Here is a 144,179-nt window from a genome sequence, read left to right as displayed (position 1 = left end):
CAAAAAAAAATTGAGTAAAAAATTATACTGTAGGAAAACACATGACATACTTTCAACTAAAATGCCTGGCATCTTAAACAGCAAAACTATTCAACATTTTTATTTCATTAATGATGGATTATTTTTTGGGCTTCAGGTTGTCAATATTCAAGTCAATGAAAAAATTCAACTAGTCACATAAAAAAAAAAAAATTGAAAGAGGGTGTTGGCGCCCGCAGGCAAATGCATTTTAGAAAACAAATAAAATTTTAAATAAATTATATTGTGTGAAAACACATAACAAACTACAAACTAAAATGTCCAGAATCTTAAACAGAAAAAACTATTCAAAATATTAATTTAATTAATGATGTGTTACTCAGAGGGCATAAGGTTGTCAATGTTCAAAAAGTATATACAAAAAATTCAACTAGTTACATTATTACTAAAAAAAAAATTGAAGGAAAGTGTTGGCGCCCGCAGGCAAATGCATTTTAAAAAACAAAAAAAAAATTAGAAAAAAATTATAGTGTAGGAAAACACATGACATAGTTTCAACTAAAATGCCTGGCATCTTAAACAGAAAAACTATTCAAAATATTTATTTAATTAATGATGGATTATTTAGAGGGCATCAGGTTGTCAATGTTCACAAATTTTTTACCAAAAATTCAACTAGTTACATAAAAAAAAAAATTGAAGGAAGGTGTTGGCGCCCGCAGGCAAATGCATTTTAGAAAACAAAAAAAAAATTAGAAAAAAATTATAGTGTAGGAAAACACATGACATAGTTTCAACTAAAATGCCTGGCATCTTAAACAGAAAAACTATTCAAAATATTTATTTAATTAATGATGGATTATTTAGAGGGCATCAGGTTGTCAATGTTCACAAATTTTTTACCAAAAATTCAACTATAGTTACATAAAAAAAAAAAAATTGAAGGAAGGTGTTGGCGCCCGCAGGCAAATACATTTTAGAAAACAAAAAAAAATTGAGTAAAAAATTATACTGTAGGAAAACACATGACATACTTTCAACTAAAATGCCTGGCATCTTAAACAGCAAAACTATTCAACATTTTTATTTCATTAATGATGGATTATTTTTTGGGCTTCAGTTTGTCAATATTCAAGTCAATGAAATAATTCAACTAGTTACATTATAACTAAAAAAAAAATTGAAGGAAGGTGTTGGCGCCCGCAGGCAAATGCATTTTAGAAAACAAAAAAAAATTGAGTAAAAATTTATACTGTAGGAAAACACATGACATACTTTCAACTAAAATGCCTGGCATCTTAAACAGCAAAACTATTCAACATTTTTATTTCATTAATGATGGATTATTTTTTGGGCTTTAGGTTGTCAATATTCAAGTCAATGAAAAAATTCAACTAGTCACATAAAAAAAAAAAAAATTGAAGGAGGGTGTTGGCGCCCGCAGGCAAATGCATTTTAGAAAACAAATAAAATTTTAAATAAATTTTATTGTGTGAAAACACATAACAAACTACAAACTAAAATGTCCAGAATCTTAAACAGAAAAAACTATTCAAAATATTAATTTAATTAATGATGTGTTACTCAGAGGGCATAAGGTTGTCAATGTTCAAAAAGTATATACAAAAAATTCAACTAGTTACATTATTACTAAAAAAAAAATTGAAGGAAAGTGTTGGCGCCCGCAGGCAAATGCATTTTAGAAAACAAAAAAAAAATTAGAAAAAAATTATAGTGTAGGAAAACACATGACATAGTTTCAACTAAAATGTCTGGCATCTTAAACAGAAAAACTATTCAAAATATTTATTTAATTAATGATGGATTATTTAGAGGGCATCAGGTTGTCAATGTTCACAAATTTTTTACCAAAAATTCAACTAGTAACATAAAAAAAAAAAAATTGAATGAAGGTGTTGGCGCCCGCAGGCAAATGCATTTTAGAAAACAAAAAAAAATTGAGTAAAAAATTAAACTGTAGGAAAACACATGTCATAGTTTCAACTAAAATGCCTGGCATCTTAAACAGCAAAACTATTTAACATTTTTATTTCATTAATGATGGATTATTTTTTGGGCTTCAGGTTGTCAATATTCAAGTCAATGAAAAAATTCAACTAGTTACATAAAAAAAAAAAAAATTGAAGGAAGGTGTTGGCGCCCGCAGGCAAATGCATTTTAGAAAACAAATAAAATTTTAAATAAATTATATTGTGTGAAAACACATAACAAACTACAAACTAAAATGTCCAGAATCTTAAACAGAAAAAACTATTCAAAATATTAATTTAATTAATGATGTGTTACTCAGAGGTCATAAGGTTGTCAATGTTCAAAAAGTATATACAAAAAATTCAAATAGGTACATTATTACTAAAAAAAAAATTTAAGGAAAGTGTTGACGCCCGCAGGCAAATGCATTTTAGAAAACAAAAAAAAAATTAGAAAAAAATTATAGTGTAGGAAAACACATGACATAGTTTCAACTAAAATGCCTGGCATCTTAAACAGAAAAACTATTCAAAATATTTATTTAATTAATGATGGATTATTTAGAGGGCATCAGGTTGTCAATGTTCACAAATTTTTTACCAAAAATTCAACTATAGTTACATAAAAAAAAAAAAATTGAAGGAAGGTGTTGGCGCCCGCAGGCAAATACATTTTAGAAAACAAAAAAAAATTGAGTAAAAAATTATACTGTAGGAAAACACATGACATACTTTCAACTAAAATGCCTGGCATCTTAAACAGCAAAACTATTCAACATTTTTATTTCATTAATGATGGATTATTTTTTGGGCTTCAGTTTGTCAATATTCAAGTCAATGAAATAATTCAACTAGTTACATTATAACTAAAAAAAAAATTGAAGGAAGGTGTTGGCGCCCGCAGGCAAATGCATTTTAGAAAACAAAAAAAAATTGAGTAAAAATTTATACTGTAGGAAAACACATGACATACTTTCAACTAAAATGCCTGGCATCTTAAACAGCAAAACTATTCAACATTTTTATTTCATTAATGATGGATTATTTTTTGGGCTTTAGGTTGTCAATATTCAAGTCAATGAAAAAATTCAACTAGTCACATAAAAAAAAAAAAATTGAAGGAGGGTGTTGGCGCCCGCAGGCAAATGCATTTTAGAAAACAAATAAAATTTTAAATAAATTTTATTGTGTGAAAACACATAACAAACTACAAACTAAAATGTCCAGAATCTTAAACAGAAAAAACTATTCAAAATATTAATTTAATTAATGATGTGTTACTCAGAGGGCATAAGGTTGTCAATGTTCAAAAAGTATATACAAAAAATTCAACTAGTTACATTATTACTAAAAAAAAAATTGAAGGAAAGTGTTGGCGCCCGCAGGCAAATGCATTTTAGAAAACAAAAAAAAAATTAGAAAAAAATTATAGTGTAGGAAAACACATGACATAGTTTCAACTAAAATGCCTGGCATCTTAAACAGAAAAACTATTCAAAATATTTATTTAATTAATGATGGATTATTTAGAGGGCATCAGGTTGTCAATGTTCACAATATTTTTACCAAAAATTCAACTATAGTTACATAAAAAAAAAAAAATTGAAGGAAGGTGTTGGCGCCCGCAGGCAAATGCATTTTAGAAAACAAAAAAAAATTGAGTAAAAAATTATACTGTAGGAAAACACATGACATACTTTCAACTAAAATGCCTGGCATCTTAAACAGCAAAACTATTCAACATTTTTATTTCATTAATGATGGATTATTTTTTGGGCTTCAGGTTGTCAATATTCAAGTCAATGAAATAATTCGACTAGTTACATTATAACTAAAAAAAAAATTGAAGGAAGGTGTTGGCGCCCGCAGGCAAATGCATTTTTGAAAACAAAAAAAAAATTAGAAAAAAATTATACTGTAGGAAAACACATGACATAGTTTCAACTAAAATTCCTGGCATCTTAAACAGAAAAACTATTCAAAATATTTATTTAATTAATGATGGATTATTTAGATGGCATCAGGTTGTCAATGTTCACAAATTTTTTACCAAAAATTCAACTAGTTACATAAAAAAAAAAAAATTGAAGGAAGGTGTTGGCGCCCGCAGGCAAATGCATTTTAGAAAACAAAAAAAAAATTGAGTAATAAATTATACTGTAGGAAAACACATGACATACTTTCAACTAAAATGCCTGGCATCTTAAACAGCAAAACTATTCAACATTTTTATTTCATTAATGATGGATTATTTTTTGGGCTTCAGGTTGTCAATATTCAAGTCAATGAAAAAATTCAACTAGTCACATAAAAAAAAAAAAAATTGAAGGAGGGTGTTGGCGCCCGCAGGCAAATGCATTTTAGAAAACAAATAAAATTTTAAATAAATTATATTGTGTGAAAACACATAACAAACTACAAACTAAAATGTCCAGAATCTTAAACAGAAAAAACTATTCAAAATATTAATTTAATTAATGATGTGTTACTCAGAGGGCATAAGGTTGTCAATGTTCAAAAAGTATATACAAAAAATTCAACTAGTTACATTATTACTAAAAAAAAAATTGAAGGAAAGTGTTGGCGCCCGCAGGCAAATGCATTTTAGAAAACAAAAAAAAAATTAGAAAAAAATAATACTGTAGGAAAACACATGACATAGTTTCAACTAAAATGCCTGGCATCTTAAACAGAAAAACTATTCAAAATATTTATTTAATTAATGATGGATTATTTAGAGGGCATCAGGTTGTCAATGTTCACAAATTTTTTACCAAAAATTCAACTAGTTACATAAAAAAGAAAATTGAAGGAAGGTGTTGGCGCCCGCAGGCAAATGCATTTTAGAAAACAAAAAAAAATTTAGAAAAAAATTATACTGTAGGAAAACACATGACATAGTTTCAACTAAAATGCCTGGCATCTTAAACAGAAAAACTATTCAAAATATTTATTTAATTAATGATGGATTATTTAGAGGGCATCAGGTTGTCAATGTTCACAAATTTTTTACCAAAAATTCAACTAGTTACATAAAAAAAAAAATTGAAGGAAGGTGTTGGCGCCCGCAGGCAAATGCATTTTAGAAAACAAAAAAAAATTGAGTAAAAAATTATACTGTAGGAAAACACATGACATACTTTCAACTAAAATACCTGGCATCTTAAACAGCAAAACTATTCAACATTTTTATTTCATTAATGATGGATTATTTTTTGGGCTTCAGGTTGTCAATATTCAAGTCAATGAAATAATTCAACTAGTTACATTATAACTAAAAAAAAAATTGAAGGAAGGTGTTGGCGCCCGCAGGCAAATGCATTTTAGAAAACAAAAAAAAATTGAGTAAAAAATTATACTGTAGGAAAACACATGACATACTTTCAACTAAAATGCCTGGCATCTTAATACGGAAAACTATTCAACATTTTTATTTCATTAATGATGGATTATTTTTTGGGCTTCAGTTTGTCAATATTCAAGTCAATGAAATAATTCAACTAGTTACATTATAACTAAAAAAAAAATTGAAGGAAGGTGTTGGCTCCCGCAGGCAAATGCATTTTACAAAACAAAAAAAAATTGAGAAAATAATTATACTGTAGGAAAACACATGACATAGTTTCAACTAAAATGTCTGGCATCTTAAACAGAAAAACTATTCAAAATATTTATTTAATTAATGATGGATTATTTAGAGGGCATCAGGTTGTCAATGTTCACAAATTTTTTACCAAAAATTCAACTAGTAACATAAAAAAAAAAAATTGAATGAAGGTGTTGGCGCCCGCAGGCAAATGCATTTTAGAAAACAAAAAAAAATTGAGTAAAAAATTAAACTGTAGGAAAACACATGTCATAGTTTCAACTAAAATGCCTGGCATCTTAAACAGCAAAACTATTTAACATTTTTATTTCATTAATGATGGATTATTTTTTGGGCTTCAGGTTGTCAATATTCAAGTCAATGAAAAAATTCAACTAGTTACATAAAAAAAAAAAAAATTGAAGGAAGGTGTTGGCGCCCGCAGGCAAATGCATTTTAGAAAACAAATAAAATTTTAAATAAATTATATTGTGTGAAAACACATAACAAACTACAAACTAAAATGTCCAGAATCTTAAACAGAAAAAACTATTCAAAATATTAATTTAATTAATGATGTGTTACTCAGAGGTCATAAGGTTGTCAATGTTCAAAAAGTATATACAAAAAATTCAAATAGGTACATTATTACTAAAAAAAAAATTTAAGGAAAGTGTTGACGCCCGCAGGCAAATGCATTTTAGAAAACAAAAAAAAAATTAGAAAAAAATTATAGTGTAGGAAAACACATGACATAGTTTCAACTAAAATGCCTGGCATCTTAAACAGAAAAACTATTCAAAATATTTATTTAATTAATGATGGATTATTTAGAGGGCATCAGGTTGTCAATGTTCACAAATTTTTTACCAAAAATTCAACTATAGTTACATAAAAAAAAAAAAATTTAAGGAAGGTGTTGGCGCCCGCAGGCAAATACATTTTAGAAAACAAAAAAAAATTGAGTAAAAAATTATACTGTAGGAAAACACATGACATACTTTCAACTAAAATGCCTGGCATCTTAAACAGCAAAACTATTCAACATTTTTATTTCATTAATGATGGATTATTTTTTGGGCTTCAGTTTGTCAATATTCAAGTCAATGAAATAATTCAACTAGTTACATTATAACTAAAAAAAAAATTGAAGGAAGGTGTTGGCGCCCGCAGGCAAATGCATTTTAGAAAACAAAAAAAAATTGAGTAAAAATTTATACTGTAGGAAAACACATGACATACTTTCAACTAAAATGCCTGGCATCTTAAACAGCAAAACTATTCAACATTTTTATTTCATTAATGATGGATTATTTTTTGGGCTTCAGGTTGTCAATGTTCACAAATTTTTTACCAAAAATTCAACTAGTTACATAAAAAAAAAAAATTGAAGGAAGGTGTTGGCGCCTGCAGGCAAATGCATTTTAGAAAACAAAAAAAAATTTAGATAATAATTATACTGTAGGAAAACACATGACATAGTTTCAACTAAAATGTCCAGAATCTTAAACAGAAAAAACTATTCAAAATATTAATTTAATTAATGATGTGTTACTCAGAGGGCATAAGGTTGTCAATGTTCACAAATTTTTTACCAAAAATTCAACTAGTTACATAAAAAAGAAAATTGAAGGAAGGTGTTGGCGCCCGCAGGCAAATGCATTTTAGAAAACAAAAAAAAATTTAGAAAAAAATTATACTGTAGGAAAACACATGACATAGTTTCAACTAAAATGCCTGGCATCTTAAACAGAAAAACTATTCAAAATATTTATTTAATTAATGATGGATTATTTAGAGGGCATCAGGTTGTCAATGTTCACTAATTTTTTACCAAAAATTTAACTATAGTTACATAAAAAAAAAAAAATTGAAGGAAGGTGTTGGCGCCCGCAGGCAAATGCATTTTAGAAAACAAAAAAAAAATTGAGTAAAAAATTATACTGTAGGAAAACACATGACATACTTTCAACTAAAATGCCTGGCATCTTAAACAGCAAAACTATTCAACATTTTTATTTCATTAATGATGGATTATTTTTTGGGCTTCAGGTTGTCAATGTTCACAAATTTTTTACCAAAAATTCAACTAGTTACATAAAAAAAAAAAAATTGAAGGAAGGTGTTGGCGCCTGCAGGCAAATGCATTTTAGAAAACAAAAAAAAATTTAGATAATAATTATACTGTAGGAAAACACATGACATAGTTTCAACTAAAATGTCCAGAATCTTAAACAGAAAAAACTATTCAAAATATTAATTTAATTAATGATGTGTTACTCAGAGGGCATAAGGTTGTCAATGTTCAAAAAGTATATACAAAAAATTCAACTAGTTACATTATTACTAAAAAAAAAATTGAAGGAAAGTGTTGGCGCCCGCAGGCAAATGCATTTTAGAAAACAAAAAAAAAATTAGAAAAAAATTATACTGTAGGAAAACACATGACATAGTTTCAACTAAAATGCCTGGCATCTTAAACAGAAAAACTATTCAAAATATTTATTTAATTAATGATGGATTATTTAGAGGGCATCAGGTTGTCAATGTTCACAAATTTTTTACCAAAAATTCAACTAGTTACATAAAAAAAAAAATTGAAGGAAGGTGTTGGCGCCCGCAGGCAAATGCATTTTAGAAAACAAAAAAAAATTGAGTAAAAAATTATACTGTAGGAAAACACATGACATACTTTCAACTAAAATACCTGGCATCTTAAACAGCAAAACTATTCAACATTTTTATTTCATTAATGATGGATTATTTTTTGGGCTTCAGGTTGTCAATATTCAAGTCAATGAAATAATTCAACTAGTTACATTATAACTAAAAAAAAAATTGAAGGAAGGTGTTGGCGCCCGCAGGCAAATGCATTTTAGAAAACAAAAAAAAATTGAGTAAAAAATTATACTGTAGGAAAACACATGACATACTTTCAACTAAAATGCCTGGCATGTTAATACGGAAAACTATTCAACATTTTTATTTCATTAATGATGGATTATTTTTTGGGCTTCAGTTTGTCAATATTCAAGTCAATGAAATAATTCAACTAGTTACATTATAACTAAAAAAAAAATTGAAGGAAGGTGTTGGCTCCCGCAGGCAAATGCATTTTACAAAACAAAAAAAAATTGAGAAAATAATTATACTGTAGGAAAACACATGACATAGTTTCAACTAAAATGTCTGGCATCTTAAACAGAAAAACTATTCAAAATATTTATTTAATTAATGATGGATTATTTAGAGGGCATCAGGTTGTCAATGTTCACAAATTTTTTACCAAAAATTCAACTAGTTACATAAAAAAAAAAATTGAAGGAAGGTGTTGGCGCCCGCAGGCAAATGCATTTTAGAAAACAAAAAAAAATTGAGTAAAAAATTATACTGTAGGAAAACACATGACATACTTTCAACTAAAATACCTGGCATCTTAAACAGCAAAACTATTCAACATTTTTATTTCATTAATGATGGATTATTTTTTGGGCTTCAGGTTGTCAATATTCAAGTCAATGAAATAATTCAACTAGTTACATTATAACTAAAAAAAAAATTGAAGGAAGGTGTTGGCGCCCGCAGGCAAATGCATTTTAGAAAACAAAAAAAAATTGAGTAAAAAATTATACTGTAGGAAAACACATGACATACTTTCAACTAAAATGCCTGGCATGTTAATACGGAAAACTATTCAACATTTTTATTTCATTAATGATGGATTATTTTTTGGGCTTCAGTTTGTCAATATTCAAGTCAATGAAATAATTCAACTAGTTACATTATAACTAAAAAAAAAATTGAAGGAAGGTGTTGGCTCCCGCAGGCAAATGCATTTTACAAAACAAAAAAAAATTGAGAAAATAATTATACTGTAGGAAAACACATGACATAGTTTCAACTAAAATGTCTGGCATCTTAAACAGAAAAACTATTCAAAATATTTATTTAATTAATGATGGATTATTTAGAGGGAATCAGGTTGTCAATGTTCACAAATTTTTTACCAAAAATTCAACTAGTAACATAAAAAAAAAAAAATTGAATGAAGGTGTTGGCGCCCGCAGGCAAATGCATTTTAGAAAACAAAAAAAAATTGAGTAAAAAATTAAACTGTAGGAAAACACATGTCATAGTTTCAACTAAAATGCCTGGCATCTTAAACAGCAAAACTATTTAACATTTTTATTTCATTAATGATGGATTATTTTTTGGGCTGCAGGTTGTCAATATTCAAGTCAATGAAAAAATTCAACTAGTTACATAAAAAAAAAAAAAATTGAAGGAAGGTGTTGGCGCCCGCAGGCAAATGCATTTTAGAAAACAAATAAAATTTTAAATAAATTATATTGTGTGAAAACACATAACAAACTACAAACTAAAATGTCCAGAATCTTAAACAGAAAAAACTATTCAAAATATTAATTTAATTAATGATGTGTTACTCAGAGGTCATAAGGTTGTCAATGTTCAAAAAGTATATACAAAAAATTCAAATAGGTACATTATTACTAAAAAAAAAATTTAAGGAAAGTGTTGACGCCCGCAGGCAAATGCATTTTAGAAAACAAAAAAAAAATTAGAAAAAAATTATAGTGTAGGAAAACACATGACATAGTTTCAACTAAAATGCCTGGCATCTTAAACAGAAAAACTATTCAAAATATTTATTTAATTAATGATGGATTATTTAGAGGGCATCAGGTTGTCAATGTTCACAAATTTTTTACCAAAAATTCAACTATAGTTACATAAAAAAAAAAAAATTGAAGGAAGGTGTTGGCGCCCGCAGGCAAATACATTTTAGAAAACAAAAAAAAATTGAGTAAAAAATTATACTGTAGGAAAACACATGACATACTTTCAACTAAAATGCCTGGCATCTTAAACAGCAAAACTATTCAACATTTTTATTTCATTAATGATGGATTATTTTTTGGGCTTCAGTTTGTCAATATTCAAGTCAATGAAATAATTCAACTAGTTACATTATAACTAAAAAAAAAATTGAAGGAAGGTGTTGGCGCCCGCAGGCAAATGCATTTTAGAAAACAAAAAAAAATTGAGTAAAAATTTATACTGTAGGAAAACACATGACATACTTTCAACTAAAATGCCTGGCATCTTAAACAGCAAAACTATTCAACATTTTTATTTCATTAATGATGGATTATTTTTTGGGCTTTAGGTTGTCAATATTCAAGTCAATGAAAAAATTCAACTAGTCACATAAAAAAAAAAAAAAATTGAAGGAGGGTGTTGGCGCCCGCAGGCAAATGCATTTTAGAAAACAAATAAAATTTTAAATAAATTTTATTGTGTGAAAACACATAACAAACTACAAACTAAAATGTCCAGAATCTTAAACAGAAAAAACTATTCAAAATATTAATTTAATTAATGATGTGTTACTCAGAGGGCATAAGGTTGTCAATGTTCAAAAAGTATATACAAAAAATTCAACTAGTAACATTATTACTAAAAAAAAAATTGAAGGAAAGTGTTGGCGCCCGCAGGCAAATGCATTTTAGAAAACAAAAAAAAAATTAGAAAAAAATTATAGTGTAGGAAAACACATGACATAGTTTCAACTAAAATGCCTGGCATCTTAAACAGAAAAACTATTCAAAATATTTATTTAATTAATGATGGATTATTTAGAGGGCATCAGGTTGTCAATGTTCACAATTTTTTTACCAAAAATTCAACTATAGTTACATAAAAAAAAAAAAATTGAAGGAAGGTGTTGGCGCCCGCAGGCAAATGCATTTTAGAAAACAAAAAAAAATTGAGTAAAAAATTATACTGTAGGAAAACACATGACATACTTTCAACTAAAATGCCTGGCATCTTAAACAGCAAAACTATTCAACATTTTTATTTCATTAATGATGGATTATTTTTTGGGCTTCAGGTTGTCAATATTCAAGTCAATGAAATAATTCGACTAGTTACATTATAACTAAAAAAAAAATTGAAGGAAGGTGTTGGCGCCCGCAGGCAAATGCATTTTTGAAAACAAAAAAAAAATTAGAAAAAAATTATACTGTAGGAAAACACATGACATAGTTTCAACTAAAATTCCTGGCATCTTAAACAGAAAAACTATTCAAAATATTTATTTAATTAATGATGGATTATTTAGATGGCATCAGGTTGTCAATGTTCACAAATTTTTTACCAAAAATTCAACTAGTTACATAAAAAAAAAAAAATTGAAGGAAGGTGTTGGCGACCGCAGGCAAATGCATTTTAGAAAACAAAAAAAAAATTAGAAAAAAATTATACTGTAGGAAAACACATGACATAGTTTCAACTAAAATGCCTGGCATCTTAAACAGAAAAACTATTCAAAATATTTATTTAATTAATGATGGATTATTTAGAGGGCATCAGGTTGTCAATGTTCACAAATTTTTTACCAAAAATTCAACTAGTTACATAAAAAAGAAAATTGAAGGAAGGTGTTGGCGCCCGCAGGCAAATGCATTTTAGAAAACAAAAAAAAATTTAGAAAAAAATTATACTGTAGGAAAACACATGACATAGTTTCAACTAAAATGCCTGGCATCTTAAACAGAAAAACTATTCAAAATATTTATTTAATTAATGATGGATTATTTAGAGGGCATCAGGTTGTCAATGTTCACAAATTTTTTACCAAAAATTCAACTAGTTACATAAAAAAAAAAATTGAAGGAAGGTGTTGGCGCCCGCAGGCAAATGCATTTTAGAAAACAAAAAAAAATTGAGTAAAAAATTATACTGTAGGAAAACACATGACATACTTTCAACTAAAATACCTGGCATCTTAAACAGCAAAACTATTCAACATTTTTATTTCATTAATGATGGATTATTTTTTGGGCTTCAGGTTGTCAATATTCAAGTCAATGAAATAATTCAACTAGTTACATTATAACTAAAAAAAAAATTGAAGGAAGGTGTTGGCGCCCGCAGGCAAATGCATTTTAGAAAACAAAAAAAAATTGAGTAAAAAATTATACTGTAGGAAAACACATGACATACTTTCAACTAAAATGCCTGGCATCTTAATACGGAAAACTATTCAAAAAAAAATTTAGAAAAAAATTATACTGTAGGAAAACACATGACATAGTTTCAACTAAAATGCCTGGCATCTTAAACAGAAAAACTATTCAAAATATTTATTTAATTAATGATGGATTATTTAGAGGGCATCAGGTTGTCAATGTTCACTAATTTTTTACCAAAAATTTAACTATAGTTACATAAAAAAAAAAAAATTGAAGGAAGGTGTTGGCGCCTGCAGGCAAATGCATTTTAGAAAACAAAAAAAAAATTGAGTAAAAAATTATACTGTAGGAAAACACATGACATACTTTCAACTAAAATGCCTGGCATCTTAAACAGCAAAACTATTCAACATTTTTATTTCATTAATGATGGATTATTTTTTGGGCTTCAGGTTGTCAATGTTCACAAATTTTTTACCAAAAATTCAACTAGTTACATAAAAAAAAAAAATTGAAGGAAGGTGTTGGCGCCTGCAGGCAAATGCATTTTAGAAAACAAAAAAAAATTTAGATAATAATTATACTGTAGGAAAACACATGACATAGTTTCAACTAAAATGTCCAGAATCTTTAACAGAAAAAACTATTCAAAATATTAATTTAATTAATGATGTGTTACTCAGAGGGCATAAGGTTGTCAATGTTCAAAAAGTATATACAAAAAATTCAACTAGTTACATTATTACTAAAAAAAAAATTGAAGGAAAGTGTTGGCGCCCGCAGGCAAATGCATTTTAGAAAACAAAAAAAAAATTAGAAAAAAATTATACTGTAGGAAAACACATGACATAGTTTCAACTAAAATGCCTGGCATCTTAAACAGAAAAACTATTCAAAATATTTATTTAATTAATGATGGATTATTTAGAGGGCATCAGGTTGTCAATGTTCACAAATTTTTTACCAAAAATTCAACTAGTTACATAAAAAAGAAAATTGAAGGAAGGTGTTGGCGCCCGCAGGCAAATGCATTTTAGAAAACAAAAAAAAATTTAGAAAAAAATTATACTGTAGGAAAACACATGACATAGTTTCAACTAAAATGCCTGGCATCTTAAACAGAAAAACTATTCAAAATATTTATTTAATTAATGATGGATTATTTAGAGGGCATCAGGTTGTCAATGTTCACAAATTTTTTACCAAAAATTTAACTATAGTTACATAAAAAAAAAAAAATTGAAGGAAGGTGTTGGCGCCCACAGGCAAATGCATTTTAGAAAACAAAAAAAAATTGAGTAAAAAATTATACTGTAGGAAAACACATGACATACTTTCAACTAAAATGCCTGGCATCTTAAACAGCAAAACTATTCAACATTTTTATTTCATTAATGATGGATTATTTTTTGGGCTTCAGGTTGTCAATGTTCACAAATTTTTTACCAAAAATTCAACTAGTTACATAAAAAAAAAAAATTGAAGGAAGGTGTTGGCGCCTGCAGGCAAATGCATTTTAGAAAACAAAAAAAAATTTAGATAATAATTATACTGTAGGAAAACACATGACATAGTTTCAACTAAAATGCCTGGCATCTTAAACAGAAAAACTATTCAAAATATTTATTTAATTAATGATGGATTATTTAGAGGGCATCAGGTTGTCAATGTTCACAAATTTTTTACCAAAAATTCAACTAGTTACATAAAAAAAAAATTGAAGGAAGGTGTTGGCGCCCGCAGGCAAATGCATTTTAGAAAACAAAAAAAAATTTAGAAAAAAATTATACTGTAGGAAAACACATGACATAGTTTCAACTAAAATGCCTGGCATCTTAAACAGAAAGACTATTCAAAATATTTATTTAATTAATGATGGATTATTTAGAGGGCATCAGGTTGTCAATGTTCACAAATTTTTTACCAAAAATTCAACTAGTTACATAAAAAAAAAATTGAAGGAAGGTGTTGGCGCCCGCAGGCAAATGCATTTTAGAAAACAAAAAAAAATTTAGATAATAATTATACTGTAGGAAAACACATGACATAGTTTCAACTAAAATGCCTGGCATCTTAAACAGCAAAACTATTCAACATTTTTATTTCATTAATGATGGATTATTTTTTGGGCTTCAGGTTGTCAATGTTCACAAATTTTTTACCAAAAATTCAACTAGTTACATAAAAAAAAAAAATTGAAGGAAGGTGTTGGCGCCCGCAGGCAAATGCATTTTAGAAAACAAAAAAAAATTGAGTAAAAAATTATACTGTAGGAAAACACATGACATACTTTCAACTAAAATGCCTGGCATCTTAAACAGCAAAACTATTCAACATTTTTATTTCATTAATGATGGATTATTTTTTGGGCTTCAGGTTGTCAATATTCAAGTCAATGAAATAATTCAACTAGTTACATTATAACTAAAAAAAAAATTGAAGGAAGGTGTTGGCGCCCGCAGGCAAATGCATTTTAGAAAACAAAAAAAAATTGAGTAAAAATTTATACTGTAGGAAAACACATGACATACTTTCAACTAAAATGCCTGGCATCTTAAACAGCAAAACTATTCAAAATATTTATTTAATTAATGATGGATTATTTAGAGGGCATCAGGTTGTCAATGTTCACAAATTTTTTACCAAAAATTCAACTAGTTACATAAAAAAGAAAATTGAAGGAAGGTGTTGGCGCCCGCAGGCAAATGCATTTTAGAAAACAAAAAAAAATTTAGAAAAAAATTATACTGTAGGAAAACACATGACATAGTTTCAACTAAAATGCCTGGCATCTTAAACAGAAAAACTATTCAAAATATTTATTTAATTAATGATGGATTATTTAGAGGGCATCAGGTTGTCAATGTTCACAAATTTTTTACCAAAAATTCAACTAGTTACATAAAAAAAAAAATTGAAGGAAGGTGTTGGCGCCCGCAGGCAAATGCATTTTAGAAAACAAAAAAAAATTGAGTAAAAAATTATACTGTAGGAAAACACATGACATACTTTCAACTAAAATACCTGGCATCTTAAACAGCAAAACTATTCAACATTTTTATTTCATTAATGATGGATTATTTTTTGGGCTTCAGGTTGTCAATATTCAAGTCAATGAAATAATTCAACTAGTTACATTATAACTAAAAAAAAAATTGAAGGAAGGTGTTGGCGCCCGCAGGCAAATGCATTTTAGAAAACAAAAAAAAATTGAGTAAAAAATTATACTGTAGGAAAACACATGACATACTTTCAACTAAAATGCCTGGCATCTTAATACGGAAAACTATTCAAAAAAAAATTTAGAAAAAAATTATACTGTAGGAAAACACATGACATAGTTTCAACTAAAATGCCTGGCATCTTAAACAGAAAAACTATTCAAAATATTTATTTAATTAATGATGGATTATTTAGAGGGCATCAGGTTGTCAATGTTCACTAATTTTTTACCAAAAATTTAACTATAGTTACATAAAAAAAAAAAAATTGAAGGAAGGTGTTGGCGCCTGCAGGCAAATGCATTTTAGAAAACAAAAAAAAAATTGAGTAAAAAATTATACTGTAGGAAAACACATGACATACTTTCAACTAAAATGCCTGGCATCTTAAACAGCAAAACTATTCAACATTTTTATTTCATTAATGATGGATTATTTTTTGGGCTTCAGGTTGTCAATGTTCACAAATTTTTTACCAAAAATTCAACTAGTTACATAAAAAAAAAAAATTGAAGGAAGGTGTTGGCGCCTGCAGGCAAATGCATTTTAGAAAACAAAAAAAAATTTAGATAATAATTATACTGTAGGAAAACACATGACATAGTTTCAACTAAAATGTCCAGAATCTTAAACAGAAAAAACTATTCAAAATATTAATTTAATTAATGATGTGTTACTCAGAGGGCATAAGGTTGTCAATGTTCAAAAAGTATATACAAAAAATTCAACTAGTTACATTATTACTAAAAAAAAAATTGAAGGAAAGTGTTGGCGCCCGCAGGCAAATGCATTTTAGAAAACAAAAAAAAAATTAGAAAAAAATTATACTGTAGGAAAACACATGACATAGTTTCAACTAAAATGCCTGGCATCTTAAACAGAAAAACTATTCAAAATATTTATTTAATTAATGATGGATTATTTAGAGGGCATCAGGTTGTCAATGTTCACAAATTTTTTACCAAAAATTCAACTAGTTACATAAAAAAGAAAATTGAAGGAAGGTGTTGGCGCCCGCAGGCAAATGCATTTTAGAAAACAAAAAAAAATTTAGAAAAAAATTATACTGTAGGAAAACACATGACATAGTTTCAACTAAAATGCCTGGCATCTTAAACAGAAAAACTATTCAAAATATTTATTTAATTAATGATGGATTATTTAGAGGGCATCAGGTTGTCAATGTTCACAAATTTTTTACCAAAAATTTAACTATAGTTACATAAAAAAAAAAAAATTGAAGGAAGGTGTTGGCGCCCACAGGCAAATGCATTTTAGAAAACAAAAAAAAATTGAGTAAAAAATTATACTGTAGGAAAACACATGACATACTTTCAACTAAAATGCCTGGCATCTTAAACAGCAAAACTATTCAACATTTTTATTTCATTAATGATGGATTATTTTTTGGGCTTCAGGTTGTCAATGTTCACAAATTTTTTACCAAAAATTCAACTAGTTACATAAAAAAAAAAAATTGAAGGAAGGTGTTGGCGCCTGCAGGCAAATGCATTTTAGAAAACAAAAAAAAATTTAGATAATAATTATACTGTAGGAAAACACATGACATAGTTTCAACTAAAATGCCTGGCATCTTAAACAGAAAAACTATTCAAAATATTTATTTAATTAATGATGGATTATTTAGAGGGCATCAGGTTGTCAATGTTCACAAATTTTTTACCAAAAATTCAACTAGTTACATAAAAAAAAAATTGAAGGAAGGTGTTGGCGCCCGCAGGCAAATGCATTTTAGAAAACAAAAAAAAATTTAGAAAAAAATTATACTGTAGGAAAACACATGACATAGTTTCAACTAAAATGCCTGGCATCTTAAACAGAAAGACTATTCAAAATATTTATTTAATTAATGATGGATTATTTAGAGGGCATCAGGTTGTCAATGTTCACAAATTTTTTACCAAAAATTCAACTAGTTACATAAAAAAAAAATTGAAGGAAGGTGTTGGCGCCCGCAGGCAAATGCATTTTAGAAAACAAAAAAAAATTTAGATAATAATTATACTGTAGGAAAACACATGACATAGTTTCAACTAAAATGCCTGGCATCTTAAACAGCAAAACTATTCAACATTTTTATTTCATTAATGATGGATTATTTTTTGGGCTTCAGGTTGTCAATGTTCACAAATTTTTTACCAAAAATTCAACTAGTTACATAAAAAAAAAAAATTGAAGGAAGGTGTTGGCGCCCGCAGGCAAATGCATTTTAGAAAACAAAAAAAAATTGAGTAAAAAATTATACTGTAGGAAAACACATGACATACTTTCAACTAAAATGCCTGGCATCTTAAACAGCAAAACTATTCAACATTTTTATTTCATTAATGATGGATTATTTTTTGGGCTTCAGGTTGTCAATATTCAAGTCAATGAAATAATTCAACTAGTTACATTATAACTAAAAAAAAAATTGAAGGAAGGTGTTGGCGCCCGCAGGCAAATGCATTTTAGAAAACAAAAAAAAATTGAGTAAAAAATTATACTGTAGGAAAACACATGACATACTTTCAACTAAAATGCCTGGCATCTTAATACGGAAAACTATTCAACATTTTTATTTCATTAATGATGGATTATTTTTTGGGCTTCAGTTTGTCAATATTCAAGTCAATGAAATAATTCAACTAGTTACATTATAACTAAAAAAAAAATTGAAGGAAGGTGTTGGCTCCCGCAGGCAAATGCATTTTACAAAACAAAAAAAAATTGAGAAAATAATTATACTGTAGGAAAACACATGACATAGTTTCAACTAAAATGTCTGGCATCTTAAACAGAAAAACTATTCAAAATATTTATTTAATTAATGATGGATTATTTAGAGGGCATCAGGTTGTCAATGTTCACAAATTTTTTACCAAAAATTCAACTAGTAACATAAAAAAAAAAAAATTGAATGAAGGTGTTGGCGCCCGCAGGCAAATGCATTTTAGAAAACAAAAAAAAATTGAGTAAAAAATTAAACTGTAGGAAAACACATGTCATAGTTTCAACTAAAATGCCTGGCATCTTAAACAGCAAAACTATTTAACATTTTTATTTCATTAATGATGGATTATTTTTTGGGCTTCAGGTTGTCAATATTCAAGTCAATGAAAAAATTCAACTAGTTACATAAAAAAAAAAAAAATTGAAGGAAGGTGTTGGCGCCCGCAGGTAAATGCATTTTAGAAAACAAATAAAATTTTAAATAAATTATATTGTGTGAAAACACATAACAAACTACAAACTAAAATGTCCAGAATCTTAAACAGAAAAAACTATTCAAAATATTAATTTAATTAATGATGTGTTACTCAGAGGTCATAAGGTTGTCAATGTTCAAAAAGTATATACAAAAAATTCAAATAGGTACATTATTACTAAAAAAAAAATTTAAGGAAAGTGTTGGCGCCCGCAGGCAAATGCATTTTAGAAAACAAAAAAAAAATTAGAAAAAAATTATAGTGTAGGAAAACACATGACATAGTTTCAACTAAAATGCCTGGCATCTTAAACAGAAAAACTATTCAAAATATTTATTTAATTAATGATGGATTATTTAGAGGGCATCAGGTTGTCAATGTTCACAAATTTTTTACCAAAAATTCAACTATAGTTACATAAAAAAAAAAAAATTGAAGGAAGGTGTTGGCGCCCGCAGGCAAATACATTTTAAAAAACAAAAAAAAATTGAGTAAAAAATTATACTGTAGGAAAACACATGACATACTTTCAACTAAAATGCCTGGCATCTTAAACAGCAAAACTATTCAACATTTTTATTTCATTAATGATGGATTATTTTTTGGGCTTCAGTTTGTCAATATTCAAGTCAATGAAATAATTCAACTAGTTACATTATAACTAAAAAAAAAATTGAAGGAAGGTGTTGGCGCCCGCAGGCAAATGCATTTTAGAAAACAAAAAAAAATTGAGTAAAAATTATACTGTAGGAAAACACATGACATACTTTCAACTAAAATGCCTGGCATCTTAAACAGCAAAACTATTCAACATTTTTATTTCATTAATGATGGATTATTTTTTGGGCTTTAGGTTGTCAATATTCAAGTCAATGAAAAAATTCAACTAGTCACATAAAAAAAAAAAAATTGAAGGAGGGTGTTGGCGCCCGCAGGCAAATGCATTTTAGAAAACAAATAAAATTTTAAATAAATTTTATTGTGTGAAAACACATAACAAACTACAAACTAAAATGTCCAGAATCTTAAACAGAAAAAACTATTCAAAATATTAATTTAATTAATGATGTGTTACTCAGAGGGCATAAGGTTGTCAATGTTCAAAAAGTATATACAAAAAATTCAACTAGTTACATTATTACTAAAAAAAAAATTGAAGGAAAGTGTTGGCGCCCGCAGGCAAATGCATTTTAGAAAACAAAAAAAAAATTAGAAAAAAATTATAGTGTAGGAAAACACATGACATAGTTTCAACTAAAATGCCTGGCATCTTAAACAGAAAAACTATTCAAAATATTTATTTAATTAATGATGGATTATTTAGAGGGCATCAGGTTGTCAATGTTCACAATTTTTTAACCAAAAATTCAACTAGTTACATAAAAAAAAAAATTGAAGGAAGGTGTTGGCGCCCGCAGGCAAATGCATTTTAGAAAACAAAAAAAAATTTAGAAAAAAATTATACTGTAGGAAAACACATGACATAGTTTCAACTAAAATGCCTGGCATCTTAAACAGAAAAACTATTCAAAATATTTATTTAATTAATGATGGATTATTTAGAGGGCATCAGGTTGTCAATGTTCACAAATTTTTTACCAAAAATTTAACTATAGTTACATAAAAAAAAAAAAATTGAAGGAAGGTGTTGGCGCCCGCAGGCAAATGCATTTTAGAAAACAAAAAAAAATTGAGTAAAAATTTATACTGTAGGAAAACACATGACATACTTTCAACTAAAATGCCTGGCATCTTAAACAGCAAAACTATTCAACATTTTTATTTCATTAATGATGGATTATTTTTTGGGCTTTAGGTTGTCAATATTCAAGTCAATGAAAAAATTCAACTAGTCACATAAAAAAAAAAAAATTGAAGGAGGGTGTTGGCGCCCGCAGGCAAATGCATTTTAGAAAACAAATAAAATTTTAAATAAATTTTATTGTGTGAAAACACATAACAAACTACAAACTAAAATGTCCAGAATCTTAAACAGAAAAAACTATTCAAAATATTAATTTAATTAATGATGTGTTACTCAGAGGGCATAAGGTTGTCAATGTTCAAAAAGTATATACAAAAAATTCAACTAGTTACATTATTACTAAAAAAAAAATTGAAGGAAAGTGTTGGCGCCCGCAGGCAAATGCATTTTAGAAAACAAAAAAAAAATTAGAAAAAAATTATAGTGTAGGAAAACACATGACATAGTTTCAACTAAAATGCCTGGCATCTTAAACAGAAAAACTATTCAAAATATTTATTTAATTAATGATGGATTATTTAGAGGGCATCAGGTTGTCAATGTTCACAATTTTTTTACCAAAAATTCAACTATAGTTACATAAAAAAAAAAAAATTGAAGGAAGGTGTTGGCGCCCGCAGGCAAATGCATTTTAGAAAACAAAAAAAAATTGAGTAAAAAATTATACTGTAGGAAAACACATGACATACTTTCAACTAAAATGCCTGGCATCTTAAACAGCAAAACTATTCAACATTTTTATTTCATTAATGATGGATTATTTTTTGGGCTTCAGGTTGTCAATATTCAAGTCAATGAAATAATTCGACTAGTTACATTATAACTAAAAAAAAAATTGAAGGAAGGTGTTGGCGCCCGCAGGCAAATGCATTTTTGAAAACAAAAAAAAAATTAGAAAAAAATTATACTGTAGGAAAACACATGACATAGTTTCAACTAAAATTCCTGGCATCTTAAACAGAAAAACTATTCAAAATATTTATTTAATTAATGATGGATTATTTAGATGGCATCAGGTTGTCAATGTTCACAAATTTTTTACCAAAAATTCAACTAGTTACATAAAAAAAAAAAAATTGAAGGAAGGTGTTGGCGCCCGCAGGCAAATGCATTTTAGAAAACAAAAAAAAATTGAGTAATAAATTATACTGTAGGAAAACACATGACATACTTTCAACTAAAATGCCTGGCATCTTAAACAGCAAAACTATTCAACATTTTTATTTCATTAATGATGGATTATTTTTTGGGCTTCAGGTTGTCAATATTCAAGTCAATGAAAAAATTCAACTAGTCACATAAAAAAAAAAAAAATTGAAGGAGGGTGTTGGCGCCCGCAGGCAAATGCATTTTAGAAAACAAAAAAAAATTTAGAAAAAAATTATACTGTAGGAAAACACATGACATAGTTTCAACTAAAATGCCTGGCATCTTAAACAGAAAAACTATTCAAAATATTTATTTAATTAATGATGGATTATTTAGAGGGCATCAGGTTGTCAATGTTCACAAATTTTTTACCAAAAATTTAACTATAGTTACATAAAAAAAAAAAAATTGAAGGAAGGTGTTGGCGCCCGCAGGCAAATGCATTTTAGAAAACAAAAAAAAATTGAGTAAAAATTTATACTGTAGGAAAACACATGACATACTTTCAACTAAAATGCCTGGCATCTTAAACAGCAAAACTATTCAACATTTTTATTTCATTAATGATGGATTATTTTTTGGGCTTTAGGTTGTCAATATTCAAGTCAATGAAAAAATTCAACTAGTCACATAAAAAAAAAAAAATTGAAGGAGGGTGTTGGCGCCCGCAGGCAAATGCATTTTAGAAAACAAATAAAATTTTAAATAAATTTTATTGTGTGAAAACACATAACAAACTACAAACTAAAATGTCCAGAATCTTAAACAGAAAAAACTATTCAAAATATTAATTTAATTAATGATGTGTTACTCAGAGGGCATAAGGTTGTCAATGTTCAAAAAGTATATACAAAAAATTCAACTAGTTACATTATTACTAAAAAAAAAATTGAAGGAAAGTGTTGGCGCCCGCAGGCAAATGCATTTTAGAAAACAAAAAAAAAAATTAGAAAAAAATTATACTGTAGGAAAACACATGACATAGTTTCAACTAAAATGCCTGGCATCTTAAACAGAAAAACTATTCAAAATATTTATTTAATTAATGATGGATTATTTAGAGGGCATCAGGTTGTCAATGTTCACAAATTTTTTACCAAAAATTCAACTAGTTACATAAAAAAGAAAATTGAAGGAAGGTGTTGGCGCCCGCAGGCAAATGCATTTTAGAAAACAAAAAAAAATTTAGAAAAAAATTATACTGTAGGAAAACACATGACATAGTTTCAACTAAAATGCCTGGCATCTTAAACAGAAAAACTATTCAAAATATTTACTTAATTAATGATGGATTATTTAGAGGGCATCAGGTTGTCAATGTTCACTAATTTTTTACCAAAAATTTAACTATAGTTACATAAAAAAAAAAAAATTGAAGGAAGGTGTTGGCGCCCGCAGGCAAATGCATTTTAGAAAACAAAAAAAAAATTGAGTAAAAAATTATACTGTAGGAAAACACATGACATACTTTCAACTAAAATGCCTGGCATCTTAAACAGCAAAACTATTCAACATTTTTATTTCATTAATGATGGATTATTTTTTGGGCTTCAGGTTGTCAATGTTCACAAATTTTTTACCAAAAATTCAACTAGTTACATAAAAAAAAAAAATTGAAGGAAGGTGTTGGCGCCTGCAGGCAAATGCATTTTAGAAAACAAAAAAAAATTTAGATAATAATTATACTGTAGGAAAACACATGACATAGTTTCAACTAAAATGTCCAGAATCTTAAACAGAAAAAACTATTCAAAATATTAATTTAATTAATGATGTGTTACTCAGAGGGCATAAGGTTGTCAATGTTCAAAAAGTATATACAAAAAATTCAACTAGTTACATTATTACTAAAAAAAAAATTGAAGGAAAGTGTTGGCGCCCGCAGGCAAATGCATTTTAGAAAACAAAAAAAAAATTAGAAAAAAATTATACTGTAGGAAAACACATGACATAGTTTCAACTAAAATGCCTGGCATCTTAAACAGAAAAACTATTCAAAATATTTATTTAATTAATGATGGATTATTTAGAGGGCATCAGGTTGTCAATGTTCACAAATTTTTTACCAAAAATTCAACTAGTTACATAAAAAAGAAAATTGAAGGAAGGTGTTGGCGCCCGCAGGCAAATGCATTTTAGAAAACAAAAAAAAATTTAGAAAAAAATTATACTGTAGGAAAACACATGACATAGTTTCAACTAAAATGCCTGGCATCTTAAACAGAAAAACTATTCAAAATATTTATTTAATTAATGATGGATTATTTAGAGGGCATCAGGTTGTCAATGTTCACAAATTTTTTACCAAAAATTTAACTATAGTTACATAAAAAAAAAAAAATTGAAGGAAGGTGTTGGCGCCCACAGGCAAATGCATTTTAGAAAACAAAAAAAAATTGAGTAAAAAATTATACTGTAGGAAAACACATGACATACTTTCAACTAAAATGCCTGGCATCTTAAACAGCAAAACTATTCAACATTTTTATTTCATTAATGATGGATTATTTTTTGGGCTTCAGGTTGTCAATGTTCACAAATTTTTTACCAAAAATTCAACTAGTTACATAAAAAAAAAAAATTGAAGGAAGGTGTTGGCGCCTGCAGGCAAATGCATTTTAGAAAACAAAAAAAAATTTAGATAATAATTATACTGTAGGAAAACACATGACATAGTTTCAACTAAAATGCCTGGCATCTTAAACAGAAAAACTATTCAAAATATTTATTTAATTAATGATGGATTATTTAGAGGGCATCAGGTTGTCAATGTTCACAAATTTTTTACCAAAAATTCAACTAGTTACATAAAAAAAAAATTGAAGGAAGGTGTTGGCGCCCGCAGGCAAATGCATTTTAGAAAACAAAAAAAAATTTAGAAAAAAATTATACTGTAGGAAAACACATGACATAGTTTCAACTAAAATGCCTGGCATCTTAAACAGAAAAACTATTCAAAATATTTATTTAATTAATGATGGATTATTTAGAGGGCATCAGGTTGTCAATGTTCACAAATTTTTTACCAAAAATTCAACTAGTTACATAAAAAAAAAATTGAAGGAAGGTGTTGGCGCCCGCAGGCAAATGCATTTTAGAAAACAAAAAAAAATTTAGAAAAAAATTATACTGTAGGAAAACACATGACATAGTTTCAACTAAAATGCCTGGCATCTTAAACAGCAAAACTATTCAACATTTTTATTTCATTAATGATGGATTATTTTTTGGGCTTCAGGTTGTCAATGTTCACAAATTTTTTACCAAAAATTCAACTAGTTACATAAAAAAAAAAAATTGAAGGAAGGTGTTGGCGCCTGCAGGCAAATGCATTTTAGAAAACAAAAAAAAATTTAGATAATAATTATACTGTAGGAAAACACATGACATAGTTTCAACTAAAATGTCCAGAATCTTAAACAGAAAAAACTATTCAAAATATTAATTTAATTAATGATGTGTTACTCAGAGGGCATAAGGTTGTCAATGTTCAAAAAGTATATACAAAAAATTCAACTAGTTACATTATTACTAAAAAAAAAATTGAAGGAAAGTGTTGGCGCCCGCAGGCAAATGCATTTTAGAAAACAAAAAAAAAATTAGAAAAAAATTATACTGTAGGAAAACACATGACATAGTTTCAACTAAAATGCCTGGCATCTTAAACAGAAAAACTATTCAAAATATTTATTTAATTAATGATGGATTATTTTTTGGGCTTCAGGTTGTCAATGTTCACAAATTTTTTACCAAAAATTCAACTAGTTACATAAAAAAAAAAAATTGAAGGAAGGTGTTGGCGCCTGCAGGCAAATGCATTTTAGAAAACAAAAAAAAATTTAGATAATAATTATACTGTAGGAAAACACATGACATAGTTTCAACTAAAATGCCTGGCATCTTAAACAGAAAAACTATTCAAAATATTTATTTAATTAATGATGGATTATTTAGAGGGCATCAGGTTGTCAATGTTCACAAATTTTTTACCAAAAATTCAACTAGTTACATAAAAAAAAAATTGAAGGAAGGTGTTGGCGCCCGCAGGCAAATGCATTTTAGAAAACAAAAAAAAATTTAGAAAAAAATTATACTGTAGGAAAACACATGACATAGTTTCAACTAAAATGCCTGGCATCTTAAACAGAAAAACTATTCAAAATATTTATTTAATTAATGATGGATTATTTAGAGGGCATCAGGTTGTCAATGTTCACAAATTTTTTACCAAAAATTCAACTAGTTACATAAAAAAAAAATTGAAGGAAGGTGTTGGCGCCCGCAGGCAAATGCATTTTAGAAAACAAAAAAAAATTTAGAAAAAAATTATACTGTAGGAAAACACATGACATAGTTTCAACTAAAATGCCTGGCATCTTAAACAGCAAAACTATTCAACATTTTTATTTCATTAATGATGGATTATTTTTTGGGCTTCAGGTTGTCAATATTCAAGTCAATGAAAAAATTCAACTAGTTACATTATAACTAAAAAAAAAATTGAAGGAAGGTGTTGGCTCCCGCAGGCAAATGCATTTTACAAAACAAAAAAAAATTGAGAAAATAATTATACTGTAGGAAAACACATGACATAGTTTCAACTAAAATGTCTGGCATCTTAAACAGAAAAACTATTCAAAATATTTATTTAATTTATGATGGATTTTTCAGAGGGCATCAGGTTGTCAATGTTCAAAAAGTATATTTTAGTAATTTTTAGTTCATTACTGATGGATTATTCAGAGGGCGTCAGGTTATCAAGATTCAGTCAATAAAAAAATTCAATTAATTACATAAAAAAAAAAAAAATTTAAGGAAGGTGTTGGCGCCCGCAGGCAAATGCATTTTGGAAAACAAAAAAAAATTGAGTAAAAAATTAAACTGTAGGAAAACACATGTCATAGTTTCAACTAAAATGCCTGGCATCTTAAACAGCATAACTATTCAATATTTTTATTTCATTAATGATGGATTATTTTTTGGGCTTCAGGTTGTCAATATTCAAGTCAATAAAAAAATTCAACTAGTTACATAAAAAAAAAAAAAATTGAAGGAGGGTGTTGGCGCCCGCAGGCAAATGCATTTTAGAAAACAAATAAAATTTTAAATAAATTATATTGTGTGAAAACTCATAACAAACTACAAACTAAAATGTCCAGAATCTGAAACAGAAAAAACTATTCAAAACATTAATTTAATTAATGATGTGTTACTCAGAGGGCATAAGGTTGTCAATGTTCAAAAAGTATATACAAAAAATTCAACTAGTTACAGTATTACTAAAAAAAAAATTGAAGGAAGGTGTTGACGCCCGCAGGCCAATGCATTTTAGAAAATAAAAATAAATTTAGAAAAAAATTACGCTGTAGGAAAACACATTAGACAGTTTATATATAAGTATTAGAAAATGTATAAAAATGAATGTAATTTATAAAGGATGCAAAAAAATTAAATGAGAAAAAGTTCCTGCACGGACTCTACTATGTGATTGTAATTTATGAAGGACATAAAATAATGTTTAATTTAAAATAATATTGTGTTTGGCTGGGTCTACAGTCAATATTAAATTACAAACTATAAAGTCTAAATGCAAATAAAAACATAGTCAGATATCTGCTTTAGTCTTTGTAAATATGTGCGGAAAAAAATTAGACTTAGTACAATGTAAAGAAATGTGGGGAGGAAACCTTGAGAATTCTTTGACAATAGGATATTAAAACACAAAACAATATTTTAAATTAAAACTATTGATTTCATACATTTTCTATTTACAAAAACTCACAGGTATTGAAAACCTTATAAAATCCTAATAAAATAATATTTTGTTATATTTTATAATTTGTTGTGGTAAAAACATCATTAATTAATGTTGGCTGTTTTTAATAACTATACTGGTACAACTCTAGCTGACAGTCATTAAGACCGTGTTAAAAACTATGATAATTAGTTAACATCTAATTTCCTGTCCTATCCTAACCTAACCTAATCTGACCAAATTAATAATATTTAAATATTTTTTTTCATTGTTATGTTTACAATATCGAATACCTTGATAGTTAGTAGGAAAATATTATCGCAAAGCCCACGACCAGTGATGATATTCGTCTATCATCACCATAGCTTCAACTAACCATAGGTTTACCTAACTAACCTTCTTATGACTTATTAGGACACTTTGAATAAAGAGATCCTGAGTTGCAGGTTGCTGAACTTAAGTGTTTGATTATCAAGTTGATCCTTTGATTTTTGACACCTTAATCCATGCTATGGATGGAGCCCATAGATAATAAAAATATGGATAGGCCACGCCTATGTTAAATACATTTGAGGCCGCGTTCCCGGAGGGGAAGTCAATTGAGGCTCCTTTATATTGATAGTCGATACTCGATACTCGATATAGGTATACTTTATTTGGCCTCAATTGTTCCCCTCGAAGACCGCTGATAAGACCATTTTGTCCTATCCATATCTTTATTATCTATGATGGAGCCCAGCCCACCTTCATATTCTCTATACAAAAGGTAAATTTAAGACAAATTTGTAAATCAATGCACAGTCTCTCTATTGTATTAATATTTGTGATTTCATTAATTTTAAGTATTTTGTATAATTAGATTGGGAAAACATAAGACAATATCATTTACACAAGACCGTGACTAACACAATCATACTTTGATAAAAGTTTATGATAGTATATGAAGTACCTTCTATATATTTGAATTAATCGTTTTTTTTTTTTTTCTGGAACTTTATTGGTGGACGTCACTTTAACTACGGTCCCTCGACCTACTGAGGCAACATTGAGGCATTTCCTTTTAGGAAATTAATTAAATCCTCATATAACTCTTAATTCAAGAGTTTGTATAACTATTACAATCATAATATAATATGAGTATAGTACATTTCGTAATATTGTTTTATAATATTTACTGTTAGTGAAATATTAAGTTTGTATTTCTAATATAATATATGTTATGATATTTATGGACGGCACTTGTACCATGGCCCCTGTTCAAACACAGACGCGTATTCGCGCAACCGTAGTTTCGGCATACGCCCTCAAAGCTGCGCTTCGGATGCCGAAGCTCACGAGGTGGCTTACCCCCGGTCGTTCGCCACCGTAGGCTGTGCTGCCAGCCGTGTTTCTTTTTGTCTCTGTTATTAATGTTATTATCAATGTTTTTGCGAAATAAGGACCGTCATCGTTTTGCGTGCCCGCCGATGTCGGTATATTATGTGTCGGTATACCTGTGCGCCGCCGTCTTCGATACGCGCGGTCGCCGTCGTCATTACACCCGTGGATAAGCGTGAAAATGATCGTGTTTTGGGTAATTGGCCCTCACAAATCAATCAAAAAATATGTTTTTAGTCGCAGGATTTATATCTGCACCTTGTTAAAAACCGATTGTACGTAGCGTCGGTCTCGTGTGTCTCGCGGCACCTTGGTCGTCAATTGCAATGGTTGTTGTGTCCCGCCTCATTGTATGTTAGTTCTTCGTTTCGTTCCACGTCTGCGGGACCCGGGATAGGCCCGATACCAAGGTATGCAGTGCGGCAAATAATTGTCCGCCGGAAAGGAATGAGTGGCATAATTTATTATGTCCACGGTGGCTTTATCACCCACCAATAACTTAAATTGATAAATGTTGTTGCGTCCTTTTGTGTTACATGTAAGCACTGTGCTCCCTAAAACGACGCATCTAGCTCATAGACCCAACCCACCTGTTAATTATTTTGGCGTGTTGCACGTTTTTAAACTTTGTATACATCACGACTCGCTGGTTGTTGGGACCGGGGGAGCCCTCACTATATAATTTTTTGTATTATTGTTCTGTACCTGGTATTAATAGTTATTACTATGTATTTGTTTTGTATTCATACAATTATTTATTACATGAACCATATTATGTTCATTGGTTTGTTTTTTCAATTATAATCTATTAGTGTATTGCTATGCACTTGTTCATGTATTATTATTAGGTGTTAAAATGTTGGCGTATTTATACTGATTAGCACCACCCTGCAGCATTGCTGCTTTGTATTATCATGTTTCACATGTGTTTATTGTTAACATGTGTTCTTACACTGATTTATATTATGTATTACTATTTGGTCATCACTCATCAATCATTATTCGTACCATTACGTATTGATTTTTTCGAATATTTTGTTTTCTATCGTTAAAAAAAAATAATGTACACCACAGGTAAGGCGCATATGTGACCAGCAGTTATCGATTTCATACATCTATCTACTTCGGACCTTCATCCCCTGCTACGTCGTGCGTCCGGCTCTACGTCACTGCATGTAAGGCTGAGCCTCACGGGGGGGAGTATGTTCAAACACGGACGCGTTTTCGCGCAACCATAGTTTCGGCATACGCCCTCAAAGCTGCGCTTCGGATGCCGAAGCTCACGAGGTGGCTTACCCCCTCCTCGGCCGTTCGCCGCCGTAGGCTGTGCCGCCAGCCGTGTTTCTTTTTGTCTCTGTCCAACGGTCGAGCCCGACGCATAGTTGCGTCCGCCGCCGCCGCCGTGTGCTTGGTACCGGCAGTAACCGCGTGTGCGGACAACGCGTTGTCGTATTTTTATCGGCCCGGCCGAACACCGTTTTGTTCTTTATCGCTGGCCACTGCGTGCCGCCGCTGACCAGCCGTGCCGCCGATTGTGTGCCGCGGCTAACGGTTGCGTGACGCGAAAAACCTCGTGGTGTGGCTGTCGCCGAATTTGCCGTTTGTTGTACCGTTGACATTGCCGTGCCGCCGTCGACCAGCCGTGCCGCCGTAGGCGTTTAGGAACACACCGGCCATCGCCAACGACAGCGGACCAGGTCCAACATATATTTTGTATTGTCACACTTAATTGTATTATTATGTTATTTGTTGGGGTGCCCTTTTGTTTCGGTACTATTACCGCTGATTGTCTTAATATAATATATTGTTTATTTTTTGCTGTCCCGCGCACCGCAAATTACATACAGGCATTTATTATTTGCAATTATATATTTTTTGGGTAACCCTTCCCGCTCTTTTCCCCAGCACAATCGCGAGTCGTTGCCGACAACCGCCATCTTCGTAGGATCGGATCGGCGCAAACAGCCCCTCGATATAGTAATGTGGCGACCCGGCACATCTCTTTTAGATAAATGATTAAATACTTAATCAAGTCTTCCAATTTACTAAACATTTATATTTTGTAGATAATTTGGGATAATTTGAAGAAAAATTTGAAATTGAAGAGAGACTGTGTGAAATAAACAAAATAAGTGGTGTGAAATGTACATTTGAACACCTGTTATAATGTATTATATTGAACTTAGGTTAATTTTTTATAATGTACTATGATAAACATTTGAAGATTTATTACAATATACGTATATTATACATAGATGTTAAGTATGATTTTTTTAGTTTTTTTTTTTTTGATAGTTACCTTCCTACTACAATACAAGACACTTTATTTTTATATTTTCAAACAATATATGTTTTGGATTATTTAGTTCTATACAAACTAAATTTCAGACCCGTAGTTAAGTATTTAAAGTTTGTATTTTCAGAGTCCTGGAACCAAATATTTTCAGACTCTACTAGAATGTTGTAGTTAAATTAAACTATAATAGGTATGTGGAATAATAGTACCTAACCTTCTATGATAATTTGTTATGAATATAAATATATAATATTATAAGTAATAGCTCAAATTTAGCACTTTTACGGTACTTAATACATTTTCCTAATATTTTAACAGAAATTATGGAGCTAAAAATATAGAAATACCTATTTTATGTTACGGTCTATAATTCATAGTTTTGTTTCATTTATAATAATAATGCTTTTTAATATACTTTTTCATAAATTAATATTTATTACAGTTGGCTTTTATGATTTGTTTGAACTATTGGTACGTATTTTTTTTGGGAGATCCCTATTATTACAACACCGTTACCAATATGCGTCTCACTGTACCCCGGTTTATATTTTCGGTTCATCCGTTAAAAAAATAAATAGGTACCTACCTACCAAGTGTGTAAATAAAGATTTTTGTTTGTAAACCAATTTGAATTATTATTTATTAATTAAAAAAAATTTTAATAACAACGTTTTTATTCAGTATTTTTTTGAATTTTAAGTGCATATTTTTGAATATTCCAGTGCATATATTTGCCTGTTTTTAGTGCATACATACAGGTAAATATTTAACACTTTTACATTGCATTAAATTCACAGCCCTCCTTCTACTAGTAAAATACCTACCACAGTTAATGTTAAATGTCAAATTGTCAACAATCAACTGCTTCTTCAACTTGATAACACTTAAGAGGATGTCAGATTTTAAGCGCACCATTTATTTCTCTCTCTCACGCACAATCATTTTAGTGTTTTCTTAATCGTACATTTGGTATGCTACGCGTGGGTCAAAGATGGAAAGCAAATAGTGCGCTGACATCCCAACCAGCAACAGATCTTTTTATTCTATCCTATAAGTCAAGGTTGTAAACCTATATCAACTGATAACGGTAGTTTCAGCCAAAGAGTCAAGTGGCCTTTGCAGTTCAAGATCCTTTCCTACGTATTCGGCATTGTTAACATAACTATTCTACCTTTACACTTTTTCTTTCCCCGTCTCTCACAGCTATATACAGGTTCAGCCACTTTCATTCCACACCTCCATAATATGATCGGTATTCTGTCTATCCATCTCTTCTTCAGTCTTCTCGCCCCTTATTTTACCCCTAAATTAACTTATACAACCACTCTCACTATCTCTTATCATACAGTGACCGAACCACCTCAACATATTCTCTCTTGTCTTCACTATAATATGTACCACTCCTACACCACCTTTAATTAATAAATTTCCTATTATATCTTCCTTTGTCCCTTACACACCCAACTTAACATTCTCATATCTGCTACACACACTTCACTAACCTAACCTTACATTTCTTTTTCGTCTTTCCCTTTCATACGCCAAACATTCTGAAATCCTGTTGGCCTCTTTCCTTATCTTCGCCATATCACACACTTCCCATTCACTCAGTCTATAGTTACCTACAAGTCATCGTACTTGATTATAGGTGAAAATATTTAAATATTATTGAGCGAATCCCTTACTCAAAAGAATTACTTACAAAAAATATCATACCTGACCAATTTTCTAATTTTTATCACGGCATTATTGATATCTAGAATAGTGTTATACCAGTATAGTTACAATACAAATAATTGAAAAGTTTCAAGCAATACATCCCCTGACCAATTAACAATAATAAAAAGAAAACTTTTGTATTTTAGGTGTGCAACAGTATACGTAGGTGCCAATGATATGGATATTAAGTGGAAAAATAAAAGTTACGTATGTTAAGTGACATACCCTCAATGCTTAAATTAAACATCAGGTTTGGAAAAAAAATTTACCAGTAATAAATGGTTATGGCATTAAATATTTAAGCATACCTATACCGTCATATAATATTATAATCTAAAACAATAATTATGGTAAAATACTAAAATATATAATTGTAAAATATTGAATGCCTTTATCTAGGGTACAAACTACGCTAAAGTCTAAAATGGGTGTAAATATTAATAAATTGGGTGTATAATGTATATAAAATATAAAGAATATTAACATTATATTGTTATAAATACTTCGCGCAAACCTGAAGTGTTACCCGGCGAATAGTATAGGCAAATAAGGTACGCGTAATAAACCGGTCGTGGTAAAACGAAGACAGCGTTTGGATTGTTGGAACTGGCGTATAATTTATTACTATTATATACATTGCGCCTATGGTACGTAGTAAACGTATACTTCTACGTTACGGAGGTAACAGATTTTTCGTGCCAATAAATATTTAATTCAAGTCTAAAAAGGTAGGTAAGTGGATGTCGCTCTGCTGTACAGTATGTTACAAGTGGGTCACTGTAATGGATGGTGTTCAATTTGAATTCAATGATATAATATCATTGTATAAGAAAAACGATTCTGAGCGAAAACGGTCAGTCAGCCTATGATATTACCAAGTATATTTGATGATATTATTGTGAATAAAGCAATTTATATACAACCTATTTACGTGGAACCTTGTTTTAAATTTTTAATCCTTAGCTACAAAAGTTGAACATTTTATACATTTTTAACTACAAAATAATTATTACATTTTAAATTTGATAAATTTTGTCAGAATTTGAACTTTAAATGCTTATAAAAAAAAATTGTGCCTATATATTTTCAATATTTTTCAACTGCTATTGTAACAATATATCAGGAGCCTTGCATTAAATTTTCACGCTTTTCTACCCAACAAATAAAATGTTATGAATATTTATAGAAAAAAAAACTAAAAAAATTGAAAACTGACAATGTCCATAAACAGCTCAAAAAAAGTCAAAATATTTTCAAAATGTTATGGTGTATAGAAAACGCTAATATAAACATTCAGTGAAATTTTCAAGTATCTACAGCCATTCGTTTTTTAATTACAATAAAATAAGAAAATCGTTACATGAGATATCGAGTGAATATCAAATGTTGTAATAATATAAATTTCAGACGCTCATAAAAATGTAATTTAAGTTTCTTGTAGACATTTTTTTTTTGATAAAGGTAGACAAACTCATGAGTAATCTTATATTACATTTTTAAATCTTAGATTTAAAAAGAAAAATTTTTATGAATTCTCAACTCAAAATAATTTGCTAATTTTCGTGATTTTTCCGTATTTTTTCAAAATTTGAACTTTAAATGCTTATAAATAAAAACTGTGACTAAGGATTTTTAATTTTTTTCATCTGACTTTGAAACAATAACCTAGGAGCCTTATATTAAATTTTCCAGCTTTTTTACTCAACAGATAAAATTTTATTGATATTTATAGAAAAAAAAACTAAAAAAATTGAAGACTGACAATGTCCGTAAACAAAGAGTCAAAATATTTTCAAAATGTTATGGTGTATAGAAAATGCTAATATAAACATTCAGTCAAAATTTCATGTCCCTACGGTCATTTGTTTTAAAGTTACACCAAAAACCAAAATCGATTTTCTTGAAAACAGATTTTGCGTAAAAATTCCCGTTTTTCCTTAATTTTTCTTTTGTTTTTCACGTCGCTTTTGAAAACTACTGTGAAATTTTTACTTTTGACCCCCAAAGTACCAACTAGATTCACTTTCCTATCAGAAAAGTTACTGTTGAAGAAAATCCAAGCACTTTTACTGTCCTAAAAGGTGATGACAGACACAAAAAAAAACAATAAAAAAAAACACACATCATTGTAAAATCAATACATTCATCGTTTCGCTCAGAATCTAAAATTAAATTTAAGCCCCAAAATAATATGAGAACAAACTTACGCGTAAACATCGACTCTTCCAGTAAAACCTAGCTGTACTGCAGCACACGCTGCCGCCCAAGAAACAGCTATATTCATCCGCCTACATCATCCTCCGAATTGAAATTGGAAAGTATGGAAATATTTTATGAAAATAACCTAAACGTTACAAAATGTGGAAGTTCGTGTTATATTATAATATTATACTGCTTAACGAACTGTCCGTGAATTGTTGGCTTATTTTATTTTTTTGTTCACTGCAATTATAAGAATAGTGAATCGTCTCCGCCGAATGTCGGATAATTGGCGATTGCCATAGATGACATAAATATATTATAATATGATAAATCCATAGAACTTATCCTCAGTATATACAGGATGTCCCACCAAGATCTGACAAATGCCATAACTTTTGCTATATACAAAATTTTAAAGTTTTTTTTTATATATAATTTATTGTCACTTGCGCTACACGTATAATATGCAAAAATTTATTTTTATTTTTTATTAGTGAAAATAAAAAATTTAAAATTTGATTTAAATTTTTTTAGATAAATTCAAAATAGACAATTTGTGAATCTGATTATAATAACAATTTTGATGGTAAAAACATTTATATAAGTCAAGTAGTTTATTTTTTAGAATTTTTTTAAATATCTTTAATTTGTTTATTAAATTATTTTGGAACGTAATAACTTTTTTAAAAATATTATTTTTGGGAATTTGCTGACATGAGTATATTTCTTAAATTATTTACTTATCACATAATATTAACAATTTTTGTGATACGTTTAAGTAGCATAATTTTTTTTTTTTTTTTTTGACAGATCTTTCTGTTACATTCTGTATAATATGGTCTATTGATAAAATATCGTATGTTCTTTACAGAAAACTTTGTGATCTGTAATATATTCTGGTTTTCTATTTCAGGGGGGTTGTTCTGGAAAAGTGAATACGATGAAAAAGATTGAAATAAGATAAAAATGCATATGTTTATGGTTTTGAATATGAAAGCTCTGAGATGTTCGGTATGAATTTCGTGAGAAATCTAGAGGTACTAGAAAACTAAGATGAGCGTGTTGAATGAAATAAATTAAAAATTTATTTTCACAACAATCGCTTATAAATTAGTTTAATTCAAATAATTAGATGAACTTTATTAAATCATTTAAATTTTCCAGAACAAGCCCCCTTGGTCGCATGCCAATTTTAACCATATATACTAGACCTCAAGTTTATATACATTCTATATAATGCATTCTCCTGCCGGTGGCCCTAGACGGAATTACGAAGAACATATAAGACAAAAATATTCGTCACCGAGTGGTAGGTATAAACTGCTATGTACCTACTTACAAATCATATTAAATCACATTAATCATTATGTATTTTCTTATTTTAATAGGTAGGCCATAAATACCTACCTTCCTGCTTATAAAAGCATTGCCTAATCAGTAATCATTGATTTTAAATTTTAAAAATTATTCCACTATAACACTGAATTAGCTGTAGGTGGAGTATTATAATTTAAAGTATTCTCATAATATCCTAATTTTTGTACACCTATAACAACTGGATTTTTTAAAACTCTTCTACGTCTGGCGGGTATATAAGTTTGTCTGACAATAAATATTTACATTAGGTCTACCACGTCAAAAGAGTAGGACAAAACTTACGTAATTATTTATTCTTCCAGCGAAACGCGTTCCCTTCGAGTGTATAATATTGTCTAGTGTCAGAGCTGTGCATCTCCGACAAGGAAAATCCGCACGTCTTCATATCTCCGATCCAAAAGTTCAGTCTGGAAGTATTGAGATTAATGACATTTGTAAAAATAGGTACCAAGCTTAATAACCAGAATGGAACGAAATATGTTAGTACGTATTGAATTCGCTGTTCGTCTCAAACGATTGTCATTTGCCATAGATTATTTGTAATATTATAACCTATAATCGTCCTAACCGATGGATGATGGATATTTTCACATTATCTTTAAAAAACATTTATTTGTTTCTACTAAATGCAGTAAATTTAATTCAAATTTATGATAGATAACGGTTTGTTACTTGGTAACCATTTATTTGTTACTTCATTTATTAACAAATTCTAATTTATATAAAATAATAAATAAATAAAAACAGTTTTATTAATCCCAATATTTAAAAATATTGTTTCGAATAAAATGATAAAAAAAATTTAAGAAATACTTATTAATTAATATTAACTAACAAAATAACTTAATAAATTTTGTTTTTATTACTAAGCACTAAATCAATGGTATCTTAAGTTATAAAAAACACCGCTTTTTTAACTTATCAATACTACTTTCTGGATTTTTTTTTAATTAACTTGTATGTGTACAAAATTACAAATTCATTGAAAAACCACATCAAATCTTATATAATCGTAAATTTAGTAAAATTCATTTTTCGTGTTTTTTTTAAACATTTTCACGTTTTTTTCAATAGCACTATCCAATCACTTTTTATAAGCAAATGAAAAAAAACCAAATGTTTAGAAGCATATTTATCTTGAATAAATACGAATTAATTATACGAATTTTTCATAAGCGGTTTCATGCCCTGCTTTAAATTCAAAGTACAAACCAATATATGTGTTCTTCACTGCATTTCTTTTAACTTCCCTATGTTTCTACCTCGATACATAGGTTCTCTCATGGACTTTCTTTTTAATTCCTTTTCCCGTATTTTCATATATTTTCTAATATAAACATCTTCCTTATACCAACATTTTTGAACATGCATATTAAGATTCTAAAAAAAAAATTAGGTTTGTTACTTGGTAGCCATTTATTTATTACTTGGTTTATTAACAAATTTTAATTGATATAAAATAATAATTAAATAAAAATAGTTTTATTGATCCCAATATTTAAAAAGCTGGTAAGTGGATGTCACTCTGCTGTACAGTAGGTTACAAGTGGGTCACTCTATAATGAATTTTTATTTTAGCCTGTAAGTTGAATTAATATTATAAATTACAACAAAATAACTAAAATTGTTACTTTTATTTTTTATTTTTATTCGTTTCTATGGTGCTATACAAAGCATTTTGGCATTAAATAACTATTGAGAAAATCGATAAATTACCTCTCTAAAGTACCATCTTGATCCAATTTGCTAAAAGATAAGATAGTATCTTATCTTTTAACCTAACCTAACCTATGATGGAATCGAAGAACTCTCTCTGGTAGAAATTTTGTATAAGGGATAAATAAAAAATAATAAAAAAACACCATTGTAAAACCACTAGATCCCTCACTCCGCTCAGAATCTAATATACCTATTAATAAATATTAGACAACAAAAGAACTAGGTACATTTTGTATTTATTACTATGCACTAAATAAATGTTGTCTGAAGCTATACAAAAAACACCTCTTTTTTTTAACTTATCAATGCTACTTTATGGATGTTTTTTTTAATTAACTTGTATTTTATATTCTCATTTATAGTGTAAGAAATTACAAATTCATTGAAAAAACCATATATAAATGACATTAACCCACAGTCTTTTGTGACTATTATCAGTCATGTTTGGAATATAAATCGTTTACCTCGATATAGTACCAATTTGACGTTAGCGGTCAATCTGGTGGTAGGATATAGATCCCCCATAACTTTTTTTTCAATGTTTAAAATTTGATAAATAAACCTAACCTAACCATAAATTATGTTTTTAATAATAAAATAGTCTAGTGCATGTTAAAAAATCAGCCTTACTTCAATTTTTTTATAGATAATTAATGGTAATGGACTGCGGACACAACGGAGATATAAGATGTTTTAAACATAATATTAATAACCTAAAACTACATCACTATTTTACATGGCCGTATCTAGGATAGAGATGTTCAGGGTTCATCCCCCATAAAACTTCTTAAAAAAAATCGTTATAATTATTTTACATTATTATCATGTTTATTAATTATTATAGCACTAAAATATAAGTTTAAAAATGTACCTATGTACTAAATATTAATTATCACAACAGTTTTCATTAAAATATAATCTTTGTTATTGATTACTCGAATACTCGATTCGATCCCCTCCTTAAATAAAAATGACTCGTTAGATAAGGCCATGCCGTATACTGTGCGGACTTACGGACCGCATAATGGCGGATGCGATAAATTCGGATTTCAAACCATATTTTTTTCATTCCGGATAGATGTCCTTCCTTCCTCTAATGTTAATGTATATAAATATAATATAATATTATGATTAATGACTATTGAGACTAATAACCGTCAACTGATAACCAATATACGGTCTTGCTGTCACAAGTATATTGTGCCAAGTTCCATGATATATATAATTATAAATTAAAATTAATACAATGATAGCAAGACTTTTTTTAGTCCTCAAAATAAACGTGCTTAATATTTCAACATTAAAAACAACACTATATTTAATATGGCATAAATTAACTTTAGCTACGCCCTGCATTTTTTTTTTTAAAACATACATATTTCAACGAGTTAAGAACGATGATGCAAAAATAAATTATGGAAATTATTTTTGAAGTTATATTCTTCCAAAGTTTGGGATTTTACGTACTTTGCTGTCGCGCCCAGCGCCTATAACGAATTCTGAATTTTTCTTACGTATTTTAATAAGTTAAAAATGAAGATGAAATCAGTAGTGTATTTATGTTTTACCGGACATCCTTTTTCAATTTGTTTGATTTAACATATGTAGTTAAGCATGCTGAAAACGATAGTGAAGTCAGAATTTGCCGGTCGAACTTAGTTCTGAAGTTTTAGCTATTTGAAGTCATTCAAGATGGTTTTACATAATAAGTCTAGGGATATTATCGATTTTAATTGTCCGATCAAGTAACCACACCGGGTGTATATGAAAATACTATAAACTTAAATTAGGTATAACTAAGTCAGACCGGCAAATTCTAACTTCACCATCGTTTTCACATGCTTAACTACATAGGTAGGTACGTAAAAAAAAACAAAATTTGTTATAGGCGCTACGTGCGACAGTACCTAATGTAGTGTTGTGCACATGCATATAAACGTAAAATCGCAAACTGTGGAAGGATTCAAGAATATATTACTTCCAAAATTATGATTCCCGCAAATTACTTTTTTCACCTTCGTTCTTAACTTGTTGAAATACGTATGTTTTAAGAAAAAAATAATTTAAAAATAATTCTAGGTAGCTTAAGTGAATTTGTTTCTCAATATATTGTTTAGGGCAGGGTCTTTCAGCGTTAGGGAAAAACTACCTATGAATTTTTTTTTTGGTACCAATTTTGTTTAGATATGTTCCCAGCCTACTTAAAAATACAATATACTATACTTGTTGTATAAAGTATTTATTTTCCAGGAAGCAACATGCCTAGGGGGGTGCTATAGCACCCTAGCACCCACCCTCTGGATCCTTTGATTGTAAATTGTAATGTTTAAAAATGTATATTATAATTAATGAAATAATTTTTTTAATGACTAGTTAAAAAATTTGAAATAAAAATGTTTTTTTCCTCATATTTATAAATTGAAAAAAAATATTTAAGCTCATATTTAGGATTTTTAAGCGCATAAGTGGATACATATTTCGGTAGTTTTTAGTGCATAAACTTTCGGGCCCTAGTATAATAACTGATAAGTAATGACGATGATAAATAACATTATAAACGTTTCTGAACCATGTGCGCGACAATTATAATCATTTATAAGCAATAAGCATAATAACTTCGGTTGTCGTACAATGGAAAATCATAATAATATAATACATTATAATAGAATATAAAAATATAATAAATATAATTATATCAAATAATATAATATTATTATAAATTTGTCATTAAAAATTTATCGTGTTAATTTTATTTTCGTATCATGCAGTACCAAGTGCAATACTCATTTCTTGACTCTTTATCGATTTTAGTCATTTATTTTTTAATAATGTATAATAATAATTTGATGTTTGCACAGTGTTAAACATCTTGGTAAATTTTGTGTAAATCAAAATACTAGGGCACTTATTATTTTTTAAAAATACTGTAGCTTGAAAAAAAATTGAATGAGATAAGTTAATTTTATTTTCCATCTTAACTACAATTACTAACTTATCGAGTTAAATTTTTTCTTTATGAACTTTCAACGTATAACTAAAGGCAATTTAATTGAGTTAACTTGTCATAGTTAATTATTCTCTTTAACTTGCCCAACCTTGTATTATTATGTATAACATGTAATATAATAATCGATAATTCGACAACACGATTAGACAGACATAATATTATGAATTAAAAATTAAAAATAACAAAAACAATACGTAAATATGCGTGTGATTATAATTTTTTTTTTGTGTTGTTACAACTTTTTTGACCAACTTATCGATTGCCATTTGCCACGCAACAAAATAAATGTAATTATTAGTAATTTTTATTTATAGAATTAATTTATATTCTATTTTGTCAATTGTCATGGATTGATGGATTGTCAAAAGCCGATGCAGCAACAACAGCTGTGTACACTTTTACACTCTGTAGTCTGTACAGTAGTATATACAGTGTACAGTAATTACTAATTATAAATAATAAATAATATTATATTAATTTCCACCATATTAATTTCGTTCCATAAAAATATTATTATTCGTTTGATATACAGAGCGCGCGCGTATCACGTTATAAATTTATAATCATATTATTATATTTGTTCCATTATCGGCGGTCGGTGTCATAGTTGCCCGGAGTAGCCGTTGCGTGTACGCGGGCCGCGGTGACGACGACGCGCGACGACGTGCCTATACGTTCATCGCAGTGTTCGTTTTTGTTCGTTATCGCTCAAATACGTCCCCCTCCACGCCGGCCCCACCACGGCACACCCCACTTGTCCGCACGGCGTACTGAACATCCGCCGCCGCAGTCTTTCGCTCCGGTAACACACATACACAATAATAATATACAATATCACGAATTCACAATATTCACTGTGAATAGTGATAGAAAAAAACGAGAAAAAATATCGAAAACAAAAAAAATACGGCGACGACAAACGTAAGATCGAACGCGTTCCGTTTTTCCAACCTATCACCCGTTGTCGGGCACGCCGTTGTTTTGGACTCGTCACCGTGTTTTTGTTCCTCCCGTTCACGACTTTTTTGTTATTAGATATTTAGATTAATCATTCCTCCGCTCCTGTGGATCATAGTCCGCCACCGCCGACCACGGCAAATGCGCTATTATTGCCGGACCACGACGTTTGCGCCCCAAACCCGTTGATTCCGTTATCGCGCATTGCACGCACTATATATCGTATATCGTGCGGTACCCGATAAAATATCGCGTAGTCCAGTGATATCAAACACGGGTGTCCGTCTGAAAGTTATCGAAATCCCTCACGTACGCGACGGTAACGTAAAATCGAAAACCAAATATCGCCGCCGCCGTCGTCCCACTGCTGTGACACTGAGCGAGATGACCGAAAATCGTAACGCGACAGTAATTGAGCCCGCACATCAATATTTGTCCTGAACATTCGCTGCTCGCTGCCATCGGTCCGTTGTAAATGTTCACTGGTATGTAAAACACTGTGCCTCTAAAACGTGCACATCATAAAACCACTGTCCACTACTGGATATTATATATTTGTATGCCTTTTGGGTACATGTCGTAACTTTGGCCTTTTGACCACTAGTTGCTGAGCATTTATGGTGTGAAACTGTTTCTGTTAAGGGTAAATGTTTCCGTTTTTTCTTTTTTCAACATGCTTGTTGGTTTTGGTCCTTGGATGCATGTCATCGAAACTTTTATTATATTTTCTCTCCAAAATAATAGAATAATATATTTATAATGCTATGTATTTTAGAATGATTCGAATGTCCTATATACATTAATAATTGTTCAAGGCTGTCTGCATTTGTTTTTAAATGTTGAATTATTATTAAAATGCTGTTAGGTAGGTACCTACATATTGTCCAATTAGTTTTATTAGCAATAACAATTTATTAGTTACCTACCTATTATTAACTAAAAAAATAAGATTGTCATGGAAAACAAATGTTTATCTAGGTACATATTAAAACATATAAATCTATAACTAACCTATTTAATCTATTATTAAGGAAACCTATTTTATGTTTATCAACAAATGTGTATAGGTTTACTGTCTTACAACTAAATAACTTTACAACTAATAACTAATTTGCTTAGAACAAATATCTAATTCAACTCTAATATATACATTGATTTTAATAAATATCTTTTTTATATTATAAGTAAATACATGGAATGTAGGCGTAACTCCCTTGCTTTAGAATAATGAGCTCTGTTAAGATTTTTATTCTAAATGCGCCCATCTATATTAATAATTTGGTTTAAGGTATTAAACATATGGATTTCCTATCCTCACTAAACATAAGCTAATTTGCCAACGTACCAACGAAAGAAATGTTGGTTCTCAATCGCATAGAAGCTTCTGAGTGATAAAGAAACTAATACATTTAAACAAAAGTGAAAAGAGATGCAATGATGTTGTGATTAACAACAATGGTATTAGTTATGTTAGTTAACAGATTTTTGTATATACTCCATCCATAAATCCATAAGTGTTATATCAATAGTTAGTTTAAGCCATTTAAAGGTATCTTTTTTGTCTTTGTCCCTTTTTTCATGTAGGTATCGCTAATATGATGAGAAAACTGCGTGAAAATTACATTTTCCTGTTACGGGTGTTAACACTCCCTTATCTTGTTGTCTTGATAAATTTATTTCTTCACCATAATTATGACTAAACGAAACTAATAAAAACGTCTTTTGACATAGGCGATTTATGTAAAATGGTTATCTACAATGAACCTGCGAGTTGAGTAAAATACCGGTAAAGCATTTGCAACTAAAAAAAAGGTAAATTAATATAACAACTGTTACAACTTACAATTACATAAAAATATACAACATATTATTATTTAAACCTTCATTTCTTCAATGACCTTAGTGCCCCAACTTTGTAGCCACGCCTGATAATAATATCATTTACTTATTAAAATCTGTATTTTACATTTTTAGTGATTGGTTTAATTATAAATAATTAGGTACATTTATAATTGATAATATATTTTTTTGCTTTAATTTTCAGATAATCCATCACTATGGGAAAGCTGCTTTCCAAAATTTTTGGTAACAAAGAGATGAGAATACTTATGCTTGGTTTGGATGCAGCTGGAAAAACAAGTATCCTTTTTTAAAATTAATAAGATTCATAGCTTATAAATAAATTATTTATGTTAATTTAATAATTGAAAATCTAAATCATATATTAGCTTTTTACAAAATATATTCAACAATTTTAATACCTAATAAGTAGAGATGTGAGTGGAGTAAATTTACCAGGTAATTTTTTACCGGTAAAAAAATTTACCGTAAATTTTACCAATTTTTTTTTACCGGTAAATTATTTTTTACCAAAAAAAAAATATTGTGTGACCTCTCTAATCAAATGAAATCGAAAAAGCCTAGTCTAAATTGTAAAGAGATATATTTTTTATCAAATGATAACAATACAATAATGAATAAAGTACTAATCACGGTTTAAGATAAATCTTAATATAATAAACAGGTTGGACCAAAGTAGGTAAACCGAAAAAGGAACTTCTGTGATATTATTATTTGTAATATTTATAATTTATATACTTGTTATTGTTTATATAGTTTGTTATATACTATAAAATCAATATTCTGCCACCCCTAATATATATTAGAACATTAAATATCAGTAGGTAATTAGGAAAGATTTTATAGGGAGATACCAAGAATGCAGATAATGTGAAATTGATAATATACTATTATTAATACAAAAGTTAAGTCTAAATATAAATGTTTTGACTTAAAAAGAAATAAAGGTAATGTGAATTTTGATAGTTTAGTTTAGTTTAAATTATTTATTAATTGTAATATGAATAATTCAATATTCATATTTCATAAAATGTACTAATTACTAATGTCTAATACAGAACAATAGATATTTTAGATTCATTTTTTAAATTTTTTGTTAATTATTGTTATTATTAGAAAGAACTAGATTTAACAAGTAGGTATACAACATTAGTACCTAATACGAATCGTATTTAGTATTTACTAATGTCTAATAGTAAAAAATAACAATGGCTCTAAGATTTAGCTATTTTACCATTTTTACAACATTATTGGTAAATTTACCGTAAAATTTACCGGTAAATTTACCGATATTTTTTTTACGTAAATTCTCCATCTCTACTAATAAGTTCCTTTTCAATATTGGATAGTTGTCAAAATAAAATTATGTTAAAAACACTCTTATTTTTTTTTTTAAATTACATATCTTAAAAAAATATTTATAACTAATTTAGGTTATTCATTGTAATGTTATATTAGCACTTACTTTGTAGTTTTAACTGAACACATTATTTTGTTACATTTATCCATGTTTTAAATGTTGAAACACGTTCATAAGATGTGTAATACTTCATTAACAATTCATATTGAATAATGTACTATAATATAATAGCAATTAAAATTCATGAGCTAATTAGAGTACTCGTCAGAATTTTAATTTAATTTCAATTTAAATAACTCAATATTATTAACATACTTATCAATAGAATATTAGTGATACCTCAAATAAAAGTAAAACCTGGGTTTATGCCATAAGTCTTAAGTTCTTAACCAGTGGTCCATGGACCCCTTGGGGGTCCGTAGATGGTTACTCGGGGGGTCCATAGGGTGCCTGTGAGTTTTTTTATAATGTAAATTTTTATTGTGAAATTTTTGAATAAAATTTATTATTTTTGTAAGTATACACAAACGATTGTTAGTATATTTCTATACAGTTTCCGATAAGGTTTTTAAGATAACAATAATAATTTCTTGCCCACATTCCACCACTTGAAAGATAACAATGAGACAAACCCGACATTATTTTTGTATCCCAAACTTGTATTACAACTATTACGTATTAACACACAAATACACAAAAATAAATAATATGTCCATCCAGTTCCACAAACACAAATTTGTAAACATCTTGTATATGTGCTTGAAAATTAATTTGGTAATTATTTCGATTCTACATATTCGAAAGCAAAAATATGGTTACGCAATACTTTTCTCGTGGACTTAATCTCGTGAATTAATGGCTTAACATAGAATAAAGGCTCTATAATATATTTTGGTCTAAAGCTGTTTCAAAATTGTGAGTCAGAAATCATGTTTGTTTGGAGAACTAATTGTTAAATTTAGAGGTATTTTGTTATTGCTCTATTTTTATGTATAACTGATTTTCAATTATTCTGTAGTACCTTAGTTTAAAAAATTATTTTTCATCTTATTTATAGATGTTAAATAACTTTAAAATAGAAATTTTTCCTATTCAAATATATTAGCTATCTTGTACAAATTGAAATTGGGTCAATCTGTGACAACAATACCAACAGTTGGCTTCAATGTAGAAACAGTGATTTACAAAAACGTGAAAATTAATGTTTGGGTATGTTATTAGTTGTATATAAATACAAGTACGAAAATAATAATAAATGGTAAATTTAATTTTTCATAGGACGTCGGGGGTCAAGACAAAATACGTCCACTATGGCGACATTACTATACAGGCACACAAGGTTTGATCTTTGTAGTGGATTGTGCAGATCGTGATCGTATAGATGAAGCTAAGCAAGAATTACATCGGATAATAAATGACAGAGAGATGAGGGATGCAATAATTTTAATATTTGCCAACAAACAAGACTTGACCAATGGTATTACCTATTCTAATACTTTTTCAATATTAAATTCATCCTGATTTAATGAATTATTTTTTAGCAATGAAACCACACGAAATACAAGAAAAACTTGGACTAACAAGAATACGGGATAGAAATTGGTATGTTCAACCATCGTGTGCTACCACAGGAGATGGATTACATGAAGGCCTCGCTTGGCTCACATCAAATTTTAAACAATGATATCAAAGTATAACAGAATATTATACTCAACATATTATCATTATTCAATTTAAAAGAAGCTTAGGACTAAAAGAAATTCCAAACGTACAAATTGAGTACATTACTTATTGTTAAATGTAAAAATGAACATCAATATTTAAACTAAGATGTCCATTTTAATATATAACTACTCTTTGAGAGGACTGGCCTAATAAAATACTGAATTATTCACAATTGTTTATAATATTATAATTATAATTTGTAATGTGTACTGAACAAAATTGTCATAATATGCTAAAACTGCCTAACTACCCTTTTGATGTGTATATTTGTAAATTGATTCCCAATCAGTATCAGTATACATATTAGCTTAAACAATAAAAAGTAAGCAATATTATATTTATACATATAAATTAATTAATAATGATTTAATATTTGTTCTCAAGTTTAGAATATTTTATTTAGGCCTGTAAAATAGTATATTTAATATGTACTAAGTATCATAATATTTTATACATAAATACAGTTCATAATAATTAGGATTTTATTTAAAAAAATTGTAATAATATTGTTTCATGCGTGGAAGAATCCTATTTTTTATTTTTATTGTTATTTATTATTTTGTACAAAATATTGAATAAATATATAAAAAAAAATATATTATCTTATTAATTGTAATGTGTTTGGAAAGGTAAAATTTTACTGTCCTCGTACCTTTATATTCTGAACTGAACAAAAAATGTATTGGTTTTATCATGATATAGGTGTTTTAAATGGTAAGAATAGTTGAAAATGTAATACAACTACTAAGTGTCCTCATAAATTGTCCTTAAGCAATTTCAAATTTTTGAATTTACATTGAAACATTTTTTTTTTATAAGTGAAGTTCAACATTTCTAAAATAATGTTTTTTCCTCATATTATAATACATGTAATACTGATAAAATTAAAGTAAAAAGTGGAAATATTTAAAACTTGAAAGATTGAATCTCTGAGAGTAATTTTTAACACCTTGGCTGAGATATACTTAATATGGTTATGTCAAGTTGAACAAAATTACTGACTAAATCTCACAAAATGATATTAGATTTTGAGCAGAGTTAATTTAAAAAAAGGTGGGCTAGTGGGTGTCGCTCTGCTGTACAGTAGGTTACAATTGGGTCACTGCAATGGATAGTGTTAAAATTGAATTCAATGATACAATATCATTGTAAAAGAAAAACGAATCTGAGCGAAGACGAATAGACAGCCTATGATAATACTGAGTATATTTGATGATCTGATTGTGAACAAAGTAATTTATATATTTACGTTAAACCTTGTTTTAAATTTTCAATCCTTGGCTATAAAAGTTGAACATTTTATAAATGTAACAAACTACAAAATAATTATTAAATTTTGTCAAAATTCAAACTTTAAATGATTTACTTATATTATAATATTTTTCAACTGCTATTGTAACAATCTATTAGGTGCCTTGTATTAAGCTTTTTTACCCAACAAATAAAATTTTATTGATATTTATAGAATAAAAACTAAAAAATTGGAAACTGAAAATGTCTGTAAACAGCTCGAAACAAGTCAAAATTGTTAAGAATGTTTATTATTAGAATGCTAATATAAATGTTCAGTGAAAATTTTGTGTATCTACGGTCATTTGTTTTAGAGTTATGCCAAAAACCAAAATCAACTTTGCGTAAAAATTCCTGTTTTCCCTTAATTTTTATTTTGTTTTTCAAAGTGCTTTTGAAAATTACTGGAAAATTTTTACTTTTGACCCCCTAAAGTACCAACTAGATTCAATTTCCTACCAGAAAATATACTGTTGAAGAAAATCCTAGCACTTTTACTGTCCTAAAAGATGATGACAGACAAAAAAAAATATTTAAAATTTAAAATTAAAAAAAAAACTAATTGTAAAATCAATACATTCATTGCTCTGCTCAGAATCTAAAAATATTATTATATTAATTTAAGAAACTTGAAACATTCCAAAATCCAAATTCTAATATACCATTATTGTTATATTTAGTATACACGATCAGATTTTAATTGTATTTAGATTAATTTTAAAGTTAGTAGCTATTAGGAAAATAGGAACATGCAATTTTCAAATTTCTAAAAATTTTGATAAAAATAAGTTTTGAAAATGTACCTTATAGATTTATATTATACAAGGTTTCTCAATATTCTCAGAAATTAAAACTGTTTTAAGTTTTTCTGATTTAAATAAAAAAATATTTTAAACAGATTTTTTTACAGACATGTGATGAAATATATAGATATGTAAGTACTTAAACGAAAATAACTATTTTCCCTGTAATGGTTTTAGTTATTTTGATGAAATTTAAGAAATATTGATCGTTGAGACTTGGAACTTTTTATAGTTATACCCTAACCTATTACCTAGGTACATAATGCAATTTTTAACTATATACTATGATATGTCCAGGACACAAATAAAAAAAATAAAAAACAACGTAAAATTATGTTCAAAATTTAATTCAAAATCAAAAATTTTCATTTTGATTTCAAGCCATCAGGCACTCAACACCCATATTACTCAGACTCATAAGTTTGATAAGTTTGCGTTATTAATATGATAGAAATACATATTTACCTACAAATAACAAATATATACCTAATATTATAAAATATTGATTAACTTATATAATTTAATATATTATATGATATATTTTTAATTTCAACCTATCGTATTATATTATAGGTACTAATAGTAATCAGTAGGTAATCTTCTTCTTCTTGCAGTGCGGGTTTCGGTCTTTTTTCCGCCATCTTTCTATCAATTATTCCATTGACATCTCTCGTCAGCGTCTGTTCGGTACCTACTACTGTTTCTACGTCCTTTTTTATTCTGTCTTCCCATCTTAGCGTGGCCTACCTATAGGTATTTTTCCAACCGGCTTATTAATAGGTAATATAAATATAAATGAATTATGAAAATACAAATTCCTTAGAAAAAGGTACTGAAGTCGTGACGTTCAGAATTGTTTTAGTGTAGGTATCTAACTAGGAACCTACCAGGCCTACAGGCTACAACTACTGTATGCGACTGTGTCTCACGATCCGTTGGCATAATAAATTATTTAAATCATTGTTATATTGTATCTATATAGATCTATAATCAACGAAATTTTTTTTTTATTATTGTTCCAGCATCAACATCATGGTTATTAGCTTACAATATGATTATTTGACAAAAAATGATAGGTTAAATTAAGTTGTACATTTAAATTTTTTTTAAAAAAGTGATAATTTTTTGTATGTCAGCATACCTATGGCTTCATACAAATTGTCTGGTATTTTGCATTCTTTTCTAGCTTCCGTGAATATTTGGCAGTGGATGAGGATGTGTTTGATTGTAAAGGAAGTGTTGCAAGAGCGGCATATAGGTGGTTCGGTCTTTTCCATTAGGTAGTAGGTACCCATGAGTAGCTCTCGTGTGACCAATTCTGAGTCGGTTCATAATGACATCTTCCTTTCGATTTGAATAGTTGAGTTTTGGCCAAGGTTCGACTGAGTGCTTGATTTCCCTTAATTTGTTTTCGGTAACTTGGCGCCACTCTGAGTCCCATAATTGCATACAGTATTTGTCAACGTTCCTGATAATATCTATTGGCGACATAAGAGAAAGTGTTACGGAGTTGGGGTTACTTATAGCGTTTCGAGCTGCTTTGTCTGCTTCTTCGTTTCCTTTGATATTGCAAATCAACGAAATTGTTTAGTTACCTATTGCATATTCCCACGTATATTTTGATTTATTTATAAGTTTTTTGTTCTCGGACCTCGGTGTACACTATACAATAATAAAAAGTAACAACCAATTTACCAAAATATAGGTAGGTATGTGGAAAGGTAGTAAGGCGATACCCATTTCAAAACTCTGTAGTCCGTTCAAATATCAACTAACCAAATAGGCTTAATATAAATGGTCATATAATGTACTAGGCATGTATAACAAAAAGAAAAATTCTGAATTTTTATGTGATTACGTTTTTTTATTTAGTAAATTAATATTCTATAACAGTTGTAACAAATTTCTGAGTGCATTTTTCATTTAAAATATACTAATAAGAAGTCTAGAACAGATATGAAATAAAATTGAAATCGTATATAAAAAATGAACAAATGGAACAATCACACCCCCTTACAACAATCAGTGAGTGATAATTCACTTAATGCTTCCTCAGACGTTTCGTTGTCCATTGTATGATATATATTGTCATAATAAGTGGGATGAGAAAAGCAGCGAATATATCAATTAAATGCGATTGATAAAAATTTAAGTGAACCTTTTGACTTTTTAACAATTCTTTCGATTCGTTTTTATTTCTCATTACATACTCGGTCCAGTAAACAGCTGTTTCGAGAGGTGAATGTGGTCGATCATTATATAACTGTTGCAGTTTTTTCATGTTAATCCTGAAATTATAAACATCAAATTTAGTAATCTAGTTTAAAAATTAATTCGAGTAAGGACTAAGGAATTCGATATCCATACGTATATTTCTCGGTCAATGCTTCATTGATAGCACTGAAAAGCTGGTCACTCTCTAAATGTTTGTATTCTATAGCGACAGCAACTTGTTTTTCAACCAACAAATTGGTATTAAATATTTGATCGCCGAATATCGGTATAGCTACCATTGGTTTACCACAGTGTATTGTTTCGATTGTGCTCATCATACCAGCATGTGATATAAATAGTAATACCTTTGGGTGTGCTACAAAACATTTTTTAAATTATTTTGTTTATTTAATTAATATGTCTAGGTTAATATAGTCTTTGTCTATCAACCTAAAAGATCTCGCTGTGGAAACCATTTGACCACTTTTACATTCACTGGTAACTGTATTTTGTATTTGTCAGCATCAAACTTCATTATGACTCTTTGTTTAAGTTTCGAAAATGCATCGAGTATGTTATTCAGTTTATCAGCGCCCAACGATGCTTCCGACACGACAGAGCCCAAACTGAATAAGATCACACCATGTTCGGCATCATTTATGAAATCGTTCAAGTCCTGTGTATGCATCAACAGACAAACATTGAAGCATGTAATTACATTTTTAAGTTATCAATAATAATATATTTTGGAATGTTTTGTAATTACTTGCGGAACAGGTTTTTCGTCGACTACATGAATACCACCAACCTCAACGATTCCGGGCGGTTTGGGAAAGGGTAAAAACATGCTATGATAATTGTTCGTCATAATCATGCTTAAGTTAGCCATCGTTTTTATTACTGATTCCGTTTGTATCCCGTAATGGTTTTTATTAATTTGCCGAACTACTGGGGTGTTCATCCAATTAAACGCGATTTCAATGATTACCGATCTCACAGTATTACAGATTCGCTGGAAAAATGACATACGGTCCGTGGAGTTACTGATGATACTAGGCATATAAGACGTGGTCGTCTCCATTCCCATCACCTCGTTTATCCACGGAAATGTAATCATTGGACAAAATCCAACAATCGGTGCGTCCACAACTGTGGCGATCGGTGCAAATATTGGTGTAGGTGTAAAAAATTCGGCAATCACCAAGTCGAATTTTTGTCGGGACCGTAGGAGTTTCGCAACTGTCGGATGATTGAGAATAGTCTCGTATGTGTTGGCGTTTCTGATTACGCGCGTTAGTGATTTAATTATTCCATTGTTGCTGGTCTTGAATTTCGAGTGTGGTTTTAACCCGGAAATGTCGATGTGTGATAAATTGGCTCTTTCCACAGCATCCGGAAAATTCGTGATCGCTAATATTTTGTGCCCGCGGTCCAATAGGCTGTGGATTAGTGGTCGGACGACACGGTAATGACTCTGGGCGGTCGTCGGGAATATGACCAGGATTTCCGAAGACCTAGTCTGTGCAATTGTTAAGGCACAAAAAACAACGGTGGCAAACGAAATAGACTTCATTTTGCCCTTCTTCGCTTCTTAATCCGCCCACGAATATCGGGCGTACAGCTTTTATTAATCCTTAAAATGATTTATAAAATATTAGGTAAACGAATTTATCTGGATTTATAGATTTTATTTCTGTAATAATAAATAATACGTATCATGTTTGGATGAGATTAATATTGATAGTAAAGAAAAATCCGACAGATAAAATAAATATAGATTGTATTATGACATTATGTAAGTTTGCATATAAGTGTAACCATAATAAATAATTATATATAATATAATGTACACTAAATAGTAAATTGGTTTGTGCTCCTCAAACGATTTTTGATTCACATAATATCACGTAGGTGTGTTCTTATTGAATGACATCAAAATACTGCTAACTGAAACTGCTAGGTACAGTATTTTAGCGTGATGCTTGCTGTCTATGCGATGTAGGTACCTACCTTATATAATGTAAATGTATATATTAATAGGAAAATAATAGCTATATACCCTGCAGGCTGCAGTTAGTATATTATGATGAAGTGATAATCATAAGTTATACCTACATAAGAGCCGAACTTATAACCTTGAAGTTTCAACACGTATTATTAATTATTATCATGAAAAATACGTATACGTATTGCGAAAAACGATCACCTTCAAATATAAATCATAATTCCCAATACTAATAATATACCTATTATTGAAGACAAGTTCACAAAGAACTGTTTGCCTATACAACAACTTATCTGCCACTTCTAAGTGCATACTAACCTTATTTATTTGCATTTGTTTGATATCAGATTCAGATAGGTTCCTAGGTAGCTGAATAGTAAGTTGTAGTAGTTGTACCAAGAATCAAGATTTGTAGAATATCAACTATATTCAAACTATTGAAATGGGTAATGGGTTGGTACGAACAGTTAAAAAATTTTGAAAATTACCATATTTACATATTTCAAGTTTGAATACATTTTATTTATAGTATTATTGGCTAGTGCCCCAGAAAAGGAAATAAATAGTGCGCTAATATCATCTTATAACAAAATGCTAATTAGGTAATAGCCAGTTCAAAATATTAATTATTATTCAAAGCTATTTTATATTTTAAAGTACCGAAGCAGCCGCAAGTACTAATTAGTGTACCTACTAGTTTTAACTTGATTTTCACCAAATTGAACATTGCCATGACTTGTATTTATACATTTTATCTTTACAAGGGTATACGGTAACGGTATACGCAGGGTTAGGCAGTATCAAAGATACAATAGTTGTAATAATTATGTAATAATTGCAGTGCCGTAGCCAGAAAATCTTTTTTTTTTTTATTGGGGCAGGGGCGGGTTTTATCAGTCACCAAGGGCGGGGGGCAAGAGGTTCAAGAATTTAGTTAGTTGTTTTTTAAATCTATATAAAATTTAAAATTACAGATTATGTTTTTGAGTCCTTCATAAGTAAATCATCTTTTTCTTCACAATAGTGACAAATTTTAAATAGTTACATTGGTATCAATATTTATCTGAAACCATTTATAAAATATAGATATACACATATAATTAACAACAAAAATTAGCTATTTATTTATAAAAAAAAATATACATAAAATAGATATATTACATTATTAATTCTGCACTTCTGCAGACTGTCGTTTGAAATTCGGGCTATTTTTGCGTTGACTCCAAAAACCGCACACTTTTAATAAAATACAGGACAGAACCGCACACTTTTGGTAGGTTAAAACCGCACACATTTGATAGGTTAAAACCGCACAATTTTAAAAATTGTCGTATCCAAAACTTCACAGTTATGATTTTTACCCCAAAAAGGTCGATAAACAAAAAACGCATATGTATATGTATAATTAATTATTTGTTCTCATTATTCTCACAGTTCATCAAAAAAAATTTATACATTTAAACATTTTAAATATCAATTTTAAAAAAATGTCAACTTAAAAATGTATATATTCAATAATTTAAAATTAAATAATTTAAAAAAAAGGTGGATAAGTGGATGTCGCTCTGCTGTACGGTAGGTTACAAGTGGGTCACTGTAATGGATGGTGTTAAATTTGAATTCAATGATATAATATCATTGTATAAGAAAAACGATTCTGAGCGAAAACGGTCAGTCAGCCTATGATTTTACCAAGTATATTTGATGATATTATTGTGAATAAAGTAATTTATATATAACCTATTTACGTGGAGCCTTGTTTTAAATTTTCAATCCTTAGCCATAAAAGTTAAAAATTTATAAATTTTTAACTGCAAAATAATTAATAAATTATAAATTTGATAAATGTTGTCAAAATTTGAACTTTAAATGCTTATAAAAAAAAATTGTGCCTATGTATTTTTAATATTTTTTAACTGCTATTAGAACGATATATCAGGAGCCTTATATTAAATTTTCACGCTTTTTTACCCAATAAATAAAAATGTATTGATATTTATAGAAAAAAAACTAAAAATATTGAAAACTGACAATGTCCGTAAACAGCTCAAAAAGAGTCAAAATATTTTCAACATTTTATGGTGTATAGAAAATGCTAATATAAACATTCAGTGAAATTTTCAAGTATCTACAGTCATTCGTTTTTTAATTACAATAAAATAAGAAAATTGTTACATGAGAAATCGAGTAAATATCAAATGTTGTAAAAATATAAATTTCAGACGCTCATAAAAATTTAATTTAAGTTTCTTCTAGACATTTTTTTTTTGATAAAGGTAGACAAACTTATGAGTAATCTTATATTACATTTTCAAATCTTACATTTAAAAAGAAAAATTTTTATGAATTCTCATCAAAATAATTTGCTATTTTTCGTGATTTTTCCGTATTTTGTCAAAATTTGAACTTTAAATGCTTATAATTAAAAACTGTGACTAAGGATTTTTAATTTTTTCATCTGCCTTTGAAACAATAACCTAGGAGCCTTCTATTAAATTTTCAAGCTTTTTTACTCAACAGATAAAATTTTATTGATATTTATAGAAAAAAAAACTAAAAAAATTGAAAACTGACAATGGCCGTAAACAGCTCAAAAAGAGTCAAAATATTTTGTAAATTTTATGGTGTATAGGAAATGCTAATATAAACATTCAGTCAAAATTTCATGTCCCTACAGTCATTTGTTTTAGAGTTACACCAAAAACCAAAATCGATTTTCTCGAAAACAGATTTTGCGTAAAAATTCTCGTTTTTCCTTAATTTTTCTTTTGTTTTTCACGTCGCTTGTGAAAACTACTGGGAAATTTTTACTTTTGACCCCCCAAAGTACCAACTAGATTCACTTTCCTATCAGAAAAGTTACTATTGAAGAAAATCCAAGCACTTTTACTGTCCTAAAAGGTGATGACAGACACAAAAATAAAAAAAAAATAAAAAAAATAAAAAAAAATAAAAAAAAAACACACATCATTGTAGAATCAATACATTCATCGCTTCGCTCAGAATCTAAAATGTATATAGGACATAGGTATATTCAAAAATTTTAAATATTAATTTAAAAAATAATTAAAACTTTCAAAGTTTGATTGGCTGAAACCGACTGCCGACGTTTTTTAAAAACTTTATACGATGTCCGTCACGTAAAAATTCTTCCCAAAATTGAAACAATAGTACATATCATATAATCTTATATTTTCACTATTTTCACTAAAAATAGTGTGCGGTTTTAATCCACTTTAAATGTACGATAATTTATTATACAATAACCAATAAGCTGTGCGGTTTTTGGCTATCGACCTTTTTAGGGCTAAAATCAAAAGTGTGCGGTTTTTGGATGCAATCTATTTCTGTTCCATTTTCTCGATTCTCGTAATAAAGGAAGATAACCAATTCTTTATAAGTAATACATATACATAGATATATATTATATATATAATTATTACTAACATTATTAAACTGGGCTCCACGTGGAGCCATATATATTTTCATAATAATATTACACGTCATGTCAGACGTCAGTCGTCGAACGTAAAACAATCCAAAAATAGCTTGAAGCCTAAATATTCAAATATCCATCATATTCATCAATGACGATTGACGATATTTTATAATGATTATTAATATATCAATATATCATAATACTTGGCTTTGTAAAATAGTTAGCTTAGTCCCAAGGGGGGAGGGGCTATCCCCCTTAAACCCGCCCCTATTTTTTTTTTTTTTGGGGGGGGGGGGCACTTAATTTTTTTCTCTATCCTTTGAAATGCTAGAATATCTAATTATGACCCTTTTGTTCATAAAGTGTATCTACTCTTGGGATAATATCAAAAATGTGGGGAGATCGATTTCAAGTAGACTTGACGACAAATTCAAAACTGTTTTTAGAATTCTTATCGTTTCATTAGATTAATTGGTATGTTTGACAAAGAACCAGTCTAAAATCTTATGTCGCGTGCGTGTATTAGACAAAAACAGAAAATCACGGTTTCGAATCCCATTTTAAAATATGTATAATGTACCTATACACTATGCATACGTCATTTGGACGTATGATCGATCATATACCTACGAGCACTTTCTTTATGTTCTTTTTATAGAAGACAGTTGTTTTTAATTTTTATCATACGCACTGCAGGGTGAAAACTACAAAAATACATATTATGCAGTTAACATAATATTTAGTATATACATATATTAATATTAATATATATATTAGTATATTAATATTATTTTAATATGCATTTTGAATAATTGTGCATTGTGTATACAATTTTGTGTCCAAGGGGGGGGGGGACTATGATCCCTATATCCCCCCACATAGATACGCTACTGGTATTCAAGTATGTGGCGCGTACCTATACTACACGGGATTGAGGGTGCAACAAGCACAAAACATTTTTTAAAAAAGTGTTTATATAATTTAAATAAAATATTTATAATTTATTAGATACCTATATAATATATATATATGGAAAGTGGGTGTCGCTCTGCTGAAGTATGTAAATGAATGGTGTTAAATTTGAATTCAATGGTATAATATAGGTATACGAAAAACGATTCTGAGGGAAGACGGTTAGTCAGCCTGACTCAGTCCACGATATTACTAATTGTATTTGATGGTATTATTGTGAATAAAGTATAAACTAATTTATTTACCTATTTATGTGGAACCTTGTTTTAAATTTTCAATCCTTATAGCTATAAAAGTTGAACATTTTATAAATTTTTAACTACAAAATAATTTTTAAATTTTCAATTATATAATTTTTGTCAAAATTCTAACTTTAAATGCTTATAAAAAAATTGTGCATAATTCATTGGCGCAACTAGGGGGGTTAAGATTTAGCCGCCCCCCCAAAAAACAAAATATCCCTTATTGATTTAGATATAAGCATACTATAGGTTATTTTTAATAAATAGTTTTGTTAGTCCCCCCAGAATTTTAACCCTAGTTGCGCCTATGGTGCATATACATTTTTAATATTTTTCATTTTTTCTACTGCTATTTTAACAATATATCAGGACCCTTGTATTGAATGTTCACGATTTTTGACGCAACAAATAAAAATGTAGGTATTGATATCTTAAGAAAAAAATTGAAAATGTCCGTAAACAGTTCAAAACGAATCAAAATATTTTGAAAATTGTATCAATCATGGGAGTTAATAAAATAAACATATGGTGTAAATTTCAAGTATCTACGGTTACTCGTTTTTGAATTACAACAAAATAAGAAATTTACTACATGAGAAATCCAGAGAATATCCAATATTGTAAAAATTTAAACTTCGAACGCTCATAAAAATGTAATTTGACTTTCCGGTAGACATTTTTTTTAATTAAAGGTTAACTTATGAGAAATGTTGTATTAAATTTTCAAGTATAAGATTTAAAATGAAAAACTTTTATGAATTTCTAACTTAAAATAATTTGAAAATAAATAAATCAATTTGAAAATTTTCGTGATTTTTACGTATTTTGTAAAAATTCGAATCTTATATGTTTATAAAAATAATGGTGACTATGTATTTGTAACATTTTTCAACTGTCGTAACAATATATTAGGATCGTTGAATTAAATTTTCAAGCTTTTTGACCTATCGAATAAAATTTTATTGGTATTTATAAAACAAAAAAACTAATAAAAATTCGTAACAAAATATGTTCGTAAACAGCCCAAAAAAAAGTCAAAATATTTTGAAAATTGTAAAATAGTTAAATAATTATAATAAAGACATAGGTAGTGCGATTTTTGATGTGATTTCTGCTAATGATTAAATAATATAAATGTATAAATGTATAATACTATAATGCATAATTAGGTTGGTCAAACGTTACGTTTGGTAAATTGGTAGATATGCATTAATGCATTATATAAATATATATATATGTATGAATACAATAATACAATAATATCATAGAACATAATATAGTCTATAGTCCAAGTTCATAACATTTAGAGTTCAGACATTGCAATTAAGATTTATGCTATTAGGTACTTATAAATAGGTAGAGGTACCCATCATTATAATATTATACATTTAAATTATTTATATTATAGGTTTCATATTGTCATTGATTATAAATACCTACTGGCTACTAGTATTTATAATCAATTCCACTACCTAAGATAATGTACAAACTATATTCAGTAATCGGCCCACCGGTACATTTGTGTGGGCTGTGTTTGTTCATTCTAATTTGTAATGAATTAATATTAAACACATTTGTGATACACAGGATGATTTTAATTTTTTTATTTTGAAACCTTATTATTGTTTTGAAATGTCCACACGAGTCTCATATAGGTAATTGTACTATAATATATTAATACATTGTCGCAAGTTACCTATACTTACATAATTAATAATTATACATTTATTTAATAGACATAATATACAATGAACTAATTTTTTACTACCCAATAACATGTAAATTAATGTATTTTGACGTTTTATAAAAAATATATCTATACTGCGATGAAGTTGTACATGATCAATCATCAATATAAAAGAAAAAAAAAACATCTTACCTAGCTGATTATAAGTCCAAATATTGATGACCCTGCAGGCACTGGTGTTTTAGATGGGCCACTGAAGCTAGGTTCAGAATGATATTATTCCCCCTTCCGCCATAATTTATTATTCGAATAGTTTAATAGCATAGAACAATACGTTAGATACCATTAGTACCAATAAATAATAATAGGTACCATGATATAATAAAACTATTATATAATCATGATAGGTACCAGTGATCAGTATAAGTATAAGTGATTAAGCTGTCTAGATTAGATTTGCTTCCTGGAAAACCATTCAACCACTATTGTAAGGCAAGTGGATGAACTTAATTATGTATTTTCATGTCAAAAAGCCATTTTATAACAACTGGATGAGGATCCAAATTGAAAACATTATATACATTAAATTTAATATAAATTTACTTATTTAATTTGGTAATAAGTTAATAATATTACATTATTTTGTAAATTATATATTATGTACCTTGGTAATGTACATTATATAACAATATAATTTTGAAAAAATATCTTTAAAAAGTCTCCTTCACGATAGTAGGTAACTATCTATCGGACATGTTCATTATTCACAATTGAAAGTTGAAAGTAGAAAAGTAAAGATAAATTTGGTAAAATTGATTATGTACCTAACATTTTACTTTTGGTATCATAAGATTTTCATTTTTAAAAATTAAAAATTTTTAATGTTGTGTTTAGGGTATACAGTATATTACCTATAATCTATATAGTCAGTAGTCTTTTTTATTAGTACACACTTCTCAAATCCATAGTGAAGATTTCCAATTTTAGACAGCAAACTTTGTGTCGGGGTTCACTAAAAAATAAGTGCTGACTTACACGCTTTTTTTAATTTAGATGTGCCATACAAAATTATATTTTGAAATTTTAGTGATTGTACAGTAATTACTTCGTCAGTGACGTGTATCATAAAAAAATTTGTGTTGCTCAAATAATTTTAGGTTATCTACCCCTCATGTTATACCTCTGTTATACCGACCTATAAAATGTCCTATTTTTCATTTATCAAATACATTTTATAAAATATACCCACTCACTTACATTTAAGGTGTTGTCTGAGCAACACTTGGACCCTATGTTACATGCCACTGCCCCGCATGTCACCAAACGTTAATAATTATCCAACTAGTATAATAAATTATAAATTAGTAATAACTATATAAATAAAATTAAAATTCTAAATCCAAAAATGTAATAGGATACATTATTTAGACAAGGTTAGCTTATAGTACTTTATACACTACTGAAAAATAATGCATTTTAACTATTTTTTTGACTTGTAACAATAAGGTTTTATTATAAAAAAAGTGTTTATTATTTCTGAATGAATGTCAAATTGAACTTATACATTAATTTGTACATACACAATTATTTACACGTTTAATAATAATAATAATATAGTCATACAATTAATCTTCTTCCATAGTTTCGTCTTTTTCTAAAACAGTTTTATTAATTTCTGGTGATGCGCTCAAGTCATCTACGTCCATTTTATGTAATTGTTTGTCATCAGTTTCATCAATTTGTATGGGTCCAATCTTTTCTTTTCCCTCTATTATAGTACTTTCATTTTCATTATCATTATCATCAGATTCAGAATCAGACTCTGGTCCAGGAAGGTCAGACCTAATGATTTTTTTCTCTACAGATGTTACTGCTTCTCCAGGTTTAATCCAATTATCTACTGGTTTAATTTCCTATAGTACAAAGTAACAATACATTATCAATAACTATTAACTAAATTGGTATTATGTATGGATGATTTAAACAATAATACAACAAGTACATACTTGGTGAACTTGTTTTAGTTCCTGAACTCGTTGTAAATAATAATCAAATACATATTTTGCTATTTCAGGCATGTCTTGTACTATAAAAGCTTGACTTTGAGCCTCTACAGGACTATCAAGTAATCTATTAGTAGGGTAATAGTCATCTGGTAAAAGATGTAATTTTAGTGGCCGTTTTGTTAACTAAAAGAAAAAAATTAAGGTTATAATCGTTTCTCGGAGTTCATAAATTTATAATCTTACAATTTTGAATGATGGTGATAATTCAAAGCAATTGCTAAATAGTGATACATTAGCAAAAACATATAGACCAAGCCTTGCTCTTGACATAGCAACAACAAGACGTCTAACATCTCTTAAATGACCAACAGTTTTTGTCCTTACTAACGACAATAGTACATAATCATTTTGCTGACCTTGATACTTATCTACTGTAGTCACCTGTAAATTAAACGTTAAACCTTTAAAAAAAATACCATGCTCAAGAAAAGCAGTATTTTAATTATTACCTTGTGGGGCCAACCAATGAGCGGGTTAGAACCACAGCGCATGTTTATGATTTCCCTGATCAAATGTTTTTGACCATTATATGTACTCAAAATAGTAATTTTACTAGCGGGATAACCAATTAGTCGCATATACATGTAAACAGACACACAATATTCTGCTTCTGCTAAATTCTAAAAATTTTATACATTATTGATTGATGAAATATTTATATAATTTAAACTATAGAATAACCTGGATGAAATGGGGGTTTGGTTCAGTTTCTCCAACACCATTAAATAACCCGACATCAATTAGCTGGTATTCATAAGAGAAACCAGCATTGGCTTTATGGTATTCTGGAGCAGTTAATACATGGTTAAGATTTCCTAAGTTATTATAACGCCAATTATATAGTTGACTCAAACTAGAAATAATAAGGTTCACAAATAATTCTGTAATTAATATCCATTTAAAAATACTATGTATTGAATAATTTTAAATACCTAGGTCGTGAACGTCCTTGAGCATCTAAATCAATAGTAGGAACTCCTAAATTGACCATGCGTGTAAATAATGATTGCTCCATATTAGAATATTTTTGAAAAGCCATATTTTTAATAACTGGAGGTAATTGATGGTGATCACCAATCATTATCCATCGTTTCAAGCGGCTAAATCCATCATCAGAATTTTGAAGTAATAAAGGAATAAAAGTTTCTATCTCAAGAATTTGAGCTGATTCTTCCATTAGTATATTATCGTATTTAAAGCCAAGCTCTATAAGTTCTTTACGCTTTAATGCCGCATGAGTACATGTCATTGCTATTATTTTAACTTCTTTTACCAATAAGTATCGAGAACGATCTAAACCAGTTCTAAGTAATTCAAAAGCCCGGAACTCGTCTAGTTGCTTGAATATTTTTTTGATATGTCTATTAAAGAAAATATACATAGTAATATAATAATAAATGATTAATTAAGTTCTATAGATTTAAGCAAGGCCATATATCACTCTAATATGCACTATACTATAATGCATATTTATAAAAAAAATTGTATACCTAAAACAACCTCTTGCGATTTCCTTATCCTCTTCTAAGTTTTGGCATTTGAATAAAGGCTGAGGAGCATCACTGAAGAAAAGATCAAATGGGAAGTTGTCCTTGACAATATTAATTGAAATTACCTACGAGTTTAAACATTAATATTTGATAATATGTTGATGAAAATTAATTTAATGAACTTACACCATCAGAATTTTCTTCCAGATTTTTCAATGTTGTTAAGTATTTATTCCACCGCGGAAGTACATGGGACCAAAAAAAGTGCATAGCTGTTTCACAAGTGTATGACATATCTCCCTTTACATCCATTAAGTCTTGTAAACGCTGTACTTCATTTAATAACTGGAGTCTTTTTGCTAGAACATAATTTACTCTTCCATACCTAAATAAGAGTTGATAAAGATTAAATATTGTATTGACATTATTAATTAACATTAAAATAACTTACCGACTAAAATCCTTATCTGTTTCTAAAGCTTCTTCTCCGTGTCCCAAACGTAATAAATGTCGTTCATCAATGTCTAATGCCATAATTTTTTCAAATAATTGATTCAATGCTTGATTAGAATGTGTCACAATCAATGTACGTTCATTTCTCCAGTTATGGTATAAATTTGAAATTATCTGTACAGCCACATCTGTTTTTCCAGTTCCTGGAGGTCCAACAACTACAGTAAGACCTGGTTGCATACCAGAATATATAGCTTCAATTTGTGTTGGTGTAAAATAAATCATGTTCCTAACAAAAATGAAACATGTTTGTAAATTTATTTTATAGAATTTAACCTAAAATATTGTAACATTACTTTTTAGGTTGATTATACTTGTAAGGACCTCTGTTAACAGTTTTCTCAGATTGTACAATAGCCTTTTTTAGGGTTTTACCGTTTGAATCAGTAGTTTCATGAAAATGAATGCTAACAAATAAAACAATTGTTAAATTTTGTTTACTATGTATATTTAGAAAAAATTAAAAAATCTATACTAACCGATATGGCGGTAGCATTTTAATAGGATTGTTTTCGTGTGGAACTATTTGATGATTTGGAAAACTTGATAACAAGTGATCCATGTTCAAAAATGTATCATTAAAGTGCATTACTTTTATCCTATTTGGCATTCTAATAAATACAAATTAAATTAGTTTGAAACATCATATAAATTGATGATGATTAATGTTTTCAGAAATAAAAATTTTCCTGAAAGAAACAATAAAACTGAAATTATTGTATTAACTTACTTATCATATCGAGCTGCTGATGGATCACCGTATCCTAAAATAATATCATGAATCCATTCAGGTACAACACATTCAGTGTTCATCAAATGGCGAATAGTTTCCAATACAGCTTTAAAATTATTTTCTTTAGGTTTTCTTCGCATTATTATGTTAAAAGTTTCATAAACATCCTAAATACAAAACAATAATTTATGAACATTTATTGACTGTAATATATATAAAAAATATATATATATATATATACAATTTCTCCAGCAGCAACATTATCAAGATCTGCACGGTATTGATTACAGTCCAACCAAACACGATATGTTCGTTTTTGGCCAGGTAAAACCGGTCTTGGATCAGGTCCTTCTTCAATTACACGACCCATATTGTCTAACATTCCTTCTACTTCACAGCCTCTAACACAGACTATTGCAGTTTGTTGAAGGAATGGCTTATGATAGTCAATTCTAGATCCTAAAATAAATATTAATAAAAAATATATATAAATAACATTTAAATACGGATGTCTACCTTACCTATAGGTAAAATTGGTTTAACTGTTAATAAGAAACAAACATCGTGTTTACGAAGGTTTTCCCATTCTTCTTGAACATCTTTTTTCACATTTAAAGTAACTATAACATCAGCTCGAACTCTGGAAGGTTGTAAATCACCTAAAAAAAAACAATACATTTTTTAAATACAAAAAATGAAATATATTATATCATAGAAATTTGAAAATAAATGAATTTATTTTATTTACCAAGATTCGGTTTTGCTACTTCTACAACAAGAAAATTATCAATAGGTAATGCCATTTTGGAATAACCACTAAAGTAAATGCTTCCATCTTCAGATTTGCTAAAATTAATTTAAAATAATGATTATTGTTAATAATATTGTTTTAAGTTTTTTAAAACTTGCTTTTTAGTTAATTTAAATAAATAAAATCACTCCTCCAGATAATCATTAGTAGTATAAAAGTTAATAATTACATTTAATATACACTCAAAAAAGCATTACTTACCATGGGTTCATCCGAGTAATAGAATCTTCAATATCTTGTCTAATTTCATCTAAAAATGACATATATAATGAAAATAATGTTGTTAGATTTATTAAATAGATGTATAAATAAAATATCAACAAATTAAAAAGCAAGCAAAAACTAATAAAATCTAAAAATATTTAAGATTATGAGGAAAACATAAAATGTCATGTTTTTAACATTTTTCTGTGAAACCTTTTTTAGGAATTATTATTTTAGTTAAGAGGACGCTACACCCCTATGCGCTGTTTCTGTCTTAACAAAAGGACAAATTGGGATCTACTCAAGAGTATTCTCTAAGAAACCGCAACTCTTTCAACTTGATTAAAAACAATAGCAGACACTGAAAATACAGTAAAAAAAATAACATTATTAAAGTGACAAAAGTAACTCCGGCACCTACCAGTGGTATTAGCCATATGCCCATATTACTTATTTACCTACCCACTAAAGAAAACTTTGTACATTATAGTAAATGGCACCCATCGGATAAAACCAAATGGAACCAAAATATAAGCAAAATACTTCATTGTAAAATCAAAGAAAAAAAAATGAAACGTTTGAATTATACCTGAGTGGTGTCTCTGAAACAAATAATACTAATCATTAGTTGTGGAAATTCACAAGACAGTCAAAGATATCTTGTGTTGAAACCACCCTGTACCTATCTGCAAGGAAGACATCGCCTGAGCATCCAGCGAACAAGAAAAAGATATACTCGATATCTTGAACATGTATTTCTACTGAACTTTAGACTCTGAGCTTGACATTGTGCAATATAATAATTGAAAAAAAATCAAAATTTCACTTCATTAGTACTTGCAAAAGAAAAAGATTAAAATTTGAATCTAAAATAAAGCATCAGGGTATGATGAAAGTGATGAAATTAGTTCAACACTTATTAAAGACATTCCAATGAAGGCCATATTCAATCTTAAACACATAACAATGCTATTTTGCAATATTTTGGAATAAAACAAACACCGTGGCGAAGTGTTCTTGATGGAGCCCAGATTTTTCACAAATGATTCCTCATTAAACTGCAAGAACAACTGCCATATACCAGGTATGCACTTTTAGAATCATACCAAACTGACAGTAAATTTCAAGTCACACAAATACAGGAAGAAGCAGTAACCAAATGAAAATATGTATCTGCTGGAATACTAAAAGGTAGTGTCTTTGGACCTATAATTGGTTGATATGTTTGCCAAATTTTCTGACAATATGGCATTTATGATTAAAAGTACCAGAAAACTACAACATCTTTGCTTAGACGAGAATTTAGAAAATTGTGATCAATGGGGTTAATCTCAATAAAAAGCTTTTAACTATCACCAAAAAGCTGAAGCTACTGTATTAATAGACCTTTCATATGATCCTGTTTGAAAACAGATAGTTGAACAAGCTAACAAAAGAAATAACACCTAGTAACAGGACAAAGTAAATGATGAAGATCCAAGACAAAAAACCCCTACTTTATAACACAGAACTGCCCACCTACTACATAAAATTTGTTAGGGCACTTGAAACAGAATGGCATCAAAATGTGTTTCTTAACGTCAAATTAATCAGTTCACTTTCACAGCTTAGAATGAACTTTCAATGTAATTGTATCCATAGTTTTAACCATAGAACTTTGTCTAAACTATACGTTCTATTATATTAACTTGTAGACCATATGAATATACATTTAAAATTTATATTCTATTCTATTTCCAATCACAATCGTTGTTTGATAGGAATTAGGAATAGGTAGAAGTATATATTAATTTATTAGAGAAATTGAATAATGAAACTTACATGTAGATTCTAATCTGAACAGTTGAAAATTACGCAACAAGTAATCATGGAGAGTCAAAAATTGTAAGTTCAATTTTGGTAAAGCCAAACATTTATTGCCATTATAATATTCAGTAGGAACCACAGCTTCATTCCATATAATATCTTCAGTTGGGTAAAGAGGCATTCCATTTAAAATTTGTAACTGTGATTCTCTAGCTTCATGGCGAGATACCTTAAATAAAGTTTAATAATATAAATAAAAATAAATATCAATATTAACTATTAAGTCATAATTAGTCTTCTATAATAATATATTTGTTTTAACAATAACTGTTTCAGAATTATATTAGTAACAAGCAATAACTAATATATAATCAATATATATGAGAATATATTTCATGAATATTTCAAAATTAAATTAAAAGGTAGGAAGCAGAGTTTAAATTTTAAAAGTTGCATTATTATAATTATAATTTATTAATTGTTAGTAACTACAATTATTGGACAAACTTTAAAACTATAAATATAACAACAGTAATTTGATAATTAGTTAATAAACTAACAATAATCTGTGTTATTCAGATGTAAATATTCACATTTGGAATCATTATTAAGAAATCTTTATAGTGTTTATAGCAATAGTATATAGTTTACAAATTGTACTTGGTAATTTTGGATTCTGATAGAAGAATGTATATACTGTATCGGGCGGCCAAATTGTGCGGAGGGGTGTGGATTCGTTCCAAATGCTAAACTAGATGGTTAACTTGGTGGGAGGAGCATCTGATCGTCACCGAATGAAAACCGGTTCCCACCCGGTACCTTTCTTATCCAGAATAAAGTATAGACTATTTTTTTGTTTGTTTTGTTTATTCATTATTGTTTAGTAGGGACTAAGCTCCAAAAGCATCTCTCTGCAACCTTGAATCAATTTATAAACTGGTCTAATTTACATAACTGCTTAAAAGTAGAGTAAAACTACATTAAAAAATGTTTTTTTTTTTACTGTAATGAGTCGAAGACCCATCATTACAATGAATATTTTAATAATGATAATCCCTTATCTCACACCAAGGTGAGCCAAGCAAGACAATTACTCTATGCTCAGTTTATGTGATTTTAGGTTTATTTATGTATCACATCTTCTTTTTTTCTTCCAAATATATGGGATCGTACACCCTTGTCACAAACCCCCAAGGGGTCCATATATCCCTCACTTTTTTTTGCTTACACAAAATATTTTTGTGTCGTTCTCTATTCTGTATATCCACATCTTCTTCAATTGTCCTCTCCCTCTTTCCTTTTAAATTAATTTCTATAGCCACTCTCCACTTGCACTCCCTTTGAATCACCTATCCTTATAACATAAACAAACCTATAGTATTCTCTATCATTTTAGTATATTTATTTATCACCAAAATATTTAAATTTTAAATTCTAACCAATAGAGATATTATATAAAGGTTGAGGGACTGTAATCCAGTGTTAGGTAAATTACTTTTAAAAAGTAATGAATTTACGTTACTCGTTACTTCAAATATTTTTATTTAATTTACATTTGCGTCACCTAAAATTATTTTTATCACGTTACATTACTTTTTCATTAATAAAATAGTCCGTAACAAATAATGTTACATTTTTTTTTATTATTATTTTTTTAACCATATTCAATTCATATGATTCAATTATTATGTATATATTTTACAATCATAGACCTATGTTAGTATTATGTACAAACGTACAACAATCATAATTAATTTTTATTAAATTTTATTTTTAAACCAAACTCTTTTCTTTCTGCTAATAAAGTGATAACATTTATTCCTGGAATGTTTATTTATATTGTTAACTATAATCGGAATCAAAATATAATTGATTTTTAATTTTTCTGGGATATCCTATACCTGTAATACATTCAAAACTATTATTTTAATAACGTGGAAAATAACACGTTAGTGCGTTACTTAATAGAAATTACTTTTCAAAAGTAATTTTGTTACAACTGCGTTACTTTAAGTAAAATATAATGAAATTACTGCTGCATTACTGAAAAAGTAATTGCCTTACAGTAATTTGTAATTTGTGTTACGTTACTACCCAACACTGCTGTAATCCAAGTATCTGTCTACAATTAAAACTTTTAAGTTAAGGCTATTTAGTCTACTACATAGAATAAAAAATTAATAAAACATACATACCAGTAAAGAGAGTAAAAACTCAGAGTCGTAACGATACCAATTTTCATTCAGACGTTTTTCTTGGTCAGGAATCAAATTAAGTTCCATAGCAATATTTTGAAGTTCTTGATTACTGAAATTAGGTACATCAGCATGGTTATAAAAATCAGAAAATTAATATTTGTTTTTCTTCAATCCTAGCCTCTTTTACTTTATGATGTGCAAGAGCTTTCCTCCTTACGCCAAAAATTAAAAAAAACTGGCTTAAAATATTCAAACATTGGTTTTTTACATTTCAATCAAATTATGATTAACTTACCTTTACTTTTCATCTAAAGAGTATTAATTTATTGCACCTATGTGCTTTAATACTAAATTATTCACCTTAACTTTTCTTTAAATAAATCTATATAATCAGACAAAGGCTACACTTATACTACATTTTTAGTTATAATTTTCTTTTATAATATGTTGTACATAACACACCCATTTGTAATTTACTAGTTTTAATAAAAACTATTTAAGCTACAAATTCAAACCAATTTATATTTAATTTAACAAGCCATAACATTTGAATTAGGCTAATTAAACTTTTATTTTGTACCAGAAAAAAATCAAACATTTAAATTTAATATTGATCCCAACTCAAAATTAGTATCAAATTAATTTTACAAAAAAAAACTAGTTATTAATTACTTATTAAAAATAATTTTTTATAATTTTTAATAAACCAAATTTAGATTTTATTAGTTACTAGACAAATAGGAAAATTGTCTAGTTCAATTGAACTAAATATTTGGAATTTGGTTCATCAAAAAAAATTTCAAATTGACATCATTACTATGAATGCAAATTTAATCAATTAACTACCATATTTAAACAAGAATAATCTCAATTTGTTAAGTTAATAATGTTTTAATTTAAAACTTACCTTAGATTTTTAAAGTGTTTAATGAGAGAATCATATTTATCAATAGCATTAATATTAGATAAAGAAAAGTCTTGTAATTTAGTAAACTTTCCAAATAATGTTGCCTGAAAAATAGAAATAAAAAAAATAATATTAATAGTACCTTATTTAACAAAATATAAATAGGGTTTTTAAATAATATACAAAATGATTAGTTTAATTTAATTTCCAGGAACTTTAAAAATAAATTTGGTAGATTTTATAAGTATTGTTTTAACATTTTATTCGGTCTTTTTATTTAAAATAAACAATCTAAAAATGTGTACACACAATAAGCTTAGGTGGTAAGAGTATTGGTGGTATGACTTGAAATTTTGAGTAAGAAGCCACCCATTGACGACACTTAGCTTGATAATAATCAAATATAGCCTTAAATATTAAATACAGTCAAGGTTAAATAAAAATCAGAACGTCAATATTTTTTTAAGTGCTGTGATCTTTTGGTTTAATTTTCTTTTAACCTAATTAATTCCAAGCTAAGTAACACTAATTGGTGGCTAAGTTAATCATGTAACTACCATATATATATTATTTTTTCCTCATTATCAAATATATTTATTTTGTTTAAATCATACTTGTAACGATATAATTTTATCATAATGTGCTTGCATCACTTCATTTTCTTTTAATGGATCACCAGTAGATTGACAAATTTCAAAATGGAAATAAAATTTTAATATATCTAAAAGCTGTTAAAAAATACATTAAATTAATACTTTTTTTGGTACAATAAAACTTCAATAAACAAACCTGTTTGAATAAGTGTCCTTCATCACGTTTGCTTAACAAAGCTAAATAACAGCGGTTAATTAAATGAACATCATCTAAGACTACATGAAAAAATCTTCTAGTAGGTAATGATGTTTCTAAATCAATAAGCATTTCCAAAAACCTTTCACAATAGTTTAAATGGTCCACACACAAATCACCTAAACATTATCATTAATACATTGACTTTATAAAATTACTATTTACTATTTAGAATTTACTTAAAATTAATTTCCTCTCATAAACAGTATTAACTATTAAGCTTTTATGACTACAGTAGAGATTGTTTATAATAACATTTAAGGGACCAAGGAAAAATAGGTCGTAATAACTGATAGTCATAACTACCAATATGATAAATTTAACATAAAAAACTTACCTTTGTATTTCTGGTCCTTTACTTTAAGGTCATAAAACCTAATATGTCATTACAACCGGTGTCATTATAACCAATTTCTACTGTATTAACTAGTTTTATCAATAACATTTACAAATTTACCTTCTAATGGTATGTTTTCCAAAACATTGATAAATTTAATGCATAATTTATGTAAAAAAGTTCTTTCAAGATCTGCTTTTAATTTATTTTCTGATGATAACTCTTTATCCTTCTTTTGTAATCGGTTCCATAGTTTTTGCCATTTAGGTACTTGACGCAATTCCAATATTCTTCGTCTCTGAAAAATAAAAATATATTAAATGTTAATGAATGTTAAAATAAACATCATAATTTATTAGTAAAATAATTATAGTTTTGATGAATTTCCTACAAGGTTTTTTATTATGTTAAGTTTTCATCTATCATTCATTATTTATCTAAAAATAAGAAAATTCTTATGATTTAATTAATATTTAAGAGGAAGCCACACCAGCATGTGTTTGTACATTAAGCAAATGTGTGTTTAGTAGAAGTAGAATAGATTCTGTCTTATGAGCTTTAATTTTACAATGAATTGGCCTATAATCAATCTTAAAGGTAAGAACACTCAGACCATTAAAATATGTTATCTCTCGTCGGTTTTCATGATATTTTAATTTTTACGTAAGTTGTGAATATGTAAAATATAAAAATGCCCATAAGTCATAACTCTCTAAAAAATTAAAATATGGTAAAAACCAACGAGATAACAGATAATGTTCTTACATTCAATTTTGATCAAAGGTATATTTATTATTTAAAGCTAACAACAAAATAATCAATTCTAGCATTCTCTTAATATTTTGATTATATTAAAAGTTATCAATTAATTGTGATATTTTTAAAAAGTTCAATAATAAAAGGTGACATGTGATAAAAAAAGTTAAAAGGGGATATATAATAAAAGATTAGATTACTAATAAGTTATAACTATTTTATCAAATTCATTATTACATTTAAACTTATAATAGTTATAAAATACATACTTCTTGTAAACTACACCAAATTGATATTGATACAAGTTTTTTCATTTTGTTTCTAACTAAATCAGTCTCCATGCATTGAAAACAATGATTTAAAAAAACTACTAGAGCTATTTGTTCTTTAATGCTGTGATCATCAGAGAGACTAGCACGTAAAACTTGATCAATAAAACCATCAAATTCATCTGGTTGCTTTTTTAAGGCCTAAAAAAAAAATATATTTATAAACATATATGTCTAAATAAAAATAAATTATTATTTACCTGCCAAGGTGCTACTCGTTCACGAAACTTTTCGTTTAACATTATAACGATAGACATCATATGTGCAAACGTAGCATTTGCAGAGATATAATTAGGCCACAAATAATTTTCTAAAAATTGACTGAATTCCAAAATCATAATTCGTCGTACTGAAAAACTAATATATAAAAATTATTTTAGTACTAATGGGATATACCTTAGTATAACAATAGGCACTCTGAAAATAATAATCCAAAATAATTATCTTCTCAAAATTAATTATGAGTTATAGCTAAACATTTATATAAATAACTATAAACTAGGTATATTTATAGTTTATTATTTATTTAGATGAAAAACAAAATATTAAAATTAGGACTGTATTTTAAGCATTATGCTTATTTTAATATTTTCCAAGCAAAATCTTTAATGACAAGGGAAGGTATATGGCAGAAATAAAAAATATACTATTATGAGAACCATACTATACTCTATCCAGCGAAAGAACCTGCCGATTCCGCGCATTCCCCCCCGTGTCTCTTTGCTATCGAAATCGGTTCCCTTATGGCAGGGTGTTGCGTGGGGAACCAGTTTTGGTCTGTTCTCTCGCTGGACAGACCATATATATTTTATTTTGTTTGAAAAATGTTTATTTGTTATGTTACTTATCATGAAATATGTTAGAATCCAATTATTTGATAATTTATCAACCCCAAATTTATTTTACAAGGATAGGCATTAAAAACTAAAAACAACTTTAGTTAGACCTCTTATTAAAAGTGACACTGTGGTCCTAGTTTGCCTAGTTCCGCCACTGTACCTGGACATGAGTTATTAAATAGGGTTATTGTCTAGGTATGAGGTTTTTTATTTATTAAATGCTGAGTCTAAAACTAAAATTACCAGCTATATATTTAAACATATGTTTAACCACCTATTTGTTTTAAAACTATTTTTTGATAGAAATTTTATTTTTTAATTCAAATACAGCAACTTACTTAGACTTATAGATCTCTTCATTGTAAATATTTTCAACAACCTTGGCATCATAAGGTAAGTATTGATTGGAATCCAAATTTGGTGCCCAATACTTAGATGCTATCTGCAAATGTAAGATGTGAAATTTAATAGTAATTTTCTAACCACATTAAGTCCTTCAAAATTGTCAGCGATGAGAAAGTTATTTTTATAAATGGATTAGTTAAATTCAGATTGAAATAAGAATTAAAATAGATGAAGTATATTGTTGAAATCGACAGATTACTATAGTAAAGAACATACAATAACAAATAAAATACATTTCATAAAATTATGTTAATTAAATATTTACTTTAAGGTAGTATCAATAACAAATCTATAAATATTAATTACTAAATTGAAGCATTTTTATAATAAAAGTATCTCTTCAGAAAAATGCTCAGCTCTGAACGAATTAAGCATATCGTATATCCAATTTGTAGGTACTAGGTACTTTGACTACAAACAAATGAAAGCACGTCTATCTAAGGACCCCCATAATTTCTTTGATAAAAATAAGTGAACTTGTTGAACATTTTCTAGTTTTCTACTCCAATATTTAATAAAAATTATTAGATATTACTTATAAATTATAACTATGAATGTTAACTTGTCAATGAATGGATCAAAAACGTCTATGTTAAAGAACTTAATTCATGTTTAAGTTCATTTCTTGAAAATTAAAAATAAAACGTGTTCATATGCATTATCACTGAACATTTTTAAATTATATTATACCTGTGTAATACGATCGGCATTGATCTGATCTATGGTTGGGGCAAGATTTAAGACTACAGCTTGCTTAGACTCGGACATTATGATTTTTTGTTTTTATCCAAAAACATTAATTGAAAACAAATATTTAAACAGAATTAAAAACTATACATTCATTATTATTTACGGCAATAGTCAATAATAACACTAATGAGTTGTAAGTTGTAGTGACCGGTTCGTTGATTTTTAAACGCACGAAAACGTTGAACATACAACAAATTTATAGTAATATAGTGGTTCAGTAGTTGTAAACACAAATCACGATACCTATAGGCTATAATCACAGATTTAGATAGTTTAAAAAAAAAAAGATACTAGTTATCTATGGTAACGGTACAGGATGACTTTGGTCAATGGTTAATGGTTACCAATTATAGGTTATGTAAAATTTGTAAGAAAAATTGAAAATAATATAATGTGATTTGTAAAATATATTCAGTTTTTATTGTTTTCAAAATTTAAAAAAATTCTTTTCTCGTTTTTTTTTTGTTTTTAGAATAAAAGTTAATTTTTACTATTGTAAAATATTTGGTTGTTATATTTGTTGGACTCCTTTTTAAGAATGTCACGATCTATTGTATTTGGTATACACGTTGGAAACTCTACCGCATCAATAGCCATATCCAAAGTAAATATTATCCAAGTTTTTAAATGTTTTAAAATGTTCACTCACACAAGTTATTTTATTGTTCAACGTAATAAATATAAAACAGGTCATTTATGACTTTATTTAAATTGTTGTACACTTAAACCCTCAAATCTCACATTCATTATTCACATTTCTTGTAAAGATGTGTCGTTCATAAATGACCTAGTTCAATTTATTAAACTATTCACCGAAGTGAACAATTCGAGCTAGTTCACATTTGGAGAACGACAACATTCATCGTTCATTTTACACTGTGTACGGTATACTGGGTATATCTTATACGTTCAATAGGTACGCTCACTACTACAATCTACTAAAACGTTAAACAAACAATTCGTCATTGAAAGATTCAATATTCAAACGATTTTCTGTTTCGTTTACTAATCACTAATAAAACAATTATTTTCTGGTACCAGTGAACTATACTTCTTTTACATATAGTTCGTTAACTAGTTTAAATTGGTAAACGATGAACGAACGAACTAGTTCACCTTAGTGAACGACTAGTCCCATCACTAATTTCTTGATTAAAATTATATACCTTGGTGTTATTTTTAAATAGTTGATAAACTGAAAATAATCCTATAGATGATATATACCAAGGGTAACCCATACTTTTATTTCATTAAGGAACAATTAAAAATAATTTTTTTATAATTTATAATTTTTATATTAACTGTTGTAACTTAAGTTTATTTTTATGTTTTTTAGAGAATTTTCATATTTAAAAATTGAATTTTGGACGAGTAGTTAATTAGTTAATAGTTTATAAGTACTAATTTTTAAGATTTAAAGTTATGATGAATGGAGTAGTGAACCAACATTTTGTGGATGGAGTACCGGACCTGGCCTGTGAAACTCAATTCTCCTTATCTAAACATTAATACTTTTTTTTTTTTTTAATTTCCTCTATAATCTATACATTAAATATCTAATAACTAATAACTATTAACTAACATTCATAAACATGTGACATAGGTCAAGTATGTTTTAGGCTCCACTTAGATTGTCTATAGAGTTTTGATATGAAGCTAGGCTAACTTTTGAGATGGTATTATATTTTGTTATGATGGAGTCTAGAGTATAATAAAAAAGCAGTTTTTTATTTTTTAACTTGAAATATTTAATTTATAAATTATTTGTTTTTAAATACTGAAGTACCTATTCCAAAATATATTTTACTTTCAAATATAAAATTAAAAATGTGTTGTCATTTCAAAAAGTAAAAATTTTTAATGTTTTTTTGAAATGATGAGTTCTTCAATGAACTAATTATTCAGTTACTCTTCTTTGGATTTCAAAATATTTCTTTAATTATTTTACAGGAAGAAGGTAAGGTAGACGTTCTTGCAAATGAAGCAGGAGACAGAATAACACCTGCAGTTGTATCTATAACCGATGAAGAAACTGTAAGTTTAATTAATTTGTTTGTAAAATACAAGTTAATTTATAAATTTGTTATAATTTATTTTTAGGTTGTTGGCAATGCTGCTAAAACTGGTTTTATATCAAAACAGGCGAATACAATAACTTTTAATAATCGCTTAATGAACCTTTCATTGGATGAAAATGAAAAATGTTCGTTTATAGAAAGTAATAAAGTCAAAACAATTGAGGACGGAGGTCATCTTGCATATGAACTACCCTTGGAAACTAAGAAAAAAATTTATTCTCCTCAGTTTATTGAATCAAATATTTATAAAACATTATATGGTATTTATAGATTAATTGTTTGATAATTATGGTTTTTTTTTTTCATTATAATTATCTTAAATTAATTAGGTATTGCTAAAAGAGCCACTCACAGTGAAGATTCAAAATGTTCTTGTGTTGTTACTGTACCAGAATTTTTTGATGATCCCAGCAGAGAATCAGTTAGAAACGCAGCTATTCAAGCTGGATGGAATGTGCTTCAAGTTGTTAATGCTCCTAGTGTAACCCCTTTCACCTATGGAATAAATGTTACTGAGCCTTTAAATGACACGTATGTAAAAAATATATCACTGATAAATGTATTTTTAAATGACATTTTTATTATGTTATGTAATATAGGTATATTTTAGTATATAGACTTGGTGGTATTAGTTGTGATGCAACAGTTTTATATGTGAATTCTGGTTTAGTGTCAATAGTAGCATCTGAACATACTAAGGCTATTGGAGGATATAAATTAATAGAGACACTGAAAGCTCATTTAATTGAGGAAGTCAAAAGGTAAGGTACCTTTTTTAAATTAACAAATTACTTACACTGTTCTAAATGAGATGATGACTCGGCGGCCAAGTTGTGCGCATGGGCGTGGCTTTGTTCCGTGGCTGCCCCTGACGCGTCACTGTAATGAGAACGGTGTCTGACCGCTGCCCGAAAAAAACTGGTCGCTGCCGAGTCATCATTGAACGGAGTATAACAATATTTTTAACTTTTTAAAGGAAACATCGATCAAATCCTTCAGAAAATGCAAGAGCTTCTGCAAAATTACAAAGAGCTACTGAAGATGCAGTTCATTTACTGTCTACATTAAAAACAGCAAATATATTTATTGAATCATTGACTGATGGAGTAGATTTTGCTGCCATGGTTTCTCAAGCCAGATTTGAATCATTAATTGCTCATTTGTTGACTGATTTTGCTCTGCCAATTGAAGTTGTTTTAAAGAAAGCTAATCTTAAAAGTTCAGATATTAAAAAAGTATTTATTGAATTTATTCACAATTTAAACCTTATGAAATTAAGTTATATGTTTTAATTAATGTAGGTTTTACTTTGTGGTGGTCCACTTAAAATACCAAAGTTGAAACATTATATTGGAAACTTATTTCCACATGCGGATATACCCAATAGTATTAGTCCTGATGAAGTATTGGCTTACGGGGCGGCTGTGCAAGCTAGTTTCTTAGCAAAATATTGGAATGCACATGATGATTTACCAGAACCTACAACAGAAGTTCACACATTAAATGAATCAATTACAATTGATGTTGGTATTAAAGAAATTATTTTATTTTTACCAATAACTTATTTGATGATTTTTTTAGTGTTGTGGTGAGACTGTAAGTTTTGATCAGAATGAAATATTACCTACTACAAAAAGTATAACAACTAGTGCTAATGTTGACAATATTACTTTAATAGCCACATCAGGAAATAACAAGATTGATAAATCTGAAGTAAGTTTATTTGAAACTTAAGAGGACGCTACACCCGCATGTGTTGTCTCCGTATTACAAATGTACAACATAGCAAAAACTATATTGCGTAAGAAAGAACCGAGTAGGTTACAGTCATAACTAAAAAACGAGATTTGTACCACATAAAAAGGAAAACATTAGCTGTGTAACATGGTTTTTATTTTTTTGATATCACTTATATGAAAAAAGTTCTTACTGTTTCAAAAACCATTATTTTGAAAAACTTTTTTCATATAAATAATAACAAAAAAATTAAAACAACGTTGCACAGCCAAAGCTCTCCTTTTTATGTGGTGAAAATCTCGTTTCTTAGTTATGACTGTAACCTTCTCAGATCTTTCCCGCGCAAAACAGTTTTTTGTTATGTTGTACATTTGTAAGACAGAGACAACGCATGCAGGTATAGCGTCCTCTTAACTAAACACCTAATATATGTTATCTATTTTTATTTAGGCACACATAAATTTAAAAACTGAAGGAGAAATTACTTTTACATTAACTGCCAGTGTGTAAGTAATACATTTATAACAAATTGTACAATGAATTGCCATTAATTAATTTTTTCTGTTATCTGTAGAGATCAATTACATGTTGAAGCAAAAGATATAGATACCGAACTGAAATCAACTGCTATATTTGTAGCCGTATAACTTGATTTATAATATACAAAAAGTGCATTCTATTTACTTTTCTCTCTAATTTCAAAACCTACATTCTGATTTTTTTTTAATCATTCCTTGAAGATCTTTATTCATAATAAGTAAACCCTGAAATCTCTTCATTGGCTCCAATAGCAGAAGGTGTCTTCAAAGAAGCCATATCCTCTACTATCCTGGTCAATCAACATTCAGCAGATCAACCGACAATCCCTCACACTCCATTGCAGATTTTGCCAACGACCAAAAAATCTTAATACAAAAATTCAATAACCTACAAAATAATATAGACCTCATGTTAACCTAGTACACTAAACGGAAAACAGAAATAAATCATGAGAAATCCTCACTTTTGATTTTTTCCTTAAAACTACAAATTGTACCACCTGTCACCAAAAATATACACAAATCCTCAAGCTCTCGCTATTTAGGCATAATTTTAGACCAACGCCTATCTTTGGAAGACCTATTAAAAAGCAAACAAATCCTTCCCAGCTCTGAGGAAATCTAAATTATTCCTGTAGAAAACTATTGATGCCTATTTGGACATATAGGGTGTATATAAGTATAAAGCGTAAAACACATCTCAAAAAATATTAACGTTTTTGAAGATATTTTTTTACATGGTTTCAAGTTGTTAAAAAAACAATGTATGATATGAAACAATAAAACAAAATATTTCTAAAAGTGTGTTTCCCAACTTATAAAAACTACTACAAGTAGCCTTAATAACACCAATCAACTCGGCTACATATGAACGACGCTTTTCTGCAACGCGCAAAGTTAATAAGACATGACTACCTACGAGTATGCTGCAAGAAAAATTTAATAACTTCAATATTATATATTTAAAAAGATATCAATATCAGTATTGAGAACATTATTGATATATTTTCTAATCAAAATAGGTTTATTGTACTAAAATAATAAAATATTCATTGTATTATAAACTAATGATTTTTAAAGTGCATATATTATGTAGTTAGTAATACGTATTTAGTATTGCGTTTTTAGTAGTGTTGTAATTTAATAATTTAGTAGTTAATGCGTAATGAAGGTAATAATGTAATATTGATATTAGAAAGGGGGTGTGGGGTTTTGCCCCCACGGCTTATTTTGCAAAGAAAAATTTAAGCCCTTCTAAAATTCAATCAAATCTCCGCCTATGGCCCTTCCCTAATGAGAAGTTTGATTTCTTTTCTAATTACTTTTCGTTTTCCGCTCTGTCAAAAAATAAAATTTTAATACAAGGTTGTACTATCAATTGTTATAATAGAAGTTACAGAAAAGTATTAAAGATAGTCACGATTATAAAGAACTATAATAACTAATAAGTCTATAATATATTTTTATAAGCTTTTGACAAATTTAATCAAAATAATAAAAATTAATTTGAAAATGTGTTACCATAAACCATATTGTATAATATGATTCTAGACAAAGGAAGGTATATGGTTATCACAGATATGGTTGCACTGTGCCTGATATTCTAATCAAAATATGTCAACAAACATTATTGTGATTTGTAGTTTGCTTGAAGAACTACTTACTAGTTACTATCTACTTACTAGTAACTACAACTAGTGACAAGGAAATCTGGACAGTGAAAATTGAATGTCTTGTGGCATAATGTTAAAAATTTTTTTTGTACTTTGACACTCATTATATTTTTAGTTTGGTAAATAAAATAACTTAATAGTTTATAAATAATGGCAAATCAATATAAAGGATGTTGTGTGTCTATTAATTGTGTGGATGGTTCAGTCGTTCAAGGTGAAGTGAGCGGTATGTCGGATGACAATGAAACTCTAATCCTAAAACGACCGTTTAAAAATGGTATACCACATACTGAAAAAGAAATTCGTTTAAAGTAATGCTATAATAGTACAAAGTGAATTAAATTCAGATAAATATTTTGTTTTATTATGTTTTAAACTAGAGCCTCGATGATAGAGAACCTAAAGATTATAAAAGCACAACTGGAAAATGAACCAGTTATCAATAATAGCCAAGTAGCCAAAAATATTAAAAAAAGTGTCCCTGTACCTAAACCAAACAATGTCAAGCAAAAGAATAAAACAAAGATTGCTTCAAATTCTGAACCTGGTGGGTATATTTAATGGAATGTTTAATACCTACATATTAAGGAACATTAAAGATGTTGAAATAATATCTCAAGAAAATTAAATTAATGAGATTTTATGTAATATTATGCTATATTCTTCAAATTATTACACCAACTCATACATAAAATCATTTGATTTATAATTGAATAATATAATTGTATATTTATTATTGTCTACTTATGTAGAACAACCACCGCAGAATTTTACGAATCACAAAGAAAGAAATGATGCTTGTTTTGGTGTATCACTTGATACAATTGTCAAGGAAGATTTTGATTTCGAAAAAAATTTAGCTTTATTCAACAAAAAAGCTTTTTATAATAAAATTCATAAGAAACCAGATCTTGTTCCACATGAAAAAGTTTCAAATAAATATAAACATACTGAGAATGTATTACATTCTACTCCAGTCAAATTCAGACAAGTTACAGTTCCTTCGCCTGCTATCAATGAGTATATAACAGGTAAATTGTATACTAATGCATAATCTGTTTAACTAATCACTTCACGTGTTATTTTAATTATACAATATTTCTTATTCTAATAATTTTTAGATGATGGACTAGTTGTTCCAAGTATAACATCAGAATTACGATGGAAACTGTTTAATCTAGTGGAAGAGAATGGTTTAACAACAGGACGCCAAAATGAGATAATTGGGCGAGCTGCTACTGAAATGGTGTTGCAACTTTTAGGTGGAGGTTATAGGTAAAATATTATATCAACAAATATTTTATCTTTGAACAAATAATTATTTGTTATTCTACACTTATAGATTTAATCCCAGAAATGAACACCAATGGCCTAGAGTAGTGGTTTTGTGTGGACCTAATCGATCAGGTGCAATGGGTGTGAATTGTGCAAGACAATTAAGCAGTTATGGTGTCCATACTGTTGTTGTACTTTCTGAACCAGGATTGTATACTCCACAGTTGGCTAATGAAATGGCTTTATATCAATTTACAACTGGTACACTTATTACTAGTGCAGCAGGTAATTAAACTAAACTAGTTTTTTTCTTGTTATCAATACTATGTAAAACTACTGACAATTAGTACAAATTACAACAAGTACTAAATGTATTCACTTTCCTACAAATAATATGCAATTTTTATAGAATTTAAAAAATAAGCTACTGCTTAGAATTTAAAATATTAATTTGGTTAGGTACTGAGTTGGTAGATTTTAGAGCTCAGATGAAGTGTTCAAAATATAATATATTAAATTAGGTATGATAAAAAAATATATTTATGTCTAATATATTATATAAATACATATTTTTTTTTTAGAGTTGCATGGTTTATTAGATCCAGATTTTGTTGTAGTATCTTTGGCTGATGAACAAACAGATACTGTATCTCGAAATATTACTAACTGGGCTAAATCAGTTAGATCACCATTAATGGCCATTGATCCTCCATCACAAGGTACACCTTCAGTAGTAGTGAAATATTCTCTAGTACCTGCTTTACCTTTATCTTACAGTGAATCAAATGGTAAAATTTATCTTTGTAATATGGGTATACCTACTCAAGTATTTCATTTAACTGGAATTCAGTATAAATCACCATTTGGTTCTAAATCTGTAATACCCTTACACAATAATGAGTGATTTATTACAATTTTAATAATTATTTGTTTTTGACGAATCCTAAAAGATGATTTTAATATAAGTACTTATATGTTTTGTGTCCAATTTTTTTTTTTTTTAATGGTCTTTTAAATGTATTCAAATAATATTTAATACAATTTGAATAATTTATTATTATATATTTTATTTTTCCATGGTTCGCTTGCATGTTATTGATATGTCAATAATTAGTTTACCTATCAATTTTTACTGATATTTTTTTACATTAAATCTATTTTGTGTATTATATTGTCCGTTAATATTTCCCCGAACTGATATTAAAACTTAAAAGTATATTTAAATGTTCTAATCATTCATGTATTGTGTATATTGAGTTGATTTATAAAACAAAAATATTTTAGTTATTATAATAATGGTAAATATATTTATAATGTATATTATTTTTTTATAAACATTTTTATTTACGTAAATATTGCTGTCTAATTTTTATTTTTACTTGTAATTATTCAATTTTTAACATTATATTTACATTTTGTAGATGTTATATTCATATTCACATAAATGATTATTATTATATTGTAATAAAAAAACAACAAATAGCCCACCATCATAATCTACATAAATTAATTTAAAATCTAGTATAATTGGCAAATTGATGATGAAATATATTAGACTATTTTTAATAAAACAAAAAATTGTACTTGAATATGTGTATTATATTTTTTTTAATTTCTAATTCGGAAATGATTATTTATTGAGTTTAAAAATAAATTTGATGAGAAACAGGTAATATACAGTAAGACCTCTATCGTCCAAACTAATTTGGACTGCACCTAGTTCGGATACAACAATTAATTGTTTTAATACTGTATAGTATATACGATAACAGTGGAGAGGTGGACAGGGATCATTTTATGATTCCCCGGATACATGGTAGACATTTTTTTAGGGGGGTGTTGGGGTGGTAAGATACAATATGATAAGCAATAATATAAAACAAAATTTAAAATATTTACAGTCTCATAATAATTATATCTATTGTATAGTGGGTAGGTTCCAAAATATATGTTGTGCATCATGGTTTATACATTTTTGTTAAGCCACTACATATATGAATATACATACAAGAGCTACAACGCATATTGATATTTTGAAACGTCAACGGCAGTTCAGATAATCAAGGTTCTACTGTACAATATCCTTTCGGCTATAATATAAGTCAGCAATATAACTTTACTTGTTAGCAAATTTTGAAAATCAATGGAAATAAATAAGTGGTAAATTCTATCAATTTATACAATGGTTCCTGGCGGTAATTTAATGGGTGCCTCATATGATAGTAGTTATGAAAAAAAAATACTTTAAAGTAAGTATCTTTTTATTACTTTCAAAAATTGAAAATAAAAAATTTTTCCTTTATTATTTAATAAAAATAATTCATACATTTTTGGTTTAACTTTGTTACATAAACAAAAAAAATACAATAAGAAACCTTGAACTATACAGTCTATACACATCTATTTAGTTTGTTAAATTTATATAAAAAGCATGTAAAAAATCATAAACTAAAATTTCAAATACAAATTTTGGATTCAAAAACTTCAAAAATACAAAAATTAACTATAAAAAATGTTGGCAAGTGGTCATTTTGTGTTAAGTTTGAATTAAATGATAATATGAATTATGATATAATATCATTGTATAAGAAAAACGATTCTGAGCGAAGACGGTCAGTCAGCCTATGATATTAGTATATTACTAAGTATATTTTATTATATTATTGTAAATAAAGTAATTTATATATTATAATTTATAACCTATTTACTTGGAACCTTGTTTTAAATTTTCAATCCTTAGATATAAAATTTGAACATTTTATACATTTTTAACTACAAAATAATTAAATTAAATTTTGTCGAAATTCTAACTTTAAATGATAATAAAAAAAATTGTGCTATGTATTGGCGCAAATAGAGGGGGGCTTGGGGGGACTTAGTCCCCCCCAAATATCGGACAAGTCCCCCCAGTTCAAAATCTAGTAATTAGTACTAATTTTTATATTCTGTGGTACTAAGCAATATGGCCTATGGGGAGGGGGGCTTGTGTCCCCCCAAAAAATTAGTCAATTTGCGCCTATGGTGCAACGTATGTTTAATATTTTTCAACTGCTATTGTAAGTTGTAACAATACCTATATCAGGACCCTTGTATTAAATTTTCACACATTATTACCCAACAAATAAAATTTTATTGACAATTATAGAAAAAAAAACTAAACAAATTGAAAACTGATAATGTCCGCCAACAGCTCAAAAAGATTTAATATATTTTCAAAATTGTTAAGTGTATAGAAAATGAAAATATAAACATTCAGTGGAATTTTCATGTTTCTGCAGTTATTCTTTTTGAATTACAACAAAATAACAAAATCACTATATGAGAAATCGAGTGAATATCCAATATTGTAAAAATATGAACTTCAAACGCTCATAAAAATTTAATTTGATTTGCTTATTTTTTTTTTAATAAATGTAGACAAACTTATGAGGAATCTTGTATCACATTTTCAAATCTTAGATTTAAAAAAAAAAATTTTTATGAATTTCTAACTTTAAATAATTTACACATTTTCGTGAATTTTACGTATTTTGTCATTATTTGAACTTTAAATGCTTATAAAAAAATTGTAACGACAAATTTTTAGTATTTGTCATCTGTCTTTGAAACAATATATTAGGATCCTTCTATTAAATTTTCAAGATATTTTATCCAACAAATAAAATTTTATTGATACATACAGAATAAAAAACTAAAAAAATTGAAAACTGAAAATGTACGTAAACAGCTCAAAATAAGTCAAAATATTTTAGAATGTTATGGTGTATAGAAAATGCAAATATTAACATTCAGTCAAAATGTCATGTATCTACGGTCATTTATTTTAGAATAAAACTTAAAACCAAAATTGATTTTGCGTAAAAATTCCAGTTTTTCCTTAATTTTTCTTGTTTTTCACGGCACTTTTAAAAAAACTACTGGGACATTTTTATTTTTGACCCCCAAAGTGGGTATTAACTAGAAAATCAGAAACGTTACTGTTGAAGAAAATCCAAGCACTTTTACTGTCCTAAAAGGTGATGATAGACACAAAAAAAAAAAGAAAAAAAAACACATATCATTGTAAAATCAATACATTCATCAGCTCAGAATCTAAAATTACTTTAAGATTTAAAATTGTCAAAAAATGGAAAGTAAGACATTTTTATTTTAATTCGATTATACATGAAACGTGTATGTTATACATTAAGCACTGCGTAAGTAGATTCGAAAAACAATGCAAAGTGTAACGAAATTCCAGCTTTAATCATTTTAATATAAAATATCACAAAATAAATATTTTGTTAAATAAACAATAAAAAATATTTTTTTTACACTATATTATGAATGTCTTGCTTAAAATTAAGACTGTTACTTTTATATATATATGTAATAGCAGTAACAGTGCAGTGTCAGCCAAGTTTTTAATTTTTAGATACAAAAAATTAATTGTTCATAGATTGCAAATAATAGGGTAAAAACTAATAGCCCTTGTATATCTATGAAACCTTTGTACTGTTTTTGCACAGGAATCCAAAAAAAAGAAAATGATTTTATTTCAAATTCGTGGTTTTTAGTTTGGTACCTAATTAGTTATTATTCAAGCACAGGAATAGATTTTATCTATTTAATTTATTTTGTGATCAAGGTTTCAATGTTTGATTGGTTTGGTTTTAAGCACAATTTATTATTAAAGATTATATTATACTTTATAAAGTATATCTATCAATCACAACCCATGAGGAACTTATTTTCAGTTTTAAAGTTTTTTGACTAAAAGTAAAAATTATTTATTGACAAAAATTAAAAAGAAATTTAAAAAAATCAAAAATGTCTTATGCCTAAAAACAACTTAAGTCTAAATATTTTGAAAATGTTGATGGAAAATGCACTGATGATAACCACTTAAAATAAAAAAGTATGTGTAGTTAATTGCGGAGTATTGATAATGCCCAATAACATATAGTTGGTGAAATGGATGGCTGGGGAATTGTGTGACGGGTACCTGCTGGGAGTAGGACAGAGTGTGGAAGTGCTACGTGCAAGAGCCTTGAACCAGTTACGTGCAATGTGTATAGAGCATGTACGGTTAGCACTTAGCCCAAAGCTCCACGACCCCAGGTTTGACATCACACCAGCCTGTGGGTGTAAAAGTACTTACACTTTGAGTTTTTATTCTAAATCAAGAGAAAGTAAGTGGAATGTAGAAACATTAAAAGGTGAAAGTAAAGAGTTAGTTGGAGTTTTAAAGAGAAGAAAGGTGAATATTTATTGAGTGTAGGAAACTAAGTGGAAAGGCAAGGAAGCCAAGGAAATTGGGGAGGAGTGTACCCTGTTGCCCGGGGCGGCAAATTTATATTGCCATATTATTATTGTGTATTAATTGTATCAAAAAATTAATTAATTTATGTTTTATGTTTAATTTTTATTATAACCTTCTGTTAAAAGCAAATATTACAGCTCAAAAATGTATATTGTTTTCATCAATTAGTCGGAAAATAATATTAATAACTACAAACAATATTTAAGATTAACTATGAACTAAGAAAGGTGTTCTGCGTTGGCATTATTGATAATTGAATCAGAAATAACAAGTAAGTAAAGCAGATTTTGAAGAAATTTCCACTTTATTTTCAAATATTCAATCTAGGAGATAGTTATAATAAAAATATATATAGTTTATAATTATTAATAAAATTCACAGAAAAAAAGAAATTAAAATAAATAATACATTTTTAGAATGGAGTAGGCATGAAAATAAATGAGATAATGAAACTATGAAAAGAAGAGTAATAGGGGTTGAAGAAAAGTGATAAAATAATTATAGATGGGTGGCTGACATCATATTATTGGGAGGGAAGCGCGAAGAAAGGAACATACAATATTACTTTGAACAATGAATAATATGTAAAAATCATGTAGATATATACATTAAAACTGTTTTAAATTGTAATTATTAATTGTATACAACTTAAAAATATATGTGTACTAATCTACAAAAAATAATATTAAAATCAACCAAAATCCTTGAATTTGAAAAAAGTAGTTGATTTTATTTCATAATACTGACGTGTTCAATAAATATAATATAATATTATGGTTAACTTTTACAATATTTTTTATTTTAATTCTTGTTATATTAAAGTAAATAATTTGCATAATTTGAGTTAATTAGTTAATTAATTTATCAAACAATAAGATACTTAAAAATATTTTATACCATGGTATAGAAACATGACAATCATAATAACAATAATTAAGTAAATATTTTTGTTATTAAAAAGTAAATTTTAAACAAATATTTTGTCAATAATATGATTTTAAAAAAATTACATAAATTAAAAAATTATTATTAATAAAAATATACAAATTAATTATAAAAAAAAAGTAGTAGATATTTGTAAGATAGAAACCAAAACATAAAATTACATAAAATAAATCACAGACAACTGTTATAAAAAATATTACTTGTAGGAATTCTTTTCAAAAATTTGTTACTGAATGGACTCTGGAATAAAACATAATATAAAAAGTAAGTTAAATACAGCATAATTAATTCAGAATTAAAAATTACCCTAGTATATACACACTGTCAGGCAAGAGAACACGCCAATTTATGACGGGCCGCAGTGTGTTCACTCCCTGAACAGAATATAGATTATTTGCTATGCCATTCATGAACATAGTTCATACGTAATAACATTGATTACCTATATAAATATATACTTAATGGTAATAAGTACCAACATTATTTATATAACTGTATTAACTGAAATAATAAAACCTTTGACTAAAATATTAACTATAAATCCATTTTAAAATTTTGAATGACAAAGTTTGGAAAAATGTAATATCATACATTGAACTTAAAAATCCCAATTTTGAAGAAGTTAATTACAGGATTACACAGCTCAAAGGATTTTTGAGGCTTGGGGCAAAATATTATCATAAAGCCCTTAAACTTCAACCAAACATTAAAAAAAAAATTTATTCAATTTTAATTTAGATTTGAATCAAATAAACTTATAAATTTAATTTAAAACAAGCAACATTTCTTACCTATTTTTATAAAACCCGATAGGTATTTCATTATCCTTAAACAATTCGAGAAATGCTTATAGACCTCAAACTTTAATACTCATTTCTATATTTTAACTCTGTAGGATTTTACTGACTATCATACTTTTTCAAATTCGCAAATAAACTGTAAAACCAATAGTGACCGATAATCATCATTGACTACTACTGATAAATAATGTTGAAATAAAAAAAATTAAAAAATGCATAATAAAGCAAAAAATGATGTTTATTGATTATTTTTGCATATTTTAGCATATTTTTAAAAATTTTAAGAGAATATAATGAGAATATTTGAAGGTTTTTTAGAGAATGTTAGCATCATATTTTAGGTATTGTAAGAGAATATAAATCAGCTCTTTACTTATGACAATATAATCATTAATACTTAAAACTTTCAAAGCAGCGCATACTTATAATTAATTTATATATAGTTTATAACTTACTCTTGGTTATTGAAATTAATTCCAGATTGATCATACATTTTTTTTATTATGATGAAAGAAAATAAAAATATTAAAATTCCAAGTACAAATATTATAATTTGTAGTTTAAACGATTGCCTAAGAAACATACGAATTTGCACTTCATGCCATACAGATTCAGTCCATGTTGAATATTTTGGAGATGATAAATTATAATCTGAAAATAATTTATATGATATCATATATTAAGAAATATAACAATAAATTACAGTTTATATGTGTAAAAAAGGATAATAAAAACATACCAGGTATAATAAACGCTGGGCTAACTGCATCAGTAACATTAGATGTTGTTGAATAACACGCATTATATTTTCCTCTTAACCATATAGGCATAAAGCCCTTTAAAACACATTTAAAATAAAATCATTGTATACATCAAATATGTTCATAAAAATTCAAAATTATTTTAGTACATTTGTTTATTATTAGGTAGTTATTATGATAAATGAGTTATTTAAGTACCATTTGTTGTTCATAAATGTTCTACTATAATCAATAATAATTTTCACAGCAATTGTCAAGCAAGTGCATTTTATTATTATGTGAGTATAATCTATTATATTATATTTAACTGCTGACATTTCTAAAAATAGGTATTTATTTGGCATGTTTATAAAACACAATATATACATATTAGGGTGGCCCTTATTTATGAACTTTCAAATTTTTAATTTCTCACCCTCCCAATTTTTTCATAACCATACAAAAGTTATATGGGTAAAATTTGGGAATGATTAATAATCCCCTTCAGGTGCCGCAAGAGGGTTGAATATTCATCAAATAGGGTAGTTTTAGCCTTTAGGGTTATTCTGATTTAATTCATTATATATTGCATTTAGCATAAAATTGTATAGGACCTAAATTGTAGATTCAGGTACTCTCTATAAAAAACGTCCAGACAAAGTTTCTCTTAAATCTATTATTTTCTGTAAAAATTAGAATAAAATAAAAATTATTACCTTTTTCTGAAAAAAAAAAAAAATTGAAATTTTCCATTTATATGACTGCTTTTACTTATTTAATATATCTCTGTTACGAGAATGTAACGAAACGTCTATAATAACTGCGTTATCTTATGACTAGATAAGAAATTAAAGAATATATAATGGATAGGTTAGCTGCATGACACTTTTAATGGGTGTCATTATTTTCAAATGTGCGGTGTAAAAACGGTTCGCATTATTTACGGTTTTACATATGGAAAATCAAAAGTAGATAGGTTACCTGTAATTGTTTTGTTTGAGGGAATAACTCAATTACTTGGTGTGCCAAAGCTCAAAAGTGGTACTGGAGAACAACAAGCAAATGCAATATTTGATATTATAAATGATTGGGGTGTAACAAATAAAGTACAAGCTTTATGTTGTGATACGACGGCATCAAACACGGGTCGGTTAAATGGTGCCTGTATTATATTGGAACAACTGATAGGACGAAATCTTTTATATTTACCTTGTAGGCGACATATATACGAATTAGTGCTAAGAAGTGTTTTTGAAATTAAATTAAAAATAAATATTAATAATTCCTATTTTTAAAAAATTCCAACAAGCCTGGCCTGAAATTGACTTAAAAAAGTATGAAATTGGAATAAATGATGCAGTTGTAAAATTTACAGTTGAAACAAATAAATCTCAAATTATAGACTTCTGTTTACAAAATTTAAAAAAAAAACAATGTAGAGATGATTACAAAGAACTTCTAGAGTTAATTATATGTTTCGAAAACAATTTAAACTTAATGTTCGAGAAGAAAATGCATTTCGAGATATATGTATTTTTCTAATTACGATATACGTAGAAGCACGGTTTAGATGCCCTGCTGCAATTGAAGCACCTTATAACGACTTCATATTTTTAAAAAAAATAATCGAATACCCAGATAAAGCTATTTCTGAAACAGCTACACATAAATTTTGTGGACACTTATGGTACCTTGCGCCGTAAAGTATAGCCTTATCATTTTTTTGATTTTCGGGTGCCAACCGAAATTAAAATTAAAATGGTGGAAGCACTTAAATCAACCCAGAACAATGATGATACAATTAAAAAAATTGTTTTGAGTAAAGAGGGTATAAAAACGTTTATAAAAAAAGAATTACATGAATTTGTATCACCAGAAACAGTCAACTTTTTTTCAAGATTTCAAATTTCAGCTGACTTTATAGATTTCCACCCGGATAATTGGAAAGAAAGAGAAGACTAAAAAAAAGGAATTAATATTTTAACAGAGTTATCAGTCATAAATGATGTTGCAGAAAGAGGCGTTAAGTTAATTCAAGAATACAATAGTATACTGACGAAAGATGAAAATCAAAAACAATTTCTATTACAAGTTGTAAATGATTATAGAACAAATTACCCTGACTGTAAAAAAAATACATTAATTCGTTCGTAATTAATAAATATTTTATTTGAATGTAACGTATCTAATTTTCACATTGTATTACTCCATTGAACCACTTTCTATTTATTTTTAATGACACCAATATTTATGTACTTGTGTAAATAAACGTTTTTTTTTTTTAAGATTAATTTTTCCACAGAAATTAATAGATTTACGAGAAATTTTGTTGGAACATTTTTTATAGAGAGTACTTGAATCTACAATTTAGGTCCTATACAATTTTATGCTAAATGCAATATATAATGAATTAAATCAGAATAACCCTAAAACTACCCTATTTGATGAATATTCAACCCTCTTGCGGCACCTGAAGGGGATTATTAATCATCCCCAAATCTTACCCACATAACTTTTGTATGTTATGAAAAAATTGGGAGAGTGAGAAATCAAAAATATTTAACTTTCCTTACCCTCTACTATATAAGGGCCACCCTAATACATATATATATAATATATTTAACTTTATACAGGATTGTCGCATTATCTGAAAAAATTATGATAAGACTACTCAAAACTTTTTATTAGGACTGGGTCAATACCAATAATCGATATTAATATCATCCAAGCTTGGTATTATTGGTATATCAGGCATGGGTTTATTAATTTTTTTTTGAACCTATAGTAAAACCGATATAATGTAAGTCGCATGTTAATTTGTATGTAGGTTATAACAACATTTTTAAATGTATTATTATAATTATTATTTAATTTATTATTAAATATTCATTATAATTAATTAATTAATAACTATATCCTTGCAGAAATTGAAGTTATAATGATGTATTATATTATTTATATCAATCATCAGATTTTGAAAAAATTTAACGGTTTATGGATCCAAGATGGATTGTATATAGACAATATAGGTATAATATAACTTCTACTTTTTATATATTAAGTCGATGTTTAATGTATATAAAAAAAGTTACAGACCTGTTTCGTTCTATAGTTCAGACAATTTTCTTCATTTTGAACTTCATTAATTATTTTACTCCCAAAAGAAGCAAATAATAGGCGTGAAAGACTAGTGATAGTATTTGTGATCAAATCTATACTGATATAATAATTAGGCGGATTGTCAGGTAAATGCAGTGGTGAAGTCAATGATTGAAATACTTCACAATTCATAGACTTAACATAACAATCTAATAATTTGGTAACCTAAAATAAAAATAATTTTTGTCTATTATTTGCTTACACTAAAATAATAAATAGTTTATTACTTACATAACTAGAATTTGCTTGCTTCAAACCAGTGTAGGTAGAGTTAGTAATAAATGTATAAAGGGAGTTACTAAGAGAAGTTGATATATTAGCTATGGTTTGTGGAATTGTAGAATTATTACCATATTGTATATTCTCTGCATCATCCAAAATGCTATGATAAAACCTTTATGAAAAAAACAAACAAAAAACATCAATTATTTTTTTATAAATAATAATTAATAACATAATTACAAAAATACTACAGTAGAACGTCCATATAACGATCACTGAAGGGACTGTAAATAATGACCGCTATTTAGAGGTGCCCGTTCTACAGAGGTAGGATAACACTCGACGGGAACAAAAAAATTGACCGTTACATAGAGGTGACCATTAACGGAAGTTTTACTGTATATATTATTAACTTATAACATAAAAGTATACTTAGATTAATATAGTTTCGAGTGAGAAGCTAATTGTATATTTTAAGTTTTAGATTTTGAGCAGCATAATGAATGTATTGAATTTAAGCCGGTTAGGTTAGGTTATCAAATTATAAATAAAATTTTAAATATAGGAAGTCTTCATAACAAAAAAGAATACTAAATAAGTTTCAATCCAATCTTTAGCCATTTTAAATGTTAAGATGTAACACAAAATGTACACATCACAATAAAAAATAATACATACTTATTTTTAAATTGGTCTCTAAATCCTGTTAATATTATACCCGGAAATTTGGGATCAATTTTCAAAAAAGAATGTAGTGATGATGGTGGTATAGATGTGCTTTTTGATTCAGTAACAGAAAAACTATCATCAGAAAGACTCTTATTAAATAAATTCATGAAATTTATTACATTTTCACTAGCCTGAAATATAACAATAATAAATTAAAAATAATTTTTTAATTTTGATTTATAATAAATATTAAATACATACATTATTTTTGATTGGACGATAAAAAACCACTTCTTTATCATAGTGTATTTGTGATAACTCTACAAACAAGCCAATATGACTATGATTGAGTTTAATCAAATCATTTGGGAAATTTCCGTCTAACATATCATAGACCACTCGACTTGATCCAATATAATCATAAGCTTCTCCATTAAATAAAATAAACATAATATTCCGAGCTGAAAATTTCAATATTTGTTCAAAACATAGAGTAATTACGCTATGGTTCAAAATCATTTCTGGTTAAATTATAAGAATTAGGCAATAAGCAAAAATATGGTCCATATTTCCATTATATTTTGTTAAGACAGATAACATAGTAAATTTATGTTCAACAATTGACGCAAATCAAACTTCAACTGCTCAACATAAATTTGCTATGTTTCACGCTTGTAATACAGAAACACCAAATCTTAGTGTGGCATCCCCTTTATATAAAAAAAAAATTAGCTTATGGTTACACATCCAATTTAAATTTAAAACACCACATGAAAATTAATATTATATACCTATTATTTATCCAGTGTTTATTATGTTGTACTTTCTTTTTATCATTACAATACTGGATCGCAACCCTATGAGGACCACTGAATTAGAACATAAATGCTACTATGATAGAAATACAAAACAATATTTTTTATACATTGCTCATTAGAGATATCGAAGTAATAATAGTCATTGTAGTGTTATTTAAAATATATATGTTTGATATCAATCTGCTACTAAGTAACTTTCTCCCATACTCATATTTATTATTAACGGTAACAAAACTTTTAATTACAACTATAAAAGTATATAATAATAATATATTTATTATAAACATAGATAATAATTAATATTTCATTATTACACATAATTAAACAAGATCCTTTAGGTCTTAATTGTCATTTTTATGAATTTAATTTGTTGTATCATTATGTTGTCGTAGTAAAAATTCAATGCTAGTATTTAATACTTATGACAAATAACTCATTGATATAGATCATTTATTTTTATCAATATTTTTAACAACATTTATAAGATAGACTAACACACGTGAGTATTTCTAAGTAAAGTGATGATTAACACGTTTACTAGGTTTCCATAGAGGTAATTTTTTGTTAATTAATGTGTTAATATAAATACAAAAACATCGTATTTTTATTCATGGATATCACAGCTAAGAAAATAGATATTCAAAATCGTCTCGATAGAAAACTATTAAACTTGGTAATCAATGAAAATCAGTTTTAAAAATAGAAATCTGTCAAACCAAATTCCTTCAGTGTTGTCTAGTTTTTTGGTCTATAAAACACTTTTTTTTCATCAACTGCAGCCACTTGATATATTTTATGATACAAAATTTAAATATATTTTAAATTATTTTAATAAACAAAATGTATGTTTAGAATGGTCAAATCTATATTAGTTTTGACTTTTGACAAAACCGACTGGATCCTTATTAATACAGTTTGGTAAAAAATTAATTAAAGAACTTACCGTAGTTGTTGGCATCATTGTAAGAAAGCATTTCTGAAATTAAATTAGCAGTTGCCATTAACGTCACAATTGATGTAGCTGTTGACATAGCACCAGGAGCTAAATCCTGAAACATAGATGTAGCATCCAACCGTGCAGCAACAATAGCAATAGATTGATCTGGTGTATTTGGACGTAGTTCTTTTAGAGACCAATACACATTCTTATCACCCAGCGGATCACAAAATTTAACTAAACAAATTAACAATATTAATAAATTATTATAATACATCATTATAATAACCCAGTCATAAGTTTTCCCTCTCTCTGGTCAGGAGGACTTATCCAGAGAAAATTATCACTATCCCATTGGGTATGGTAGAAATTACATTATATAGTGCCTCTAATAATGGTACTACCAGGTGAACAAACTAGGTACAATAAGGCTACTCCAGTTCAACAGAGCCACACAAAAAAAATATATTACATTTTATAATTATTTACTTGGTCTTATATTTTGGTATGTCATCATTGTTCGCCTCAAACACGTTTTGGAATCTACAGCAGCATACATATGAGATTTCAATTCAAGAGCACATAAAGATTGATCATTTTGATTATTTAAAGGTAAATTATGATTTTTAAAGCACTGTAAAAATAATATATGTTATTTACTTATCATTAACATTATAACTTATGTATTTTAAGAATAAATAACCTTAATATACAAATAGGGACTCCATACTACATTAATACAATATTTTGTCCCCTAAATAATAAAATTTTAACTATAGACCAAAAATAACTAGAATATATTATCAAGTTCAGTATTTTTGATTGAACACATAAACTTAAAATTTAACAAATTAATTGCTTTCCTAAAATATTATGTAACAATTATAAAGGTCCATACATATTATAGTGGTGGCTGTAAAATTCAATTGTTTTGGTAGTGTCACTACGATAGAGGAAAATTAAAATTAAAAACTGTATTTTACCGCTATTAATGCTTCAACATGTGAAGGCCTTTAGACTTTCAAAATTATTTATTTACACAAAGGAAAAGCAAAAATGTTAAGCAAGAAAATTATTCAAAATTCTAACCTTTAATTTTTATACAATGTGGCACATTTATTTTTAAACCTCATCATATTTATATATTTATCCTTTTTCGAAGAATTTAAGAAACTTCCATTTTTAAACTTCATAAAATAGTTGAAAAATGGCTATCTAATGCCAATAGAATAGAACATATTACATAATATTTAAATTAGCACCAATATTTTATATTAAATTTAAATGTCAGGAGGTATTTCTCCCCCAACGATATTTTTAATCAATACTTTTTATTGACTTATAATCAAAATATTGATTTTGTATTTAATATGTAAATCAAAATAAAAAAATAGTGTTCAATAAATAAAAAATACCCTATACTTCATTTCACAAGATAACATGCCGCGGCCCGACCAAAATTTTCTGAGTATCTCCAAGCGACACCCTGCCTTAAGGTAACTGGTTTCAATAGAAGGGTGACGTATAGGGATGTGCAGAACCAACATGTTCTCTCTTGGCACCAGAGTATAATATCCCAGATTTTTATTTATTCATTAACGATAAGTTATATTAAATTGTAAGAGTCCCTACAGAAATAAAAATCCAGTTTTTATGACGATAATTTTTAAAGTAACAAATTGTTTATTCTTACATCTATAATATCTTTGATAGTGTTTTGATCGTAAACAACAAATATTGGAAAACTCCAACTTTTTAAAAGAATATCAGTACCATAAGGATTCCATGGTTTTGTTGGACAACTATTAACATCTGAATAACGGTTAGGACATGTATCTTCTGGGCTAAATCCAGTATTTTGTAAATTATCATTATTTATTACTTCTTGTTCAGTACCGTTCATTAGTAACATTATACCATTTACTTTAGCACTCAATTCAATGCTTTGTAAAACCTCTCTGCAAATAAACAGGATATATTTTAATTTTAAATTATTTATAACACAAATAATATGTATTTAATCTTAAGACACTTATAAGTGTGTAATATAGCAAATTGTACGCTCTACAGGTCATATTTAGCTCTGTTAGTTTAAAAACTAGAGTGAATTGACCTCTTAGAAAATTTAAATGTTAGATATTATCTAGGTTATGTCATAGCCTTTTTATTATATTTTTATTTTAAAGCGATTGAAAAATTTAAAAATTGTAAATTGTTTGTACATCTTTAAATACTTATAACTGGCTTTAAAATTAAAATATAATAAAAATCCTAAAATGATTATCTAGATAATAATCTTACTTTTAAATTTAATAAGAGGTCAATTCAAACTAATTTTTTTTTTCAAACCAGCAGAGCTAATTGTGATCTGCTGAGCGCAAAATTTGCTATTTTATGCACTTATAAGACGGAGACAACACATCCAAGTACTGGTACTTAATGTCTATACATGCAGTTTGAAATCACAAACTTTAAAAATCGTAAGTAATTACAATAAAAAGGTTAATATATATCACCTATTAAACATTTTTGGTGTTAATGCTACAGTGTAAGGATTAGCCTTTCCTTCATTAAATAACCAATTTAAATCAGTTGAATTTGACACCAAATGTAAAGTTCCAACATTTCCAAATCTTGAAGCTATGAAATTAAAAAATAAATTACGAAACATTATTACTTATATCAATAACATAACTCACAAGTACACCCAAATTGGTTTGTTCCATTTAGTCTAAGAAAACATGGGTTATCCGCTATGATGTTAGCATACATTTGATCTTTGACCGAAAGACAATTTAATAGTGCTAAAAAGAATAAGTTATCATATAATACAGTATATTAAGTTAATAATTTTGTTGAATAAACTTACTAAAAGTCGCAAAATGCAAACATACAAATGAAACGAGACGTACACTAATCATTTTGTTTATTTTAGAATAACAGAAGAATACAATCAAAATAGTTCCAACAGCGAACAATTTAAACTACATTTCTTTTTATTGAAATATTTTCATCAATTCAACATTTCAATTTTTATTTCACATAAATAAATAATAAATATCATGATCGTTAATCACAATAATTTCTGAATTCACAATTTTTCACCACTTATGATAGTATGATATTAAATTGGTAGTATGGGCATAATGGGTATAATTTATTCTGTAGGCGAAAAGGCGATAGTGATATGAAAATGAACATAACCTAAAATAATACAATTTAACCACAGTAGTAATGGTATAGTGGTAACACCAGCTATTAATGCCACCATAGAACAATGCCACAGAATAGATGAATTGTGTTAATACCATGGCTAAATATATAGGTATGATCGCATTGAGACGCATTTTCGTTATGGGCTACACACGTACAATTATTATTGCATGTCTTAGCATGGAAAGGAATCTCAGCTGGCAGTGATTTTTGGATTTATTTAACCAAGAAATTAATAATTTGTATGGTTTTGTTAGCAAATAAATCGAAGTGATAAAATTCACTGCCAGTGGCGGCCATGACACCTGCGTATCACAAAGTTGTGATCATACCTATTATATATTTAGCCATGGTTAATACCATAAGATATAATGGACTGGAAACGAGCAGCTAATCACGGCCACGAATATATGTACAAGAGGCAAAGTGCGGGGGGTCACTATGTGTTCCTGGAGTTCACAGCGCCCTCTGCATTTAACACGAACAAATTTTGTAGCCAAATAAAACCATCCGTAGCACTGAAAACTTCAAGACCAGTGTTCTTATCAGCTAAGTGACACCTATTCGTGTCCGTCCCCTGATCCCCGCCAACCATGTCGTTACCAGTCCATTATATCTTAGTCCGTGGATTAAACCTACCGGCTTCCCAAAGACTTCCCAAAGACTTCCCAAAGATGATTTGTTGCGTATAGAACGTTTATTATCATAATATTATATTATTTTGAATTTTCGTTATTTCGGTAATGCCAATAGATAAATAAAGAAGTACAGTAATTTTTTACACGGTTTAAGATATACATATATATACGTATCCGTTGTTTTTTATGCATTATCAGCCATCAAACAGATATAAATTCTGTAATGTCGTTTGTCTATCAGGGCCTGATAATCAGGCATTCAAGCTATCTGTTGCTAGCTGAAAGCGGAACGTGCACAATTAAATATTAATCGTAAAACTATGAAATATACCAAATATTTTAACTGTTTTTTATTTTAAATAGCCAACTATCGGAAAGCCAACAGGTTAGATTATAAATTTGTTAAAACTTACAGCATTTACCATTATTATTATTTTTAATTTTAGTACTTAGATAATAATGTATATACTTTGTTTATTCGGTGTACAATACAAAGGCAAAAGTGCACTTTGTATGTAGATTAAACCTTATACTAATTCATAATTGATAGAAACTGAGGAGGTGATCATTACTCATGTTCAATCACTACCCATTGCCTTGGTAATTTTTACGATAGGTGATTTTACTCCTATAAATCGGAAAACATAAGAAAAATTTATTTTGTGTGTACCTATGTGTTTTAAATATTTTGAGAGATAAAAAACCAATAGTACACTAGATTATCTACTAATTTATTTAGTCATGTTTCCCAAAACTTTTAATGCTAATAGTATATGCAGTTCTTGTTTATTAGTATATAGTTTATAGATTTTACATATCTCATTAAACTGTTTTACTGTTAACATAGTATATAACAAGTAATTTTAATATGATAATAGGACCAACATTTTTTTTTTTTAACAGCAAAACATTTTTTTTTGAATTTCATATTTTGTGTATTATTATTTATTTTTCTATCAAATAATATTAGTAACTATTGTGAAAAACTTTTTATTTGATAATATATTAGTATAAAGGAATTTCAATTTAGTTAGATATCAATGTTTGACATGATAAAAATTTACTGTATTAACAATACGGTATAAATAAGTTTAAAATGATTTTAAATATGATTGCACATTATGAAATATATAAGTGCAAATAATATTATAAATTACAACAAAATAACAAACTAAGGATGTTATGTAACCCTTTCACTGCTACACTATTTAAGTACTGCAACCTGTGTGTGCTATGTAAAATTAAATATTAATTATTTATTTCAACTTTTAACATTTTAATTTTAAGTCTTTACGATCTAATTATTTAGGTTTAAAAAAATACGAGCTGAGGTTTCCTAAACTTGTAACTTGAAAGGTTACCACTTACCAACAAATAATCATATTATAAAATCCAGGAACGTAATAGTACTTATTATAGAGCAGCGAAATCGTTTTCGTCCAAATTTTTATTTTTTCTTCGGGCTGTCACGGTGTCTGGTGAGATAGGCCGCCATCCCCTACCCGGGCATGGCAGATACCTACGGTTAGGTGCCCACTTAAAAATTCTGCCAAAACAAACACACACGTGTTCAAAACCTACCATACCCTCCTCTACAGTTGCACAGGCTAATACCTCAGTAAGATGTTGAAGCCTCAACCAAAAAAAAAAAAATATTCAATAATAATAAAATAAATTATTGAATAAATACATTTATAATTTATTGATTATTCCTTATAATCAAAATGTTATAAATACTTATAAAAGATATACAAAGATCAGTTGCAATAAACTTTAGGCTTGAATAAAATATAAATTATAAATAGGTAAATTTTAATGTCTTTAAATACTTTTTATTTCACTGTTAAAAACAAGTACAATCCACAACTCATGATAGTAACACCTTAGATTTAGAATAAATATAATTACTTCTTATAATTAGAATATTTTGTAAGATTGGCGGAATTAGGGACATACGCACATAATATTATATTGAAAATTTAAAAATAACACAATTTAAAACAATAGATCAGTTGTATCACACTTGTCACATGTAACCAGAGTTCCCAATTATGAAAAACTGAGGCTGTCATATATAAATGTAAATGTATGCGGTCTACCAGTGAATTTACGATTATAGTATGCGGTCTACCGGCAATTTACGAATATAGTATGCGGTCTACCGAAAATAAATAAATTAAAAACTATATCATTATATTATAGTATAATTATTATAGTAGTAATACCTAGTAAAATATTAATATCAACCTGTAACAACATAATGATGATTTATAATATTTTATAATTAATATTCAAAATAAAATTGTATTTTATTATGTATTCAATTATAAAATATGAATTACCTTTATGATTTTTTCTGGATCCTCTTAACAAACATTCGTTGACTTGTATGATAATATCAGGTCCTCCAAATGTATTAAATTTTTACTGGTATATCCCGACACAAATTCATCCAGTCACACAGTGTTGGACAATCTCCCAGTTAATGTCATAATTGTTTTATTGGATAAACCTTGAGTCCAATAGAACACCAGTTCTAACTGTTGACTGAGGCTTAGTCCACTATTTAGACAACCATTTTTGTCAATAAAAGTCCTAAAAGCATTATCTTTTCTATAATAGTATACACAATTATGATAAAATAAGCTAAATGAATATAAGAATATAATTTTCTCACCTTAAGCTTTGTGTTGTTTGACATCCCTTTCGCTTACAACGTAAAATTTTCCTTACCTCTCTCCTTGCGTAGGTATAAATTCATAGCACTTCCACACTTAAGACATTGGGAATTTTCATTATTTGCCAAAACATTTTTGTCAATTAAAAAAATTTGTGGTTGATTCGTCACTACTTATAATTAAATAAAAATCTTTTGCCAACATTTTGAGTGTATATACTATAAATTGTGGTGTCGCGCAATAAATGACATACTGAGCTATTGAGCCCATACTTTTACAAAATATCGAAGTATTCTTATCTGTGTATAAGGCAATAAAGATAAAGTGTTGACCGAAAAAAAAAAATATAAGATAAACTTAGGCCTGTGTAAAAACCGGCCGGTCGCTGGTAGACCGCATCCTACAGCAGCTGGTAGAACGCGTTTGCCAGTAGACTGCATACTATATGACAGCCAAAACTGAATTCTTCATGAAATGTAAATACAAATTCATATGTCACTTGAAAATGTAATATTTTTTTTACATGGGTTATGTGTTAAAACCCCGATTTAATTTCGGTTTACAGTGTTGATAATTTTTTTAGGGTTTTGGCTAAACGGGTGCAAAGCCTTGTATTTTTTTAATTAGTAGGTCGGTATATGAATAATTAACTTATGAGGTTGCTTCTATTGGGTTTGGCCAAGCAAAAAAAATGTATTGACACTAAATAAAATATCAAATATCAATGCTTATTTGTTTTTGAATTAGCTACAACAAAATTAGAAAATCAATTTTTTGTGTTTCCCAATTATTTTGAGAAGTACTGGGAATTTTCGATTTTGACCACCTCCAAGTACCAACTGTTAATCATTAAAAAAGAACAATTTTTAATAATTTAAAATATACCTATTAATTGAATATCACAAAAAAATAACATTAATATCAAATTATTATTACCTAAATCACCGGAAATATTTCAAACCTACAAAAAAGCTAATAAGTCAAATTGACGATTGTCTATACATTCACATAAATGCATCGTTCTCATTGCGACAAAATCGATTTTGGTATTTGGTGTAACTCTAAGACAAATGACCGTATATACATGAAATTTTCACTGTTTGTTTATATTGGCATTTTCTATACACGATAATATTTTCAAAATATTTTGATTTGTTGTGGACTGTTTACAGACATTTTCAGTTTCCAATTTTATTAGTTTTTTTCTTTGAATGTCAATAAAATGTTATTTATTGGGTAAAAAAGCTTGAAAATTGAATACAAGGCTCCTACTATATTGTTACAACGACATTGAAAAATATTAAAAATCCAGTCACCATTTTTTTTTTCATAAGCATTTAAAGTTCAAATCTTGACAAAATACGTAAAAATCACAAAAATGTGCACATTTTTTTGTTGGAAATTTCTAAAAAATGTTCTTTTTAAATCTAAGATTTGAAAATGTAATACAAAATTCCTTGTACATTTTTCTACTTTTATCAAAAAAAAAAATGTCTACAAGAGAATTTAGTTAAATTTGTATGGCCGTTTTAAGTTTGTATTTTTACAACATAGGATATTCACTTGATTTCTCATGTAGCAATTTCCTTATTTTGTTGTAATTCAAAAACAAATTACTGCAGATATATAAAAATTTGACTGAATGTTTATATTTTCATTTTCTATACAGCATAAAATTTTGTAAATATTTTGAGCTGTTTAACATTGTAAGTTTTAATTTTTTTAGTTTTTTTTTTCTACAATTATCAATAAAATTTTATTTGTTGGGTAAAAAAGCATGAAAATTTAATACAAGGCTCCTGATATACTGTTGCAATAGCAGTTAAAAAATATTAAAAATACATGGGCGCATTTTTTTTATAATTATTTAAAGTTCGAAAATTGACAAATGGCCACATACTTTTTATATTTATGCTGACCAGACGTACTTATTTTATAGAGTCGGGGATACCCATGGACCCCCACCTACCAAAAAAAAAAGTGTAGGCGGTTGCTCCTCTTAGGTTATAGGTTTGGCGCCACTGTACAGTTAAAGAAAACAACGTAAGATCAATTAATGCATTTCTTGGCTCAGAATCTAAAATATATGCCGTCATTAAATAAAAGAGGCAACTTAAAATAATATAATAATGAAAAAAGAAATTATTAAATATTATTTCCATATTAAGATATTATACTTAAAAAATATGTTAATATTTATTATGATTTATTTCTTCAAAATGTTGCAAACCTAACTAATAATATAGTGTAAGGAATATTTTCAATTAGATGTGTAGATAAAATTAAGAATACAATTATTAACATGCAATTTATTGATTAGTTACTAATTATATTTTACTATATATATTTTTGTCTTAGTTATGGCTCCTAAAAAGAAAGTTTACAATGGCTATTCAGTATTCATGATGGAGACTCGACAGAAATTAATGAATCAAGGGGTTAAAGTAAGCATGGCTGATATGTCAGAGTATTGCAAAAAAGATTGGGAAGAAATGCCTAAAGAGATGAAAGAAAAGTATAATTTAAAAGGCAAAAAGATGAAAAATGAAGCAAAAGTAGGCAAATATACTTCAATTGGTGAAAATATAGAAGACGTTAAAAAACAATCAGATGAGAGTAAATCACAAAAAGATGCTATGTACTCATATATAGATGTATTGCTTAGCATGCAACCAGCCAGCTATTATCTTCCCAAGCAAAAATTTATTTTGATTCATATAAACTCTTATACATGCGAGAAAGAAGGATTTTATTTTCCTGCCGAAATATCCATGGCTGAGTTTTCTTTAGAAAAAGGCTTGATACGCATGTTTCATCAGCTAGTTGGATTTGATCAAGTCAGGACAAATGCTCCGCGAGCTCCTACAGCAGATATTAACAATCATGCTGCTAACAATCATAAAATAAACGTATTCTCAATGTTTCCCAATAATTACTCAGAAATATTATTAAAAATGATTGGTAAGTATAAATATTAAAAATAATTAATTTTTTTTTTAAACTAATGTTGAAATGTATGGTAATTATTTAGGTTTTATAATGAACAAAGAAGTTGATGTATCTGTTCTGAATGACTTAGCATTAGACATGCCACCAGTCTATACTGCACATACACCTATTGAAAATGAACTGATGATTACTAGTACAAGTTTATCCAAGTTATTCGCTAGTGCAGTAAGGGATGCTGGAAGAACTGATTTCACTGATATTATTAGGGTTTACCATTTGGATAAACTATTTATGAAACTAAAAAATGCATGTTATAAAGTTAAACATCCAGATACAGATGATTTAGCTTTACCTTCTGTTGCTATGGCTACCGATAGTTTATCAAAAGATGTGTTAAGTACAATTAAAACAATTGGTTGTAATTTTCATGAAAAACTTGAACACATTCATGGTTGTAGTAACTATTTTGTATGTAAGTGGATAAACATTTTATCAGCTCATTGTTGTCGCTATATTGACATAGAACTTGTATCTGGTTGTCATTATAATTTTGATTTATCAAAAACAGAGAGTCCATTTGAAGAACATTTTGATAAAATGAATATTTCTAATTTTGCTGCAAATTATTCAGATAAGGAAATAAATAAACCGAACACTTTAGAGGCCAATAGTTTCCCAGCGCTTGAAGGTAAATTAGCGACTGTTATTCAAAAACCAATATGGAATAAGCCAGAATATAAAGCAAATACAAATAGCAAAACTATTACAAATAAAGAAGACAACTTTCCTCCCCTTGGTGATTCGAAAAGTATTCAAATAAACGCTCCTGTACCAGTAATAAACAGCTGGTGTAAGAATGCAGGTCGTGGCAGAGGTATTATTAGCCAAGTTCAAAGTATTAACCAAAACCAATTAAATGCAAACTCAAAGCTAACATCCAAAGGAAGAGGACTTTCTTCTGATAGAAATAAGTAGTGTAGACATAATAGTTATTAAATCATTCATTACTACATTTTTTAATATTAATTAATTTCTGTCATTTAAAACTGGTTATTTTAATGCAATAAAGATTAGGAAACTCATGCATAGATATGTATTGAAATTTTACAAAAAAAAAAAAATGTATTAATATTAATAAACATTATTGCAAATCAATAAATAAAGGCAAATTGTGTAGAAACATAATAATACTACCTGTGTAAATATGAATTTAATTTTTAAATAAAATATATTATTTCTAATCTGGGGTGGCGGTTGGAGATGGCCTGAGTGGAAACTTTGTTATGATGAGGGCTGACTTCATAATATAGTTCTAAAGACTAAGAAAACAGTTAATATTTTATAAATATGAGTATATAACACTAAAACAATAATAATTTATACTCTAAACACCTCATTTTTATACAACTGAATTTTAATTTGTATTCAAAAGCAATATGTTTTCAGTTACTCAATAATACAAAACAAAGTTAAAAGCATGAAGCATCCACTGGCCCCAGATCAAATATCTCCGAACGGGTCTTGCTAAGTATGTGACTTGTTTTCAAAACCATTCTCGATTGTTTGGGTCAGGTTAAATATTTGCCCTGTACACAATTTTCCTGGGTGGAAACCAGCTTGTTCTTTCATTAATACATTAACCGCAAAGGGTAATAAGTGGTTAAGCCGTATTCTTTCAAAAAGTTTGTATATATGGACACAAATTACCAAAATTAATTTGTATATGTGGCGCAAAATACATGTTATATTTTTAATAAAATTGTACAATACCATAGCTAATATTTCTAACTACCGCATACACACAATATTGAAAATATGTCACCTCTGCATTTTCGCTTTCCTTATAAATGTATAACTATATATACCTATATAATATATAACTATATTTTTAGAATGGTATACAGTCAAGTGATTATAACCTATATTTTGTAAAATTTTATATGGTTTCCATTCATCTGACATGATTGTTGTTCCTGGAAGTAAACGAAGTAATTCAGCTGCACGCATTATATACAAACTCCAACCAACGAACAATTTCAAACTAACCTATCCACTATCCAGCAACATTGCTAATGACTCGTAGTCATATTTTAAATGTCATTAATCGTTATCGCAATACTGACCCACTGCGGTCTGCGATAATGTGCGTATAATAATAGTATAATATAATATAATAATTGTAGATCACCAACTACATCTTGTATAATACGGTAGATCACCTGATACATCCAAAAAAAAGGTAGTAGATCACCTGCTACATGAATGCCTTGAAATTTTATATTGTAAAGACATATTATTGATAAAAAAATGTTTGTAAATTATTTTCAAAATAGTAGTTTTGCCCAGGTTAAATTGTCTTTAATACCACTGTGAACCAGTTTAACTGGTTTATCGAATCAGACTAAATAAACTTATATTATGTAATATCTTATATCATTTCATATAGGTACAATATTATAAAACGCAAAGCACTTATTTTATTATAAATATAAAATAATATGATTTATCGAAAATTCGAAACCATCACGATCGGTGATCACAAACAATTTATCATTTCCGTCCTGGGCACATGTCTGTATGATGTTATACATTACTAATAATAATCAGTATTCAGTATTCAACTTTGTATACTAGCCACTATAGGTATATTAATTATTATTGTACTGTATAGAAATCTGTGGTCCTGGGGCGACCTTGTCGGGCCAACTTCAAAGTATATATTATAGGTAGTTCAAACGGCATTTACGAGGTTACCTACACTTACCGTCCGTAACTACAGCCTGCGGTTATTGTAACATATTAACGATTAACGATGACATTTTTTTATTTAAATAAACATTGTTTTACTATTATTCTTGACAGTTATACATTTGAAGTACAATAAAATTAATACATATTAATATAGGTAGTATTACCCCCCCCCCCACCGATCAAGACCCACCTTGCCGTGGTGGGGGGCGAAAATTATATGGTCCGTGCGACCGTGCTTAGAGGTCCGCACTCCGGCCCTGTCTCATTATATGGGGCCGGAAACTCAAAAGCCACCTGACCCAGTGGTATATTTAGAGAGAGGCGACGGGGAACAATTGCGTCCTCAAAGGAGCGCTGTCGCTAAAGGTTATAACCACGAATTAAGATATATCTTAAGTATATCTTAATTCGTGGTCAAATAATTTTTATTTTATTTTATTGGATTTGTTGAGAAATTATATTAGTGATAACTGATAAGTGATAACCTGTATCATTTTTTTAATATATTTTACATTTCTATTTTCTATACATATTTCTATATAGTCCTGACCTTAACTGGTTGGAGTTGGAAGGTCTTGTCCACCTGCTACCGTCAGTAAACGGACACTGAGGGAAATAAGTAAACCATTACGAGAAGGCCACTCTAAATCGAACCAATATATAGAGAGAAAACGGACAATTTACTCCTAACACAGGCCTCTACGGATACAGGGGGGGGGGGGCGTCCATCATGGGTAAATTACTGGAAATTTTATTTATGAAGAAGATATCGGTGATGTTATTTGGAACAGAAGGGCGGATATGTAAACTATCTTTGGCAAGATACACTTTAATATCGTTGGACATTGATTTGGAAAAGTACTGCAGCTGTTGCGAGAGCAGGAACGTCCATAATAATGTAAAAAAACTGTCGAGTAAAGGCACTCGCAGACCAACTCGCGGGACCCCCTAAACACCCCTTTGATTTCTCCCATGCTCCTAACACAATTGTTTTCCAACTTAAATTTTTAATTTCTATATTTTTTAATATCCCATCTAATTCTTAGTCTGCCGGACAGTCCGGTCTATTATAAATGAAATGTTTTGCCAACCGACAATGGCGGCCGTCCACAGCTGAGCTTTACTTGAAACAATCTACATTTTTTAGGTAGGAGTTCCTTATCTATATAGTATAGAATTCTGTGATCGTAATACACAATTGTCATTACACACTACACACTACACACCATAAAGATTAGAGATATCTCTTATCTTCATGCTACACACGTTCCACGTCGTCCGTAATCCGTATAAACGTATGAAAAATTAATGAAATAATTTAATAATATAATAAATAATAATAATATAATAAATTATAATAATTGTCATGTATAGTAGCAGGTAGTGTCGTACGACCGCATAGGAACGGTTCAATTTCTTTTTTATGATCTATTGGGGAAACAGATTAACAAAACGCGCTCTGGTGGAAACAATTTGTACCTTCCGATTCGGGATGAATAGATATAGTTTTATATTGGTTATTTTACCTATTATAATAAATTAATTTTGGTATCCAAACTTAGTACGCTTATATAGCTAACTGTATTAGTGGTTGGTAAGTACAATTTCTACAAATATTATCAAATACATTCAAATACACTTCACTTAAAGTAAAATACGTGCGAAATGTCGGGAAAATATATACAATGTTCCGACTCCACGTAATTGGCACGTATGGGTAGTGTTCTAGTGTGGACTGTGGAACTCGCCCAACCACCAGTACGATGATAGGCGTCGACAGCGCTCCCAGTGTCTTCCCAAATTGTGGATCTATACTCTGTAGAATGTAGAGATGGGCAAAATATTTTGAATATCGATGTTTGATGTATCGATGCATCGAAATTTAAAACACCGATTGTTTAGTTATATCAGGAAAAAACCTCAATGTTTTTCGATGTTTAATAAAAAAAAAATGTTTAATTCAATCATGGGTAAAAGTGTAAAACAATTTATTTTTGCTTATACATGGACCGAATAATCTAAGACCGTGCATGTCAGTACGTACCATGATAAATTAGATAATATAATGTACCATGTTTCAAATTAAATATTTATATTTTTAGATTCTGAGCGGAGCGAGTAATCTAGTGGTTTTACAACGGTGTTTATTTATTTATTTATTTTTTTATATCCTGTATATAAAATTTCTACCAGAAGGAGTGTTTCGATTTCAACATATAGTACGTTATCTTTTAGAAAATTGAATCAAGATGGTACTTTAAAGAGGTCATTTTTCGATTTTCTCAATAGTTATTTAATGCCACGGGAAAACGACTGACAAATTACGAAAAACCGCTTAAAATGGGATTTTAATTTCTAACGGATTGTTTATCACCGTAGCGACGAATAAAAAATTATAATATAATAATATTAATTCTACTTAAAGGCTATATTAAATAATAAAAATTTAAAAAAATCCAGACTGATAAACCGTCTCCGCTCAGAATCGTTTTTCTTATACAAAGATATTATATCATTGAATTCAAGTTTTTATACAATCCATTATACATTGTCCCACGTGTAACCTACTGTACAGCAGGGCGACATCCCCTTACCCGCTTTTTCAAATATATAATTTAAAATATAAATTCAAGTATTTAAAGAAAAGATATGGTAAAATATTAAAAAAAACATCGATATTTTTTTCGATACATCGAAGACTAAATATCGATGTTTTTTGCTCACCTCTATTACTCAGCTGTATTACTGTATTTAGTATTATAGTCTGTATAGTGTATACTCTACTCTGTAGTCTGTACTACTGTACTAATGTACTATAACTATAGGTAGTTTCTCACTCCTCACTAGTCACACACACTACTCAGTCGTCACTCGACTCGAGGATTCAGACAATTTAGTACTATATAGTCAGTACTATTCGTCTGCTACGGTTGTTATCGTTTATTTGTTCATCCCAATACTGTCGTTATTATCCATTACACGCGGTCGGTCTCAACAACACTTTGAAATATGGAGGTAAGTAAATTTAGTTCGTTTTCTCGTCAATGGATTGTGGTAGTCGGGCGTTTTGACTGACTCCAATATACCGGTCTACCAAGTACCAATAAAGCAGTTATTATAGGTGGTTAAGGAATGAGCACTTAAAAAAAAAATTAAGCACGAGTAAAACATTTGCTAAAATTTCTATAGGTTATATTACTTTAATAAATACTGGAGACCTTCAAGCCCTCTTCTCCCATTATTTTCTCTGCGCTTCAACCCCCAAACTAAGATAACATTGGTCAATGATACTGTACTGATGGGTTAAACATATCTTGAATTTTAGTTTTTTTGTGATTGAAATTGTGTTTAAAGCATGTAGGCAATAGGTATGTATTATTTTATAATGAGTTCTGAGACCCTGAGGGTACTTGATATCTTTAGTCTTTATCCGATTTCATATATTTTATACTTCTGTGCATAAGGCATAACATAGATCCAGTGTGTATACGGTCAGTATGTGGCAGTGTTGGCATTCGATATAATTACATTAAGCAGAACATTAAGTTTTTGTTTCGTGTACCTACCAATAATACTTGCTTTACATCTGAATAGTATTACTTTTAGTCCAGATCACCTTGTGCCCTCTGTACATGTTAACCCTGAAAAATTAATCATAAGTCATTGACATAGAACTTGTTATGTTTAACATCTTCCAGCATATTTATCATTGTGTAATTTTTGAAAAGTAAAATCTATATGAAATGCATGTACCTAATTATTTAAATATTTACTTAGGATATCTATGGGCTCACATAGATACCCTAAGGGGTATTGGTTAATTATTATTTTTTTTATATGAATAAACCCCAAAAGAACTGGTTGCTGTCATAAACAATTTGCGTAACCAGTTTTCTCAAAAACTCATACAATTTATAATTAATGTTAGGTACACCTATTGACTATTGCAGGTTTTAGATTTTATAACCATGCTTTTCGATGAAATATTATAACAAATTAATATTATTTTAATGTATGGAATGCAAATTATCATTATTATTTAATTAATTGCATTGCTTTACATTAAATTGACTGTTTATTTGAATTATAAAAATCAAAGATCATTAAGCAAAGATTTGTCTCTATCTAAATTTAATTTATAGGGAATAATACAATATAACATTTAATAATTATATATTTAAATTGATTTAAATTTAAATTTATTAATTATTCATTAAAAAATTTAGTTGTAATTTTTGACCCGCTCACCCAACTGTTTATCTTCCAACATGAATTATCACATAGCATGCAGAATATTATTTTTATAAATAAATATATATGTTTATCAAGTTTCAACAATGCCTATTTAAAATTGTTAGGGGTCAATATTTTTTTGTTATATTCGGAAAAAATACTATTTTTAAATTAAAACGATTATTTAATATATATTTAAATGCCATCATTATATTTAGTAAAACTGCAATATTTTTGTAGTTTTATTTCAAATGAATCACAATCATTTAAATGTGTTTCTTCAAAATATATTGTAATGCATATCAACCGACTAATAGCCACGTTATGTAGGTTGCTGTTTCTCTTTATACCATGACTACCAATGTACTTTACAAATACTCATATTTTTCATATGAGCGATAAATACCAGTGACAGATGGTTTTTTACATGTATGACTTATTTTTTACAACAATATGCAAAAAGCCACATTGTAGTATTAGGTAATATGATAAATTATAGAATTACAATTCAATAATATTAACCTAGTCACTTTATATTAATGTTGTAATTGAGAAAAATAGCTTATACTATGTATGTAGGTACCTAACTTACATAGTACTAAAATAAAATTTTGCTATAAGTATATGGTAGTCTATTTTTGAAACTTCTAAGAAAAATTTTTATTTTTTTAGATTGAAATTGTAACAACAACGGACAAGAATATTGGAAAAATTAAAGTAAGAATTTTTATTAATAATATTTTATACTAAACACTTATATATTCAGTAGCTGACTGAACTTCAATTTTAAATGACGCACTTTCATAATTAAGTACTTACCACCACCACCACCACCACCATCCTATTTTTACTTATAAAAAAGTTATGATGTAAATAAAATGTGATCAAAAGAGCCAAGAGGTCAGACTTTAGTATGTAATTTTGCGTCATAGTCACGGGGTGGCACCACCCCCTTTGTAAAGTTGACGCAACCGCGTCAAAATTGAGCGCTTCAGCTCGCCACTGCTTATATTATGACATACTTTGGGACATAAATACATTGTATTATCTATAACATATTAAAAAAAAAATTTAATCGAGTGATATGAAATCTGTAAATTTTTGGTATTTACATTATAGTTATTACTTTTATAAGGAATGCCATAGTGCATAGGAAAGATTCTATATAAATACAAATATAAGAAAAATATGTAATAACTAATAATGTTAACTTAAACTGTAATAAAAATAAATAGCCCAATAAATGTTGTTTTGTTTTGTTTTCCATAATATCAGGTAGGTAATTAAAGTTAAGTTAAATTATACTCATTGTTAGATTTACATTCAGATTCAATTTAATAATTATAAATAAAAATTTTTTTTATTTTATACATTCTTAATTTAGTATTTGAAATTATTATTTTGGAATTGATTAATTTCTTTACAAAGCTTGTTCATTAATATTCAAATGAAAAATGTTATTCCATGTCCTTGAAAAATGTCTTGTAATTTATTCAGTGTGCCTACTTGAGTTGACATTATTTGTGCTAAGTAATATTTCACTAAACAATTATTTATAAAGTATACAATATGTACAAGTACCTATCAATTATTAATGACTAATAACTTTCTAAAAATTCAAAATCACATTCATTATCATTCATCATAATGAATATGATATTTTAACTTGAATTTCTAACTTGAGATTTTTTTTATTTAAATATCAGTAATTTTACACTAAAGTACCTACACTTGTTAAAAACTAAATTCATCAATAAAAGTGAAGAATAAATATTATTTTTAATCTACAACAAAATTCTTTAGATTACGTTTTTAAAACCCAAATTTAAATTTTAAATTTTAGTGGTTTTATTTCATACCCATTTTTGGAACTAAATAAAATATATGAAAATGGATATTTATGTAAGTCCAATAAATTCCCAAATCAAGGCTTGATGTAAAAGTTTTTCAGACATTTTTTTTTAAGTTTTCTTGAAAACCATTTAAACTTAATTTTTTAACATTATTGAACAAGTGAATAACTAAGAGAGGTTTACCTATTAATTAACTGCTATCATGTCATTTGTGCCCTACCGCAAAATGTGTTCTACTGAAGACTGGTCTACTGTAAAATTAGGAAAATTTTAATTTAATATTTTATACTTGTGTGGACTCTAATCATTACTTTCAACGGAATCTCCAAATCTATCTTACCAAATTTTATATTATTTTAAAATCAAAATTATTTATATGTACCATAAAATGGGATTACTATGATAAATTTGTACTGTTTTATTACAATTTTACTTTTTATTTTTTAGATAACTTTGTAGTATTAACAATAAAATTCTCAAAATTAAATCTTAGTTATAGCTAATTATCCTCAATTGTTTAATGTTTTAATTTTTAAATTTCTGATGTTATCTTCTGAGATATTAATCTTTTTAAAATGCTATCAACGTTACACAACATTATGGGTAACTTTGATACCTACATTTTGTAATGTGTTAACAAAGTAACCCCATTTTATGAAAAAAAAATTAAATTGTCATGGTACTATGGTGAATAAAAATATCATATTATCAAAGTTACCCCATTCTAAGGTATTAATTTTAAAAAACTAAATAATATTATTATTATATTGGTATAGTGCACAAAGCATGATACCCATTTTAAATTTCTGATAACTTAGTGTAATTAAAAAAAAAATGCAAGTGTTCTAAGTTAATGTTTATCTACAACACCAAGGTATTTAATGCTTGTCGACAAAGAGATATTATCTTTATAACATTTTAAATGTTTTGTACTTTTTCAGGTTACAGATGCTTCTCAGATTAGTGATATTAAGAAAAGCATTAGCAAAGTAAAGTCTGCTTTATATCCAGACAGACAATCTATCAGACTTGAAGCTAGAGGAAAAAGTTTAAAGGATACTGACAAAGTTAAAGATTTAGGTAGGTACTAACCTAGTATGGAAAAGTTAAATGTAGATGAAGTTTAAATTATATTCTTATATTTTGAATATCAATTATTTAAAATTTTTGTCAGAAACAAGTATTGATTTAGTGAACTTTTTAATAATTTTCTTATTCAGTATATAATAAGTACTGTTTAAATAATATCTGTAATATTATAAGAAGTAACAAATTGTATTAATAGGTACTTACTTTTTTTCTAGGATTAAAAAATGGATCGAAACTTTATGTTAAAGACTTGGGCCCTCAAATTGGATGGTCTACTGTTTTTATGGCAGAATATGCCGGTCCCATATTTGTATATTTAATATTTTATGCACGACCCAGTCTGTTTTATGGGGCAACACATAATCAAAAAATGTCACAAGTGGCTCAGTAAGTCCTTATATTTAATAGTATGGCAACTATTTCAACTATCACGTTTTCCTATCAAGTTAAATTATTTTTGTGAATATGTTATTTAGGTATTTATTAGATAGATACCAGAAATGGTCCAAACAGTGTTGTACAAATTATATTATAGCTAGTGTCAATTTATCGTAATGTAGGGTTGCCCACTAGGATTTTATTTCTTAAATTTTTTGTTCATTGTTTGCTTGATTTGAACTTTTCTTACCTCAGTATTAATATTTGGTCACCACTGCCTACTGTATAGGTTAATTTCCGTAAGTAAATACTTACCTTATCAGTAACATATAATCTAATAGTAATTGTATGTTAACAGAACTTAAACTATCAGAAATATATCATTAAATTATCGTACAATTTTGTAGCAAATATAGTAATAAATAATTATGTACGCATAGATTTTATGCGACTTACATTAAGTTTTATAAAAACCTATATCTAAGTATTTAAACTTGCCTTTTTTTTTTATCAAAGAAATTGCTTATCATCAAAAATGTGTTCTTTTCCAAGTACATATTATGTAAATGTCATTCCTATTCTTATAATTCTAATTCTTATTTTTGTTTTCTTAGAGTTGCTGCTTACTGTTGGTCAATCCATTATGCAAAACGTGTGCTTGAAACACTGTTTGTACATCGTTTCTCTCACAACACAATGCCAATAATGAATCTGTTTAAAAACTGTACTTATTACTGGGGCTTCACTGCTTTTGTTTCATACTATGTTAACCATCCATTGTATACTCCACCATGTACAATTCAATTTTACATTGGTCTTGGTACTTTTATCGTAAGTATTGAAATTAAATTAAAATTTTAGTATGTTAATAATGAAATATACGTTTTATACAATATTACAGTTTTGTGAATTAGGAAACTTAAGCATTCACATTGCACTGAGAAATCTTCGTCCACCTGGTACTAAAGTCAGGCGTATACCAGTTCCCACTATAAATCCTTTTACACTTCTTTTTAACTTTGTTTCTTGCCCTAACTACACTTATGAAGTTGGTAGTTGGATTGGATTTACCATAATGACATCTTCATTTTCAGGTAGTCATTTAATATTATATTGTTGATAAAAAATAATTTGTATGTAATTTGTTTAGCTGGATTATTCGCTTTTGCTGGATTATACCAAATGGCAGTATGGGCTCTTGGAAAACACAGGAATTACAAAAAAGAATTTTCTGACTACCCGAAATGTAGAAAGTCAATCATACCATTTTTACTTTAATTTGTACTAAATGTTTTAAATAAGTTTTTTGTGACTGAATATGGTGGGTGTATATTTTTTTTATGGGTTTTTCGGTTTGTATCTTGTGGATATTATATTTAAAATTTACTGTTGTACATTTTACAACTTTTAATTAAAATACAAATAATTGATCAAATTGTATATGAATATTTGTAATTTTTTTGTAATAAATTTACAGCCACTTTTATTTCATATAATAATGTATATTATTGTTCAAGTCATATTGTATACTTAGTTGAATATTATTTCTCTCTTTCGTTTTTAATATTATACTTATTGGTAAGGTTTGCTTATTGCCAGTGAATCTGGTTGGCCTCACAAAATATAATTTAACTATCACTTAACTGATCACAAGTATGAGTTGTTTAGATTGGGAAAAAAATGTTATGTGTAAAAGTAATAAGTTATTATAAATTACATTTTTATATGTAAAAATTAAACAGGTGTAACAGGAAGACCTGACAAAAAAAAAAAAAGATTCTACTTTAACGTATGACAAAAATTGTGAAAATTATTTGGTTAATAAATAATTTAAGAAATATACTTAGGTCAAAAAATATTATAAAAAAAGTTGTTACGTTCTAAATTAATTTACTATAAAAAATTCTAAAAAATAAACTACTTGACTTAGATAGATGTTTTTTTGCATTAAAATTGTTCTTATAATCAGATTTAGAAATAAGTTTTTTTTTATTTTCAGTATTAAAAAATAAAAATAATTTTTTTTATATTATACGTGTAGCACTAAACTATTAAAAAGATATATAAAAAAAATTTTAAAATATTGAATAGAACAAAAGTTATTTCATCTGTCAGGTCTTCCTGTACACTGTAAATTCTAACTATTTTAAAGAAAATATTCAAATTGATCGTATTTAATTGAACATATTATTAAATAATTAATTTAACTATTTAAAAAATAAAAATATATATTAATATGATCATTATAATGCATTAATGTAGAGAATGGAGACTGTTAATATAAAGACAGTACTTAACTAATATTTATTTTATTTAAACTAGTCACTAAAGTAAAGTATAAAATTGCATAAGTAATATAAAGATGGCAAAATATAGCATTATATTAAATTTGTTTTAAAATTTACTTAACTTCATATTTATATACTTATAAATTGCGATTATATAAAATAAAAAAATCAAGATATTATAATAAGTGTTATATTACTTACATATTTTTGTTCAGTCAGTAAAATATATTCTATTATGTTCTATTATTTCTAAAGACTAAAATCAAATAAACATTAAATATTAACCACTACTAACAACAGCATTACAATAAAATAAAATATTCAAAATTTGTTTTAATTGGCGATAAATTATGTTCCTTATGCTATTATTCAACTGCATCTAAATTTGTCACAGCTTTCTATTTCTGAAGATTGTTATTTTTAACTTGTTTAATGTTTAGTAATTTGGTTTTTACTTTCTTTAATTTTAAAAATTAATTTTAAGTTGTTATATTTCTTAGAGTTTGCCTTGAGTTCTTGTCTTAATTTATTGATTGTATCAATGAGGGTTATATTTTCATCCATAAGTTTGTTATAGGAATTGTTTTTTTTTTCACACGCATTTACACGTTTTTTTAAGCTGATAATGGACTGTTCTAAAAATTGCCGCTGTCTTGTAAACTCCATTCTGGTGTCAAACTCTTCACCTTTAGATACTTCAAATGTTTTTGTATTTCCATATTTAATAAACAAATCCTGTAAATAAATTAATTGCTTATCAAATAAAAATAGTACCTAACTACCTAAGTATTATTTACTCTTGGAAATTTAAATTATTAAATACAATAATTTATTATTTTTCATTTTTAAACAATATTTTTAATAATCTTTATTTTTTAATTTAAATGCATAGATGCTGTCACAATATTGTTGGTTGATCGACGATTTGAGTGTAAAACAATACCATTCATTTTTATGAATGCTGCAGTGGCGTATTTATGGGGGGGGGGGGGGAATTTGGGTGTCGTATCACCCCCATGACTTTTTTCAACTAGTGAACCATATTTATGTACCGACTTCTTTAGTTATATATATATATATTACCTACTACATTATTTTTGCGGGTGTAAAAAATAGCCACCCCCATATGACGGGGGGGGGGGGGGCAAATGTTTCAATACTCCACACAAACATGACCAAATTACGCCACTGGAACTAACTATCATATTTACAAATCCGGGGATGTCAGTCGAATTTCATAATATGCAGTGGATGACATATTAATACTTAATAGGGAATATAAGCCATAACTTAACTTAATACAATATAACAGTCATCATTTATTCTTCACTCATTAATATTAACTGTGTTAGTTGCACCGAACTGGGCTTAAGACAAATTTCAGTGGTACATACAATGAACGTACCAATGATCTATTTGGTATGTATCTCATTTTATTTGGTTACACGCAGCCATCCGTGCATGACATACATATTGCCTATGCGGAACTCCTTACAAAAACAGGAAAAAAATTCCAATCTCGTCTACTCACTTTAACTGCGGCTTTTAGCTTTGCCGAATTTTGATAATGTTCACTGGCCGAGTGGATATCAACTTGAATGTTTTTTACAATTCGGTTGACCTCTCGGATTGTCTGTTCTTTTTTATCGAGCTCCAGGCCACACGCCTTCAATCTGTCACGCTGTTCGGATAAGCGTAATTGCATTTGCTTTACCACTGCTGTCATACCTAACATTTCCGATTCCATCTGTCATTCGCGTTCCGTCACAATGACAACAATAATTATTCGGATTTAATACAATTCACCATAGGATTTTACATATTTTCATCGCCAATATCTGACGTTATAATAAATAATTAGCATATTACATAGGTAATAATAATAATTATTATAAACTTGTTATTATTATTATTATCAGTGGATTCATAGGCGCATATCTCATGAGGGATAGGGGGCTTATCCCCCTCAAAAAAATATACAGTTTTTTAGATGTGTGGGTTCGAAGCCCCCATAATGTTTATCGAAGTATCGTGTTAAGTGCAAAGGCTGGTAAGTAGAATATAATGACGTAATGTTTATAATATTATTAATTATTACTATATAAAGGTTAACCTGGTACATATAAATAAAAACTCACGTCTTCAATAGTTTTTTTTTTATCTTGAATTTCCATTATTAATGGCTCGACCGTTTGTTCTAGTTCACTAACATTTTCTTTCATCAGCAACAATTGTTTTTCTATATCTTTCATTTTAAGTTTCTCCTCGAAAATCCGCGATTCCTTTTGCTCTATAATATCGTCACGAACTTGTATTTGCTTCTTAAGGCCTAAGATTGTCTGTTCTTCGATCTTGACTGATACTTTCAGCTGAGTTATATCCTCTTCGTATTTTTCAATTAGACCACCCAAGTCTTCTGCTTCCTTTGACGCTCTATTAAATCAACATTGACACATTGTATTATAATTTGGCATAAATCAAAAACATTTAAGTAACTGTTTCAGCATTATTATACTACAGCACTCGAAATGGAAAATGTTTTGAATCGGTTCGCATACAAAATTAAAATATCATTTGTCTATTTTTGTATTGCAAATTTAAAATCAATGTACCTGCATCATGACTTTTATTTGATCATAAACCAATTCCCGCCACATCTTTTCAATAATAAAAAAAGCTGGTAAGTGGATGTCGCTCTGCTGTACAGTAGGTTACAAGTGGTTCATTATAATGGATGGTGTTAAATTTGAATTCAATGATATAATATCATTGTATAAGATAAACGATTCTGAACAAAAGTCAGCCTATGATATTACTAAGTATATTTGTTGATATTATGTGAATAAAGTAATTTATATATACCTATTTACGTGGAACCTTGTTTTCAATTTTTAAACCTTAGCTATAAAAGTTGAACATTTTTAAAATTTTTAACTACAAAATAATTATTAAATGTTGTCAAAATTCCAACCTTAAATGCTTATCAAAAAAAAAATTGTACCTATGTGTTTTTAATATTTTTCAACAGTTATATAAGCAATACTGCAGGAGCCTTGTATTAAATTTTCACGTTTTTTTACCCAACAAATAAAATTTTATTGACAGTTATAGAAAAAAAAACCAAAATAATTGAAAACTAACAATGCCCGTAAACAGCTCAAAAAGAGTCAAAATATTTTCAAAATTTGATGGTGTATAGAAAATGAGAATATAAATTTTCATATATCTACAGTTATTAGTTTTTGAATTACAACAAAGTAACAAAATCACTACATGAGAAATCAAGTGAATATCCAATATTGTATAAATATGAACTTCAAACGCTAATAAAAATTTAATTTGATTTGCTGGTGGACATTTTTTTTTTTTTTGATAAAGGTAGACAAACTTATGAATAATCTTGTATTGCGTATCCAATCGATTACATCTCTATTAGCTGAATGTATATCATTTAGATTTTAGAGTGCCTTTGAATGCACGGATCGGCATTCATGTGCTATAAGGGGGATTGTTTGCGTACCGTTTCCACAGTCACAGGAAGGAGTAGTATGTAGTTTCCAAGTCTTCATTGTAGTTTATATATCATTCATAAATATATCATTGTAGTAAGTTATTAATAATATTATAATACAATACAGATTACAAACTACGATATAGAATTTTATGCTTATACTTTTAAAACAGAAACGGATGTAAAGCCTAATATTAAAATCAGAAACACCGTTTCAGTTCATTTCGAGCACTGCAGAATTTTAACCTAAAGGTTACGCACGCTTTAGCTTTCATTTTGTATGATCCAAGTTCGCCTCTAAGATTTAAATTAATTTTTTTCAATTCTCTCAATTTATTCACAAAGTCAGCCTTTTTTTCCAATACTTCCCGATCTGCGTCCTCTTCGATTTTACACATACGATCAGACATACTTTGTTTATCTTTAATCAATTGTTCTTTTAACTATATAGACAATAATTTGAATGTTTTATCAATTATTATAGTTTGTAATATTAAAAAAGCAAACTGTCTAATTGGTAGAAGTAACTAATAAGTAATTGGTGATTACTATTATTATTCATTATAATATATAGGTAGATTATGGGATGACTGCGATTTGGTTCCCAGGTTGTCTACATTTAAAACATTACATAGGTACGGGTATACAAATTAAATCCTGGATAATATCAACAATATGGTATCATAATAAGTCGGTTGATTCCAATAAATAAAATTTTTATAAAAATTAATGAAGTAGTATACATTTACAGCATATATTTTTGACGAATTCTAAGTTCAAAATTTGGCAATCATTCAATTTTTTTAATATTTTTACCAATAAACTTTTAAATATACCTACATATTTTCTACGATCTATTGGATATATCCTATTTAAAAACTTTGCCAGACATCGTAAAACCTAATAAAATATCATAAGAATATAAGATTAACATTCGAACAATTTATTTTGCCCTGGAACCAATTCCGTATATTGAGTCGTATTGTTAATTATTATCTTTTGAAATTTAAATCACCTTAAAGTATTATATTTAAACAAGTACACCACTTACTTTTACAATATTTTCATCTTTTTCATTAAGTTTTATTTTAAATTGATCTACTATTTTCTGTAATTTTTCGTTTTGTTCAAATTCAGATTTGTTCATATCTCTAGTATAAATTACAGTAATATAATAATTTAAACGATCATACAGTATGGGTTAATAACCTAACCAGCTAGTGTAATTACTAATTATCAAACGTTACTAATAATCATTATTACTTTTCCAATTCCGAGTTAGTTTTAATTAACTCATTTTGAAGTGTGTCATATTTTTCGTATTCGTATAAGAGTTTTTCATTATAATTAGCTTCCAATTCTTCCAACTCTTGAGCATGTGAATCTTTTAAAAGGTTTAGTTCCATTTCTAACCTACTCTTATCAGCCATGTGTTTTTTAGTTATTTCCTTGAATATAAATATAATTATTTACTCACTTTTAATTATGACAATATTTTTTTACTATCTAGGTAAGGCACCTATAGACAGTACTAACTACTAATCGTAGTCCGTAGGTATTATAATATATATCGTATTATTCTTGTTTTACCTACCGTATTTTTATTTTCCAATATTTTCATAACGATCGAATGGTTATTATTCAATTCCTGGATCTGTTGTTCTTTAGATTTTATAAGTTGAGTAATTTGATATTTGCTTTCCCTTTCCAACTCATTTACTCTCATTTTAAGTTCTGCCATATTTTCGATTTTGTTCTTTAACTCCAAAGCGTTCACTAGAATATCATCAGAATATGCGAATTGGTCATTTAAAATAACCTTTTTGCCTTCAGCATCCTTAATTTCCCATATACATATACTCCCATCTGACGAACAGGTGATCAAGTTTGAATCATCAATTGTCATACTCATCTGTAAAACGTTATATGATTAAGATTTAAAAATAACAATGTCATAATTAGTAAACCTTTGTAATATTCTTGTTGTGCATATTAAACTCTTTGTGTTTGATTTCAGCCATGATAGGTAACATTAATGATAACACAACACCATTTTGACCTGCTACGAATAGAATTAAATCTGATCTTGACAAAACTATCGCGTCTAATGCACCTTGGTGCAAGTCTATATCACGGACCACCTAGATAATTTTTAAGATAAATATTATAATTAGACTTCTTATGGTTAGGTCCTATTCCAACAACTTTAACTGTACGATGGTGTGATTATTTTTATAGGTTTTTGACTCTTGTAATTGGTTTTTACAGCTAAATAAATATGATAATTAAAATTTTAGAGAAGATTACATTAGTGCTTCTATATTTTACTTGGGTAACTAAGTTTTATAATAATTGAGTGTAGGTATATAATTTGAAATAAAAAAGTTTACGGATTGATTATTTATTTCTTTGAATCGACCATCTTGAGCAGCTGGGAAAATCTGATTAGTGTCGTTTGAAATGGCCAAATCCATATAAATCGTTTTAGAATGTACGATATCCATGTCCCTTTCACCAGTCCTTGTATTGAATTCGTAAATAGCACCATCTATTCCACACGTGACTAGTTTCATATCGTTTGGTGCCCATACCATAGCCGTGATCTATAAATCATTAACTTGATGATATATATCATCACATCAATAACATTTGTACGTATATGCATTATGCATGACGTGTAAATTATTACGCATGCAATCGTTGGTAATCATTGTCAACACACACCGTACTTGAATGTCCTTTGTACGTAAACCTTTTTTCAAATTTCACCGAACAATACACATCAACGTCGAATTGGTTAGCTAAAGCAAACATGTGACCGGACGTACTAAATTCGGTCAAGTTACAACTCGTCACAGCGAACTCTCTCCACGATTTCAGACCTTCTGTGTGCACCAATTGGAACTCGACTTTCCCCGTGAACGCGGCTACGGAATATAACCCAGAAGGGTGTAGTGAAACACTAAACACATCTTCTTGGTATTGTTGTGACAGTAATAATGAACAATTCAAATAGTTCCAAACCCTAATGGTGTGGTCAACCTTGCCACAAGTTATGAATATTGGTTTCCATTTACACGTTGACAAGCTGGAGATACCACCATGATGCAAGTCTTCACCAAGAGGCTTAAAGTAAACAATATTCTGTGCGTTCTACAATAAAATATTGGTATAATGGTATACATTGAATTGTGTCCTGACTATCAGTGCCGTAGTCAGAAAATTTTTTTTTTTTAATGGGGGGTACTTCATTTTTTTCTCTAACCTTTCAATTACTATAATATCTAGTTGTGACCCCTTTGTTCATAAAGTGTAGATACTCTTTTTATGACTATATATTTATGTTAACAACTATGGTACCTACATTTAATATAACAATGTATTAATATTATTGTAAACCATAGGTTAATGTATTAACTAATATAAGTGTATTAATATATTATAATTATATCAAAATGTGTTGTAAACAAAACATTCCATTTTTTGTTCGAATATTATTAAAAATTACTAACAAAAGTATAATACTATATTAGGGCATTTGAAAGCTGGTCGTTTTTTGTGGATTTAGACCTATAAGTGGGAAAAAAATATACTTCCATAAGTCCAATTTGAATTTCGAAAAAATATAAGAATTTCTGCCCTTTATGGCTTTATGTCTGTGTTTTGTAGGAAGCGAATATTTTTTTTTAGTAATATTAAAGTTAAATTGAATTTTGATAAAAAAAGAAAATTAATTTGGTACTTGAATAATTAAACAATACGTACCACAAAGTACAAATCAAAAATCCATTTCTTACATAACCTAGAAAATAGATTAAGGAATTCAAATATGTTTTCAAAATTAAAATAGGGCTTTCGGTACTGGGTGAATTTTTCTTCCGCTTTTTGGGAGTTTCGTGGCACACGGGAGTTGAACATTTTTTTATCACAAATTAATATAGTGATGTGACTGCGCGTATGTACGTTACTAAGGTCCAAGAATCTTAGCCATCGTTTATCTTTAGTTACATAAAGGGTTCGGGGAACTCATACACACAAATAATCAGTGACACAGCACTAACGATGGATGTACAATATTTCCTAAATCCAACCACTTCAAAATGGTTCGCTTTGACAGTTTTAACTTTTCATTTTTATCAAACATATAATATAATATAAAATAAGCCAAAAAAATACGGGGGGAGGGCACATGCCCACAGTGCCCACTCCCTGGCTACGGCACCGCTGACTATATTATTTCTCATTTCTAGAGTATTACCATATATGTGTCTGGAATTTCAGCCAACGGTGCCCAAAACAATTGAGACCTCCTTGTAACACAAATCATTTTTAGGTTTTTTGGACTTATAGACAGTGTCTCTATGTTATGCATAGGTCTATCGGTATCCAGAGCATTTAAGTTTGAGTCAGTTTGCTTCAAGAATTCATTTCGTCTTTTGTATCTGTAAAATTATAAATTCAACGCCATTGAAATTCTTAGTAAGTACCAGGTACCTAACTATCTATTTTTAATTTTTTTTTAGCAAACCTGTGATTAGTTTTTTCGTAGTAATAAACACAGGAATCGCCAAATACGAATATTAAACCTATCTTGATCGGAATACAGCATCTTATGTCCATTCGTTGATTACTTTCTTTTGATAAGGGAACTACGTCTAAAGGAGCTTTTATTCTATTTTTTGGATCAAAATCCATCATTGTTTTAACGTTGTACATAGCTATAAGCTCTCCATTCTCTACTATTATTATACGACCATCCATAGTACCAGCTAAAATCCTATAAAGTTTTATATTTATTATATAATTTTATAACTTGTATCGTTGGGTATACCTACTAGTTATACTATATTATAATCACATGCGCATGCTTAGGTATAGCCGTATAGGATCTACCTAAACTGGCATTAAAAAGTAAAAACTTGAAAATTAAACACAAGATATTGAACCATATTATATTGTCATAATTTGAAATGAACTTATAAAATTTAAATAACTGGAATATCACTTCATGACAAAAGTCAAAAACTATACTCGTAGGTCGATAATGAGTTTAAGCTTCAGCCTTAATGTAGGTATTATAAAAATGTACGTAAAAAACTTAATTACATTAAGCCATTAAGGTACATCGTACATCAATAATGAAAGACCAAAATAGTTTTTAAAATTAACCATCAAGTAGGTACACAATATCCTGAATATCCTAAAACTCTATTGTTCATCACTCAGGGCGTATCACCAATAATACGTTTATAATCTAATATACATAAATATATAATTACAAATAAATAAATTGTTATGAAAATATTATTCTATATTATATTATATTATTATAATATTATACAAATTATTTATAGAAGGTATAAAAATAAATAGATTTTTTCAGATTTAATAAAAACATTTTGTTCGTTTATAAACTTTAACTTAATTCCATTTTTTGTATGAGCAAATTTTCGAAATTTAAATTCATTAAGAATTAACAATACGGTTTACCTTTTAAACTAAGCCTTAGCTTTTAAGAAACTTTTTTTTGTCTATCACTCAAATGCATATTTTAGTTCGTTGATAATAATGAAATACCGAATGATGTTTCACTGAAGTCTCAATATAATTATAGAATATTGGCCACGAATCAATAAACATTTTTGTTTTTTAAAAATGTATACATTGACGGTAAAAAATAAGGACCGCAATATTGATATACTGACCGTAAAATACAAATTTTATCTTAGGCGCAACTGTTCCGTGTCCAACTATTTACCTACTTTGATCTTGAAAAAATTGTTGCTCCCCTCTATTCTAAAATCGTGGCTACGCCACTGCCGTGTTTTATGGGGCATTGGGACATCCAAAACTTTCAACTTCATTTATATTAGATACAAATCACTTAAAAAATGTTTTGATTTGACATTTTCAATAATACATTACCTATCACCGTTCAACCAACATACAGTGGAAAAATCCAAGTTGTCGGCTTTTTGAAAACCATACTGCCGCCAAATAGAATCACTGATAGTGACTAGCCGGAATAGCCCTTTACCAACAAAACAGCATATAGTATTGTCGGATGGATTTAAGGCCATCTATGATAATTTAAATATTGTTAATGACTTTTACAATAAACACATTAACAAATGTTTAACTCGCATTTATATACATTATATATTATGTATATGTGCATCATAATATTTTAAATTGCCAATATGTTATATTATATACAAAAATGTATATAATATCTAATATATAAAATTCTCGTGTCACAATGTTAGTTACCATACTCCCCTGAAACGGCTGGACCGATTTTTATGAAATTTTATATGCATATTCAGTAGGTCTGAGAATCAGACCTGCTATAATCAGCTACTAACTATTTTTCATACCCCTAAGTGATAAGGGTTGTCCAGAAAAAAATAAAAATAAAAATAATAATAGTGTATTATATATTGGTGGCTATTAGTTAATCGGGCATGTTTGTAAGTTTGTATTATTATTTTTTGTCGGTATATAAATGAATGTTTGTGTGTAGATAGACCTCTGGGAAGAAGATAGGCTAATTTAAAAAGGATTAAATTTGTTTTTTTTTTATTCATCGGATTTTAGTACGGTTAGGTTAGGATTTTGTATTAATTGACTATATTAATCCACCGTAGGTGGAATTAAGTAAAAACGACAAACTTGGATACTAACTTTGATACTTTAGAGTTAAATCATACACTTATGTACAAACAGGACGGGGTCCACGATCTACCGCAGGTAGATTGCCTACCTGATAATATACTGCTGCGAATCAGAATTTTTATTCCGGGCAACAGAAAAGTTAAGGTAAATTTAGAACATCATACACCGAATATTAAATAACGCATTGAACAATGTTTGAGTCATATACAGTTTGTACATTTAACGGGTAACGAAGTGCACGGGATCAGCTAGTATAATATATAATATATTAATATGTATACATACGTCTAACACTGGTCCTTCGGCATTTGGAGGGTTGCTAGCTTTCACGTAGCTCTCGATTTTTGAATTTTCCCAATTGTAGTAGTACATCATAAAATCCGGTCCATTAGTGAGGGCTGCCAAATAAGTATCATCAAATGAGAATTTGATATTAATGAAATTATCGGTTTTCAAATCCGTTAACACGGTTAGTAGTTTTTTTCGTTTCATTGAGTCCAGGTCATAAATACTGATGGTAGGTTTCTTCTTGTCACCTTTTTCTGCCACAGCTATAACGTTTCTAAATTACAGTAAAAAGTCAGACAAATTATATTTGTATTTGTATACCAACCTAGTTAGTTATAATAACTATAATTTATTGTATGTATAATTTATAATACATTTTTAAAAAATTAAATACAAAGATATTATTATTTGGTGTAGTTGGTTTTCTAATAGGATATAGGAACCTATATTTGTACACATAGTAATTTACAGTAACTAAGTAGGTACCTATATGAATAGGTACAATAGCTAAATTGCCAATAGGTATGAATACTCTTATATAGACTTACTGATATTTTTAGGTATTTACTATTTATAAACAAATAATTACATAGCCACATAGGTACCTACTGTAATAGTTATACTTATAGTAATAGGTACAGTGCAATTTTTATGTTACGGAGTCTCATGGACTACCAATAAAATTCTTATTATAGTCAAGTTTGTTAAATAGATGTGCATATCATATCTATTTAGTTTTTTTAGTTGATACATTTTCTTAATCAGAAAATTGTTTAACGGAAGTTTCACTGTAATGGTCAGTCATCAATAATCTTGTTCATAGAGCAAGTAAAGCATTTGATCTCCCTCACCAAAAATTTGTTTTCAGTTACGGCCTTGATGGTATATATATGTATATTGCCATATTGACAAATTATTATAATACCTATATATAGGTTTTTTGCTAAATTCACACCTATTATAGGCTATTACCAACTGAATAATAATAGATAACGTATGATTAATAATAGATAGATTGTTTTTAAAATTGTCATAATTATAATAAACTAAGTACCTATTAATTATTATAATATCTATATGCAGTTATACCAATGTATGTGGTTCATAAGACACAAACAAATTTATAATAAAGATAGTAAGAGCATACTTGTTAATGCAGAGGGCCATAGCAGTGATGACTTTTTGTGGTTCGGCCAGGTGTATATATTTTTGTTTATGATGAGCAGTGTTGTAAATAACGAGGACACCAGACGCTGGATAGACGATTTCATTTTCATTTAGAAATAAACAATTGCCGTTCACTTGAGTAGTGAGACCGAAAAAAAATTTTGGGCTTAAGGTCGGTATCATCATAGGACGTGACATTATGACGATAAATAAAGGTATCAGCTCTCCCTCTCTTTTTCACAATACACCTTAGATCATAATATACTAGTATAATATGATCATCTAAGCTATACACCTATATGCAAAAATAACTGATTGCTTATAAAAAAATTCACGTAAATATAAAACAAGTTCGTATTAATTTAAATAAAAATGAATACTATTTATATATATATATATATATATATTTAGTATTTAAAATAATGATATATTATCATATTTTTAATTATACTTATGTAACTAAATTAACACGCAAGTATTTTCCATATATTCCGATACACCGATGATATGTAAATGCAGATACCATACCAGTGACTTTGTTAAATCGAATTTTGTATTTTCTGATATATAATATTACACAGTTGCTATGATACCACGTTAATGAATAGTAAATACTAAATAGGTACTTTTTTTTTTTTTTATTTATTTTTTTTTATTGGGTAACCCGCGGCAACATAGGCCATTGGGTGTGGGTAGAGCACTGTAGGTTTTTATATTGGGTAGGTTTGGTAGGTTTTTTATATTGGGTAGGTTGGTACACGTGTGTGTTGTGTTTGGCAGAATTTCTAATGGGGCACCCGTAGGTTTCTGCCGTGCCCCGGGGTGGGGGGATGGCGGCACTTGTTCTCCGGACACCGTGACTTGCACGGAGAAAAATGCCGCCCAGTGGTCGAGGATCGAACTCGGACCGGCTGTGCCGAATCCGTCGCGTTAGACCGCTCGGCCACCTCGTCCCCCTAAATAGGTACTAAATGTACATGTTTCCTGTATCCAGTCCTTTTTGTTATTGTTATGATTATATAATGTATATTCTTTTACTATAATACTATATATTTACGTATTCATATAGATAAGAAGCAATGGTTTAAAAATATGTACCTGTATGATATTTTATAGGTGCCTATTTTGTTTTTATATTTTTTACACATATGTTTATGATCGTGACATTAGACTCATCATTGTTTTCAACCAAATACTCTGTAACGCCAGTTAAGGTAATCGAATATGGAATTAAAACCACACGAGCCGTTAATTTGTGCAAAACTTATATCTGTTTCTATGTTTGTGAATACGCGCCAAGTCAGTTTGTGTTTCAAAACGAATGCTTTAAAAACGTTCGACCAACGGGACACATGACACTCGAGTTTCCAGGTAATGGGACATTAATAACTAGAACATACTGTGATCTTTTTGCTGTTCTTGTCAATTTTTCTGACGACTGTACCAGTTGTTGCATTCAAATACCCAGTTACTGGTTTTTGTTTTTTAATCAGATTGTTTAGTATGTCCAACTGCTCGTTACTATAACAGTGTACGGACGGTATACTGACATACTTTACAAAGTTGATTTATTTGTCATTACACATCAATACAATATCAGGAAAATCATCTTTATCATAATCATCAGCAGTTAAAGCCTCTGATCTGATTTTTCGGACGACGTCATCTTATTTAATACCTTGCAAATTACCACAATCCAACTGAGTGGGTGATGCCATGTTAACAGCGCCCCACCCGAAGGAAAACGCTTTAGTCTTTTTTAGCGCTTCCTTGTTCAAGCCTCGCTGAAACCCTTTTACGTGGTTCGTGACTCTGAGACCATCAATTGTCATGTTTGCCACAAACATTCCGTTTTCAGGCTTAACTTTAATTCTAAAAGTTTTACACCCCTGATAAATGTATTAATATTCATTATAACTTAGACAATACATTAGATAATATTTTACAATACATAATATTATGGTTCTATAAACTGTGATGTAAACACACCACGGAAAAATCATAATACAGTAATTAGTGCTTCAGTCAGTACTCATCACTGTGTGGATAGGGAAACAGAATAAGCTGGTATTACATATTTACATAGTTAATAAAAGACTTACATTTCTAAACAATAGCTAAACTATTCAATACAGTAGACAGTAGTATTATACATACCTGTTTCCGTAAAAAGTGATGTTTTAAATACTTCAAGTCAAATTACATATTTAAACTGCTCTCATTAGGTAATGTAAACTGAACAATGTGTATTAGTCAATAGTCTATAGTCATTACTCATTAGATTAGATTGTATAGTCTAAAGAGGAATTTGGAATTTATAACCTAACTTTCGATTATTATTTATTTGTCATTATGTTATGATGACAACAATATGTCGGTATGACTATCGTGGTAATGACACCAATAGAATTTATTTTATATACTTAAAAACAATTTACAAAAAATATTATGTGACATAGGGTGACATCTACTTCGTAAAAGAACCGTAGTTTCGGTGCAATAGTACGGCACCCCTAAAATTAAATGAAATGCAACACAACGTCCAATGTTTCTTATCACTATAGTCGTCCGTGAAATAGTACCCACGGATTCATATCAATATTAATCCGTGATAGTACCCTAGCTTTGGTCTCCCAAATTCGCACACGTTTTTATGATTTGAGTAGGTATAAATAATAATTTAATAATTAATAATTAATAATTTATTAACTGTGAGAACGAATTAAAATACTATCTAGCAACCGTGAGTCGTGACTGTTAGACATTTATGATTTAGACGGCCTGCAGCTATTCTCATTTATCTGATTACTGTTACTGCTTAGTTCATTGTTATATGCAATTTATTATGTTAGCAATTGTGTAAAAACAGTAAAAGGCTAATTAATTGCTAATAAAAATTTACACTTTCTATTAGCTTTATCCACAAAGATTAAGTAAGTATATCAATATCTATATTATCTATAAAATATCATGTAAGGAGTGTCATAGCGATACCAAATTTTTTTTTCCACTAGATTGTTAATCATTGTGACTCTTTTGAAAATATTGATGAATTGAAATTTAAATGCAAACGAGAAGTTTTCGTTTCATCTAACTTGGTTTACTTACTAAGGTGTAACGGTATTAGGTCCATGATAACGGGTTCAGAAAAATAGGGATGGCATACTTGGTGAATTTCCATCTATACCTATACTTTATCTTTAAGTAGAATACACTGGGCGGCACACATCTCCTTCACAATGGTATAGGCGGAAAAGGGAAAAAATGAACAGAACTAGTGTATTCTACCTACTTTTGAGACAAAGTAATGAGGATATATTAATATTATAAGCTACATCAATTTTAATACTTTTAGTCTTTTAGTACTATAAACCTATCATTTATTAACAAAATACATTTCGAAAAATTCATAACAAGGTTAGGTACTTATTTTTCTTATTATTTATATTGAAACAATAAATCATTTTTATCGAATTGTTCATAATGAAATAATTTTTTGATTTAGCTGAGCTGTATGTCTCAAAAGTCCCGTATCACCCTGGTGGCATCTTTGTGGCAAATCAATATATTTAATTGTGGCTTTTTTACAGTAATTCATAAGTATGAAAATTCTGATTGAATGGCATAAGATTCAAATATTTTTATGCAATTGAGTTTTTAAATTTTCAAAATAGCTATTTAATGATTAGAAACAGTTAAAATATTTTTTTATCAAAATTGAGTGAAAATCTGCCAAGTAAAGCAAATTTTAATTGTTGCCTTCATTAGAATAATACCTTGTTATGTTACTGTTAGTAAAACACGAATCACATGATTTAATTAATCTTGCAGATTTTTTTTATAACAATCTACTTTATCTTCGTACTTATTTTGTTTTAGATTTAAAAAATGATGTTTACATTCTGAGTACATGATTTCATTGACATGGTTAAATGTTACCTTCCAAATAATGAAAATTGCAAACAAGCGGCAAGCTTTGGAATTGAGTACCTATCATTTATCAAGATCGTCAAAAACAATGTTATATTAACAGATTAATGTCTCAATTTTTGGAAACACTTAAATAATTTAACAATTAACAAAGCTCCATTAATAATTAGATATTTACAAATTATTATAAAAATAATACGCGTTCTATTGAGGTTGATTAAATCATAAGATTAGTGTTTTGCTGACATAATTGTAGGTATTATTCTAACTAAGTCAACAACTTAATTTGTTTTACTTTGGTCTATTTTCATTAAATTTTAATACATTTTTTTTGATAACTGTTTTTAAAAATATGACAGAAAATACCTATCTTCAATATTTAAAAAAATTTGTATTTTTGAAACAAAAAATTTGAATTTTATGCCATTCAATTGGATATTCCATACTTTTACTGTAAAAACATATTTAAATATATTTTTTTGCCACAGAAATACAAGGAAGATATGGGACTTTTGGAACATACTGTATAGACAATAAAGAAACGATAGTCTTTGATTAAGGAGCATAAGTATAGCTTTAGTCACTATAGCTATTATAAGAATGTAACGTTAAAAATAATAATTTATGTTTTTCATTCAATCTTAAAATTTGTGTAATTTAATTATTGAAGGAATTTATAGGTATTAAGTGTGTAAAAATATTTATTTTTTTTTTTTCAGTTACAATGTTGTTAATGAGAACGTTTCGATCATGTTATTTGTGTCATTGTTCAAAAATGATCACATCTAAAAATATGTCTGTTGCAGTAAATGAACTGAATGTCGTACCAGAACACTTATGTAACTTGGCTAAGCAGTTAAATGTAAAAAGTTCAATATTATCCAAAGTTATAAACAACCATCAAGAGAAATTAAAATTTTACTCTGAATCAAGGTGGCTAGTACTATTTGAATATTTAACCCAGTATGACTTTAAAACATCTGAGCTTCTAGAAATGATAGATTCAAATCCAGATATATTAAGTATAAATAGACAAAACTTACAGAGATGCATGATTGCATGGACTAACTTTCGCTTTGAAGACAAAAAATTAAGACAACTAATAATTTCACAACCTTCTTGTTTGTTGCTGGACGATAAGCTAATTCTATCCAGAATTCCTAAACTTTTATCATATGTTGGTAATAAACAAAATAGGTTATTAGAATTGATATCATATTCGCCAAATATTTTGTTTGACAATTGGAAATATATTGAGTCTAAATTAGATTATATATTGTTGAACATGGAACTTGGTCCTACTCAATTTGTAACAACGAGTGTTTTGTCCTCAACACTTTTTGATTTAAAGTGTAGACATACTTTTTTGGTAAAACTAGGTATGTACAAACCTCGAGATCCAAAGGCTAGTCCAAATCTAATAACTGGTAATCCTTCATTGAAAGCAATCATTGAAACAAGTGATAAGCAGTTTGCTGTTAAAGTTGCTGGAGTTACAGCTGAAGAATTCTTTGTTTATAAAAAAATATTTAAAAAACAATTAGATGAAGAGAATGATGATGATTCAGATGAATGTGAATATTATAGTGATGATAATTGATTTTTATTTGCGATGTATAGTTTGTAGAAGACATTGTTAATAGCGTGTATAAGCTATAAATATACTAAGATACATATTTAAACAACTGTAAAAATCATTTTAAATTATGTAAAAAAAATTTTTATTTAATCAATTGCATGTATTTTTTATGTTGTAAAATTTGATTAATTTTACTAATCATTCAACAACTTGGACATTAAAGCCACATTTATTATTTACACTTTCATAATGTATTTTGTTAACATAATTCATTAGCCAAATTTTTAGATTTGGTAAAAGCTTTCGATACAGTAGAATACTGTTTATTATTTACAGTACTCGGTTGTTATGATATAAGTGAAATTTGCTGGTTTAAAAGTTATCTAACTAAAAGAAAACAAATTACTAATGTTAATGGCAAGACTGGGCATTAACTAATTACTTTTGGCTTTTCATCAACTTAACTGTTAACTTACTAAATTTCTTTTTTTCATTTTAAGAGGTAAGTTAAGTTAAGTTAATTTATTTTGTTTTTAATCTTATTATATTTCATTATTTCAGTTTATTTCATTTTCATGTCGAAAAATATTTACTGTAATATCATTTGAATCTAACTTATATGGAAATCCTTTATAAAGTATAAACACTATAGACTATAGTCTATAAATTAGTCTTGGGTTGGAAAAACATTTTATACATTTTTAACTACAAAATTATTTTTTAGTTTTCAATTTGATAAATTCTGTCAAAATACAGTTTAAATACTTAAAAAAAAAATTGTGCCTATGTATTTTTAATATTTTTTAACTGCTATTTTAACAATATATCAAGAGCCATTATACGAATATAAAAAGTTTTTGGATTCAATTAAAAGCCTGCACCTCTTGTGGTTCTATGGGCAATGACGCAAAAATACTAATTTACACAAATAAATGAATCTATGAAAGTAGGTAGGTACCAAGTGTTTCCAAAAGTCTTGATTATGTTGATTGAGAACGTAAGCAAAAAGAGCTATAATATTCTTGGGTGGAAATTGAAAATACATAATATGTATTTGGGTGAAATAAAATTGCAGGTGAAAAGGAAAGGTAATTTTTGAGCGACAATTTTCCCGGAGCTGACCCTATTTAAAGATATGTTTTTTTCTAAAACTGAAAACCAACGTTCTACTAGTTGTATTAAATGAAAGTGATTTGGTTAAAATGGTCAGGGGCTTAAGACCCCATTGAGACATTGACCCTTGTTTATTATAGTTCATGCTAGATATTCTAGGTTTAATAATTACTAGTAGTCTAGACGTATAATCACTACCTACCTGGTTACCTATATGGGCAATGGTTATAAGTTATAACACTTATAACTATAATTGTATACCTACTCAGTGACGTGTCGAAGGTATTATTTTGGAGCAATTGCTCCTCCAAAATTGGTGGTTGGCCCCCTGCCACAAAATACCCTAGCTTCCTAGGTGACTAAGTATATCGTAGAAATATCATATCCGATTATACAAATCGTTACAAATGTACGCATATTTTGTAAATTTTTAATTTAAACTTTTTTGTTGAGTTGGAAATGCCGTTATAAACATCAAGGGGGGGCTGGGTGGGTACCTTATATACATTTTTGCTCCTCGCCAAAAATGAGTTCAACACGCCACTGTACCTACTTACATAGGCGTGTTCAGACTTTAGTGGCCGAGGGGGCATAACAAATTTTTAAATTGTGAAACCTATTTTTTTTTATGTTACAAAATTTACAATGATAGAGAGTATTTTTTAATTATGATCAAAAAGTATAACCATTGTCAAAACAATAAAAATACTTTTTTCCCATCCGGCATCCATTATACAAGGTAAAAAACATACAAATTGTAAAACTATTTACTAATCAGTAGGTAATATATATTTTGAGTATCTGACAAAATTTAAATTATTTTAACAAGTCGTAAAATATCTAAAAACATTTTTGAAATTATAACCGGCAATTGGATAATAATATAATATCAACTGATAAAACTATAATATTATAATATGATAATATAATCACTAGTTAATAAATGCGTAACTAAAAAAATTACAATATTAATCAAAATATATAGGTACTGCAGGGTACACGCCGCACGACTTTTTTTTTTATCCTGGCATGATTTTGTTGGAGGCACAGTCTGCCGGGGGGCCAGTGCCCACCCGGCCCCTCCCGTAAACACGCCTATGCCTACTTATATAATATAAGTACTTTTTTTTCACCATTCCACAAGAACGAACCATCAGAATTGTACTGTATTTCATAATAATATAATAATGTGCATTGTTATAACTTATAATATATAGTTGATCGTCTATTCCTGTCTTAAATCTATATACCTGCTACGTGACACTATAGGTAGGTATTAAAAACAAATTCACGATGGAGATATGTCGTCACTACAAAAATTTCCCTATGTAAATCGAATAGGTAGGTAACTAATTTTCGGATGACTTGTGCTTAAATTTCCGGTGGAAATAAGTAGTACTTGTCATTCAATGCTGTGATTTAGCCTGTGAATTTTCAGTACCTACGGTTGTGTTCATTAATTGTTTCATGGACAGACAATGCAATCTATTTGTGAAAATTCTATCATCGCGCGGTTTTTTTCGTTCACAACCATTATTTAAATCCGTCTTTTTGTTGCCTATAATAAAATGATATTTATGAAGATTTTGTTTGAAAACCATAGTGGTTTACCCTTTTCATAATTTATAAACTCAGCTTAATTTTCCATATTTCACTTAAAAGAACTCTAAATACCTACCCAACATAAGCGTAGGTACCTATATATAATCTTTGTATGGAGGGGGGGGGATCAGAAAAATAAATGTTAAACCTAGGTACCTGCATCCTGGATATTAAAATAATAAATAACAAAACGTACCTATAGGCAAACTTAATACATTTTATTTCAAAACCACAAACAAATTCAATATAGTACAAACTTTAATTTAATTTATTTTTAGTCAATTATACTTTTTTCAGCTCTAATTGGAGTGTGTATTGTATTTGATAGGTATGTCCATGTTAATACAACATTGATAATATTTTAGTATTGATGCCTAAAACCCATCCATGCAATAATAATAATTATTATTAATTAGGTATACCTATTTATGAAATTAATGTATGATTATCGATTACTGAATACCGATTAGTCATTAGTTATTAGTGCCTTTTTATTATGTTTTATTGTAAATTTGTAACGCCCCAACACCAAGAACACTATTTTATAAAATGTTTTTTTTTTTTTTATTATTATTAATAAAGTGTTACTGACATCAAGGTCATTTAACTTATTGATAAAAAGACAATTATTAACATGCAATAGGTGTTATAAATAAATAAGTAAATACAATAAATTACAGTTATTTACATAGATGAATAGCTAGATAATAAAATGTGACATCGTAATAATTAGTTAAACTAGGTGTACAATTTTTTTTTTTTTAAATATTTATAAAATGTTAAAATTAAAAAATGCATATTGGAGGGGACCTGAACCCCACATCACCCCCTTGTATACTCCAATGTCCATGCCTATAATAATCTAATATTAAATTGTGTTCTAATTTAAATGATGAACACATTTTTTAAAAATAATATATCGTTGGTTAATTTTTTATACAACAGTATTTTATATCGTTAACTAGTAATACGTAATTAGTATAATTAGTACTATTGTCTACTTTGTTTTAACTACGGCAGTGATAGGTATATCATGAAGTAGGTTGGTGTCTATAGCCCATGAAGATAAGTATGAACCAGAATTCAGAACCATAAAGTTGCATAAACACAATTTTTTTTCTATGGATCATGATCGCGATCATTGTGTTGAATATATATATCGATGGATGTTGTGGCGCATATTTTATAACATTGATGTGAAGGGCTGCTCTGTTACGACAATAGGTTGCGTGTTATCATTATATCGATATAGGGTGATACAAACACCTTGCCGTTTCAATAAAATTAGTCTATCGAAAAAAAAAAACACTACTCGATAATTATTGAAACATTGGCAACTATATCAAACGGTGCTCTATGCGACTCCCTCAAACTCACCCCAACACGCTATTATAAAAAGGGTCAATTGGTGTATACATTGTACATTAAGTTCAAATTGAGGTCGCATTATATACAATGCATTGTCCCATGCCGCAAAAAGGGGGAACGACGTAGTAAGGAATAGTGTACCTACGACCCTACGTATATATATATATATATATATATGATACGCACATATTATAATATACGTATATATTATTATACACTGACAGACAAAATAAATAGGGTAGACCCTTACGCGTATCGCCTATAGCTGGATACATACAATCATATTGCAGCTGTCTAAAGCTTACGTCACAACCACACACCTAAACTCACACACTCGCGTGCATCATAGAAAATATAATATGTGCGCCCACTATACTCTCACTCTTACTTTTTGAAGGTTTAAGTTTATAATCCGACGTCGAGATCACCAAACTCGCGTATTCGATTTGTTTTTTTTTTACGTATGTAGATCACCCTAAAGATTAAACCTTTATACTATAGACTATAGAGCATTGAGGGATTATCATTGAATATTTATGTATATATGGTTTATAAATAATATTCTTATATAGATAACATGGGCGATAACTCGTTTTGAAATTAAATTCGATTAACTCTTTGATACAAAAGCATTGTAAACACTAAACGTATATTGTTTTAGTAAAAAAAATAAAATAATAATGATGAAATTTTTAAATTCAATATGTGTTGAATATATAATTTTTTGCCATACTCGTAAACTTATTATTGATATTTTTTTTTGTATACTATTAAATTCACAGAATACTATTTTTGGTTATAGTTTATAGCTTATACATAGTAGGTATGTTATAACTTATAAGTAAGTTGCGCCGCGGAAGAATGTGTAAACAGATCCCGCGGCGTCGTCGGTTCAAACAAAAAAAAAAAGGTATCGTATAAGTATGTATATGGCTATACACTGTGTAAGGGTGAGGGGCTTAACAAACATAATAGTTAAAAATAAAACAAATAACATTTTCCTTGATCTAATAATCAAATCAGTATTTATATTTTATATACATTTCGATAACATTTTTTTTATAAATTACTTTTTTTTAAAAAAATTTATTAGAACAACAAAAAAAGAGGTGGACAAGTGGGTACCGCTCTACTATACAGTAGTTGTCAAGCATATTTGTTGTAATGGATGTGTTATGTTTGAATTCAACGAAAAACGATTCTGAACGGAGACGTTGTAGTTGTGTGTTGTGTTAGCCTAGCATACTTGTATAAATAATCAAATTTAATAGTTATAAAATGTGGGCAAGTGAGTGTCGCTACTCGCTATGCTGTACAGTAGGTTACAAGTGGGTCACCACCTATAACGGATGGTGTTAAATTTGAATTCAATGATACAATATCATTGTATAAGAAAAACGATTCTGAGCGAAGCCTGTCGTCAGCCAATGGTATTACTAAGTATATTTGATAATATATTATTGTGAATAAAGTAATTTATATATTATAATCTATTTACGTATTTATACCTTGTTTTGAATTTTCAATCCTTAGATATAAAAGTTAAACATTTTATACATTTTTAAATACAAAATAATTATTACATTTTAAGTTTCATATATTTTGTCAAAATTCGAACTTTAAATGCTTATAAAAAAAAATTGTACCTATGTATTTTTAAAAATTTTAAACTGCTTTTGTAACAATATATCGGGATCCTTGCATTAAATTTTCGCGCTTTTTTACCCAAAAAATACAATTTTAATTATATTTATAGAAAAAAAAACTGAAAAAAATTGAAAACTGACAATGTCCGTATAAACAGCTCAAAAAGAGTCAAAATATTTTTAAAATTGTATGGTGTATAGAAAATGAAAATATAAACACTCAGTGCAATTGTCATGTATTTACAGTCATTTGTTTTTGAATTACAAGTTACAACAAAATAAGAAAATCGCTTCATAGAGAATTCAAGTAAATATCCAATGTTGTGAAAATATGAACTTCAAACGTTTTATTTATTAAAATTTTGAATTAAACCTTCACACTGTTACATTAATAATTAATTATAATTCCAGTTTAATTCAATTTATACTTTCAAATTTGTATATACAGTAAATACTGTAAGTACAATCAAAATGAATTAAATCAAAATAGTTAAATATAATAAATTTTTATAAATTGATCTTTATCCCGGCAAAGTCGTTTGTAATTTCATCAAATAATAAAAAATCCAGTACCTACATCTCTTTCATAATTGTTTTTACTCCGGCATTAGGATTCTCCCGAAACATTTGCTGCCCGGGGCAAGTGCCCTTAAAACTCTCGGTCAAATCTAACCCTGCTACTATTATAACAATATATATATATGAGGAACCTTGCAACCTTAAATTTTTAAGCTTTTTGACCCAGCGAATATTTAACTAAAATAATTAACTAAACAACAAATTTGAATAGGTACCTATGTTAAATATCAATTAATAGCTCAAAAAAGTCAAAATATTTTGTAATGTATATCGAATCATTTACCTATACCTATTTATAAAATTATAAAATCAACATTGAGTGAAAATATCATATACTAATATGTATCTACGGTTATTTGTTTTTGAATTACAATAAAATATCTTAAATCGTTTTTCTTGTTTTATTTCAGTATAATATCTGGGCATACAGTTTTTAAACATAATTAGGTAAATAATATAATAATTAATAATTATAATGCATGGATATATTAATATGATTAATTAATTTTGTTTCATAAACATGTGATCATTTTATTAAAATATAATGAAATTAACATATAATATTATTTAAAAAAATAAATTATTAAACTTTTTGTATTAGGTACTATTTATTTTTAAACTTTCTTATTATTTAAATTATGGATTACTGTATTAGGTAACTGATTAAGTTGTTTACATTTATGATATCAGATAGATAGTATATTATTGTATTGTTAAGCACGAGACTCTTAATGTCGGGGCCGTGGGTTCGATCCCCACGTTGGGTGCAACTTTGTTATTATTTAAAATAACATTTAAGCTTTAGGAATTTAATAACTACATTAGTATTTAGTCCCATAGTGCCTAATAAATAAACAAAGATATTACGGCAATATATATGTATATATATATTATGTAAGTATAATATTTCTATTTCCATATTAATATTTGTCATACAATTTCTAGAGATTAATTGTTATTTTAGATTATACATGTAACGAAGTGTATATACTATATAATTTATCTTAAATGTATAAGTGTACCTTTATATTAGAAATGGTCCTAGATCGACCAGTCTCGCGAGTCGCGATCGACTGTTTGTCCATCCCTGCTATATAATATAATATTAATCATACCATTCAGTGTGATGGTGTGATACTCCATAGTCCATACTCTAAACTACTTCATCCCTATATACTAATAATTAATATTATTATTTTTGTGAATCTAGTAGGTATACATTATTGTTTATGTTATTTAATGGGCGAAAAAGTGTGAATATTGAAAGAGCAACTAGCAACACGCGCTTGCACGTGGCTTAGCACGTGCCCCAATCGGTTGCACGTGTTACAGTTTAAATAAAATAACAATGTACAGTAACTCATATTTATTTATTTAAAAATAGCAATGCATGCATATAACCTAAATTTAGTGGACAGTTGTATAGTAGGGTCTGGACAGTCTGGACTCTGGGCAGTCTGGTATAGTGGTCAGTGGATTAAAATATTCAATCAAAATTAAATTAATGAAAATAATAAGTACACTGTATGGACATTATTTTTAAAATCCTTTTACTTGTAAAGTGTAAACTAATTAAGTTTATATTGTATTTATGATGTATTATCCATATATACCTACGTAAGCAGGGTGGTAGCCGTACCTAAGTAAATATACTCATTAAAAACTAAACAATATTATTAAATATAGGGTTTTATAATTTCTTTTTATATAATTTTAATAATAATATATAATTCACACATAACTACATAAATATAACAAAAATCCGTCGTACTTATTTTACGAACAGCGTGTTGTTTATAATATGACGATGTGACGTGACGCTTAAGAACAGCAAGCGAATCATTGATTTGTTTTCTGCTGTTACCCCTCTGGGAAAGATAGCACCTGTTTACGAACACACAAAATGTATAGTGTATAGTCATATATCATACAGTAAAGAGAGAGCTGAGTTCGATGTTAAACAAATGTGTCTGTTTGTTAAGTATAGTTTTCAAATTTTATAAGTGTAAAATGATGTAGGTACCTACTATATTATTATTTAAACTAAAATTCAATTAGTAGTGTAATAGTGTATATGCTGAGAGTCGAGACAAATAGTTAAATTATATGATTTGACATTATTAAATATTCGATTTTTTATAACTTTGAGTTCAATCAGAGATAGTAAATTTTAAATTTGATAGAGTAAAGTAAAGTAGGATAGGATAGATACCTATGAATTATTATGTGGTAGAAAATGTCATGTATAATATTATTAATTGTTTGCAAATTTTGGAACAAATATACTTAACCACGCCCCTCATGAATTTCAAAATTCTTTTGAAGACGTGTTTTTGAAACTGTTTGATTTTTTTTTGGAAACTGTTATTATTAAAGAAGTTATGACAAAAAATTTTCAAAAGTTTTGAGTCTTACATTTTTCAAAAAGAAAGTAGGTGTGTATTTGGCTCTTGCTAGTTTTGCTTTGTTGGTACGCTCCGCAAACCATAAATATACCTCGATTTATTATGGAAAACCACGTCGAGTGAATCTTGAAAAATACCTTAAAAAATTGCCAAAAAAAAGTATGATATTAGGAATTGAACCCCAAACCCTCATTTAATAATGCACCAAACACTATGGGCATTTTTATGATAACTTTTTTAATATAATGGTTACTGCGAAAAAATCAAACAGTTTCAAAATAAACGTTGAAAAACAAGTATAATAAAAAAAATTTGAAATTCGTTAGGGGCATGGTAAAATGTTTAGTTAAAATATATTGCAATATAGCATAGGTATTATATAAAATAAACACGCTTGTAATGTAGAATGTACTATATTATAATGAATTTTATCTGACTTTTGGACATTTTTGATT

The 144,179-nt window shown here is 28.2% G+C and overlaps 10 protein-coding genes across 21 annotated transcripts; 6 read left to right on the top strand and 4 right to left on the bottom strand.

Annotated features, from left to right (window-relative positions):
• The first annotated feature begins 41,999 nt into the window (after positions 1-41,999).
• On the top strand, positions 42,000-47,832 carry LOC132948992 (ADP-ribosylation factor 6). 2 transcript variants are annotated; one of them, XM_061019730.1, is made up of 6 exons: positions 42,000-42,792; positions 44,039-44,119; positions 44,352-44,446; positions 46,633-46,736; positions 46,806-47,004; positions 47,069-47,832. In XM_061019730.1, the coding sequence occupies exons 3-6, from the start codon at positions 44,365-44,367 to the stop codon at positions 47,209-47,211; spliced, it is 528 nt and encodes a 175-aa protein (XP_060875713.1). In that variant the 5' UTR covers positions 42,000-42,792; positions 44,039-44,119; positions 44,352-44,364; the 3' UTR covers positions 47,212-47,832. The 2 variants fall into 2 exon arrangements, with proteins under 2 accessions (XP_060875713.1, XP_060875712.1); XM_061019729.1 differs by lacking the exon at positions 44,039-44,119 and having other exon boundaries at positions 42,006-42,792; positions 47,069-47,831.
• Positions 47,833-50,438: 2,606 nt separating this feature from the next.
• LOC132948629 (UDP-glucosyltransferase 2-like) lies at positions 50,439-60,230 on the bottom strand. Of its 3 annotated transcripts, none has more exons than XM_061019179.1 (5): positions 60,097-60,230; positions 52,326-53,192; positions 52,010-52,235; positions 51,713-51,935; positions 50,439-51,633 (listed from the first exon to the last, which is right to left on the bottom strand). In XM_061019179.1, the coding sequence occupies exons 2-5, from the start codon at positions 53,130-53,132 to the stop codon at positions 51,387-51,389; spliced, it is 1,503 nt and encodes a 500-aa protein (XP_060875162.1). In that variant the 5' UTR covers positions 53,133-53,192; positions 60,097-60,230; the 3' UTR covers positions 50,439-51,386. The 3 variants fall into 3 exon arrangements, with proteins under 3 accessions (XP_060875162.1, XP_060875164.1, XP_060875163.1); XM_061019181.1 differs by lacking the exon at positions 60,097-60,230 and adding an exon at positions 54,726-54,815; XM_061019180.1 differs by lacking the exon at positions 60,097-60,230 and having other exon boundaries at positions 52,326-53,540.
• Positions 60,231-61,378: 1,148 nt separating this feature from the next.
• Positions 61,379-75,130, bottom strand: LOC132948488 (RNA helicase aquarius). Its single transcript, XM_061018975.1, has 26 exons — positions 74,838-75,130; positions 74,081-74,184; positions 73,104-73,260; positions 72,844-73,044; positions 71,939-72,116; positions 71,422-71,600; positions 71,247-71,360; positions 70,633-70,736; positions 69,723-69,834; positions 67,543-67,756; positions 65,719-65,767; positions 65,455-65,552; positions 65,228-65,365; positions 64,948-65,165; positions 64,704-64,873; positions 64,453-64,584; positions 64,270-64,380; positions 63,912-64,202; positions 63,647-63,845; positions 63,461-63,585; positions 62,903-63,331; positions 62,652-62,823; positions 62,420-62,590; positions 62,154-62,351; positions 61,911-62,093; positions 61,379-61,817 (listed from the first exon to the last, which is right to left on the bottom strand). Exons 1-26 carry the CDS (start codon positions 74,913-74,915, stop codon positions 61,530-61,532), a joined length of 4,413 nt encoding a protein of 1,470 aa, XP_060874958.1. The 5' UTR covers positions 74,916-75,130; the 3' UTR covers positions 61,379-61,529.
• A 142-nt stretch (positions 75,131-75,272) lies between these two features.
• LOC132948489 (heat shock 70 kDa protein 14-like) lies at positions 75,273-79,391 on the top strand. 2 transcript variants are annotated; one of them, XM_061018976.1, is made up of 10 exons: positions 75,273-75,501; positions 76,848-76,931; positions 76,998-77,235; positions 77,305-77,506; positions 77,575-77,736; positions 77,952-78,210; positions 78,277-78,498; positions 78,557-78,688; positions 79,163-79,218; positions 79,287-79,391. In XM_061018976.1, the coding sequence occupies exons 1-10, from the start codon at positions 75,436-75,438 to the stop codon at positions 79,357-79,359; spliced, it is 1,494 nt and encodes a 497-aa protein (XP_060874959.1). In that variant the 5' UTR covers positions 75,273-75,435; the 3' UTR covers positions 79,360-79,391. The 2 variants fall into 2 exon arrangements, with proteins under 2 accessions (XP_060874959.1, XP_060874960.1); XM_061018977.1 differs by lacking the exon at positions 75,273-75,501 and adding an exon at positions 75,795-75,813.
• Positions 79,392-80,901: 1,510 nt separating this feature from the next.
• On the top strand, positions 80,902-83,703 carry LOC132948612 (enhancer of mRNA-decapping protein 3). 2 transcript variants are annotated; one of them, XM_061019158.1, is made up of 6 exons: positions 80,902-81,235; positions 81,305-81,471; positions 81,677-81,955; positions 82,046-82,199; positions 82,267-82,484; positions 82,781-83,702. In XM_061019158.1, exons 1-6 carry the CDS (start codon positions 81,075-81,077, stop codon positions 83,101-83,103), a joined length of 1,302 nt encoding a protein of 433 aa, XP_060875141.1. In that variant the 5' UTR covers positions 80,902-81,074; the 3' UTR covers positions 83,104-83,702. The 2 variants fall into 2 exon arrangements, with proteins under 2 accessions (XP_060875141.1, XP_060875142.1); XM_061019159.1 differs by having other exon boundaries at positions 81,061-81,201; positions 82,781-83,703.
• A 4,083-nt stretch (positions 83,704-87,786) lies between these two features.
• On the bottom strand, positions 87,787-98,934 carry LOC132948406 (nicastrin). Of its 3 annotated transcripts, none has more exons than XR_009665022.1 (14): positions 98,661-98,934; positions 98,491-98,595; positions 98,308-98,431; positions 97,485-97,749; positions 96,281-96,425; positions 95,798-96,028; positions 94,298-94,497; positions 94,046-94,227; positions 93,377-93,539; positions 93,083-93,310; positions 89,986-90,082; positions 89,702-89,897; positions 89,238-89,382; positions 87,787-88,686 (listed from the first exon to the last, which is right to left on the bottom strand). XR_009665022.1 is itself a non-coding variant. In XM_061018843.1 (13 exons), exons 1-13 carry the CDS (start codon positions 98,710-98,712, stop codon positions 88,662-88,664), a joined length of 2,013 nt encoding a protein of 670 aa, XP_060874826.1. In that variant the 5' UTR covers positions 98,713-98,932; the 3' UTR covers positions 87,787-88,661. The 3 variants fall into 3 exon arrangements, 1 of the variants encoding a protein (XP_060874826.1); XR_009665023.1 differs by lacking the exon at positions 89,238-89,382 and adding an exon at positions 88,753-88,820; XM_061018843.1 differs by lacking the exon at positions 89,238-89,382 and having other exon boundaries at positions 98,661-98,932.
• Positions 98,935-99,749: 815 nt separating this feature from the next.
• On the top strand, positions 99,750-106,472 carry LOC132948407 (protein maelstrom homolog). The gene is made up of 3 exons (XM_061018844.1): positions 99,750-100,027; positions 104,679-105,281; positions 105,352-106,472. Exons 2-3 carry the CDS (start codon positions 104,681-104,683, stop codon positions 106,242-106,244), a joined length of 1,494 nt encoding a protein of 497 aa, XP_060874827.1. The 5' UTR covers positions 99,750-100,027; positions 104,679-104,680; the 3' UTR covers positions 106,245-106,472.
• Positions 106,473-110,772: 4,300 nt separating this feature from the next.
• Positions 110,773-117,076, top strand: LOC132949063 (probable very-long-chain enoyl-CoA reductase art-1). Its single transcript, XM_061019822.1, has 7 exons — positions 110,773-111,035; positions 112,926-112,970; positions 115,048-115,186; positions 115,411-115,582; positions 116,188-116,404; positions 116,475-116,667; positions 116,724-117,076. Exons 1-7 carry the CDS (start codon positions 111,030-111,032, stop codon positions 116,849-116,851), a joined length of 900 nt encoding a protein of 299 aa, XP_060875805.1. The 5' UTR covers positions 110,773-111,029; the 3' UTR covers positions 116,852-117,076.
• A 308-nt stretch (positions 117,077-117,384) lies between these two features.
• LOC132949061 (cilia- and flagella-associated protein 57) lies at positions 117,385-131,680 on the bottom strand. Of its 2 annotated transcripts, none has more exons than XM_061019821.1 (15): positions 131,660-131,680; positions 128,333-128,609; positions 127,298-127,452; positions 125,901-126,149; positions 125,631-125,814; positions 124,097-124,525; positions 123,763-123,975; positions 123,340-123,513; positions 122,967-123,284; positions 122,636-122,820; positions 122,424-122,523; positions 121,634-121,815; positions 120,000-120,294; positions 119,393-119,608; positions 117,385-118,596 (listed from the first exon to the last, which is right to left on the bottom strand). In XM_061019821.1, the coding sequence occupies exons 2-15, from the start codon at positions 128,537-128,539 to the stop codon at positions 118,291-118,293; spliced, it is 3,213 nt and encodes a 1,070-aa protein (XP_060875804.1). In that variant the 5' UTR covers positions 128,540-128,609; positions 131,660-131,680; the 3' UTR covers positions 117,385-118,290. The 2 variants fall into 2 exon arrangements, with proteins under 2 accessions (XP_060875804.1, XP_060875803.1); XM_061019820.1 differs by lacking the exon at positions 131,660-131,680 and adding an exon at positions 129,483-129,700.
• A 442-nt stretch (positions 131,681-132,122) lies between these two features.
• Positions 132,123-135,252, top strand: LOC132949575 (transcription termination factor 4, mitochondrial). Of its 4 annotated transcripts, XM_061020537.1 has the most exons (3): positions 132,123-132,435; positions 133,382-134,000; positions 134,152-135,252. In XM_061020537.1, the coding sequence occupies exon 3, from the start codon at positions 134,157-134,159 to the stop codon at positions 135,030-135,032; it is 876 nt and encodes a 291-aa protein (XP_060876520.1). In that variant the 5' UTR covers positions 132,123-132,435; positions 133,382-134,000; positions 134,152-134,156; the 3' UTR covers positions 135,033-135,252. The 4 variants fall into 4 exon arrangements, with proteins under 4 accessions (XP_060876520.1, XP_060876518.1, XP_060876521.1 ...); XM_061020535.1 differs by lacking the exon at positions 133,382-134,000; XM_061020538.1 differs by lacking the exon at positions 133,382-134,000 and having other exon boundaries at positions 132,127-132,164.
• The last annotated feature ends 8,927 nt before the right edge of the window (positions 135,253-144,179 follow it).

Source organism: Metopolophium dirhodum, chromosome 7, assembly GCF_019925205.1.
Source record: "Metopolophium dirhodum isolate CAU chromosome 7, ASM1992520v1, whole genome shotgun sequence".
NCBI lineage: Eukaryota > Metazoa > Arthropoda > Insecta > Hemiptera > Aphididae > Metopolophium > Metopolophium dirhodum.
The sequence above is the reverse complement of the archived record's forward strand: the minus strand, read 5'-3'. Positions and strand labels throughout refer to the sequence as shown.

Bases quoted from the DNA above. Each gene is read 5' to 3' on its own strand.
- LOC132948407 (XM_061018844.1), top strand. From the start codon at position 104,681: ATGGCTCCTAAAAAGAAAGTTTACAATGGCTATTCAGTATTCATGATG. The intron at 105,282-105,351 runs GTAAGTATAAAT...GTAATTATTTAG, and splicing joins AATATTATTAAAAATGATTG to GTTTTATAATGAACAAAGAA.
- LOC132949063 (XM_061019822.1), top strand. The intron at 115,583-116,187 runs GTAAGTCCTTAT...TTGTTTTCTTAG, and splicing joins AAAATGTCACAAGTGGCTCA to AGTTGCTGCTTACTGTTGGT. The intron at 116,668-116,723 runs GTAGTCATTTAA...TAATTTGTTTAG, and splicing joins AATGACATCTTCATTTTCAG to CTGGATTATTCGCTTTTGCT.
- LOC132949061 (XM_061019820.1), bottom strand. From the start codon at position 129,700: ATGTCACGTCCTATGATGATACCGACCTTAAGCCCAAAATTTTTTTTC. The intron at 122,524-122,635 runs GTAATAATGATT...AATTTATACTAG, and splicing joins ACTAACTCGGAATTGGAAAA to AGATATGAACAAATCTGAAT. The intron at 118,597-119,392 runs GTGAGTAGACGA...ATTTATTTACAG, and splicing joins AGCTAAAAGCCGCAGTTAAA to GATTTGTTTATTAAATATGG.
- LOC132948488 (XM_061018975.1), bottom strand. From the start codon at position 74,915: ATGTCCGAGTCTAAGCAAGCTGTAGTCTTAAATCTTGCCCCAACCATA. The intron at 67,757-69,722 runs GTATGTATGTTT...ACTTTATTTAAG, and splicing joins AGTTTTTACTCTCTTTACTG to GTATCTCGCCATGAAGCTAG. The intron at 62,824-62,902 runs GTATTTAAAATT...TATTATTTCTAG, and splicing joins CAAGGACGTTCACGACCTAG to TTTGAGTCAACTATATAATT.
- LOC132948629 (XM_061019179.1), bottom strand. From the start codon at position 53,132: ATGAAGTCTATTTCGTTTGCCACCGTTGTTTTTTGTGCCTTAACAATT. The intron at 52,236-52,325 runs GTAATTACAAAA...ATGCATACACAG, and splicing joins ACGAAAAACCTGTTCCGCAA to GACTTGAACGATTTCATAAA. The intron at 51,634-51,712 runs GTATGGATATCG...TTATAATTTCAG, and splicing joins GCATTGACCGAGAAATATAC to GATTAACATGAAAAAACTGC.
- LOC132948489 (XM_061018976.1), top strand. From the start codon at position 75,436: ATGTCACGATCTATTGTATTTGGTATACACGTTGGAAACTCTACCGCA. The intron at 76,932-76,997 runs GTAAGTTTAATT...ATTTATTTTTAG, and splicing joins CTATAACCGATGAAGAAACT to GTTGTTGGCAATGCTGCTAA. The intron at 77,507-77,574 runs GTATGTAAAAAA...TATGTAATATAG, and splicing joins ACTGAGCCTTTAAATGACAC to GTATATTTTAGTATATAGAC.
- LOC132949575 (XM_061020535.1), top strand. From the start codon at position 134,157: ATGTTGTTAATGAGAACGTTTCGATCATGTTATTTGTGTCATTGTTCA.
- LOC132948406 (XM_061018843.1), bottom strand. From the start codon at position 98,712: ATGATTAGTGTACGTCTCGTTTCATTTGTATGTTTGCATTTTGCGACT. The intron at 94,498-95,797 runs GTAAGTTCTTTA...TGAAATTTTCAG, and splicing joins CAATGATGCCAACAACTACG to CTCGGAATATTATGTTTATT. The intron at 88,687-89,701 runs GTAAGTTATAAA...GTTTTATTCCAG, and splicing joins ATTAATTTCAATAACCAAGA to AGTCCATTCAGTAACAAATT.
- LOC132948612 (XM_061019158.1), top strand. From the start codon at position 81,075: ATGGCAAATCAATATAAAGGATGTTGTGTGTCTATTAATTGTGTGGAT. The intron at 81,472-81,676 runs GTGGGTATATTT...CTACTTATGTAG, and splicing joins TGCTTCAAATTCTGAACCTG to AACAACCACCGCAGAATTTT. The intron at 82,485-82,780 runs GTAATTAAACTA...TTTTTTTTTTAG, and splicing joins ACTTATTACTAGTGCAGCAG to AGTTGCATGGTTTATTAGAT.
- LOC132948992 (XM_061019730.1), top strand. From the start codon at position 44,365: ATGGGAAAGCTGCTTTCCAAAATTTTTGGTAACAAAGAGATGAGAATA. The intron at 44,447-46,632 runs GTATCCTTTTTT...CAAATATATTAG, and splicing joins GGATGCAGCTGGAAAAACAA to CTATCTTGTACAAATTGAAA. The intron at 46,737-46,805 runs GTATGTTATTAG...AATTTTTCATAG, and splicing joins ACGTGAAAATTAATGTTTGG to GACGTCGGGGGTCAAGACAA.